This window comes from Mesoplodon mirus (genome assembly GCF_964341445.2).
Source record: "Mesoplodon mirus genome assembly, chromosome: 4".
NCBI classification, from domain to species: Eukaryota; Metazoa; Chordata; class Mammalia; order Artiodactyla; family Ziphiidae; genus Mesoplodon; species Mesoplodon mirus.
In genome coordinates this window covers 81,424,103-81,568,281 of record NC_138979.1, presented here as the reverse complement: position 1 = coordinate 81,568,281, position 144,179 = coordinate 81,424,103, and positions in this window count along the sequence as shown.

Sequence of the window (144,179 nt, the reverse complement as noted above, 5' to 3'; positions counted from 1 at the left end):
TGGGCTCTAGAGCACAGGCTCAGTAGTTGTGGTGCACGGGCTTAGCTGCTCTGCAGCATGTGGGACCTTCCCGGAGAAGGGCTCAAACCCATGTCCCCTGCATTGGCAGGCGGAACAACTGCACCACCAGGGAAGCCCTTTGATTCTATTTTTTAAATAGTTAAAACATTTTCTTAAATTTTCTGGCATTTTTACATTAAAAAATTGTACTACTTTTATAATCAGATAATATAACCACATTATTTTAAAATAATGTTTTACTTTATCACAGGATCTGGGTTTTATATCTGTAAGAGGGCTGTGAAGGGAGATGACACGGTTCATGAATTATTGCTCTGGTTTCTCTGCATCTGGAGGTAGTTTTGAGACCTCAGGAGAAGGAAGAAAACAGGAAGGACGCGCTCACTGCATCCAGGACAACTGCTGGAGACAATCACTCTCCATGAAGATGGAATGGGCAAGGACCCCATTCATCACCTCCAGGATTGCCAACAGGACAGTCACATGCTACTTCAGAAACAGGAGGAGTTTTCTCCAGAAGGGAAAGAACTGCTGTTATTGCAGCAACGGAGGCAGTTTGAAACCAATTAACATGTGGCACATTGTACAGAGGACTGAGGAGGCCCATGATTCGGAGGAGTTATAGGTTATATATGAGAGCTATCACACTTCAGGAGTGCTATCATCAGCAAGTAGAGAGTCTTTTCAAGGACTAGGATGTTCTTTTGCATGAAGAGGGGATGACAGTTTTATTGAATAAAGTTGCACAATAAGCAATAGGGTAAATAACATACAACCTCTGGCTCAAGAATTAATGGCATAGATTTATTAATAATGTAGGGAAGACTATTGCCATCCAATACCTGATCAAGAAAATGGTGGATTTGGGAATACATACCCTCATTGGGAGATATCCCTGAGTTTAAATATAAACTGGAATACCTCACTGAGGCAGTTGCCACTTTGAGATAGTTGCTGTGTTAACATGGTTATATGAGAACTGGGCATCAATGGTGGATACTTAACAATATACCCTTGATACAAAAATATAAGATAATTGAATATAGGCATGTCCTTCCCAAGTAGACAATGTCTTTGCATTTTCTCTTTTCACTGGGGGAAACTGATATTACCCTACTTGCATGAGAAAATAAATGAAAAGGGGTCCCAGAATGTGTCTCAAGTTTCTACCCAGGATGGAAAAATTATGGAAATCAAGAATGGAAAGACAGAGGACCCTGTCCCAGTTACTGTGGCTGTGTTACAAATCACTTCTTTTTTTTTTTAATTTTGTATTATATTTTATTTTTATACACAGCAGATTCTTATTAATTATCCATTTTATAAATATTAGTGTATGTATGTCAATCACAACCTCCCTGTTCATCACACCACCACCCACCCCGCCACTTTCCCCTCTTGGTGTTCATACTTTTATTCTCTACATCTGTGTCTCTCTTTCTGCCCTGCAAACCAGTTCATCTGTACCATTTTTCCAGATTCCTCATATAGGCATTAATATATGGTATTTGTTTTTCTCTTACTGACTTACTTCACTCTGTATGACAATCTCTAGATCCATCCACGTCTCTACAAAAAACACAATTTTGATCCTTTTTATGACTGAGTAATATTCCATTGTATATATGTGCCACATCTTCTTTATCCATTCATCTGTCAATGGACACTTAGGTTGCTTCCATGTCCTGGCTATTGTAAATAGAGGTGCAATGAACATTATGGTACAGGACTCCTTTTTGAATTATGGTTTTCTCGGGGTATATACCCAGTAGTGGGATTGCTGGGTCATATGGTAATTCTATTTTTAGTTTCTTAAGGAACCTCCATACTGTTTTCCATAGTGGCTGTATCAATTAACATTCCCACCAACACTGCAAGAGGGTGACCTTTTCTCCACACCCTCTCCAGCATTTGTTTTTGGTACGTTTTCCAGTGATGCCCATTCTGACTGGTGTGAGGTGATACCTCATTGTAGTTTTGACTTGCATTTCTCTAATAATTAGTGATGTTGAGCAGCTTTTCATGTGCTTCTTGGCCATCTGTATGTCTTCTTTGGAAAAATGTCTATTTAAGTCTTCTGCCCATTTTTGGATTGGGTTGTTTGGCTTTTTTAATATTGAGCTGCATTCTCAGTTTATATACGTTGGAGATTAATCTTTGTCCGTGGATTCATTTGCAAATATTTTATCCCATTCTGAGGGTTGTCTTTTCGTCTTCTTTATGGTTTCCTTTGCTGTGCAAAAGCTTTTAAATTTCATTAGGTTCTGTTAGTTTATTTTTGTGTTTATTTCCATTACTATAGGAGGTGAATCAAAAAAGATCTTGCTGTGATTTATGACAAAGAGTGTTCTTCCTATATTTTCCTCTAAGAGTTTTATACTGTCCAGTCTTACATTTAGGTCTCTAATCCATTTTGAGTTTATTTTTGTGTATGGTGTTAGGGAGTGTTCTAATTTCATTCTTTTACATGTAGCTCTCCAGTTTTCCCAGCACCATGTACTGAAGAGACTGCTTTTTCTCCATTGTATACCCTTGCCTCTTTGTCATAGATTAGTTGACCATATGTGCGTGGGTTTATCTCTGGGCTTTCTATCCTGTTCCATTGATTTATATTTCTGTTTTTGAGCCAGTACAATATTGTCTTGATTACTGTAGCTTTGTAGTATAGTCTGAAGTCAGGGAACCTGATTCCTCCAGCTCTGATTTTTTCCCTCAAGAATGCTTTGGCCATTCGGGATCTTTTGTGTCTCCATACAAATTTAAATTTTTTTTGTTCTAGCTCCGTAAAATATGCCACTGGTAATTTGACAGGGAGTGCACTGAATCTGTAGACTGCTTTGGGTAGTATAGTCATTTTCACAATGTTGATTCTTCCAATCCAAGAACACAGTATATCTCTCCATCAGTTCATATCATCTTTAATTTCTTTCATCAGTGTCTTATAGTTTTCTGAGTACAGGTCTTTTGTCTCCCAAGGTAGGTTTATTCCTAGGTATTTTATTCTTTTTTTTTTTTGAAATGGTAAATGGGAGTGTTTCCTTAATTTCTCTTTCAGATTTTTCATCGTTATTGTATAGGAATGCAAGAGATTTCTGTGCATTAATTTTCTATCCTGCAAGTTTACCAAATTCATTGATTAGTTCTAGTAGTTTTCTGGTAGCATCTTTAGGATTCACTATGTATAGTATCATGTCATCTGCAAACAGTTTGTATTCCTTCTTCTTTTCCAATTTGTATTCCTTTTCTTCTTGGATTACCATGGCTAGGATTTCCAAAACTATGTTGAATAAGAGTAGCGAGAGTGGACATACTTGTCTTGTTCCTGATCTTAGTGGAAATGCTTTCAGTTTTTCACCATTGAGAATGATGTTTGCTCTGGGTTTGTCATATACGGCCTTTATCATGTTGAGGTAGGTTCCCTCTATGCACACTCTCTGGAGAGTTTTGTCATAAATGGGTGTTGAATTTTGTCAAAAGCTTTCTCTGCATCTATTGAGATGATCATATGGTTTTTATTCTTCAATTTGTTAATATGGTGTATCACACTGACTGATTTGCATATATTGAAGAATCCTTGCATCCCTGGGATAAATCCCACTTGATCATGGTGTATGATCCTTTTAATGTGTTGTTAGATTCTGTTTGTTACTATTTTGTTGAGGATTTTTGCATCTATATTCATCAGTTATTTTGTTCTGTAAATTCTTTTTTGGTGGTATCTCTGTCTGGTTTTGGTATCAGGGTGATGGTGGACTCATAGAAAGAGTTTGGGAGTCTTCCTTCCTCTGCAATTTTTTGGAAGAGTTTGAGAAGGATGGGTGTTAGCTCTTCTCTAAGTGTTTGATAGAATTCACCAGTGAAGCCATCTGGTCCTTGACTTTGTTTGTTGGAAGATTTTTAATCACAGGTTCAATTTCATTACTTGTGATTGGTCTGTTCATATTATCTGTTTCTTCCTGGTTCAGTCTTGGAAGGTTATACCTTTCTAAGAATTTGTCCATTTCTTCCAGGTTGTCCATTTTATTGGCAAAGAGTTGCTTGTAGTAGTCTCTTAGGATGCTCTGTATTTCTGCAGTGTCTGTTGTAACTTCTCCTTTTCCATTTCTAATTTTATTGATTTGAGTCCTCTCCGTCTTTTTCTTGATGAGTCTGGCTAAAGGTTTATCAATTTTGTTTATCTTCTCAAATAACCTGCTTTTAGTTTTATTGATCTTTGCTATTTTTCTCTTTGTTTCTATTTCATTTATTTCTGCTCTGATTTTTATGATTTCTTTCCTTCTAATAACTTTGGGTTTTGTTTGTTCTTCTTTCTCTAGTTCCTTTAGGTATAAGTTTCCATTGTTTATTTGAGATTCTCCTTGTTTTGTGAGGTAGGCTTGTATTGCTATAAACTTCCCTCTTAGAACTGCTTTTGCTGCATCCCATAGGTTTTGGATCATCATGTTTTTGTTGCAATTTGTCTATAGGTATTTTTTGATTTCCTCTTTGATTTCTTCAGTAGTCTCTTGGTTATTTAATAACATATTGTTTAGCCTCCATGTTTTTATGTTTTTTTCCCTGTAATTGATTTTTAATCTCATAGCGTTGTGGTCAGAAAAGATGCTTGATATGATTTCAATTTCCTTAAATTTACTGAGGCTTGATTTGTGACACAAGATGTGATCTATCCTGGAGAATATTCCATGTGCACTAGAGAAGAAAGTGTAATCTGCTGTTTTGGAGTATAATGTCCTATAAATATCAATTAAATCTATCTGGTCTATTCTGTTATTTAAAGCTTGTGCTTCCTTATTAATTTTCTGTTTGGATGATCTGTCCATTGATGTAAGTGAGGTATTAAAGTCCCCCACTATTATTGTGTTACTGTCGATTTCCTCTTTTGTAGCTGTTACCACTTGCCTTGTGTATTGAGGTGCTGCTATGTTGCGTGCATATATATTTATAATTGTTATATCTTCTTTTTTTTTTGTTATGCGGGTCTCTCACTGTTGTGGCCCCTCCCCTTGTGGAGCACAGGCTCCAGACGCACAGGCTCAACGGCCATGGCTCACGAGCCCAGCCGCTCCGCGGCATGTGGGATCTTCCCAGACCGGGGCACGAACCCGTGTCCCCTGCATCGGCAGGCGGACTCTCAACCACTGCGCCACCAGGGAAGCCCCATATCTTCTTCTTGAATTGATCTCCTGATCATTATTAGTGTTCTTGTCTCTTGTAACATTCTTTACTTTAAAGTCTATTTTATCTGATATGAGTATTGTTACTCCAGCTTTTTTTTGATTTCCATTTGCATGGAATATCTTTTTCTATCCCCTCACATTCAGTCTGTATGTTTCCCTAGGTCTGAAGTGGTTCTCTTATAGACAGCATATATATGGGTCTTATTTTTGTATCCATTCAGCTAGCCTCTGTCCTTTGGTTCGAGCATTTAATACATTCACTTTTAAGGTAATTATCGATATGTCTGTTCCTATTACCATTTTCTTAATTGTTTTGGTGTTTGTTTTTGTAGGTCCTTTTCTTCTCTTGTGTTTCCCACTTAGAGAAGTTCCTTTAGCATGTCGTAGAGCTGGTTTGGTGGTGCTGAATTCTCTTAGCTATTGCTTGTCTGTAAAGCTTTTGATTTCTCCATCAAATCTGAATGAGATCCTTGTGGGGTAGAGTAATATTGGTTATAGGTTCTTCCTGTTCATCATTTTAAGTATATCATGCCACTCCCTTCTGGCTTGTAGAGTTTCTGCTGAGAAATCAGCTGTTAACCTTATGGGAGTTCCCTTGTATGTTATTTGTCATTTTTCTCTTGTTGCTTTCAGTAATTTTTCTTTGTCTTTAATTTTTGCAAATTTGATTACTATGTGTCTCGGCATTTCTCCTTGGGTTTATCCTGCCTGGGACTCTCTGCACTTCCTGGTCTTGGGTGGCTATTTCCTTTTCCATGTTAGGGAAGTTTTCAACTATAATCTCTTCAAATATTTTCTCGGGTCCTGTCTCTCTCTTTTCTCCTTCTGGGACCCCTATGATGCGAATGTTGTTGTGTTTAATGTTGTCCCAGAGGTCTCTTAGGCTGTGTTCATTTCTTTTCATTCTTTATTCTGTTCTGCGGCAGTGAATTCCACCATTCTGTCTTCCAGGTCACTTATCGGTTCTTCTGTCTCAGGTATTCTGCTATTGATTCCTTCTAGTGTAGTTTTCATTTCAGTTTCTGTTTTGCTCATCTCTGTTTGTTTGTTCTTTAAGTCTTCTAGGTCTTTGTTAAATATTTCTTGCATCATCTCAATCTTTGCCTCCATTCTTTTTGTGAGGTCCTGGATCATCTTCACTATCATTATTCTGAATTCTTTTTCTGTAAGGTTTCCTATCTCCATTTCATTGTGTGTGGGTTTTTTTTTTTTTTTTTTTTTTTTTTTTTTTTTTTTTTGCTGTACGCGGGCCTCTCACTGTTGTGGCCTCTCCCGTTGCGGAGCACAGGCTCCGGACGCACAGGCTCAGCGGCCATGGCTCACGGGCCCAGCCGCTCCGCGGCATATGGGATCCCCCCAGACCGGGGCACGAACCCGTATCCCCTGCATCGGCAGGCGGACTCTCAACCACTGCGCCACCAGGGAGGCCCCGTGGGGGGGTTTTTTTGTGTGTGGTTTTAGCTTGTTCCTTTATCTGGTACATAGCCCTCTGCCTTTTCATCTTGTCTTTCTGTGAATGTTGTTTTTGTTCCACAGGCTGCAGGACTGTAGTTCTTCTTGCTTCTGCTGTCTGCCCTCTTGTTGATGAGGCTATCTAAGAGGCTTGTGCAAGCTTCCTGATGGGAGACACTGGTGGTGGGTAGAGCTGGCTGTTGCTCTGGATGGCAGAGCTGATTAAAACTTTAATCCACTTGTCTGCTGATGGGTAGGGCTGTGTTCCCTCCCTTTTGGTTGTCTGGCTTGAGGTGACCCAACACTGGAGGCTACCTGGCTCTTTGGTGGGGCTAATGGCAGACTCTGGGAGGGCTTACGCCAAGGAGTACTTCCCAGAACTTCTGCTACCAGTGTCCTTGTTCTCTTGGTGAGCCACAGCCATCCCCCACCTCTGTAGGAGACCCTCCAACACTAGCATGTAGGTCTGGTTCAGTCTCCTATGGGGTCACTGCTCCTTCCCCTGGGTCCCAATGTACACACTATTTTGTGTGTGCCATCCAAGAATGGAGTCTCTTTTTCCCCCAGTCCCATCAAAGTCCTGCAATCAAATTCCACTAGTCTTCAAAGTCTGATTCTCTAGGAGTTCCTCCACCCTTTACCAAACCCCCAGGTTGGGTATCCTGACGTTGGGCTCAGAATCTTCACTCCAGTGGGTGGACTTCTGTGGTATAAGTGTTCTCCAGTTTGTGAGTCGCCCACCCAGCATTTATGGGATTTGATTTTATTGTGATTGCACCCCTCCTACCATCTCATTGTGGCTTCTCCTTTGTCTTTGAATGTGGGGTATCTTTTTGGTGAGTTCCAGTGTCTTCCTGTCGATGATTATTCAGCAGTTAGTTGTGATTCTGGTGCTCTTGCAAGAAGGAGTGAGCACCAGTCCTTCTACTCCACCATCTTGAACCAATCTCCTAACAGATCACTCCTAAACTTAGTGTTTAAAGCAATGTCAACCTTTGTTTTTCTCAGAAGTCCACAGTTTGAGCAGGGCTTTGTGGAGATAGTTCAGTCTCTGCTCCACCTCACAACAACTGTGAGAGCTAAGAGCTGGTGGCTGGAATCATCTGGAAGTTCCTCACTCACATGTCTGGAAGGTGCTGCTAGATGTTGACTAGAACAGCTATGGTTATTACCCAGAAAACTACATGTGATTTCTCCATGTGGCCTGGGCTTCCTCACAACATGGTGACTGGGTTTCAAGGACTTCAAGGGCAAAAGTACAGAATGAGAGCCAAATGGGAATTCTATCCCCTTTTCTAATCTAGCTTTGTAAGTCATAATATGCTACGTCCACTGCATTCTATTAATTAGAAGCAAATACCTAAAGCTGATATGCCCAAAATTTGCAGAAATAGATGCCAGATTCTATGGAAGGAGTCAAATTATTTGTGGATATGTTTTAAATCCACTAGCATCTGTCCATTGGCATCAAATCATCTACGTTTCTCCCCTATGCAAAATACACTCAAACCCTCTCAAGATCCCTCACAGATTTCACTTATTACAACAGACCCAGGCTCATCATTCATCTTAATTGTGTTTAAGTCTGGGTGAAAAACTTCAGATGTGGTTCCTTAAGTACAGCTGCTCAAGTACAGCATCCCTTGAGTTGAACGCCTATAAACCAAATAGCCATGTTTTATGCTTCAACTCACCCAACATGATAGTAGGAGAGGCATAGGATGACCACTTTTCCACTCACAGGGGGAAACGGGAGGTGCACAGATGTCTGTGGTCCATAGCAATTCTGAAATCTATGCAAGTACACATTCCCAGCTCCTCCATTGGGTTTCAGTCCTGCTGCCTTACAGTGATTCACCTTGGCTCTTGGCCCTCCTCTATGTGCTCCTGTCATCTTTCCTATTAGTTAACTATTGTTGCATAATAAGTCATCCCCAAACTTAGTGACTTAAAACAATAATTACTATTATCTCTCACTATTTCTAGCAGTCAGGAATACAGGAGCATCTGGATGGTTCTGGCTCAAGGTTTCTTGTAAGACTTCAGTCAAATATTGTCTATGGATGTAGTCATCTGAAGGCTTAACTAATCTGGAGAATCCAATTCTAAGGTAGCTTACTCATCTGGCCAGAAACTTGGGGTTGGATGATGATTACTTGCCTCAGTCCTTTTTTATGTGGTCTTCTTCACAGGAATGCTTGAATGCTCTGGCTTCCCCCAGAGTAAGAAATCTAAGAGGGAGTCAGGTGGAAGCCACAATGACTTTATTACCTAACATTGAAGGCTTATACTATTGCTTCCAGTGAATTTTGTTTTAAAAGAGGCAAAAGATTCAATGTAGGAGGGAACTACACAAAGGAGTAAATATCATGAGGTATTAGGGGTCATCCACAAAGATACATTACTATGACTCATGAATAGAGGGACTGAAAAAAAACCAGAAATTGAACAGGTGCCAAGTTGCAAAACAATGTAAGATATTTAAGCAGACTGGCAGACCTATGAAAGTCAAAGGTATACACAGAGGCAACAGAGAAGAGAGATGAGGGAAGAGATATAGATAGGATTCCTGAATAGTCTTACATTAATTGTCCTAAGCAGCAGGTTACAGTGAAAACTTATTTTGGTGCTGAATTTGTCATTCCCAATCTGATCGAGTTTTAGATAAATTTACAGGCATCCTATTCCCAGAGAATGTTGTGGAAATCAGTCATGGCTGACAGAATCCAGAGGTCCTGTTAGCTCTGCCCTCTTTAGTGCTCTTCCAGTTAGCCATGCTCATCAGTTCAGCTCTCTTCGTCCTATCAGGTGTGCAGTGATGCTCTCATTTTGCCATCTCACTCCCCAGTCATCTTGGAAATGATCCCTAAAGGCCTGGCGGTGATCTTCTCCACCCAAGCACTACAACCAGGTCTAGTCCACCCTATCACCATTCCCTTAAAGCACACAAACCATCTTCTCCCATGGACAACTGTCATTGCCAACTGGATATGGAATGTACCCTGAATCTATAAATGGTACCCTTTGTGTATCCAATATCAGGACTTGTTTTTCTATGTGGACAGCCAGCTTTCTGCTGCCTTCTTTCTAGATATATAACCTCTCTCTGTAGTCTTCATAGTGACTCAGAACACTTTCAGGTACCTCTCATTAAGTTCTGTGGGACTGGTACTAGGGTCTCCTTCATAAAGTCAAGGAAAGAGACTTTGATCAGTTTATGTGAACATTCCAGGCTTAGATTGGCACTTCTAAGGCCCAGATATGATTGGAAACCTACTGGCTACCGTAAATCACATTGCCCAGAGCCAACCAGAATCTCAGTCCTGAACAGAACAGCCTTGACTCCCTTTTCCAGGTCATGTGGATAACCACATAGCCCTGGGAGAAGTATACATGATAGAAAACATCTCTTGGCTTCAACCTCAGGATCAGTGAGTAAAAAGATCCAGGATCTTTCTCAGTCTGCACCTTGGGATTTTCTCTCTTTGGCTTAGCCTGGGCTCCAGGCTGGGTTGGCTCAGAAGAGCTCTTCAGAACCCTGTGATGTGCTTTATAGTATGTTTTGAGACTTCTCTCATCACACAGTGACTCCCCTGACATTGTCAGCAAGCTTTGAAGGCTCCATTTAATGTCTTACTATTTTCCTGATAGTGAAGCATATATTTAATGAATCCCAAAGGTCAGGAGACACTGAGTAAAGACAAACATTTGCTCTCTGATGGCCACAGGGTGCAATGGCCCTTTCCAATGGATAGGGAGTGAGTTGGTTCAGCTGGTCTGAGTCAGCTCATAAAAAGACAGCAAATTTTCTCACTGGTATTCAAAGTCCCTCAATGAACACCTGAGTAATAAGGTTACTTTCTGGGCCAGGAATTCCCTTTGTATCATAGAATACTAGGTATTCCCTACTCCATCTTAATTTAGCCTGTAAATATGTAAAGTGGTGGTAGGGAGACTTTCTTCAATTGGAGTGAACATCCAGCTCTGCTGCCTAAGCACAGCTCTCTAAGGTATAATATTACAACTGAGGGGTTATTGTGTGCTTTATACTTTCCTGCTCTTAAGTTCTTCTCAATAAAACTTGTCATTACATACACCTTGGGTCATTAGTGTGGGGTCACCATGCACCTTGACAATAGTTTGGTTGTCATGTAAACCCTGTTCTGAGCAATTCCCTAGGACCTCATGAGCTCTATGGGCCTTCTGGGTCTCCAGAGGGGTAGGAGACATGTTCCAGGATGATAATTTAGAAATCGAATGGGGCTTGTTAGTACAGCCTAAATATGAACAGAGGGGATAGTATGGCCCTCTTCCATTTGGGAGTCCATTCAGGATACTTTAACTTGCAGATGTTATTAAGTCCTGACAGAATGTGCAAGTCAAAGTAACCCAAATGGGCCCTAACATGAAATAGGTTTATCTAATCATATTGTCATCACTCTTTTGCATCATGCAACATGAACATTTACCTAAGTATTTATATTTGGCTCCAGGCTGGGGGAAAACGTTCCTACTGTGTTCAGTTAGCAATGCTGTTATGCTAAGATGCAATCCAACTCACTTCAGCAGACATGTGGCTTCAACTAGACATTCCCTTATGTTGGATTCCACCAAGGATGCTGCTTAAACTGAATAAACAGGAAAGATATAGAAACTTGATTTTTGAAATTTCAGAAGAAGGATTAAGATTAACTTTACTGGAACCAGAAAAAAAAATATTGCTCCTAGGGTCCTTCCTTAGGGTTGCAGCTACATTCAGTCATTCACCTAACCCTGCTCATAGTCACGTTTCCTAATGTTCCTCTGCTTTCCTGTGCAATCAATCTCCAGCAGGGCCAAGTATGGACATTGAGAGGACTTACTGTTGGCTGCCTTAAAAAAAAAATCTTTTAGATATGATTTAGAGCTGTGAGAGATTTTTTTCCTAAAAAAAATAATTTAAGCTAATGACTGTTCCAGTTCTTGTGCATCAAATGTCATTTACAGGGTCAGTGAGTGGAATAAAAATGAAAATGACAGCCTTTGAGGAGACATATGGCTGGCATTTAACTACCAAAAAGCACAGAAATGGAAGTATTTTTTTAGATGCCCAGAGTACGGACTGGGAGGAAAGAGAACAGAGAGAAAATGTGTCATGATTTAGGAGGAAAGGATGAGGGGGTTGAAAGGAGATGTGGTGGCATGAAAAAGGACAAGAAACACATAGGGATAAAGACAAAGGAAACTTCTTCACTGCTTTGTAAACTTTGGTAGAATTCAGGTTTCAAAATGGAGAGTTGAGCTCATGTAGTTATCTCACCCCCCTCCTAGAAACTCATTAGAATGACTGAGGAAATATAAAAATAAGAAAAAGATTTATAATAGCATTAAAAATAAGGAAGGAAAAACATTAGAAAACAAGAAACCTGGAGGGACTTCTGTATAATATGAGGCATGTGTTAGGGGTCTTCAGAGAAACAGAACAAATTGGAGACAGACAGATAGGTAGATAGGTAAGTAGGTAGACAGACAGTGTGGGGGCACGGAGGGAGAGAAGGAAGGGGAGAGGGAAAGAGGGAGAGAGAGGGTAAAGGAGAGGGGAAGACAGAGAAAAAAAGAGGGAGAGAAAGAGAGATTATGAGGAATTGACTCAATTATGGAGACTGACAAGTTACAAGATCTACAATGTGAGTCAACCTGGGGGCCCAGGAGAGCCAATTGTGTAGTTCCAGCTGGAAGTCTGACAGGCTCAAGACCCAGGAAAAGCCAAAGTTCTAACTCCAGTCCTAAGGCAAGAAAAAGACTATGTTCAAATCTGAAGGCAGTCAAACAGGGGGAATTCTCTCGTATTTGGGAGAGGGTCAGCCTTTTTGTTCTCTCCGGGCCTTCAATGGATTGAATGAGGCCCACCCACATTAGGGAGGGCAATCCCCTTTACTAAGTCTACAAATTTATGTTAATATCATCCAGAAACACCTTCCCAGAAACAGCCAGAATAATATTTGAGCAAACATCTGGACCAGTCAATTTTGGCACATAAAATTGTCACAAAGCAAATGAGACTTTTTAAAAAAGAAATGCTGGTCTATGATTCCCAGAACATGATTCCACAACTAAACTCAGTTGTGGTGCTGGGGGTGGGGGAGTACCATTGGCCGGGCCCAGATAAAGGACTTCATGTGGCTCTGGCCACAACATGTGTCCTTGAGATTTACTTGATGTAGACTAAGTGGACATTCTCTGACCGCATCCTTCATTTTTCTTACTTCCTACTAAAGCTCTGGCCAGACACTGATATGCCTAAATCCTACCAGCAGAGACTGGATGAGAGGGCAACCTGGGATATACTTGGGAGAAATCTGAGAACTTCTTTGGAGCCCTGCACATAAAGCAGCTGCTCGCCTCAGCTCCCACCACTACCTCTGCTTAGGGTTCCAAATAAGGGAGGGCTGAGGATGGCCAGATAAAGATGTGACTCAATACCCAAGCTAACTTAATGGGATAAGATGAGTGTGTTGGTTCCTTTTTCCTTCTTTTTTTCCTCCCTTCTAAGTCTTATTTGCAAAGTCTTTTATCATAATAATGACTCTAAAGATATGCAATGGGTGGACAAGTAATATTAGCAGGAGAAATTCTGTTTGTCTCATTGATTCTCTGTTAACAGTAACTCCTAAAGACCTGAGCCTCTCCTCAGAGAATTTTGAGAGTCTACGTGCCCTTGTAGGAAGGAGCCAAACTAAATATAAATGAGGAGAGAATCATGTCCCCTAGGTTAACAATCATTTCTTCAGGATTCCTTCATAATCCCCTTTGAAAGTACAGCTCTGGACAGATAGAAGCACTTCTATGTTCCCAAGGCAGTGGTCAAAGGAGAGGAAGGGTCAATGATCAGGCAGCAAAAGGAAAAGATCAACCTTGCAAAGAACTGAGTTTTCTAGGGACTAATATCCACCTGGGCTCAAGGAGGTGAGGAGAAAAAAGTGCCCAGCAAAGCTGGAACACATGTAGCAGTTTCATCTCTCCCCTCAAAACCCTGGTGTAGCAAAAACAAAGCAAACAAAAAACGAGAGGAAATGAAAGATTTCCCTGTTTCTCTTTGCCAGAGATTTAAAAATTTAAACAGGAGCCCACACAATCTTAGGGGAAAAGTCATCATAAATTATAACACTGAAAAGAAAAAGACCTACCTCTTAAATAATGAGAAAAGACAAATAACCAGACCCCAATAAACTCAATATTCCAGAAGGGTCTCCTGAGGAATCAGACAAATATCACACTATGAAAAGGCTCCTCTAGGAAATGTGAAAACTTGTACACATCTCTAGATCACTCATCCAAAATAGGTTAAGAGGGCATTACATCTGTGGAAAGAGTAAAATCTGAAATCAAGACATTAGGTTGAACTGCAAGAAACTGCTGATATTTGATCATCTTTGAGCTGGAAAACTGGCAGTTTTACATGGTTCAACAATTAGATTGCTTTCCAATGAAAAACTGAAGAGTCAAAGGGCTTGGGATAGGGACAGAAATAGATGTCATGGATGTAAGAAGAAATAAGAATTAAGTAGATATTACAAAAAAATCAAATGATTTAACAGTTCAGTTTGAGAAGCTATGGCAAGATTTAGAGGCAAAGGATAAAGTGATTGAGATGACTGGTAAAGAAATAAAAGACTTTACAATTCAAAAAGAAAAGAACAGAGCCAATAGAAGAGAAGTTATCATAAAAGACATAATTTTAAAAATTCCCAGGAGTGACATCATCAAGATGGCAACATAGATCAATCCTGATTTCAGTTCCCCTCACAAGAAGACCAACCAGCCACTGTCGATAGACAAGATACCATTGTGAAAATCTTGGAACCTGGAGATGAGGCTGAAGCACCACTCTGGACAGCAGAGACTGAGAAGGACCACAATAGGAGGGTAAAAGGAGCAGTTTAACTTTGACTGCATTGCCCCTCCCCCAAGTAAGCACAGAGCTGCACAGAGAAAGCCACCCTGGGCCTAAAGTTTCTTCAGTGGGAAAAAGATAACCCAAGCGGACATACAGGTTCCCTAGCATTAAGGGACACTTTCTGGGAGCTCTACTCAGGTCTTATATGATGAATATTGCTGGGGGAACCAGCAGAGCTCAACCACTGGCAATCAGTTAGATGCAGAGAAGGGGAGTGGGGCTAACAGCAACCAGGACTCAGATCTTGGTAAACCATGTTCCTGCTTGCAGTGGTAGCTGAGATCCCATCCAGCAGTTCTTCCCAGCTGCAAAGCCAAGCTAGTGGCCACGTTGGGCCAGGTAGCTCAGTTGGAAATTCTGCCTGATTTGGATCCCCAGCCAATGATGTGTACTAGCCATGGAGCCCATTTTATGGCCCCAACTGGGCAGGGGAGCAAATTATTGGTCCTGCCCAGCTACTCTCATCCAGTCCCAACCTTCTGGAAAACATGGCCACAGAGGAACTCATCCTATAGCTGGTCCAGGCAGGGAGCAAAGCCAGTAGCCCTGCCCAAATGCTGAGCATAGCCTCTGGCCCCACAATACCAGGGAGACTGAACAGTGGCCCTGAGCACCCTCAGAGCAAAGCCTATGGCACTGCCTAGACATGGAGCACAGCACATGACCTTGCCCAATTACTGTACATAGCTATGGCTTGGCCCAGTCAGAGATCCCAGCATGTGATCCTGCCCAATTTTGGAATATAGCCTGGGGCCCCACCTAACCAGAAAGCCTAGACAGCAATTTCACATGACCACAGAGCACAATACTCAGTCTCACCAACCTGTGGGGTCAGCTGAAGACCTGGCCAGATGACAGAGCCCAACCAGCAATCTCTTGCAATAGTGGAGCACAGCTAATGGCCTACCTGATTGCAAAGCCCAGCCTGTAGTTCCACCTCAATGTGGAGTGACACGATCCAGTCAGGAAGGATAGCCTGAGGCCCCACTCAAACAGGAGCAATTGTAGAGAATGACCTGTGGGCCTGACAAATTGGGGAATCCAACCCATGGCACTGCCCTGCCAGGGGACACAACCTGAGACCCAACCTAAATAGAGGTGGGGCCCAGCTAGTGGCCTCACCTGACCACAGAACACATCCAGCAGCATTGCCAAACCAGGGAGATCACTCAGTGGCCCCACTTGAATGTAGAGCCCAGCCAGCTACCATCCAACAATGAAGCTCAGCCAGCAGTACACCCTGACCTGACAGCGTGGGCAGTGGCCTCACCCAACAAGACACCACCAATAACAAGCCCCACCTGCCCACAGATGCCACCAGCTGACCCATTTGGTACCCCAACCTGAGGTCTGTGAAGTTATTTTCCTGCTGAAACAAATCTATAAAGTCTGTAAAAGGAGACCACTTACTCAAATGTGCAGGTATCAATGCAAGGCATCAAGGATCACAAAGAATCAGATAAATATGACACCACCAAGGAAACTAATAAAACTCCAATAACTGACTATAAAGAAATGGATATCAATGAACTGTCTGACAAAACATTCAGAATAATTCTCTAAAAGTTTAGTGAACTACAAGAACATGCAAACAACTAAATGAAATTAGAAAAACAATGCATGAACAAAATGAGAAGTTCAACAAATAAACAGTAACCAATTTGAACAGACCAATTACTAGTAAAAAGATTGAATCAGTGTTCAAAAACCTCCCAACACCCACATAAAGACAGCCCTTCAAGATCACAGTAGATAAATATTTCTCCTAAATTCATAGACAGAGAAATCATAGTAAAATGAAAATGGAGAGGAACTACTCCCAATTAAAAGAACAAGAGAAATCCCCTGAAAGAAGAAACAATGAAACAGACCTCTCCAATATACTAAACCCCAAGTTCAAAAAGGAGTAATAAAAATGTCAAAAGAATTAATAAAGATTTTCGATAGAAATGCAGATCACCATAACAAGGAACTAGAAACCATAAAGAGGAATCAATCAAAATTAGACAACTCAATTGCCAAGATAAAAAAACAATCTAAAAGCAATGAATAGCAGGCTAAATGATGCAGAAGAATGAATAAGTGATCTGGAAGATGAAATAATGGAAATCACCCAATCATAACAGCAGACAGAAAGACAAATAAAAAAATGAAAGCAACATGTGAAATCTATGGGATAATATAAAGCATGACAACCTATGCATAATAGGGGTTCCAGAAGGAGAAGAGAGAGAGAAGGGGATCAAAACTGTATTTGAAGAAATCACAGCTGAAAACTTCCTAAGTTGAAAGAAGGAAACAGATATCCAGGTAAAGGAAGCACAGAGGGTACCCAAACAAGATGAAACCAAACAGACTCACACAAAGACATATTATAATTAAAATGGCAAAAGTTAAAGAGAGGATTCTAAAGGCAGCAAGACTGTTATAAGGGAAGACCCATAAGACTATCAGGTGATTTCTCCACAGAAACTGTGCAGGAGAGAAGGGAGTGGCATGACATATTCAAAGTCCTGAGAGGGAAAAGCATGCAACCTAGGACACTCTAGTCAGCAAGATTATCACTTAGAATAGAAAGAAAAAGAATTTATTAGACAAGCAAAAACTAAAAGAATCAGCAATACTAAACCTATCCTAAAAGAAATATTGTAACACCTTCTCTATAGAAAAGAAGCAAAAGTCTGTTAAAAAAAAAAAAAGGAAAATCACAACAGGAAAGTTAAATATATAAAAGGATTGAAGATCACATAAATAAGCCAGTACATAGATTAAAAACAAAAATTTGTTTTTGTTTTTAAAACAAATTAAAAATTAAATTTAAAACAAACAGAAATTAAAAACTAAAAATTTTTGTAAAAAGAATTATAACTACTATGAATAGAATAAAGGATAAACATGAAAATGTAAAATAGGACATCAAAATCACAGAATGTGATGGAGGGGAGTAAAAAAATGTAGATCTTTTAGAATGTGTTTGAACTTATATGACTATCAGTCTAGAACAAGTAGGTATAGTTATGGGTTAACATACTTGAGAACCAGGGAAACCAAACATCAAAAATATACAACAGATTGACAAAAACCAAAAAGAAAGGAACTCAAGCATAATACAAAAGAAAACCATCAAACCACAAAAGGAAAACAAAAAGCAACAGAAAGGAATAAAGAAGAACTACTAAATCAACTGGAAAACAAATATTAAAATGGTGATAAATACATACTTATCAATAATTATTTTAAATGTTAATGGACTAAATGCTCTGATCAAAAGACATAGAGTGGCAGATTGGATTAAAAAAAAGAAAAAAAACCAGGAACCTACTATATGCTGCCTACAAGAGACTCACTTTAGGGTGAAAGACATACATAGATTGAAAGTGAGGGGATGGAAAAAGGTATTTTATGCAAATGGAAACCACAAGAAAGCAGGGGTAGCAATACTTACATTGGACAAAATAGATTTTAAAACAAAGTCCATAAAAAAAGACAAAGAAGGACACTATGGAATGATAAAGGCATCAATATAAGAAGAGACTACTGCACTTGTTAACATATATGCACTCAATATAGGAACACCTAAATATATAAAACAAATACTAACAGACATAAAGGGAGAAATTGACAAGAATACAATTGTAGTAGGAGATTTTAATGCCACTCTGACATCAACAGACAGATCTCCCTGAAAGAAAATCATTAAGGTAACAGAAATCCTAAATGATGCAATAGAACAGTTGGGGACTTCATTGATATCTACATAGCACACTACATCCAAAAAAACAAAACAGACGAACAGAATACACATTCTTTTCTAGTGTGCATGGAACATTCTCTAGAATACACCATGTACTAGGACACAAAACAAGCCTCAGCAAATTCAAGAGAAGATAAATTATTTTAAGCATCTTTCCTGACCACAATGGCATGAAACTAGAATCAACCACAGAAAAATAAAATGGGACAAATGATCATGTGGAGACTAAACAACACGCTACTAAAAACCGACCCCCCCAAAATGGGTCAATGATGAAATCAAAGAGGAAATTAGAAAATACCTCAAGACAAATGACAATGAAAACACAAACTTATAAAATCTATGGGATGCAGCTAAAGAAGTTCTAAGAGGGAAGTTCAGAGCAATAAAAGCCTTCCTCAAGAAACAAGAAAAATCTCAAATAACAACTAAACTGTCACCTAGAAGAATTAGAAAAAGAAGAACAAACAAATCCTAAAATCAGCAGAAGGAAGGAAATAATGAAGATCAGAGAGGAAATAAATAAAATATAAATTTAAAAAAATGATAGAAAAGATCAATAAACCAAAGCTGGTTTTTCAAAATGATAAACAAAATCAACAAACCTCTAGCCAGGCTCACCAGAAAGGAAAGAGAGATGACCCAAATAAACAAAGTAAGAAATGAAAGAGGAGAAATAACCAATACTGCAGAAATACAAAAAAAAAACCATGAGAGAATACTATGAACAATGAAAATTGGACAACCTAGAAGACACAGACATGTTTCTAGAAATATATAACCCACCAAAACTGAATCAAGAAGAAACAGATAGAAGCTGGAGACAAGATGGTGGAGTAGAATTACTTGAGCTCACCTCCTAGCATGAAAACACCAGAATCGCAACTAACTGCTGAGCAACCATCAACAAAAAAGACTCCAACCTACTGAAAAAAGATATTCTACACCCAAAGTCAAAGAAGAAGCCACAATGAGGTGGTAGGAGGGGTGCTGTCAAAATATGAACAAATATCATACCCACCAGGTGGGCGATACACAAACTGGAAAATAATTATGCTGTAGAGGTTCTCCCATAGGATTGAGAGTTCTGAGACCCATGTCAGGCTCCACAGCCTGGGGGTCTGGCATCGGGAGGAGGAGCCCCCAGAGCACTTGGCTTTGAAGTCCAGTGGGGCTTGAGTGCAGAAGCTCCACAGGACTGGGGGAAACAGAGACTCCACTCTTGGAAACTGCAAACAAGTTTTCATGTGTACTGGGACCCAGGGCAAAGCAGTTACTCCATAGGAGTTGGGCACAGACCTACCTGTGGGTCTTGGAAGGTCTCCTGGGAAGGCGAGGGTCACTGTGGGGGCAAGGACAATGGTGGACACCCCAAGGAATACCCATAAGTGTGAGCTCTCCCAGAGGTTGCCATTTTGGCACGGAAACCTGGCCCCACCCAACAGGCTACAGGCTTCCAGTGCTGGGATGCCTCAGGCCAAACAACCAACAGGGTGGGAACACAGCCCCACCCAGCAGCAGACAGGCTACTAAATTCGTCCTCAGCCAACAGCCGCCTATGAAGACATCCTTTGACATGGCCATGCCCATGCCCACCAGAGGGACAAGGCTCATATCCACCCACCAGTGGGCAGGCACCAGTCCCTCCCACCAGGAATCCTGCAGAAGCCACTGGGCCAACCTCAACCACCAGGAGGCAGATAACAGAACCAAGAAGAATTACAATCCTGCAGCCTGAGGAACAGAGACCACAAACATAGAAAGTTAGACAAAATGAGATGGCAGAGGACTATGTTTGAGATGGAGGAACAAGATAAAACCCCACAAGAACAAGTGAAGTGAAGATAGGCAATCTACCTGAAAAAGAATTCAGAGTAATGATAGTAAAGATGATCCAAGTTCTTGGAAAAAAAACCAAAAACACAGACCGAGAAGATACAAGAAATGTTTAACAAAGAGCTAGAATATTTAAAGAACAAACAGAGATGAATAATACAAAAACTGAAATGAAAAATACACTAGAAGCAATCAATGGCAGAAAATGAGGCAGAAGAATGAATAAGTGAGCTAGAAGACAAATTGGTGGAAATCGCTGCCATGAAGCAGAATAAAGAAAAAAATGGAAAGAAATGAGGACAGCCTAAGAGACCTCTGGGACAACATTAAACACAACAATATTTGCATTCTAGGGGTCCCAAAAGAAGAAAAGAGAGAGAAGGGGCCTGAGAAAATATTTGAAGAGATAATAGCTGAAAACTTCCCCAACATGGGAAAGGAAAACAGTCACCTAAGTCCAGGAAGCTCAGATAGCCCCATACAGGATACACCCAAGGGGGAACACACTGAAACACATATAAATCAAATTGAAAAACTTAACAACAAAGAGAAAATATTAAAATCAATAAGAAAAAAGTAACAAATAACATACAAGGAAATCACCATAAGGTTATCAGCTGATTTTTTTCAGCAGAAACTCTGCAGGCCAGAAGAGAGTGGCACAATATATTTAAAGTGATGAAAGGGAAATACCTACAACCAAGAATACTCAACCCAGCAAGGCTCTCATTCAGATTTAGTGGAGAAATCCAAAGCTTTATAGACAAGCAAAAGCTAAAAGAATTCAGCATCAACAGACCAGCTTTGCAACAAATGCTAAAGGAACATCTCATGGCAGAAAAGGCCATGCTAGAAACAAGAAAATTATGAATGGAAAAGCTAACTGGTAAAGGCAAATATACAGTAAAGGTAGGAAATCATCCACAGACATATATATCAAAATCAGCAATTGTGAGGAGAGTACAAATGCAGGATATTGGAAATGCATTTGAAATTAAGTGACCAGCAACTTAAAATAATCTTGTATATATTTAGACTGTCTATCAAAACATGGTAACCGCAAACCAAAAATCTACAAAAGATACACACAAAAAAAGATAAAGCAATCCAAACACAACACAAAGACAGTCATCAAATCACAAGGGAAGAGAACAAAAGAGGAAAAGAAGAAAAAAGGAACACAAAAACAAATCCAAAACAGTGAACAATATGGCAATAAGAACATACACATCAATAATTACCTTAAATGTAAATGGATTAAATGCTCCAACCAAAAGACACATACTAGGTAAATGGATACAAAAACAAGACCTGTATACGTGTTGTCTACAAGAGACCACTTCAGATCTAGGGACACATACAGATTGATAGTGAGGAGATGGAAAAATGTATTCCATGCAAATGGAAATCCAAAAACAAAAGCTAGAGTAGCAATACTCATATTAGACAAAATAAATTTTAAAATAAAGACTGTTACAAGAGACAAAGAAGAACACTACATAATGATCAAAGGATCAGTCCAAGAAGAAGATATATCAATGGTAAATATATATGTACCCAACATAGGGCCACCTCAATATATAAAGAAAATACTAACAGTCAAAAAAGGAGAAATCTATAGTAACGCAATAATAGTGGGGGACTTTAACGTCCCATTTACCTCAATGGACTGATCATCCAGACAGAAAATCAAAAAGGAAACACAGGTATTAAATGACACATTAGATCAGATGGATTTAATTGATATTTATAGAACATTTCATCTGAAAGCAGCAGAATACACATTCTTCTCAAGTGCACATGGAACATCCTCCAGGATAGATCACATGCTGGGCCAAAAAGCAAGCCTCAGTAAATTTAAGAAAATTGAAATAATATCAAGCATCTTATCCAACCACAGCATTATGAGATAAGTCAATCACAACCAAAGAAGACATACAGATGGCAAGAAGCACATTAAAAGATGCTCAACATTGCTAATTATCAGAGAAATGCAAAACCAAAGCTACAATGAAGTATCACCTCACAATGGTCAGAATGACCATCATCAAAAAGTCTACAAACAATAAATGCTGGAGAGGGTGTGGAGAAAAGGGAACCCTCTTGCACTGTTGGAGGGAATGTAAATTGGTAAAACCATTATGGAGAACAGTATGGAGGTTCCTTAAAAAACTAAAAATAGAACTACCATATAATCCAGCAATCCCACTTCTGGGCATATATCCAGAGAAAACCATAATTCAAAAAGATACATGCACCCCCAATGATCACTGCAGCACTATCTACAATAGCCAAGACATGGAATCAACCTAAATGTCCATTGAAAGAGGAATGGATAAGGATTACGAGGTACATATATACAATGGAATATTACTCAGCATAAAAAAAAGGAAATAATGCCATTTGCAGCGACATGGATGGACTTAGAGATTATCTTACTAAGTAAAATTAGACAGAGAAAGACAAATATCATATGATATTGCTTATATGTGGAATCCAAAAATAATGATACAAATGAACTTATTTACAAAACAAAAACAGACTCACAGACTTTGAAAACAAACTTATGGATACCAAAGGGGAAAGATGGGGAGAGGGATAAGTTAGGAGCTTGGGGTTAAGATACACATACTACTATATAAAAGACAGATAACCAACAAGGACCTACTGTATTGCACAGGGAACTCTATTCAACATTCTGTAATAACCTGTATGGGAAAAGAATCTGAAAAAGAATGGATACATGTATAACTGAATCTCTTTGCTGTACACCTGAAACTAACTCAACATTGTAAATCAACTATATACTCTAAGATAAAATAAAAGTTAAATTTAAAAAAAGAAGAAATAAATAGTTTGAACAGACCGATCACTAGAAGTGAAATAGAACCTATAATATAAAAAATCCTTGCAAATAAAAGTCCAGGATCAGTTAGCTTCACCGGGGAGTTCTAACAAACAAACAAAGAAGAACTTATACCAATACTTCTCAAACTCTTCCAAAAGAATGGAGGGGACGGAACACACCCAACATCATTCTATGAAACCACCATCACCCTGATATCAAAACCAGACAAAGATACCACCATAAAAGTAAAGTACAGGCCAGTATCTTTGATGAAAACAGATGCAAAAATCCTCAACAAAATATTAGCCAATCAAATCCAACAGCACATAAAAAGGATCATACACCATAATCACATTGGATTCATTCCAGGGTCACAAGGATGTTTCAACATACATAAATCAATGTGATACACCACATTAACAAAAGAAAAGAAAAAAGTCACATAATCATCTCAATAGATGGAGAAAAAATATTTGACAAAATTCAACATCCACTCTTGATAAAACTCTCACCAAAGTCAGTATAGAGGGAACATATCTCAACACAATAAAAGCCATTTATGACAAACCTATAGCCAACATAATACTCAATGGTGAAAAGCTGAAAGCCTTTCCACTAAAATCTGGAACAAGACAAGGATACCCACTCTCACCATTTCTATTCAACACAGTATTAGAAATCCTAGCCACAGCAATCAGACAAGGAAAATAAATAAAATGTATCCAAATTGGAAGTGAAGAGGTAAAATGATCATTTTATGCAGATGACATGATACTCTATGTAGAAAACCCTAAAGACTCCACACAAAAACTATTAGAATAAAATGAATTCACAAAGATAACAGCATACAAGATTAACATACAGAAACCTATTGATTTCTTTACATTAACAATGAAATATCAGAAAGAGGAAGTAAAAAAAATCCCATTTAAAATTGCCTCAAAAAAAAGAAAAAAAACTAAGAATAAATTTAACCAAGGTGGTGAAAGACCTATACCCTGAAGACTATAAACACTGATAAGAGAAACAGAAGATGATTCAAAGAAATGGAAAGATATTCCATGCTCTTGGATTGGAGGAATTAATATTGTTAAAAAGGTCATACTATCCAAAGCAATCTACAGATTTAATGCAACTCTTATCAAAATATCCATGACATTTTCCCACAGAAATAGAAAAATAATCCTAAAATTTATATGGAACCACAAATGACACAGAATTTCCAAAGCAATCCTGAGGAAAAAGAACAAAGCTGGAGGCATAACCCTTCCAAATTTCAGACAGTACAACATAGCTATAGTAATCAAAACAGTGTGGTATTAGCACAAGAACCCACACATATAGATCAATGGAACAGAATAGAAAGCCCAGAAATAAACTCACACACCTACAGCCAATTAATCTTTGACAAAGAAGCAAGAATATACAATGGAGAAAAGACAGTCTCTTCAACAAATGGTGTTGGGAAAGCTTGACAGTTACATGTAATTCAGTGAAAGTAGAACACTGCCTCATACCATATACAAAAATAAACTCACAATTATTGAAAGACATAAATATAAGACATGACACCATAAAATTCCTAAAGAGAACACAGGCAAAACATTCTCAGATATAAATCATAAAATATTTTCTTAGTATGGAGATTCCTCAAAAACTTAACAGTAGAACTACCATATGACCCAGTTATTCCACTTCTGGATATTTATCCAAAAAACACTAAAATGCTAATTCAAAAAGATATATGAACCCTATGTTCATTGTAGCATTGTTTACAATAACCAAGATATAGAAACAACCTAAGTGTCCAGAGGTGACTGAGTGGTTAAAGGTGTAATAGATATAGATATATATATAAATAAAAACTACTCAGCCATAAAAAAAATAATGAAATTCTGCCATCTGCAACAACATGGATGGACTTTGGAGATATTTTGATAAGTGAAATAAGTCAGATGGAGAAAGACAAATACCACATGATTTCACTCATATGTGAAATCTTGAAAACAAAATAAAACAAAAACAGGGCCTCCCTGGTGGCACAGTGGTTGAGAGTCTGCCTGCCATTGTAGGGGATACGGGTTCGTGCCCCGGTACGGGAGGATCCCATATACCGTGGAGCGGTTGGGCCCGTGAGCCATGGCCACTGAGCCTGCGCGTCCAGAGCCTGTGCTCCACAACGGGAGAGGCCACAGCAGTGAGAGGCCCGCGTACCTCAAATAAATAAATAAATAAATAAATAAATAAAACAAAAACAAACTCATAGATACAAAGATCAGATTAGTAATAGTTACCAAAGTGGCAGGTGGTTGGAGGTAGGCAAAATGGGTGAACAGGATCAACTGTATAGTGATGGATGATAACTAGACTTATGGTGAGGATCATTTTGTAGTGTATACAGATGTTGAATCATAACACTGTACACGTGAAATTTATATAATAAAAATATGCAAAGATATAAAACAAAGAAGTTGTGGTGTATCTATACTGAAATATTACTTAGCCATAAAAAGAAGGAAATCCTGTGCTAGCTTCAGCAGCACATATACTAAAAATTGGAATGATACAGAGAAGATTAGCATGGCCCCTGTGCAAGGATGACACGCAAATTCATGAAGCGTTCCATATTTTTTAAATCTTCCAACAAACAAAAGCCCAGGACCAGATGGCTTCACAGGCGAATTCTATCAAACATTTAGAGAAGAGCTAACACATCCTTCTCAAACTCTTCCAAAATATAGCATGGGGAGAAACACTCCCAACATCATTCTACGAGGCCATCATCACACTGATACCAAAACCAGACAAGGATGTCACAAAGAAAGAAAACTACAGGCCAATATGACTGATGAACATAGATGCAAGAATCCTCAACAAAATACTAGCAAATAGAATCCAACAGCACATTAAAAGGATCATACACCATGATCAAGTGGGGTTTATTCCAGGAATGCAAGGATTCTTCAATATACACAAATCAATCAACGTGATACACCATATTAACAAATTGAAGGAGAAAAAACATATGATCATCTCAATAGATACAGAGAAAACTTTCGGCAAAATTCAACACCCATTTATGATAAAAACCCTGCAGAAAGTAGGCATAGAGGGAATTTTCCTCAACATAATAAAGGACACATATGACAAACCCACAGCCAACATTATCCTCAATGGTGAAAAACTGAAACCATTTCCACTAAGATCAGGAACAAGACAAGGTTGCCCACTCTCACCACTCTTATTCAACATATTTTGGGAAGTTTTAGCCACAGCAATCAGAGAAGAAAAGGAAATAAAAGGAATCCAAATCGGAAAAGAAGTAAAGCTGTCACTGTTTGCAGATGACATGATACTATACATAGAGAATCCTAAAGATGCTACCAGAAAACTACTAGAGCTAATCAATGAATTTGGTAAAGTAGCAGGATACAAAATTAATGCACAGAAATCTCTGGCATTTCTATACACGAATGATGAAGAATCTGAAAGTGAAATCAAGAAAACACTCCCATTTACCATTGCAACAAAAAGAATAAAATATCTAGGAATAAACCTACCTAAGGAGACAAAAGACCTGTATGCAGAAAATTATAAGCCACTGATGAAAGAACTTAAAGATGACACAAATAGATGGAGAGATATACCATGTTCTTGGATTGGAAGAATCAACATTGTGAAAATGACTCTACTACCCAAAGCAATCTACGGATTCAATGCAATCCCTATCAAACTACCACTGGCATTTTTCACAGAACTAGAACAAAAAAATTCACAATTTGTATGGAAACACAAAAGACCACAAATAGCCAAACCAATCTTGTGAACAAAAAAACAGAGCTGGAGGAATCAGGCTCCCTGACTTCAGACTATACTATAAAGCTACAGTAATCAAGACAGTATGGTACTGGCACAAAAACAGAAATACAGATCAATGGAACAGGATACAAAGCCCAGAGATAAACCCACACACATACAGTCACCTTATCTTTGATAAAGGACACAGGAATGTACAGTGGAGAAAGGACAGCCTCTTCAATAAGTGGTGCTGGGAAAACTGGACAGGTACATGTAAAAGTATGAGATTAGATCACTCCCTAACACCATACACAAAAATAATCTCAAAATGGGTTAAAGACCTAAATGTAAGGCCAGAAACTATCAAACTCTTAGAGGAAAACATAGGCAGAACACTCTATGACATAAATCACAGCAAGATCCTTTTGGACCCACCTCCTAGAGAAATGGAAAAAAAAAAAAAGGGACCTAATGAAACTTCAAAGCTTTTGCCCAGCAAAGGAAACCATAAACCAGACCAAAAGACAACCCTCAGAATGGGAGAAAATACTTGCAAATGAAGAAACTGACAAAGGATTAATCTCCAAAATTTATAAGCAGCTCATGCTGCTCAATAACAAAAAAAACCAAACAACCCAATCCAAAAATGGGCAGAAGACGTAAATAGACATTTCTCCAAAGAAGATATAAGGACTACCAACAAATACATGAAAGAATTCTGAACATCATTAATCATTAGAGAAATGCAAATCAAAATTACAATGATATATCATCTCACACCAGTCAGAATGGCCATCATCAAAAAATCTAGAAAAAATAAATGCTGGAGAGGGTGTGGAGAAAAGGGAACACTCTTGCACTGCTGGTGGGAATGTGAATTGGTACAACCACTATGGAGAACAGTATGGAGGTTCCTTAAAAAACTAAAAATAGAACTACCATATGACCCAGCAATCCCATTACTGGGCATATACCCTGAGAGAACCATAATTCAAAAAGAGTCATGTACCAAAATGTTCATAGCAGCCCTATTTACAATAGGAGATGGAAACAACCTAAGTGTCCATCATCGGATGAATGGATAAAGAAGATGTGGCACATATATACAATGGAATATTACTCAGCCATAAAAAGAAACGAAATTGAGCTATTTGTAATGAGGTGGATGGACTAGAGTCTGCCATACAGAGTGAAGTAAGTCAGAAAGAGAAAGACAAATACCGTATGCTAACACATATATATGGAATTTAAGGGAAAAAATGTCATGAAGAACCTAGGGGTAAGACAGGAAGAAAGACACAGACCTACTAGAGAATGGACTTGAGGATACGGGGAGGGGGAAGTGTAAGCTGTGACAAAGCGAGAGAGTGGCATGGACATATATACACTACCAAACATAAAATAGGTAGCTAGTGGGAAGCAGTCACATAGCACAGGGAGATCAGCTCAGTGCTTTGTGACCACCTAGAGGGGTGGGATAGGGAGTGTGGGAGGGAGGGAGATGCAAGAGGGAAGAGATATGGGAACATATGTATATGTATAACTGATTCACTTTGTTATAAAGCAGAAACTAACACACCATTGTAAAGCAATTATACTCCAATAAAGATGTAAAAACAAAAAAAAAAAAGAAGGAAATCCTGACAATATGGATAGACCTCAAGGGTATTATGCTAGGTGAAAGCAGTCAAAGACAAATACCATATGATCTCATTTATATAAGGAATATACAGAAACAAAAGAGCCAAGCTCATAGATTCAGAGAACAGATTGGCGGTTGCCAGGGGTGGCATGTAGGGTGGGTGAAAAATTTAAAGGAGTCAAAAGGTACAAATGTCCAGTTATAAAATAAATAATTCATGGGGATATAAAGCACATAATGGTGACTATAGTGAATAATACCATACTGCATATTTGAAAGTTGCTGAGACTGTAGATCTTAAAAGCCCTCATCACTAGAAAATAATTTGCAACTATGTATGGTGATTGATATTAACTAGACTTACTGTGGTTATAATTTCTCAAGGTATACAAATATTGAATCATTCTGTGTACACCTGAAAAGAATGTAATGCTATACATCGACTACATCTCAATAATACAAAAAAAAAAGAGACAAGGTATGAAATCAGGCATAGTTGGGTCTTGTTAGATGACACAGGACTCCCAAACTTCCTGGGTTAGGGACATTTCATCAGGAGAAAGATTATGTGATTCATTCATTAAAATATCTAATTGGTACTACAAAAACCATTCATTTCTCCAAGTCAATAATTATGTTTTGAACTTTTACTTTTTGCCAGACACAGGGCTCGGCACTGAAACAAGGAATGCCCAGCTCCACTGCCTTTCTGTCATGTTAGTGGGTTTTTAAATCCCATATCATTCTACTTCCACCCTTTCAATGGCTAGAGCCATTTCTTTTCCCTTTATCTTCTTCAGTAGAAATATTTACCTAAAACTCAAATATTAAGTGGCTCTAGGGAAGAAACCCATAATGCTTCCCCTATTAACAATAGGTCCTGCAGGATGTGATGCCTTCACAGTCCACAGCGGGACGCTCCACACTCACTGTTCTCTATCCTTCGTCCTGACACAGGCCCCGATTTCAGAGGGTGGCAGGAACCTACCTTCCACAAACTCCTTAGTCCTGAACAAAGACCGGACTCTATGATAGCATAATTTACCAGAATTAATAGGAAAAATGGTATTGCTTCTATAATATGCTCCATAAGAAATCTCAATTGTTTATTTAACATTATTAGTAAAGTTATCATTTATGTATGACAAGTATGTTCAGGTGAAGAGACCAGCCCACAGGCCTTGTTCAGGTCAAGGACTGCCAGGCAACCCTCACGACTCACCACTAATCTCAAACTCTACTTGGATAATTCATGATATGGATTTATCTTCTGATGGCCATGCAAAAAATGTTTCACATCTTTACTCTGAAGTTTTCCATCAAATTTATATGTAAACTATGGAATATGGAGCTAAAAGTAGTCAACTCTGATGGGTCATTTCACTGTCCCCTTGATTCTTCTTATTCCTCTGCCATAACTCCCCATCAGGTTCCCCACTGTTCTTTTTAAAGGGGGACTGTTTAGAAGGCAAACTATTTTGCCCTTGCCATCCTCCTTCTTGCTGCTACCTGGAATGTGGATGTAATAGCAGTAACAATAATGTCCATCTATCATAACGTAGCCTTGAAGATGGAAGGTGTATGCTGAGAATGGCAAAGCAGAAACAGAGGGAGTCAGTTCTGTTGTTTATGGAGCTGCCATACCAGCCTTAGAAGTTGGCTTAACTGAAGAACTCTTTGTTTGAGAGAAAAATACACCTTTATTTTGTTTAAGTTGCTTTGATTTGTATTTTATATTACAGGCAGCAAAAAATAATCATAACTGGTAAAGAGGGAAAACAAAGCTAGAAGTAAAAAGACACATTGACAGGTTTCTGCATAAACACAGGTGGTAGATTGCCCTCAGTAGTAAAGGGGATGAAGGACAGTGGATGGATTGGGGAAATATTAATGCGGTATGATGAATAAGATTTGTGATTGATTGGAGGCAGGTGAGGAAGGGGAATTTAAGTTCCAATTTTCTGGCTTCAGACAATGGAGATGACAGATCATTATCGGTTACAACAAACTTTCAAAATGTTTGACATTGAAACTTAGACATCCTGAAAAACTCAGAATCTGTCAAATCTTTGCTCAACTTTCAACTATGCCCTCCCCCTACAAAACATATAATAAATTCCATAAGGTTCTAAGCAAACTTTGGAATCAGTCTTATCAAATCCCATCCCTAAAACCTTTGAAGTTTTTTTTTCTTCCAGTTTATTGAGATATAGTTGACATACAGCACTGCATAAGTTTAAGGTGTATAGCATGATGATTTGACTAACATATGTCATAAATGATTGCCACAGTAGGTTTCGTGAACATCCATCATCTCATATAGATACAAAATAAAAGAAATAGAAAAAGAGAGAACTCTAAGGATTTACTCTTAACTTTTATATATAACATACAGCAGTGTTAATTATATTAATCATATTTTATATTACATCCCTAGTGCTTATTTATGTTATAACAGAAAGTTTGTACCTTTTGACCACGTTCATCCAATTTCTCCTCTCCCCACTCCCCACCTCTTGTAACCACAAATCTGATCTTTTTCTATGAATTTGTCTGTTCGTCACTGAAGTATTAATGAAGTATTAATTAACTAACCTACAACACTATTTAGTTCCTGGTGCACAATAATATAGTTATTCGATGTTTCTATACATTTCAAAATGATCATAATAAGTCTAGTTTTCATTTGCCACAAAGATATTACTTAATTATTGAATATTCCCCACTGTACACTTCATAAAAATTACTCATTTATTTTGTAACCAGAGGTCTGTACTTCTTAATCTCCTTCACCTATTTCTCTCATCATCCAACCCACCTCCCCTCTGGCACCCACCTCTTTGTTCTCTGTTTTTGTTTTATTGTGTTTGTTCATTTATTTTTTTGATTCCACAAAAAAGTGAAATCATACAGTTTTTGTCTTTCTCTGTCTGACTTATTTCACTTAGCATTATGTACTCTAGGTCCATCCACGTTGCTGGAAATGGCAAGATTTCATTGGTGTATATACACACACACAAACACACATGCACACACATAACATACACACATATACATATATGTATCACATCTTTTTCCATTCATCCATCTATGGGCACTTAGGTTGCTTCCAAATCTTGGCTTTTGCACATAATACTGCAATGAACAAAGGGGTGCATATATCTTTTAAATTAGTGTTTTCATTTTCTTTGAATAAATACTCAGGGTTGGAATTGCTGGATTGCAGGGTAGTTCTATTTGTAATTTTTGAGGAATCTCCATAACGTTCTCCATAGTGGCTGCACCAATTTACATTCCCATCAACAGTCCCTTTTCTCCACATCTTGCCAACACATTATTTGTTAATAACAAGTTTTTGATAGTAACACTTCTAACAGGTGTCAGGTGATATCTCATTGTGGTTTTGACTTGGATTTCTCTGATGATAAGCAATGTTGAACATCTTTTCATTCCTCTGTGTTATCTAATCTACTGTTGATTCCTTCTAGTTCATTTCTCACTTCAGTTATTATATTCTTCAACTCTGGTTCTTCTTGTATATTCTCACTCTTTGCTAAACTTATCACTGTGTTCATTCATTCTTTTTTTTAATTATTTTTTTATTTAAAAAAATTTTTAACATCTTTATTGGAGTATAATTGCTTTACATTGTTGTGTTAGTTGTTGCTGTATAACAAAGCAAATCAGCTATACATATACATATATCCCCATATCCCCTCCCTCTTTCGTCTCCCTCCCACCTCTCTAGGTGGTCACAAAGCACAGAGCTGATCTCCCTGTGCTATGCAGCTGCTTCCCACTTGCCATCTATTGGACATTTGTTAGGGCACATATATACAATGGAATATTGCTCAGCCATAAAAGAAATGAAATTGAGTTATTTGTAGTGAGGTGGATGGACCTAGAGTCTGTCATACAGAGTGAAGTAAGTCAGAGAGAGAAAAACGAATACTGTATGCTAACACATATATATGGAAACTAAACAAAAAAGGTTCTGAAGAACCTAGGGGGTAGGACAGGAGTAAAGATGTAGATGTAGAGAATGTTCATTCATCCTTACCTCAAGTTCTTTGAGCATTTCTATGATCACTGCTCTAAACTCTTTACTGGGTAGATTGCTTATCTCCGTCTCGCTTAATTGTTTTTCTGGGGTTCCTCTGATGCCTCATTTTGCCGAATTCTCTTTTTTTCCTATGTAGTAGGTAGGTCAGTGACGTTTCCCAATCTTGGAGAAGTGGCCTTGTATATGAGATATCCTATGGGGCCCAACAGTGTGCTCCTCTCTGGTCAACAGAGCTATATGCTTTAGGGGTGCCCTCTATGTGGGCTGCATGGGCCCTTCTGTTGTGGTGGTGCCAAGTATTGTGGGGATGCTGGTAGGCATGGCTGGACCCTCATGCAGTTCACTGCCAGACCCTGACTAGTAAGGAGGCTGCCAGTCACTGGTAGGCAGGGTCAGGTCCCGGGTGGCTGGCTGCACAACTCAGGATGTCCCAGTGCTGGTGCCCACCTGCTGGAAGGAGGGGCCAGGTCACAGGTTAGCTGGTTGTGGGGCTGCAGGATCCTGGTCCTGGTGCCCACCTGCTGGTGAGCAGGTCCATGGGGGTCTGGAATTGGTGTTGCCTGCTGGCGGGCATGGCCTGTGCCTGGGGCTCTACTGATTCACTTGTGGGTAGGGCAGCTGGTGGAGGGACCCAGTTCAATTAATTCTTGGTCCCTTTGAACGTAAAACCTAAATTAACTGAAAAAAAGGAGAGAAGTAGAGACTTTCATAGTTTAATTTTTTATTTTTTATTTATTTTTTTTGCGGTATGCTGGCCTCTCACTGTTGTGGCCTCTCCTGTTGTGGAGCACAGCCTCCGGACATGCAGGCTCAGTGGCCATGGCTCATGGGCCCAGCTGCTCCGCGGCACGTGGGATCTTCCCGGACCAGGGCACAAACCCGTGTCCCCTGCATCGGCAGGCGGACTCTCAACCACTACGCCACCAGGGAAGCCCCATAGTTTAATTTTTCCCACCTTTTTCAAGAGGAAGTTAACTATCCTTCAAATTTAAGACACCTTCATGCCCATAAATGTATAAATTGTTATAGCATTTACAGTCCTCAGGTATACATGTAAATTCAGGGAAATGCAGACAGTTGCTATAGTTTTTTAGATGTTTCCTCTATTCCTGAAACTGTTCCAAATTTGGCATGGATAAATTTTCACATCTTTTGAGGCTCAACTCAAATGTTACTTCTTTCATGAAGCCTGTTTTTATCACTAAAGCTGGAAGCAGTTCTGCCTTCTCTAAACTTACATGCTTTTAAGGATGTACTGGATACCTTTTACTCAATAGTCAAGTTAAATGGGCCAATTAAATGAGTTAGGAATGCTGTGGATAGTATAGTCATAAAACCAATTATCTCACTGTGAAGAATTCACTCTGACCTGGGGTTTTTCTTTTCTTCCATTTTTGCAACACAGAAAATTTGCTTTTGGATGCCAATTCTTCATTTTTTTATTACCTATAGAGGCACTAAATACATTGAAACTTACTTATGACAAACTTTGTTTTCCACATCATGTTGAAGCTATCATTCCTATTCTAGTCATTTTATCTTACAGACTTATAGGAAATTAAAAGGAAACATTAAAGAACAAAGGCATTTAGTTGTTTCATTGCCTGAACTTGAAAAATAGAATGACAGGAGGTATAGACAGGGAGTTTTACTTGAGTAGCTACTTTGAAAATCTGAAAAATGAGAGGAATTACTTACTATTCTTAGCACTGCACAAGGTACTAAAAACTCATTTTGCACTTTAATTTAACAAGTATCTGTTGAGCATCCTCTGTGTTACATGCCATATGCAGATCTGTGGCAGTGGTGTGCTGGAACCAGCTCTGTAAGCTGGCAAGAGCTGATACTTAAAATTTCTGGAAATTTTTGATCCAGTTGTTAGTCCATTGGTCGTTTGAAATTGGCTGTGGTTGGAGTATTTACCCTGCAGAAATTGTCAAACACTACAAATCTGGGCTTTTTACTTTCACGGAGCCAGTTTACCAGCACACCACTGGAAACACAGTCATGAGTGAAATGTATTCTGAGTCCTCAGAAGCTTGCTTCCTTGCTGAAGGATAAGGCAAGTACAACAATGATCAAAACACAAGGCACGGGCTTCCCTGGTGGTGCAGTGGTTGGGAGTCCGCCTGCCGATGAGGGGGACACGGGTTCGTGCCCCAGTCCGGGAAGATCCCACATGCCGCGGAGTGGCTGGGCCCGTGAGCCATGGCCGCTGAGCCTGCGCGTCCGGAGCCTGTGCTCCGCAACGGGAGAGGCCACAACAGTGAGAGGCCCACATACCGCAAAACAAAAAACAAAAAAACAAAAAACAAAAAAACACAAGACACAATTAACTGGGTTAACATCCATATGTTAGATAACAATACATAAGTCTCAGTCCAGAGCAGCACTGCATTAAAAGAAATAGTCACAAAAGAATTCTAATTGTGTACCCTATAAGAACACAACATGAATCCAAGGACACAGTATAACACAACTCTTAGTAGAACACTATTATCTCTGACAATATGATAGACTAGAGATTCTGACATTCTCTGATCACAAGGTAGGTAATAATTTTGCATCACACACACACACACATACACACTTTTAAATGAATGGACAATTAATTTAAAAAGACAGAAATCCCTTGAGGTAATGATTGAAAAGGGAGATATAAAGAAAGCAGAGGCTAAGGAGAAAAGTGAGCATAGTCATTGCCATTGAGGCCTCTGTGGATCCTTACCTTCCCAAGTCTAGGTTCTAGTTACAAAGTAAAAAAAAAAAAAAAAATCTAAATTTAAAAACAGCCTTTCCTGAGCTTCTATAATCATAAACTAGCCCTAGACAGAAGCCACACAACTCATTTGGGGCTCAAAGCCTCGCAAAGAAGTTCTACTTAATGTTGACCTTCATCTGAATGAATCCAGGTCCCTGAGAGAAACAAACAAATCCTCCCAGCAGAAATGCAACCCAAGTTTCAGAGAAATTACAGAAAGTATCCACTCAAAGTATAAGCTCCCAAACAAAAAAATTACCAAACATATGAAAAATTCATCCTGAGTAAGAGAAAGCAGAAAGAAAAAGCTACAATGATAAACCATATCTATAAAAACTTCAGACACCAGAATTGTCAGACATAGGATAAGTATATACTTATCTGAAGTGGTGTAATTAGATATGTTAAATGTACCTGAAGAAGCAAAAGAGAATTAAGAAATGAGTAAAAGAGTATTAAAATTAATAAGCAGATTTGAAAAAAGTAGAATTTCTGGGAATAAAATATATAACAATTTAGTTTTTAAAGCCCTGTAGAAAAGTTAATGAACACACACAGTAAGATGAAGAAATTATTTGTGAACTGACAGGTAGCTCTGTACATTTGGGGGCTGCTTTTTAGACATCAGGCATAATATTTTAGATATTTCTTTAATGAAGAATTATATTCCAAAAACTTTTTTTAAATTTGAAAACATCCTTATTTCATCCTCATTCTTTATATTTCCAACTTTTTATCATGAAAAGATTTTAAATATAGAATGGTTGGGAGAGTAGCACAAAGCTAAAAACTAGTATGTGTATATGCAAGTTTATATACCTACATTTTTGCTGAAACATATTAAGATAAACTGCAAACATCATGACGTTTCCCCCTTAAACGTTTCAGCATGCTTCTATTTAAGGGTGGGAAAATGAGGTTCAAGGTGTGAAAGATTGAGTTAAAAAGCCCAACAAACAACCGACTAGAATTCAGAGGACGCTAAGAGAAAGAATGAAGGAGAGGCAATATTTAAAGGGATAATGGTTTAGATTTCCTAAAATGGAAAAAATATAAAGTGTAAAGCTCAGGAAACCCAATGCAAGATAAATAGAACGTCACATCTAGATACAATATAGTTAAATTGCAGAACACCAAAGAGAAAGAGAAGATCTTAAAGTCAGCTGGAGGTTCTTAAAAGCAGACTCCTTAAAAGGACACACACAAAAAAGACTTACCAGACATCTCCACAGCTACAAAGGGAGCAAGCAAGCATTTAAAAAGTGTTTTCAAAGTGCAGGGGCGGGGCGTGGCTGGATTATACCTTCCTATTGTGTAACTGCAAAAAAAAAAAAAAATCTTTCAAGAATGACGCTGAACCTTAATCATGTGATTATATTTAGCATCTCTAATGCTATGAAAAAAGACACCAGACAAATCCAAAAAGTGAGCCTTTTTATAAGACAACTAGATTTTAAAATGTCAATTCATTTAAAAAAAGGGGGGGGGGATATTTTTACATTAAAAAAGCTAAAGAGATTTAACAACCAAATATAATGTGAACCTGATTATAAGGCAGTAAAGTTAAGGTTAAATATAAGCTATTAATATATTTTGGGAACAACTGAGAAATTTTGAATATGTACCAAATATTAGATATTATGGAATTATTGTTAGTTTTTTTAGTGTACTAATGATTCTGTGGTTATATAGAATAAAGTCTGTCATGATTATGTGTCTTACTTTCAGATGGCTCAGCAAAAAAAATTTTATTAAAAAATGTATATATACTATTTTTTCTTTGTGTTGTACTTTCAACCACTCTGCATTTTAAGTACTTTCATAATACAAAGTTGGAAATGTAAAGAAAATAGTTAACATGTGGATATCTAAACAAACATTGATGGAATTTAAAATGCCAACAAGGTGAAACCAAATATCTGGACAATAATAGCACCCAGGCTAGGAAAAAAAGATTGATATTAAAATATTCTAAATTTCTTATACTGATCAGTAGGAGGATAAATATATTAATTTAGACTTAATTATGGATGTGAGAATTTTAAAAGGATAAAATTGGAAATAGATTTTTCAAACTAGTACAAGGGGAAAAATGGAATGAGCAAAGAATCTAATTAAATAAAATAAGGATATTTTTTCTAAATGGAAAAAAATTGGAAATAGATCTTCCAAACTAATGCAAGGAGAAAAAATGGAATGAGCAAAGAATCTAATTAATTATAACTAAGGCAAAGAAGACATAAAAGGAAACAGGAAAAGCCTGACAAAAAGCACAAAGTAAGCTGACATAAATAAAACCAAGTATTTCATCACAATAAATGAGAATGAAGTGAAATTTCCTGCTCAAACTCATGATTTTCTGACTTGATTTTTTGAAAAATCCAGCTGTATGTAAAAGATTCCTAAGATATATAGAGAAAAGTTGAAAAACTATAGAATATTTATGTATATACTAAAAATGAAAGCTGGTGTAGCTGTATTAATATCAAACAAATGAATTTTATCATTAGTAAAAAACCATTAGTAAAAAATAGAAGTATAAAAGTTTTAATCCACTGGGAAGATGTATTGAATCTAAATTTGTAAGTACCTAATAAAATAGCTTAAACAAAAAACAGAATAAAGATTGATTAAAGATGTCGAAGATCTTTTCATGTACTTATTGCAATCCATCCATAGTCTTTGGTGTAATGTCTATTCAAATCATTTGCCTGTTTGTTTAGTTGTTTGTTTTCTCACTATTGGATTTTGAGAACACTTTACATATTCTAGATACAAGTCCTTTATCAGATATATATGATTTATAAATATTGTCTCCCAGTCTGTGGCTTTTTTTTATTCTCTTAATAGAGTCTTTTGAAGATCAAAAGTTGTAAATTTTAAGTCCCCCCCTTTTTTTTTAAAACAGATTGTGCTTTGGTGGTATATCTAAAAAATGCTGCCCATTCCAAATTCACAGACTTTTATTTTTTCTAGAATTTTTATTGTTTTAGATTCACATTTATGTGTATGATCCGTTTTAAATCCATTTTTGCATATTGTGTGAGGCATGCATGGAAGTGCATTCTTTGCATATATGGTTGCATATAGGCAATTATCACAGCACCATCTTTTGAAAAGACAGTTCTTTGTTCTAATTGTTTTTGTATCCATGTCCAAAATCAATTACCCATGTATGTCATATATATGTCTATTTCATGACTCTATTCTGTTCCATTAAAATATTTCTCTAACTTGATGTCAATACTATATTCTTGATTACTGAAACCTTTTAATAAGTTTTGAAATCAAGTAGTACTAGTCCCCCAATTTTGTTCTTTTTCAAAGTTGTGTGACTATTCTAAGTCCTTTAATTTTCATAGAATAACTTTTGTAAGATTTTCCCTGTGTATTTACAATTTTTATGCTGTTCTAGATACTATTTCTTTTTAATTACAATTTTCAATTGTTCATTGACGTTATATAGAGATACAATGATTTTGTATGTTGATCTTATATCCTGAAAGCTTGATTAGCCTACTTATTAGTTCCAGCAGTTTTGTAGATTCTATCAAATTTTCTACATAAACAATCAAGTTATATAAAGGCAGTTTAACTTAGACTTTCCAGTACAGATGCTTTTTATTTTTTTATTTTTCTTGATTTACTGTAACAGTTAGAATATCCAAAACAATGTTGAATGGGGGTGATAAGAGTACCCAGTGTCTTTGAAAGAGCAAAATGTTTCTATTTTGAGGAATTCATTGTGATTTTTTTTTGTGCCTTATCTTAGAAATCATTGCCTAAGTCAATATCAGCAAGATTTTCTCCTGTGTTATTTTCTAGGTATTTGATAATCTTAGCAGCTACATTTATGTCTATGATCTATTTCAATTAATTTTTATATATGATTAATTTTTTAAATGATCGGTGATTAAAAACTGTCAACAAATTAGGAATAGAAGGTAACCTGAATTTCATCAAATGTTTCTTCTACAGCTATGACATAGGTTTTTTTGTTTGTTTGTTTGTTTTTTAGTCTGTTAATATGAATTTGTTTGATTTTCAAATGTTGAAGCAACCTTGCATTTCTGGGATAAACTTTACATGATTATGATGTTCTATCCTTTTCATGCATTGTTGTATTCAATTTGCTAATGTTTTGGTAAGGATTTTTACGTTTATGTTCATAAGAGATACTGGTCTGCTTTCTTCCAACATCTTTGTCAGAAGTGCTCCTTGACTTTCCATTATCTGTAGAGGTTGGTATTACTATTTTTTAAATGTTTGGTAGATTTTACTAGTAAAGCTATATAAGCCTGATGATTTATTTGTGAGAAAATTTAAAATATGAATTTGATCTCTTTAATAAATTTAAGAGAAATCATGGTACTTGTTTCTTCTTGAGATTTGTTTCTTCTTTCAGGAACTGAGATTTGATCTTTCAGGAATTTGTCAATTCACTTGTCTAATTTATACCCTATGTTTAGAGTTATTCATAATATACTCTTAACTATTCTTTTAATGTTTCTAGTGATGGCTCTTCTCTCATTACTGAGAGTGGTAATTCTTATCTTCTTTCTTTTTATTATTATCTGTTAGCTGTACCAGGTTCTCAATCAGGAGTAATTTTACCCTCTCTGGGGGGCATTTAGCAATGTCTTAAGACATTTTTGGTTGTCATAACTGGGTCAATGTTGCTGGCACCTAATAAGTACAGGCCAGGAATGCTGCTAACTATCCTGCAATGCACAGGACATCCTCAACAACAAAAAATATTCCAGCCCCACATTTCACTAGTGCTGATGTTGAGAAATCCTGGGCACCAGAGTTTAACTGTTTCACTGCTCTTCTCAAAGAACCAAGCTTTGGTTTCCATTATTTTTCTCTATATTTTTTGTTCTCTGTTTCTGTGCTTATCTTTCAATTGTTATTTTTAATTGTGGCAAAATATACATAACTTAAAATTTACCATTATAACCAGAGCTCTTTATCATGCAAAACTGAAACTATACACACTAAACAACAATTCTCCATTCCCTCTTCCCCCAGTCACCATCATTCTACTTTCCATCTCTATGAATCTGACTACCCTAGGTATCTCGTATAAGTAGAATCATACACTGTTTGCTTTTTTTGACTGGCTTGTTTCACTTAGCATGTCTTCAAGTTTCATTCATGTTATAGCCTAGGCCAGAATGTCCTTTCTTTAAAGCTGTATAATATTCCACTGAATGTATATACAGCATTTTGTTTATCCATTCATCTGTCAGTGGACACTTAGGGTTGTTTCCACCTTTTGACTATTGTAAATAATGCTGCTATGGACAAGGGTGTATTCTACTCTCACCTTTAAAATGTCCTTTATTCTGCTTACTTGGGTTTAATTTGTTCTTCTTTTTCTTGTTTCTTCAGGTAGAACTCGGATCACTGATTCAAGACATTTTAGGGGCTTCCCTGATGGTTCAGTGGTAAAGAATTTGCCTTCCAATGCAAAGGATGTGAGTTCCATCCCTGGTTGGGGAACTAAGATCCCACATGTTGCGGGGCAACTAAGCCCGTGCGCCACAACTACTGAGCCTGCATGCCTCAACTAGAGAGCTCGCATGCCATAAACTACAGAGCCCATGCCCTCTGGAGGCTGGATGTCACAACTAGAGAGAGAAAACCCTCATGCCACAACTAGAAAGAAGCCCACATGCCACAACTAGAGAGAAGCCTGTGCTGCCACAACAAAGAGCCCGCTCGCCACAAGGAAAGATCCCACGTGCCATAACTAAGACCCAGTGCAGGTAAAAATAATAAATAATTTTTTTTAGAAAAGGCTTTTTAAAATTATTGTGAACATTTAATGCTATAAATTTGCTTCTATTTTCTGTTTTTCAGTGAACCCCACAAGTTTTAATAATTGTGTTTTCGTTTTCATTCTGTTCAAAATATTTTCTACTTTCCCTAGTGATTTTTCTCTTTGACTCAGTGGTTATTTAGAAGTGTTGTTGAAATTCCTAACATTGGGAGAATTTTAAAATGTTCTTCGGTTCTGAAGAACCTAGGGGCAGGATAGGAATAAAGATGCAGACATAGAGGATGGACTTGAGGACACAGGGAGTGGGAAGGGTAAGCTGGGATGAAGTGAGAGAGTGGCATGGACATATATACACTACCAAATGTAAAATAGATCACTAGTGGGAAGCAGCCACATAGCACAGGGAGATCAGCTCGGTGCTTTGTGACCACCTAGAGGGGTGGGATAGGGAGGGTGAAAGGGAGATGCAAGAGGGAGGAGATATAGGTATATATGTATATGTATAGCTGATTCAGTTTGTTATACAGCAGAAACTAACACACCATTGTAAAGCAATTATACTCCAATAAAGATGTTAAAAAATTAAAAACTAAAAAAATTAAAAAATAAATGTTTTTCTGTTAACTGGATAACTTAAGTACTTTGTGATCAGAAAACATACTGTATATGATTTCAGTACTTTTAAATCTATTGAGACTTGTTTTATGGCACAGAAAATGGTCTACATTGGTAAATATTCTGTATGCACTTGAAAATATTGTATATTATATTGTTGTTGGGTACAGTATTCTATAATTGTCAGGTAATAATATTGTTCAAGTGTGCTGTATCTATACTGATTTCCTGTTAACTAGTTCTATTAATTATTGAAGAAGAACACTTAACTCTCTAACTAAAATTATGCATTTCTATTTCTCCTTTCGGTTCTTCAGTATTTGCTTTATGCAATTTGAATCTCTGTTATTAGATGCACACACATTTAGGAATTTTATGTCATCTTGATGATTTTACTCCCTTATCATTATAAAATGACCCCTGGTAATATTTCTTGCTCTGAAATCTACTTTAATATTGATATTGCCACTTTAGCTTTTCTTTGGATTAGTATTGGCATGGTATTCCCTAGTTCTTTTGTTTTTAACCTATCTTGTTTCTACAATTAAATAGGTGTATTGCAAAGAGCATACGGTTCAGTTGTGCTTTTGACATTCAACTTGACAATCTGCTTTTAATTTGGATGTTTAGAACATTTACATTTAATATAGTTATTAATATTGTTTGGTTTAAATCTATCATCTTTAGAGTTGTTTTCTATTTGCTCCATAGGTTCTTTCTTCCTTTCTCTTTCTCTGACTGCTTTGTATTAAGTGAGCATTTTTATATTTCCTTTTATTTCTATAATAGATTTTTTATTCACTATAATTTTTTTAGTGATTACATAGGGCATTTAATATACATTTTTTTACTTACCAGAGTTTTCTTACAAATAATATGTCACCTCACATATAGTGTGAAACTGGCAAAAATATTCTTCCATTTTCCCTGTTGGCCTTTGTGTTATTGCTGTCATGCATTTTAATTTAACAAATGTTATAGATTATACAAATATATATATATATTTATGTTTATTTATAGAATTATATTCATTTGTATGACTTTGATTCTTGCTTTAGAGAGTGAATAATTTTTAAAAATTTTAAGATTAGGAAAAAAGTATTTTATATTTTTCTATATATGTACCACTTCTAATCCTCTTCATCTACTTGTATAGAGCCAAATATCCATCTGATATCATTTTCTGTCTGCCCAAAGAAATTCATTTAACATTTTTCTAGTGCTAGTCTTCTGGCAATGAATTCTTTTAGTTTTTTATGTCTGAAAGGGATTTATATTTCTTTTTGAAATATTGATTTCAGACTATAAAATACTTCAAGGAATTTTTTTCTTTCAGCATTATAAAATGTCACTACACTTTATTATGGCTTTCACTGTTTCTGATGGTATCTGCCATTATTCATATTTGTGTTCATTTGTAACATCTATTTTCCATGGCTACTTTTTTTTTAACAACTTTATTGCAGTATAATTGCTTTACAGTGTTGTGTAAGTTTCTGCTGTATAACAAAATGAATCAGCTATACGTATACATATATCACCATATCCCCTCCCTTGTGCGTCTCCCTCCCACCCTCTCTATCCCACCCCTCTAGATGGTCAAAAAGCACCAAACTGATCACCATGTGCTATGCGGCTGCTTCCCACTAGCTATCTATTTTACATTTGGTAGTGTATATATGTCCATGCCACTCTCTCACCTCATCCCAGTTTACCCTTCCCCCTCCCCATGTCCTCAAGTCCATTCTCTATGTCTGCATCCTTATTCCTGTCCTGACCATAGGTTCTTCAGAACCATTTTTTCTTTTTTCTTTTTAGACTCCATATATATGTATTAGCATACAGTATTTGTATTTCTCTTTCTGACTTACTTCACTCTGTATGACAGATGCGAGGTCCATCTACCTCAATACAAATAACTCAATTTCATTTCTTTTTATGGCTAAGTAATATTCCATTGTATATATATGCTACCTCTTCTTTACCCATTCATCCGATGATGGACACTTAGGTTGCTTCCATCTCCTGGCTATTGTAAATAGAGCTGCAATGAACATTGTGGTACATGACTCTTTTTGAATTATGGAATTCAATTATGGAATTATGAATTATTTCTCAGGGTATATTCCCAGTAGTGGGATTTCTAGGTCATATGGTAGTTCTATTTTTAGTTTTTTAAGGAACCTCTCTATATTCTCCATAGTGGCTGTATCAATTTAATTCCCACCAATAGTGCAAGAGGGCTCCCTTTTCTCCACACCCTCTCCAGCATTTATTGTATGTAGATTTTTTGATGATAGCCATTCTCACTGGTATGAGCTGATACCTCATTGAAGTGTTGATTTGCATTTCTCTAGTGATTAGTGATATTGAGCTTCCTTTCATGAGTTTGTTGGCAATCTGTATATCTTCTTTGGAGAAATGTCTATTTAGGTCTTATGTCCATTTTTGGATTGGGTTGTTTGTTTTTCTGATATTGAGCTGCATGAGCTGCCTGTAAATTTTGGAGATAAGTCCTTTGTCAGTTGATTCATTTGCAAACATTTTCTCCCATTCTGAGGGCTGTCTCTTCATCTTATTTATGGTCTTCTCTGCTGTGCAAAAGCTTTTAAGTTTCATTAGGTCCAATTTGTTTGTTTTTGTTTTTATTTCCATTTCTCTGGGAGGTGGGTCTAAAAGGATCTTGCTGTGATTTATGTCATAGAGTGTTCTGCCTATGTTTTCCTCTAAGAGTTTTACAGTGCCTGGGCTTACATTTAGGTCTTTAAGCCATTTTGAGTTATTTTTGTGTATAGTGTTAGGGAGTGTTCAAGTTTCATTCTTTTATATGTTGCTGTCCAGTTTTCCCAGCACCACTTATTGAAGAGGCTGTCTTTTCTCCATTGTATATTCTTGCCTCCTTTATCAAAGATAAGGTGACCATATGTGCATGAGTGTATCTCTGGGCTTTCTAACCTGTTCCATTGACCTATATTTCTGGTTTTGTGCAAGTACCATACTGTCTGGATTACTGTAGCTTTGTAATATAGTCTGAATTCTGGGAGCCTAATTCCTCCAGCTCCGTTTTCCTTCCTCAAGGTTGCTTTGGCTATTCAGGATCTTTTTTGTCTCCGTAAAATTGTGAAATTTTTTGTTCTAGTTCTTTGTAAAATGCCATTGATAGTTTGATAGGGATTGCATTGACTCTGTAGGTTGCTTTGGGTAGTAGAGTCATTTTCACAATGTTGATTCTTCCAATCCAAGAACATGGTGTATCTCTCCAACTGTTTGTATCACCTTTAATTTCTTTCATCATTGTCTTATAGTTTTCTGCATACAGGTCTTTTTTCTCCTTAGGTAGGTTTATTCCTAGGTATTTTATTCTTTTTGTTGCAATGGTAAATGGTTGTGTTTCCTTAATTTCTCTTTCAGATATTTCATCATTAGTGTATAGGAATGCAAGAGATTTCTGTGTATTAATTTTGTACCCTGCTACTTTACCAAATTCATTGATTGGCTCTACTAGTTTCCTGGTAGCATCTTTAGGATTCTCTATGTGTAGTATCATGTCATCTGCAAACAGTGACAGTTTTACTTCTTCTATTCTGATTTGGATTCCTCTTATTTCTTTTTCTTTTCTGATTGCTGTGGCTAAAACTTTGAAAACTATGTTGAATAGCAGTCATGAGAGTGGACAACCTTGTCTTGTTCCCGATCTTAGAAGAAATGGTTTCAGTTTTTCACCATTGAGAACGATGTTTGCTATAGGTTTGTCATATATGTCCTTCATTATGTTGAGGTAAGTGCCCTCTATGCCTACTTTCTGGAGGATTTTTATCATAAATTGGTATTGAATTTGTTGAAAGCTTTTTTATTGAGGTTATCATGGGTTTTCTCCTTCAGTTTGTTAATATGGTTTATCACATAAATTGATTTTCATATACTGAAGAATCCTTGCATTCCTGTGATAAACCCTACTTGATTATGGTGTATGATCCTTTTAATGTGCTGTTGGATTTTGTTTGCTAGTATTTTGTTGAGGATTTTTCCATCTATATTTATCAGTGATTTTGACCTGTAGTTTTCTTTCTTTGTGATGTCTTTGTCTGGTTTTTGGTATCAGGGTGATAGTGGCCTCGTAGAATGAGTTTGGGAGTGTTTCTCCCTCTGCTATATTTTGGAAGAGTTTGAGAAGGATGTGTTAGCTCTTCTCTAAATGTTTGGTAGAATTCGCCTGTGGAGCCATCTGGTCCTGAGCTTTTGTTTGTTGAAGATTTTTAATCACAGCCTCAATTTCAGTGCTTGTGCTTAGTCTATTTTCTATTTCTTCCCGGGAGGTTGTGCTTTTCTAAGAATTTTTCCACTTCTTCCAGGTTGTCCATTTCATTGGCATATAGTTGCTTGTAGTAATCTCTCATGATCCATTGTATTTCTGCAGTGTCACTTGTTACTTCTCCTTTTATATTTCTAATTCTATTGATTCGAGTCCTCTCACTTTTTTTCTTGATGAGTCTAGCTAATGGTTTATCAATTTTGTTTATCTTCTCAAAGAACCAGCTTTTGGTTTTATTGATCTTTGCTATTGTTTCCTTCATTTATTTTCCATTTATTTCTGCTCTGATTTTTATGATTTCTTTCCTTCTGTTAACTTTGGGCTTTTTTCCTCTACTTTCTCTAATTGCTTTAGGTAAGGTTAAGTTGTTTATTTGAGATGTTTCTTATTTTTTGAGGTAGGATTGTATTGCTATAAATTTCCCTCTTAGAACTGCTTTTGCTGCATCACATTGGTTTTGGGTTGTTGTGTTTCCATTGTCATTTCTTTCTAAGTATTTTTTGATTTCCTCTTTGATTTCTTCAGTGATTTCTTGGTTATTAAGTGGTGTGTGCTTTAGCCTCCATGTGTTTGCATTTTTTTCAGATTTTTTCCTGTAATTGACATCCAGTATTATAGCATTGTGGTCGCAAAAGAGACTTGATATGATTTCATTTTTCTTCCATTTACCAAGGCTTGATTTGCTACCCAAGATATGATCTATCCTGGAGAATGTTCCATGAGCTCTTGAGAAGAATGTTTATTCTGTTGTTTTGGAACAGAATGTCCTATAAATATCAATCAAGTCCATCTTGTTTAATGTATTATTTAAAACTTGTGTTTCTTTCTTTATTTTCATTTTGGATTATCTGTCCATTGGTGAAAGTGGGGTGTTATAAAGTCCCTACTATGATTGTGTTACTGTTGATTTCCCTTTTATGGCTGTTAGCAATTGCTTTATGTATTGAGATGCTCCTTTGTTGGGTGCATAAACATTTACAATTTTTATATCTTCTTCTTGGATTCATCCCTCGATCATTATGTACTGTCCTTCTTTGTCTCTTGTAATTGTCTTTATTTTAAAATCTTTTTTACCTGATATGAGAATTGCTATTCCAGCTTTTTTTTATTTCCATTTGCATGGAATATCTTTTTCCATCCCCTCACTTTCAGTCTGTATGTGTCCCTAGGTCTGAAGTGGGTCTCTTGTAGACAGCATATATATGGGTCATGTTTTTGTATCCATTCAGCCAGTCTATGTCTTTTGGTGGAAGCATTTAATCCATTTACATTTAAGGTAATTATCAATATGTATGTTCCTATTCCCATTTTCTTAATTGTTTTGAGTTTGTTATTGTAGGTCTTTTCCTTCTCTTGTGTTTCCTGCCTAGAGAAGTTTCTTTAGCATTTGTTGTAAAGCTGATTTGGTGGTGCTGAATTTTCTTAGCTTTTGCTTGTCTGTAAAGGTTTTAATTTCTCCATCGAATCTGAATGAGATCCTTGCTGGGTAGAGTAATATTGGTTGTAGATTTTTCCTTTCATCACTTTAAATATGTCCTACCACTCCCTTCTGGCTTGCAGAGTTTCTGCTGAAAGATCAGCCATTAAACTTATGGGGATTTCCTTGTATGTTAGTTGCTTTTCCCTTGCTGCTTTTAATATTTTTTGTATTTAATTTTTGATAGTTTGATTAATATGTGTCTTGGCATGTTTCTCCTTGGATTTATCCTGTATGGGATCTCTGCACTTCCTGGACTTGATTGACTATTTCCTTTCCCATATTAGGGAAATTTTCAACTCTAATCTCTTCAGGTATTTTCTCAGTCCCTTTCTTTTTCCCTTCTTCTTTAGGGACCTCTATAATTTGAACATTGATGTGTTTAATGTTGTCCCAGAGGTCTCTGAGACTGTCCTCAATTCTTTTCACTCTTTTTTCTTTATTCTTCTCTGTGGTAGTTATTTTCACTATTTTATCTTCCAGGTCACTTATCCATTCTTATGCCTCAGTTATTCTGCTATTGATTCCTTCTAGAGAATTTTTAATTTCATTTACTGTGTTGTTCATCATTGTTTGCTTGCTCTTTAGTTCTTCTAGGTCCTTGTTAAGCATTTCTTATATTTCCTCCATTCTATTTTGAAGATTTTGAATCATCTTTGCAATCATTACTCTGATATCTTCTTCAGGTAAACTGTGTATTTCTTCTTCATTCGTTTGGTCTGGTGGGTTTTTACCATGCTCCTTTATCTGTTGTGTGTTTCTCTGTCTTCTCATTTTGCTTAATTTACTATGTTTGGGGTCTCCTTTTTGCAGGCTGCAGGTTTGTAGTCCTCATTGTTTTTGGTGTCTGACCCCAGTGGGTAAAGTTGGTTCATTGGGTTGTGTAGGCTTCCTCATCAAGGGGAACACTGGTGCCTGTGTTCTGGTGGATGAGGCTATATCTTTTCTTTCTGGTGGGCAGGACCGTGTCTGGTGGTGTGTTTTGGAGTTTCTGTGACGTTATTATGATTTTAGGCAGGTTCTCTCCTAATTGGTGGTGTTGTGTTCCTGTCTTGCTAATTGTGTGGCATAGGGTGTCCAGCACTGTAGATTGCTGGTCGTTGACTGGAGCTGGATTTTCACGTTGAGACAGAGATCTCTGGGACAGCTTTCATTGTTTGATATTACATGGAGCCAGGAGGTCTCTAGTGGACCAATGTCCTGAACTTGGCTCTCCCACCTCAGAGGCACAGGTCTGACACCCGACCGGAGCACCAAGACCCTGTCAGCCACACGGCTTTCTCTTGTGTGTCATAGTCCAGAGGAAGATGGTGTGACTGTAGATGTCATTATGGTGTTCCAGTTCCCCTCTGCTGAGTCAAGGGCAGTGAGAAAGAGGATAATCTGTAGCATTCATGGTGTCACCAGCAAAACCCACTGGGTTCCCCGGGAAAAATATGATGAAATCTAGGTGATAAGGTCTATATTCTTTTGTGCTTAGTCTAGTTTCTCTTGTCTATAGCAGCTGCGTGCTCTAGTCTTGCACCTAATGCATCGATTAACATTTCCAGAATAGAAACACTTTTCTGTTTAGGTTACTGCACAGTTTTTGATTGAGGTTTTTTACATTGAGTTCTATATTTTTTTTTAACGTTTTCATTGCTTTACAATGGTATGTTAGTTTCTGCATTATAATGAAATGAATCAGTTGTACATATACATATACCCCTATATCTCTTCCCTCTTGCATCTCCCTCCCTCTCCCACCCTTCTAGCTGGTCACAAAGCACTGAGCTGATCTCTGTGTGCTATGAGACTGCCTCCCACTAGCTATCTATTTCACATTTGGTAGTGTATATGTGTCCGTATATACACTACCACTCTCTAATTTTGTTCCAGCTTACACTTCCCCCTCCCCATGACCTTAAGTCCATTTTCTAGTAGGTCTGTGTCTTTATTCCTGTCTTGCTCCTAGGTTCTTCATGACCATTTTGGTTTTTTTTTTTTTTTTTAGATTCCATATATATGTGTTAGCATATGGTATTTGTTTTTCTCGTTCTGTCTTACTTCACTCTCTATGACAGAATCTAGGTCCATCCATCTCACTACAAATAACTCAATTTCATTCCTTTTTGTGGCTGAGTAATATTCCATTGTATATATGTGCTACATCTATTTTATCCATTCATCTGTCAATGGACACTTAGGTTGCTTCCATATTAATTGTAATGTGGAATTGTAATTTTGATTTACATTTCTGTAATAATTAGTGATGTTGAGCACCTTTTCATATGTTTGTTGGCCATCTGTATGTCTTCTTTGGAGAAATATCTATTTAGGCCTTCTACCCATTTTTTGATTGGGTTGTTTGATATCTTATATTGAGCTGTATGAGCTGCTTGTATATTTTAGTCTTTTGTCAGTTGCTTCATTTACAAATATTTTCTCCCATTCTGAAGGTTTTCTTTTTGACTTGTTTATGGTTTCCTTTGGTGTGCAAAAGCTTTTAAGTTTAATTAGGTCTAATTTGATTATTTTGTTTTAATTTTCATTACTCTAGGAGGTGGGTCAAAAAAGATATTAGTAATAGCTGGTAATTTTTTATTGGATGCTAGGCATTATCACTTTTTTTTTACTCTTGGAGACAGATTCTGAGGCATTCAGTTAAATATGGTTGGGCTTTTTTGGGGAAAAGTAACATTATTTGTAATCATTTTTATCCATTTAAGTTTTGTTTTAAAGTTATTTTACGGCAGATTAAAAACAATCTATAGGTTTGGGCTACTTTGACTCCACTACTGCAGCACTATCCTTTTTATGATGCTACCATATACCATGTCTATTAGGAAGTCCTTCCATTCTAGCTGATGGGGATGGAAACTATTTGGGGCCCTGTGTGAGGTTAGAAAATTTTTTTCTTACTCTTTTATGGGAGTCCTTCCTCCAGCCTCAGTACTTTCCTTATATGTATCTGCAGATCAGGAATCAGCCAAAGACTCAAGAGGATCTATCAGAAGATCTTTGGACCTCTGCCTCTTCAATTGCCTCCTCTCCAGGATTTTGCTCCAAAATTCTAGCTTCCTTGGTTTTTCTGAACTAAGAACAAACTGCTAGATTCTGTTTGAGTTTCCCCTCCTTGTGCTGTAGCCTGAAAACTTTCCTTAAGCAATGAACTATGGCACTTAAAGAGCTCACCTTGCTTTCTCAGGAATCACTGTGCCATGTTCCCTGTTGTCCAATGTATGAAAACCATCATTAAGTTTTTAGTATGACTCATTTTCTGGTATTAATGTAGGAGAGTAAATCTAGTCCGTTATCTTCTATCATTCCTCTGACATACCAAATTTTAAGTGAATATGGAAAAGAAAAAGACCAGGAGTAACCAAGATACACTTGAAAAGAACCACCAAGTTGGTAGATTTTCTTTTTAGATATCAAGACTTTTTATAAATACATAGTTTTTATGACAGTCTGGTTGTGGTAAATGGATGAAAATAATTTAAAAAAACAATAAACAGATCCACATGTATATACAAGTTTAATGTAGCTCTGGGGGAAGAATGAATTATTTAATAAATAGTAGTAGGATTTATTACCAATCTTGGAAAAAGTCAATTCATTCCTACCTCACACAACGTACAAAAATTAAAACCAGGTATGGTAATGAATCTTGCACTTAGGCTCAGGTAGATATGTCCAAGAATAATAGTAGCAGCATTGTTCATAATAAGATAGAAATAATCCAATTATCCATCAGTAAGAAAATGGATAGATAAGTGTAGTATAGTCACAAGGGGAATACTATGCAGAGATACAAGTAAATGAATGAAAACTACAGTCAGAAAAAAGCCAGCACTGATTCCCAGACAAGATGGCAGAGTAGAAGGACCTAGCTCATGTCCTCTCATGAAAACACCAAAATCACAACTAACTGCTGAATAGCCATTGACAAAAAAGGAATGGAACATACCAAAAAAGATATTCTCCTTCCAAAGATAAAAAGAAGCCACAACAAGACGGGGGCAGACGCTAGAAGTAAGAGGAACTATAATCCTGCAGCCTGTGGGACCACAAACATAAAAAGTTAGACAAAATGAGATGGCAAAGGACTATGTTCCAGAATAAGGAACAAGATAAACCCCCAGAAGAACAACTAAGTAGAGATAGGCAATCTGCCTGAAAAAGAATTCAGAATAATGATAGTAAAGATGATCCCCATCGACAGATGAATGGATAAAGAAGATGTGGTACATATATAAAATGGAATATTACTCAGCCATAAAAAGAAATGAAACTGAGTTATTTGTAGTGAGGTGGATGGACCTAGAGTCTGTCATACAGAGTGAAGTAAGTCAGAAAGAGAAAAAAATACCGTATGCTAACACATATATATGGAATCTAAGGGGGGCAGAAATGGTCATGAAGAACCTAGGGGCAGGATGGGAATAAAGACACAGACTTACTAGAGGATGGACTTGAGGACATGGGGAGGGGGAAGGGTAAGCTGGGACAAACTGACAGAGTGGCATGGACGTATATACAATACCAAATGTAAAACCGATAGCTAGTGGGAAGAAGCCGCATAGCATATGGAGATCAGCTCGGTGCTTTGTGACCACCTAGGGGTGGGATAGGGAGGGTGGGAGGGAAGGAGATGCAAGAAGGAAGAGATATGAGGATATATGTATATGTATAGCTGATTCACTTTGTTATAAAGCACAAACTAATACACAATTTTAAAGCAAGTATACTCCAAAAAAGATGTTAAAAAAAAAAAGATGATCCAAGATCTCAGAAAAACAATGGAGGCAAAGAATGAGAAGATACAAGAAATGTTTAACAAAGAGCTAGAAAATTTAAAGAACAAACAGATGAATAACACAATAACTGAAATGAAAAATACACTGGAAGGAATCAATAGCAGAATAAATGAGGCAGAGGAATGTATAAGTGAGCTAGAAGCCAGAATGATAGAAATCACTGCCACAAAACAGAATTAAAAAAATAAATAAAAAGAAATGAGCTAAAGTTAGGAGAAGGAAAGATTCTTAAAGATCAGAGCAGAAATGAATGAAATAGAAACAAAGAAAACAATAGCAAGATCAATGGAACTAAAAGTTGGTTCCTTAGAAGTTAAACAAAATTGATTAAAAAAAATTGATCCACCCTTAGCCAAAATCAAGAAAAAAAGGGAGAAGACTCAAATCAATAAAGTTAGAAATGAAAAAGAAGTTCCAATGAACACCACAGAAATACAAAGGATCATAGGAAACTACAAGCAACATATGCCAATAAAATGGACAGCCTAGAAGAAATGGACACACTCTTAGAAAGATACAACCTTCCAAGATTGAACCAGGAAGAGACAGAAAATATGAACAGACTAATCACAAGTAATGAAATTGAAACTGTGATTAAAAATCTTCCAACAAACAAAAGTCCAGGACCAGATGGCTTCACAGGTGAATTCTCTCAAACATTTAGAGAAGAATTAATACCTAACCTTCTGAAACTTTTCCAAAAAGTTGCAGAGGAAAGAATAGTCCCAAACACATTCTATGGGACCACGATCACCCTGATACCAAAACCAGAGGAAGATATAACCAAAAAAGAAAATTACAGGCCAATGACACTGATGAACATAGACACAAATATCCTCAACAAAATACTAGCAAGCAAAATCCAATAACACATTAAAAGGATCACACTCTGTGATCAAGTGGGATTTATCCCAGGGATGGAAAGATTTTTCAATATCTGCAAATAAATCACTGTGATACACCACATCACAAACGGAAGAATAAAGCCATATGATCATCTCAATAAATGCAGAAAAAGCTTTTGACAAAATTCCACACCCATTTATGATAGAAACTCTCCAGAAAGTGGGCATAGAGGGAACTTACTACAACATAATAAAGGCCATATACAACAAACCTACAGCTACCATCATTCTCAACGGTGAAAAACTGAAAGCATTTCCTCTAAGAGCAGGAACAAGACAAGGATGTCCACTCTCACCAATATTATTCAACATAGTTTTGGAAGTCCTAGCCATGGCAATCAGAGAAGAAAAAGAAATAAAAGGAATACAAATTGGAAAAGAAGAAGTAAAACTATCACTGTTTGCAGATGGCATGATACTATACATAGAGAATCCTAAAGATGATACCAGAAGACTACTAGAGCTAATCAATGAATTTGGTGAAGTGGCGGGATACAAAATTAATACACAGAAATCTCTTGCATTGCTATACACTAACAATGAAAGATCAGAAAGAGAAATTAAGGAAACAATCCCATTTAACATTGCATCAAAAAAAATAAAATACCTAGGAATAACCCTACCTAAGGAGACAAAAACCTGTACTCAGAAAACTATAAGACACTGGTAAAGAAAACAAAGATGACTCAAAGAGTTGGAGAGATATGCCATGTTCTTGGATTGGAAGAATAAATATTGTCAAAATGACTATACTACCCAAGGTAATCTACAGATTAAATGCAATCCCTACCAAATTACCAATGACATTTATTGCCGATTTGGAATAAAAAATTTTAAATTTTTTATGGAGACACAAAAGACCTCGAATAACCAAAGCAATCTTGGGAAGGAGAAAAAGAGCTGGAAAGTCAGGCTCCCTGACTTCAGACTATGCTATAAAACTACAGTAATCAAAACAGTATGGTACTGGCACAAAAACAGAAATATAGATCAATGGAACAGGATAGAAAGCCCAGAGATAAACCCATGCACCTATGATCACCTAATCTATGACAAAGGAGGCAAGAATATACAATGGAGAAAAGACAGTCTCTTCCATAAGTGGTGCTGGGAAAACTGGACAGCTACATGTAAAAGAATGAAATTAGAACATTCTTTAACACCATACACAAAAGTGAACTCAAAATGGACTAAAGACCTAAATGTAAGACCAGATACTATAAAACTCTTAGGGGAAAACATAGGCAGAACACTCTTTGACATAAATCGCAGCAAGACCTTTTTCAATCCACCTCCTAAGTAATGAAAATAAAAACAAAAATAAGGAAATGGAACCTAATTAAACTTAAAAGCTTTTGCACAGCAAAGGAAACCATAAACAAAAAGACATCCCTCAGAATGGGAGAAAATATTTACAAATGATGCAACTGACAAGGGATTAATCTCCAATATATACAAACAGCTCATGCAGCTCAATATCAAAAAACAAGCAACCCAATCCTAAAATGGTCAGAAGATCTAAATAGACATTTCTCTAAAGAAGACATATGGATGGCCTACAGGCACATGAAAAGATGCTCAACATTACTAATTATTTGAGAAATGCATATCAAAACTAAATATAATATGATGTATCACTTCATGCTGGTCAGAATGACCATCATCAAAAGTCTACAAACAATAAAAACTGGAGAGGGTGTGGAGAAAATGGAACCCTCCTACGCTGTTGGTGGGAATGTAAATTGGTACAACCATTATGGAGAACAGTATGGAGGTTCCTTCAAAAACTAAAAAATAGAGCTACTATATGATCCAGCAATCCCACTCCTAGGCATATATCTGGAAATAACCATAATTCGAAAAAATATATGCACCCCAATGTTCATTGCAGCACTATTTACGATGGCCAAGACATGGTAGCAACCTAGGTGTCCAACAACAGATGAACTGATAAAGAAATGTGGTATATATATACAATGGAATATTTATCAGCCATAAAAATGAATGAAATATGGGACTTCCCTGATGGTCCAGTGGTTAAGACTCCACACTTCCACTGAAGGGGGTACAGGTTCAATCCCTGGTTGGGGAACTAAGATCCTGCATGCTGCATGCAGGCAAAAAAAAAGAAGTAATACCATTTGTAGAAATATGGTTGGATATAGAGATTATCATAGTAACTGAAGTAAGCCAGAAAGAGAAAGACAACTATCATATGATATCACTTATATGTGGAATCTTAAAAAATATGATACAAATGAATTTATTCACAAAACAGAAACAGACTCACAGACTTCAAAAACAAACTTATGATTACCAAAGGGGAAAGGTGGGGGGCGGGGGAAGGATAAGTTAGGAGGTTGGGATTAACATATACACACTACTATATATATAAAATTGATAATAAACGAGGACCTACTGAATAGCACAGGGAACTCTACTCAATACTCTAATGACCGATATGGGAAAATAATCTGAAAAAGAATATATATGTATATGTATAACTAAATCACTTTGCTGTATACCTGAAACGGATGCAACATTGTAAATCAAATATATTCCAATATAAAATTTTTTAAAAAAAGAAATCTTTGGGGAAAAAACTACAGTCATGAACATGGATGAACCTTTGAAATATAATTTGTGTGAAAAGAAGTCACAGAAGAATACAAATAGTATGATACCATTTTATGCAAAGTATAAAACAAGAAAAATGAAATAATGATTCTATTTAAACACACAACCATATGTGACAAAGCCATAATTAAAGCAATGGAAGGATAAAATTTTCAGAATAGTAGTGGTTACTCTAGTTGGTGGGACCGGGTGGGTGATGAGGTTGTGGGAGCAGATGGGGACATTGGATTGGAGGACAGCATTGGAAAGTTTCAACGTAGTCTGCAATGCTCTCTGTCTTAAGTTGGGAAGTGGACTTACGAGTGTCTACTTTATGATTGTTTCATAATTTATAATATATTACATGTATTACCTTTGCTATATTACATATAATAAACTTCATAAAACTTGAGAGACAAACAAAAGCACACTCTATTGTTATATTCTTGAGTACCCTGCAACTTCCTGGAGCCTTTTGCACAGATGGTCCCAAAGAAATCCTCTCAGCTTCACATGGACCCATTTTTCCATCCTGCCCGAGATTACTTCTCTCTACTACCTCCCCTATTTTGCATAATGGGCTGGGAACTCATCAAGTCCTCCCACCCTACCACTGCCACGGCAGAAAGTAGTCCCTCCTCAGTTTGCCTGCTTTCCTTTCACAAATTTGCCCTTGATATCTTCAGAGCAGGTAGAGTGGTTCTCTAACACCTTTAGCACAGCTAAAACAGAACAGTCTGAACGCTGTGTTTGGGCAGAGGAAACACGTATAGGCTGTAAGTATATATGTTGACAATTGTGGAACGGAGTCCTCCAGAGGAAACAAGTAAGGGGGATGGGAACTCTGGCTGGGGGTTATGGAAAGGCTTCAGACAGAAGGCAGCATCAGAATGGGGCTTTGAAAAGTGCATAGGATTTTGATAGATGGGAGAATGAACATTCTCTTTAGAGGGAAATGTCATCATGAGAGAACATTGTAGGGCTTTTGGACTTTGGTTTGACTCATTCACAGGGGAAAAGAGTAGGTGACAAACTTGGATTGAGGTAGCCCCATAGAGTTAGGATGGTATGTTAAGGAGTTAGGTCTTTATTCTTTAGAGCATGAGAATCCACTGAAAATTGTTGAATGAATGTTTACATGACCAGACCTCTCTATGAAGATTTAAATAATTAATCTTGAGAACTCTTGGGGACAAAGCACTTCGTGTGTGTGTGTGTGTGTGTGTGCGCGCACGGGGTGTGGGGAAGCCTACAAAGAAACAAAGAGACTTAAGATAAGATCACGGCCCTCATGACTCATAACCCAGTTGAAGTTAAAGAATATAATCAAGGGAGCAGGGTAAAGAAACAGGACAGTTTTCCAGCTTCCCTGAAACAGGTCTTTAGTGTGTGGTTTCCCTATTTGGTTGGACTCAGTGTGACTAACCAAAAGTGTCCAGATTAAAGTACAAAGGCAAATAATAAATTTCTGCCTTGCTCAGCCCATTATAAATTGAATTGAGTGGTAATTAGGTGGTATAATGCTAGCAGAGAGGTCATTACCAATTCTTAGGAAATGCACATTCCCTTTTATAGGAATAACCACAGGATCCATGTCCACAAATCCCGTGGACCCTATTTTTAAAGTACAGACAGCAGGAATCTGCACGGCCACACGGTGTGTGAATCAGTGTGATGCCCATTAGAGGATGGATTTGCGTCCCCTGGGCAGTAAGCTCCAAGGAAGGAGCCCCTCTCCCAAACAAGCAGCAGGTTTTTGATGCTGTGTCAGACAGAATCCTCTTATGCATCCCCTCAGTCTGCTTTTCAAATTGCTTGTATCGTGAATCCCCTCATCTATCAGTCTAGATAAATGCAACAACCTGCCTCAGAGGTTGGTGAGGTGATCTATTTCTGTTTATCACTGTATATTGACAGATCTTTATGACATGGAGCAAGCCGGGTCTCTTCTCCTCTCCACTTATCCATCATCCCCTAAGCACCAACACACCCTATTGAAAAGGAAGAGGCAGCCAAGACATTTGCTAAAATTATATTGTATTTCACCTTACTTTGGAAGTAATGAGATCGTTTAACATGAAATGTAATTTAAAAGTGCAATGGGGCTTTTTTTCTTTTCCCTCCCCTTGGTAATAGCTTCAGGCTCTGTGTGCAGCTGACACATCAGTACAGGTGTGGAATGAAACTCAGAAAATGAGTGTCTGCTGAGAGAGCTGGACAGAAAGCAACAATGTAGCAGGTCTTTGAAGACTTTGCCTGTGCCTCAAGCTCATCTCCCTACTGGTTCATGATACTTTACTCTGGGCTCCACACAAAGCCTGGTTCACAGTGAAGAGAAGCCTTCCAACACATGTAACTCCAAAATGAGACACCAAGAAGCAGCTCAAACAATATTCTTTTCCCTTTTCCTCCCCTCACCTGCTTTAGAAAATGATATGCTTTCCTTCCAGGACACAAAAAGATGCCAGATAGATTAGCAGTGTCAGGTGCATTTGTTATCCCTCAAGGGGTGTAACAGGAGGAATTGGCAGCACTGGGTGGGGCTAGAAATGTAGTCTTCTGGAAAAATTTCACATTCAAAGCGAAGTCACATCTCATAAGGCAGCTAATAGTTTTAGATTCACATATGTAAGAAGAAAGTAGTAATTGTATGGTAAAATATTAGCAAAGCTCAAAAAACTAGAGCTAAAACATAGTCTCTGGGAGGAATGCTATATGAGATGTGAGACTTGTTACCAATGTTACCTGTAGGCATCAATAATAACATCCTCTATTGCTATAATGTAAACATATGATCAATATAAAAATTAGGACAGTCAAACAATAGAGATAGAGATAGAGATGCTAGGTATGTTAAGGGAATAGAAGGTGATGGCTCCAGGAGATTGGATTTGGGCTTGCTTCATTATTATTACTACTTTTGAGTGTGTTTTAGAGTTATTCAACAGTCAAAACCATAAAGTAGAAGGCAGGTAAAGAGTCACATACCTTTTACTTGGCTTCTGCAGGAACTAGCTGGGCAACCTTGAGCAAGTCACTTCGCCTCTTTTGGCCTCATTTTTTCTCACCTATAAAAGGGAGTTATTATTAGTGCCATGGTTAGCGCATAACTTATGCTTATATAAAGCACCTGGTATATGTATTTTTAAAGCTCATTAGGTGTTTTTAAAAGGTATTAAAAGTGCCCAATAAAGCGTTTTCATTGTGGTCCACAAACCAACATCGCCCACATCACCTTAAGCTCACTAGCAATGCAGACTCTGGCTAGTCACTCCAAACCTACCTCATCAGAATCCGACTTTTAACAAGCGTCAGGTGATGCTGATTAGCTCTTAAAATGCTGATTTGCATGCAGTATAGCTGGGGTAGAGCCTCAGGTTCTGCCTTCCTAACAAGCTCCCAGGTGATGCCAATGCTGCTGGTCCAAGGGCCACAATTTGGGTAGCAAGGGTTTAAAGACCGTCTGCCACATTGGAGGTGCTTAATACAACCGCCTAAAGCACTGGTTCTCGAACTGGGTGCATCAGGATCACCTGGAAGGCTTGTTAAACCACAAATGAATAGGCCTCACCCCCAGAGCTTTGAGTTAGTGGATCTGGGTGGGATCCAAAATTTGCATTTCTAACAAGTTCCCAGGTGATACTGATGCTGCTGGTCCAGGGATCACATTTTGAGAATTATTGGTCTACAGAATTAAGTTAAAAATAAAAGATTAACTGTTACAACAACAGGAAAAGCAGGATAATAAGCTAGTACAGCATGATTTTTAGTTATAAATAATGTACATGTTAAAATTTAGAAGGAAATGTACAATAGAGATTGCTTGAAGGAATTGGTACTAAAGAGAAATTTGGGGATTTCTCTATTTGCCAAATTTAATCGACAGTAAAAGATTATCCCCCTTCAAATCACCCCTTTCTTCCTAGGCTGCAGTTCCAGAAGCAGCAGCCCTCCTAATCCCCTGACCTTTTCCAGTTATACAAGGAGGCTCTTGGCTTTTAGAGATAAACACGTTGATTTAAATTGAAAAAAGGAATGAGATTAAGAAGGACAGGGGATGCGATGATCTAAAATGTAGGCATAAATGAACAAATGGGTGAGTATGTTGAAGGTTAGACATCCTCACAGATTCAGCAAGGTGGATATGTCCATATATTCACCATTTGATTTGTTTTTTATTTATGTCCCACTGTGCTCCTAAAAGTTTTTAAAATATTTTGAAAATGGATCCTGACTTTATCAACCTCAAGGTGTTGAGCCAGGGAATATTGTCTCCATAGTGCAGGAAGTGCAGTACCAAGTCACCATCATCGCCCTTTGTCACCAGTGGAGCTGTAAGCTAGTCTCTGTCCTTTGCAGAGAGGCATCTCCACTGGGCACGTACAAGCATACAAAGCCTGGCAGGTCCAATTCCACAGGGTCTAGCCCTTCAATGTAAATGCCCTCAGATTTAAGAAGGTCTAACATCCCCCGACTCCAAACCAGTGGAGGTCCTATAAAGGTTTGTTGTATTTCAAAGGACAGATACCCCATCTCCTGAGAAAGAGCTGATGCTTCAGAATTGGAGGAACAAAGGTAAATTATAATAATCATCATAATTTTAAAATCTTATATGGTATAATGGAATAACCCTAAGAAAATAAGAGATAGTCATTGTAATCATTTAGAAAGTGACAGATTGTCAACAACTTATTGCCCAGCATTTGGTCAACAAAACATCATATAGCCATTAAAAATTGTCTGTGAATACCAAAGGATAATTATTGTATTTTGGCAATAAACATTTTCTAGTTTAGGTTAAAAGAGAAAAAGGGGATACAACATTGCATCTACAGCTTAATTACTGCTGTATTTTTGAAATTCCATGCCTAAGAAGCACCTGAAAGAAAAACATCTCAAAATGTAAGTATTTTGTGTTTGCTGTATTCTTTCAAATTTTCCCTTTTCCTCCTAATTATTATTTAATAAGTATGCACCAAACTTATCATGAAAAATGAACCATTTTGTAAATTATGACTTTTAAAATTATTTTATTTTAATGTTGATAACATTAAGAGTAAAAAGAAATTATTACTCTCTAATTACAGTTATGCTAAAATATCTACCTGTTAAAAAATAGAAGTCAGTGCATTAACAGTGATAGTTTTTATTGGGATTTAGAACAATGGAGGAGGGGTATTCTCTAATTGCCAAATGTATTGTGTGGTTTTAGAATGAAACAAATGCAAAATATAATGAGAAAATGAATGTTTGTGTCAGTAACATTGCCCTTCATATATGCACAGGAGATTTCTCAAAGAAGCACCTGAAATTTGGGGGACTCATCTTTACTTAAAATGAAATTGAACAACAGCTTGCTCTTTGGCTTATTTCTCTCGTTGAGGAGCTCTGGGGACATATCCTGGCCTCTCTCAGCCACCCCATGCCTAAGCCTGGACTCCCACATGAGGGCAGTGTGACAGGGGGCTCACTGCTCTCTTCACTTGGATGAGAGCCCAGCTGAGGAGCACGATCCACTTCTCAGGGCCTCAGGAGAGGTCACAACGCTGTGAACAAGCATCCTGTCCCGGCAGCCTCACTCCCATAGGCATTGGCTAACATGGCTCTGTGCCCATCAACTATGTAACATAGTAACTTCATATGACTACAGATTTGGGGCTCAGGATGCACTCACTTGTAGAGAGCAGTAATCCTGTTTTTAACCAACTATTCCCAAGGAGGGCCACGTGTCTATCAGTCAAGGTACCATTTGGTGACTCTTTTCAGGGTCTCATTGGAAAACAAAAGGTCCTTTCACATTAAGTCCTAGGAATTTTGCCAGTAATCTTGGTGAAACTGGACTCTTTTTCGCACTGTGAACCCCATTGAGATGTTAAAATGTGTTCATGCCAGTCTCCAAATAATTTTCTCTAATGGTTCAGACTGTCACATGGCAAACCATTCCCCTAAAGTATGCAAAAGGACCCAGGAATTCATTCATTTATTCACTCATTCATTCAACAACTACTCCTTGAGTGCCTTCTGTGTGCAAATAGCATGCCAGGTGCTAGAGGTAAGTGGTGCATGAGACACAGCAGCCACCCTCAAGGAGCTCGAGGTCCAGATTCAGAGACAGAAGTAAAGAGGCAGGTTCAGTGGAATGTGAGAAGGCCCTCCATGAGGTCAATGTGAGGAGTTAAAGAAGGACAGAGGACTTTCTGGGAGAAACAATGTCTAAGCTGAGAAAGGAAGCACAGGTAGAAGTTAACCTGGCAAAGGTGAAGGTGAGTGGGGGAGTGGAAGGGGAAGAACTTTCTAGAAAGAACAGCCAGGACAAGAGTAAAGGGATAAGAGAGAACTCTGGGGGAATAAACAGAATGGGAGGCAGGTGTGCAGCAGGGATTATAAAGGGCTTTATAAGCCATGTTGTCTTGATAGTGCACTTCAAAGCTGCCTGACTCCCCCACCTGTTAATCTTGGGGAGGAAGAAGGGAGCTGATGTCAGTCAGAGCCCAGGTCATGATTGGGTCAGTGTCATTGGTTATGGAGCTTTCCCTGTAAATGCAGTGAGCTTGACAAAGTCCACCTTGCAGTCACATTCTCTTGGGTTTGACTGTTTGCATTCCTTTCATTGGCCTCTTCTTCGGAATCTGCTATTTTCTCTTGGATTCCTTTCCTCTCAGAGCATCTAGTACCTACGGGATGCCTGGAGCTGTCTCTTATTCTGGAAGCATCCTGTCCTGTGGAGGCCATGTGGGAACTGGGGTGGAACCCAAGGGAGGGGACGCAACCTCCATACTCTTAAACCTACCTGCTCTCTGCTCAAAGACATTTGGCTGGTGGCTGTGACCTCAGCATGATAGATACAAATGTTTGTTCATCAGATAATGTATATAACTGGATGCATAAAAGGCTGCTAAGGTTGTCAATGTACAAAACAATAGGTTCTATGGAATTAATATACAAAAGTGGAAGGATTGCTTAGACCTTTCTTGCAAAGTGATTGAGACAATGAGATCATATTGGGATCTAGCTCAAAGCAGATTTTTAGTACAAACCTTCTTCCTCTCATCTCCTTTATTGCTCTCTGAGCCCTAGGGTTCACAAAAACCTGGCCAATTAAAATCAGCTGTGGAAATCCACAAAAGGGGCCTTAAAGAGAATAACAAGCATGAACTGTTTTAGGGGGAAAACAAGTCATTGTACCCTGAACACACAGTCAGGGCTGATTTTCTGGTAGTCATTGTGCAAGGGCTGGTAGCAAGCCACTTTGCTCTTGGGAACCTGTCAGTCCACTGGTGAGAGAAGTCCACCCAAATGACAAAATTTGTGCCTCAAAATACGTGCATATAAAGAGCCAAGAGATGTAGCCACTGGAAGAGGTGCCCTCCCTCCCAGCTGGGAAGGCTATAGATGGATTTGTGGAGGAGGGGGCATTTGAAGGAGAGGTAAGATTTGGATTCCAGGGTAAAGGGAACAGAAAGACCCAAGGTAGGGAGGAAGGAAACATGGGAAAGAGAAAGAAGTTCAGTTGGGTTGTGCCTGAAATGAATCAGATGTCGGAACAAAAGGAAGGCAGATTGGAAAGTCCTATTGGGATCAGGTGATGGCAGGTCTAGAGGGCCAGCTTTCTGCCAACTCCAGGAATTCCATCCTGCCTGGCTGAGGCAGGATGGGCGTGGTGAGTGAGCATGGCTGACAAATACTTGTGACCACTGACAGCACATATTCACACTTTTAGTGCCCATGATGCTGGAGTGCCTGGCCAAGCCTCTCACTGACTGCACAAAAGGAGCAACTGCCCTAGTTCCACCCCTGGTAGCTTTATACCTGGCCCCCCTCCCCTCATCATATTTCAGAAAACCACCACCACCCTCCCAAGGCTGACTCATCCTAGGCAGCACGGTCAAAAGTCACAATTAAGATCCAGGATACAGACCTGCAGCAGAGCAGTCTGGGATGACTAACTACAAAAGGTGGTCATGGTCCTGGCCTCTGCTTGGCAGATTCAGGGCAACAGCTGTGGAAAAGCAGCACCTACTTCATTTCTGCATTTTCTACGTGGCCCCCAAGCCCTCGGCTGCTGAGAAGAGCACAAAGTAGACCATGTGTGCCTCCCGAGAAATGCCAGGCTCCAAATGCTGTTTTTCCCGAAAGCCCTTTCATTCCAGTATGTTTCCATGTCTCAGTGTTTACTGCCCTTATATCCTAACTTGCCTGTAGCTAACAGCTGTCATATTCAAACATTTAGACAAACTCAGTACCCCCCTCCTCCATCAGCCCCAAACAGTCCTGTCAATCCTCTTCACGTCTGCATTCCATACGGTAAAAGGGACACCCTCCGCCAGGAGTGATCAACAATTAAAATTATGAGGTATATTTCCAACTGAATGCCTTGTTAAACACATATAATCAACCCCAAATAAAATGACATGTTGCTGATAAGGAACCACTGGCCCCATGGGGATGATCCCAGGGAGAAACATAAATTCCGTGACCAAATCTCTGACATAATCAGTAAGGAGGCACCCACCTTTAGAAATGAGCCAATAAAAATCTAACAGCAAGCCAGATATTGAGGAAAATCAGCATTATTATTATTGGCAGATTTAAACTGTGTTCACAAAAGACTCAGATTTTTTAAGCCCTAATTTCTGAAGAGATTTTCACTTGAAAGGGCATTGTCTAAAAAAATATATATAACCTTTCCTTTTGATAGAAAAGATGATGGCTAAGGTCACAGACTAGTCAATAAAATCCTATTAACCCATAATTAAACTGAAGAGCAATACTGCTAAACCATTCTTGAATACAGTCTGCATCCCCATCTCTGTCTCCTCTGATGTCCTTTGCTTATGCCCACCTGTCAAATCCTCCTTGTTATCGAGATGCAGAGCAGGAAACTCTTCCTCCATGAAGACTTTCTTACAACTTTAGACAAAAGAAAACTGTCCCTTTATGCTCCTAGAATACTCTTACTCCCTATGGCAAATTACCACATTGTGGGCTATAATACATGTGTCTTCTTTGCCCTGTTCACTTGGGAGTCCCTTGTTGGGAGAGAGTATATCTTAATCATTTTGTACATCCTACAGTAGCTATCTTGATGTTTTTCAAAGACTAGTCCTTTCATAAAAGTGCTGTAACTGAAAAACACATGCCTGATGTTAAACCAAGCAGAATAATGAAGAATAAATGGAACTTTGAGAAAATGACAAATAGTGCCTTATCTACAGTTGGATGCACAGGAAAAGCTAATCAAATTTAAACCTGAAAAACAATAGAAAGAAGAAATGTTTTTCTTTGGACAACATTCCATTGTATGGCTAGACCATACTTTATTTAATCAACATCTAATTATTGAACACATGATGTGTTTTTTTCATTAATAAAGAATCCTACAATGAGCAAAAATGAACTATCAATTTTGTGGGTGTAATTATTACTTTAGAATAAACTACTGGAAGACAGTTTGACCCATAAATATGCATATGCATTTTTAAGAGTTTATACAAATTGATACTTCTAAGGGGCAATTCTAATGTTTCGCAAATAGGTGTAACTTTGCTTTTGTTTTCTGCTAGACATACTCAAGTTAAGGAATTTCCCTTTCTTCATAGTTATAGTTTGGCTCTTGAATGTGTGCTGGATTGTATCCAGTGTTTGTTCTCTGCTCCTTGCTGGGTCTCTCCCTGTGGGGCACTCTGATCCACCTTTTCCAGCCTGCTCTGTGTGGGGAGGGGGACTTGCTTGCCCTCTGGCAATTGGCTGGGTTTAGCCAGTGGGAGGGACCATTAAGAAATCTAAAGATGCCAACAAACACATGAAAAGATGCTCAACATCACTAATCATTAGAGAAATGCAAAACAAAACCACAATGAGGTATCACCTCACACCAGTCAGAATGGTCATCATCAAAAAATCTAGAAACAATAAGTGCTGGAGAGGGTGTGGAGAAAAGGGAACCCTCTTGCACTCTTGGTGGGAAAGTATATTGATATAGCCACTGCAGAACCCTGTATGGAGGTTCCTTAAAAAACTAAAAATAGAACTACCATATGACCCAGCAATCCCACTACTGGGCATATACCCAGATAAAACCATAATTCAAAAAGAGACATGTACCACAATGTTCATTGCAGCACTATTTACAATAGCTAGGACATGGAAGCAACCTAAGTGTCCATCGACAGAGGAATGGATAAAGAAGATGTGGCACATATATACAATGGAATATTACTCAGCCATAAAAAGAAACAAAATTGAGTTATTTGTAGTGAGGTGGTTGGACCTAGAGTCTGTCATACAGAGTGAAGTAAGTGAGAAAGAGAAAAACAAATACTGTATGCTAACGCATATTATGGAATCTAAAAAAAAAAAGGCTTTGATGAACCTAGTGGTGGGATGGGAATAAAGACAGATGTAGAGAATGGACTATGAGGACACTGGTGGTGGGGGAAGGGGAAGCTGGGACAAAGTGAGAGAGTAGCATCGACATATATACACTACCAAATGTAAAACAGATAGCTAGTGGGAAGCAGCTGCATAGCACAGGGAGATCAGCTTGGTGCTTTGTGATAACCTAGAGGGATAGGATAGGGAGGGTGGGAGGGAAGCTCAAGAAGGAGGGGATATGGAGATATATGTATACATATAGCTGATTCACTTTGTTTTACAGCAGAAACTAATACAACATTGTAAAGCAATTATACTCCAATAAAGATGTAAAAAAATAAAAAAGAAGAAAGAAAGAAATCTAAACAGGTGTTGGTGGGTGAAGAGGGAGAAGCTCAGCACATCCACTCTTGGCATCCTCCCTATTGCCTTGTCAGTAGACGCACTTCTCTGCCAAAGAACACAGCTTCTGTTAGATGCCCCCACCCCACAGTTTCTGGAAATTATTCCCTCCTATTGCCCTTCAGGCCTTGGGTTGCAGGGAATATGCAGGCAGCAGCTCTCCACTCTTACTAGTCCTGTGATTTTTCACCATGTCTTGTGGACTCCTGCAACCCAACCCACATCTCTGCAGAGGCCATTCCTTAAACTCTCCCATTCACCCTCTGAATGTTCTGTTTCTTGACAGGCTTGGACTGACATAGTAATTGGTACCAGGAGTAGTCCAGGGGCTGTGTGGCAGCACTCAACCATTAGAGACAACACAATTTCTAAAATTAGCAATGCTGTCTTTTGTGAAAATGGAAGTATTTTGACCCACAGAACCTGTGACAATGGTTAATTTAATGATGGAATTCCTAGAAATGAAATAAATGGACAGCTTATCAGATGTACTTAACATTCTAGTTCTGGTGGACAGAATCTTAATATAAGTCACTGTCATGGGTTTTCATGGCCTCATATCCATTTTCCAGACATAAACTTGTTCACAGACCCAGAGTAGGTTGTATCCTTTGAGAAAGGGCCCTACAATGCAGCCCCGGGTATATACTATGAGTTTTCCTCCAGGCCTTCCACAGAGGAAAGGAAATACCCAGGAAAAAGAATACCTAGATCTTCCAAAGTTTATAAGATTCTGTCTCTGAACTGATGTCAAGCCCTGGAGATTGACTAGTGGACCATCTGGCAATTCAGAGTGGTGACTTATGGAAATTAGATGACGCATGGAGTTTTGGACTGAATCCATCTTTCCATCAGTCTAGTAGGACTCATCATGGTTTTTTTGTCCAGTTGCAACATGTAGAGGTCCACCATCAAAGACTTTAGAGATACAGGAGTGGTAGCTCTTAACACAGTCTCATTTAAAAGGCTTATTTGACTCATATAAAACCTAGATAGTCTTTCAAGACTACAGTAGAAAATTGTTTCTCCTAAACTTACAGAGTAGGAGAAATGTAGGTAAAATGAAGAAGGAGAGTAAACACTCCCACTTAAAAGACCAAGAGAATTCCCCTGAAGGAACAAACAATGAAACAGACCTATTCAGTCGAACAGACACTGGGTTCAAAAAGGAAGTAATGAGAGCTTCCCTGGTGGTGCAGTGGTTGAGAGTCTGCCTGCCGATGTAGGGGACATGAGCTCATGCCCCGGTCCGAGAAGATCCCACATGCCGCGGAGCAGCTGGGCCCATGAGCCATGGCCTCTGAGCCTGTGCGTCCGGAGCTTGTGCTCCACAACGGGAGAGGCCACAACAGTGAGAGGCCTGCGTACCACAAAAAAAAAAAAAAAAAAAAAGGTAGTAATGAAAATAATGAAGGAATTAAGAAAGGCTGTTGATAGAAATGCAGGTTACTGTAAAAAAAAATAAAAGAACTAGAAACTATGAGGAGACAAGAAAAATTAGAAAATTCATTTGCTGAGATGAAAGTTGAGCTAAAGGCAATGAATAGCAGAATGAATAATGAAGAATGAATAAGTGATCTGGAAGATAGAATAATGGAAATCACCCAATCAGAACAGCAGACAGAAAGTCAGATTTTAAAAAAAGAAGCAATATAAGAGACTTATAGGATAATATAAAGCATGCCAATCTATGCATAACAGGGATTCCAGAAGGAGAAGAAAGAGAAAGGGAGATTGAAAGTGTATTTGAAGAAATTATGGCTGAAAAGTTCCCAAACCTAGAGAACGAAAGAGATGTCCAGATACAGGAAGCACAGAGGGTCCCAAACAAGATGAACCTAAACAGATCTACACCAAGACATATAATAAAAATGGCAAAAGTTAAAGATAAAGAGAGGATTCTAAAGGCAGCAAGAGAAAAACAAAGAGTTAATTACAAGGGAACCCCCATAAGGCCATCACCTGATTTCTCTACAGAAACAGTACTGGTCAGAAGGGAGTGGCAAAATATATTCAAATCTTGAAAGGAAAAATCTGTAACCTAGAATACTCTACCCAGAAAGATTATCATTTAGAATAGAAGGAGAAAGAATTTCTCAGACAAGCAAAAACTAAAAGAATACAGCAATACTAAACCTATCCTAAAATAAATATTGAAAGTTCTTCTCTAAATAGAAAAGAAGCAAGAAGATACAGGAAAGAGGATATCACAATTGGAAAGTAAATCACTTAAGTGGGTATACAGATCAAAAAGAAACAAATCTATTTGTGAAAGCGATAACCAACACAAGGAACAGCAAAAGGATAAACATGAAGATGTAAAACAGGACATCAAAATCATAAAATGTTGGGGAGGAGAGTAAGAAAATGTAGATTCTTTTTTTTTAAGAAAGTGTCTGAGCCTATATGACTATCTGTCTAAAGCAAGCAGATATAGAAAGGGGTTAACATACTTGAAAAACAGGATAACCACACATCAAAAACATACAATAGATTCACAAAAACCAAAAAGAAGAGGACACAAGCATAAAATAAATGGAAATCATCAAACCACAAAAAGGCAAACAAAATGAAAAGGAACAAAAAAGAAACATACAATCAACTGGAAAACAAGGTTTAAAATGGCAATAAATACATATGTCAATAATTACCTTAAATGTCAATGGACTAAATGCTCCAATCAAAAGACAGAGTAGCAGATTGGATAAAAAACAAGAACCTACAATATGCTGCCTAAAAGAGACACACTTTAGTGCAAAGGACACACATAGATTGAAAGTGAGGGGGTAGAAGAAGATATTTTATGCAAAAGGAAATGACAAGAAAGTGGGGGATCTCAATACTCATATCAGACAAAATAGACTTTAAAACAAAGGCCATGAAGAAAGATAAAGGACACTTTATAATGATAAAAGGATCAATACAAGAAGAGGATTGTACACTTGTCAACATATATGTACCTAATATAGGAGTACACAAATAAATAAAACAAATACTAACGGACATAAAGTGTGAAATTGATGGGAATACAATAATAGTAGGAGACTTTAATGCCTCATTCACATTAATGGACAGGTCTTCTAGACAGAAAAATCAATAAGGCAACAGATATCCTAAATGATACAATAGAACAGTTAGACATAATTGATATTTTGGGGACATTACATCAAAAAAAACCCCAGAATATACATTCTTTTCAAATGCACATGGAACATTCTCTAGTACTGACCATATATTAGGGCACAAAACAAACCTCAACAAACTTAAGAGTACAGAAATTATTTCAAGTATCTTCTCTGACCACAACACCATGAGACTAGATATCAACCACAGGAAAAGAAATGAGAAAAAAACAGATTACATGGAGACTAAACAATATGTTACTAAAAACACCAATGGGTCAATAAAAAATCAAAAAGGAAATTAAAAAATACCTTGAGGCAAATGACAATGAAAACACAACTAGACAAATATCTATGGGATGAAGAAAAAGCAGTTCTTAAGGGACGTTCACAGTGATACAGACAGGCCTTCCTCAAAAAAACAAGAAAAATTCCAAACCACATAAAAGAATAGAGAAAGAGGAACAAGCAAAACTAAAGTCAGCAGAAGGAAGGAAATAATAGAGAGCAGAGAGGAAATAGAGATTTAAAAAATATATTAAAAAATCAATAAAACCAAGAACTTGTTCCTTGAAAGGGTAAACAAAATTGACAAACCTCTGGCCACACTCACCAAGAAGAAAAAGGACCCAAATAAACAAAAATAAGAAATGAAAATGGAGAAATATTAACCAATACTTCAGAAATACAAAAAAAAACATAAAAGAACACTATGAAGAATTATATGCCAACAATTTTGACAATCTAGAAGAAAAGGACAACTTTCTAGAAACATGCAGCCCACAAAACTGAATCAAGAAAAAATAGATAATTTGAACAGACCGATTACTAGAACTGAAATAGAAACTGTAATGGAAAAACTCCCTACAAACAAAAGTCCAGGACCACATGGCTCCGCAGGAGAATTCTACCAAACATACAAAGAACACTTACCAATCCTTCTCAAACTATTCCAAAAGACTGAAGAGGAAGGAACACTCCCAAAGACATTCTATGAAGCCAACATCACCCTGATACCAAAACCAGACAAAGATACTACCAAGAAAAGAAAATTACAGGCCAGTATCTTTGATGAATATAGATGCAAAAATTCTCAACAAAATGCTAACAAACCAAATCCAATAACACATAAAAAAGATTGTTCACCACAACCAAGTTAGATTCATCCCAAGTTTACAAGGATGGCTCAACATATGCAAAATCAAAGTGATACACCACATCAACAAAAGAAAAGACAAAAAACACTTGATCATCTCAATAGATGAAGAAAAAGCATTTGACAAAATTCAACATCTATTCATGATAAAAACTCTTACCAAAGTGGATATACAGGGAACATTATCTCAACATATTAAAAGCTATTTATGACAAACCCATTGCCAATATAATACTCAATGGTGAAAAGCTGAAAGCCTTCCTACCATAATCTGGAACAAGACAGGATATCCACTCTCGCCAACTCTATTCAACATAGTATTGAAAATCCTAACCACAGCAGTCGGACAAAAAAAAAAGAAATAAAATGTATCCAAATTGGAAGAGAATAGATAAAATTGTCACTATATGCAGATGACATGATGCTATATGTAGAACCCTAAAGACTACACATAAAAAATACTAGAACTGACAAATGAATTCAGCAATGTAGCAGGATACAAGATTAATGTAGAGAAATCAGTTGCATTTCTTTACAATAACACTGAAATATCAGAAAGAGAATACAAAAAAACAATACCTTTTAAAGTCACACCAAAAAATAAAATACTTAAAAATAAACATGTGGAGGAGGTGAAAGACTTAACATGCTGAGAACTATAAAACATTAATAAAGGAAATTAAAAATAATTCAAAGAAATAGAATAATATCCCATGCTCTTGGATTGGAAGAATTAATATTGTTAAAATGACCATACTACCTAAAGCAATCTACAGATTTAATGCAATCTCTAACAAATTACCCATGACATTTTACACAGAACTAGAAAAAATAATCCTAAAATTTCTATGGAAACATAAAAGACACAGGATTGCTGAAGCAATCCTGAGGAAAAAGAACAAAGAGAACAAAGCAGAAGGCATAACCCTCCCAGACTTCAGACAATACTACAAAGCTACAGTAAACAAAATAGTGTGGTATTGGCACAAAACCAGACATCCGGATCAATGGAACAGAATAGAGATCCCAGAGATAAACCCACACACCTACGGTCAATTAATCAATGAAAGAGGCAAGAGTATAAAATGTGAAAAAGACAGTCTCTTAAGAAAGTGGTGCTGGGAAAGTTGGACAGATGCATTAAATCAATGAAGTTAGAACACATCCTCACACCGTGCATGAAAATAAACTCAAAATAGCTTAAAGACTTAAACATAAGACATGATACCATAAAACTTCTAGAAGAGATCATAGGCAAAACATTCTCTGACATAAATTGTACCAATGTTTTCTTAGGTCAGTCTCCCAAGACAGTAGAAATAAAAACAAAAATAAACAAATGGGACCTAATCAAACTTACAAGCTTTTGAACAGCAAAGAAAACCATAAACAAAATGAAAAGACAACCTATGGAACAGGAGGAAATATTTGCAAATGATGGGTCTGACAAGGGCTTAATTACCAAAATATACAAACAGCTCACACAACTCAACAACAACAACAAAAACAAATGACCCAATCAAAAAATGGGCGGAAGAGAAAAATAAATATCGTATATTAACACATGTATGTGGAATCTAGAAAAATGGTACAGATGAACCAGTTTGCAAGGCAGAAATAGAGACACAGATGTAGAGAAAAAATGTATGGACACCAAGGGGGTAAAGAGGGGTGGGGTGGGATGAATTGGTAGATTGGGATTGACAATATATACACTAATATGTATAAAATTGATAACTAATGAGAAACTGCTGTATAACACAGGGAACTCCACTTCACTGTACAGTAGAAACTAACACAACATTGTAAAACAACTATACCCCAATAAAAGAAAAATAAAGTCTACAAATAACAAATGCTGGAGAGGGTGTAGAGAAAAGGAAACCCTCCTATACCATTGGTGGTGCAGCCACTATGGAAAACAGTATGGAGATTCCTCAGAAAACTAAAAATGGAATTACCATATGATCCAGCAATCCCACTCCTGGGAATATATCCAGACAAAACTATAATTGAAAAGATACACGAACCCCTATGTTCATAGCAGCACTATTCACAGTGGCCAAGACATAGAAACAACCTAAATGTCCATTGACAGATGAATGGGTAAAGATAAATGGGTACATATATACAATGGAACATTACTCAGCCATAAAAAATACTGAAATAATGTCATTGATAGCAACATGGATGGACCTGGAGATGATCATACTAAGTGAAGTAAGTCAGAAAGAGCAAGACACATATCATATGATATCACTTATATGTGGAACCTAAAACACGCCACAAATGAATTTATCTATGAAACAGAAACAGACTCACAGACATAGAGAACAGACTTGTCTGTTTAAAAAAAAACGCCTGACCTAGAATTTTAATCTTGAACACTGATTTGGTGTAAATTTCTACATCTAAGTCAGGGATTGGAGGCTTGTAGTAAAAGACTGTAGTGCAAATGTGGTCACAGATATATTTTCTGTCCAGCATAATATTATTAATTTTATAATACATTTGGATGAAAGACTGGAATCATACTGCAGAGGACATGACTGATGTTCACCAGTACTGGGGTCTTTTCCTCTTCTGGTGATAAAGTAACCATCTTAGCCCCTTGCAGTTGGAAAGGGCCATAGGACTTGTTTGCATCAATGAAATGTGAGAAGTTAACTATATCACTTTCTGGCTATTCTCGTCTCTGTTCCTCTATGGCAGCAAATACAGGAACCACCTATCTCAAATGCTGGAGTCACAAAATGGTAGGACACAATCAGACTGAATTCCAGACTGACTGTAGACCCACATGAGTCTACCTTTGATGTATAAAGGCAAAGATTTTGAAATTGTTTTTGAATACAACATAATGGTTCATTCTGATTATTTTGTATTGGGGTTTTCTTTTTTCCCTACATAATACATCAGCATTTTTCCATGCCCTTAAAGATCATCTAAGAACAAGATTTTTAATGGCTGCATAATATTTTATCATAAGTTTATGTACGATAAATTTATTGAACTAATCCCCTATTGTTGAATACCTCATCAGAAGCATTTTTAGAAACTAATACTGCAATGAGTTTCATTGTGTTTGGCACTGGTTCTTTATCAAATCAAACTAGTGCTACTCCTATAATTAGATAGGGTTAATTACTCTTGCAAGTAACATAAAGCCTCATTGTAACAAGTTTAAAAAATATATAGTCTTTGTTAGAAGATGACATGATTGTTTATATAGAAAATCCTAAGGAATCTAACAGCTAGAATAAGTGAATTTAGCAAGATCAAACCATATAAGTATGCATAAATCAGTTGTATTATATATGCTAGTGTGCAAACAATTGAAAAATGGAAAGAATTTATAATAGCATCAAAAAACCAAAATGCTTAGGATTTAGTTTATAAATAAAAGACACATGATAGAGGGACGAGAGACAAGATGGAGGAGTAGAGGACTTGAGCTCACTTCCTGTCATGAAAACACCAAAATCACAACTAATTGCTGAACAACAATCGACAAAAAAGACTCAAACCTACCAAAAAAAGATATTCTACACTCAAAGACAAAGAAGAAACCACAATGAGACAAGAGAAGGGACACTTTCATGATATAATAAAGTCCCATGCCCACTAGGTGGGTGACCCACAAACTGGATCATAATTATATTGCAGAGTTACTCCCACAGGAGTGAGAGTTCTGAGCCCCACATCAGGCTCCCCAGCCTGGGGGTCTGGCATTGGGAGGAGGAGCCCCTAGAGCATTTGGTTTTGCAGGTCAGTAGGGCTTGAGTCTAGGAGCTCCACAGGACTGGGGGAAACAGAGACTCCACTCTTGGAGGGTGCACACAAGATTTCACGTGCACTGGGACCCAGGGCAAAGCAGTGACACCATAAGAGCCTGGGCCAGACCTACCTGCAGATCTTGGAGGGTCTCTGGGGTTGGCAGGGGTGGGCTGTGGCTCACCGAGGGGTCAAGGACACTGGTGGCAGATGCCCCAGGGAATACTCACCAGCGTGAGCTCTCCTGGAGGTTGCCACTTGGGCACCGAGACATGGACCAACCCAACAGTTTGCAGGCACCATTGCTGGGATGCCCCAGGCCAAACAACCAACAGGGTGGGAACACATCCTCACCCATCAGTGGACAGGCTTCTTAAATTCATCCTGAGCCAACAGCCACCTATAAATACACCCACTGACATGGCCCTGCTCAGCAGAGAGACAAGACCTACTTCCACTCACAAACCCCTGGACCAAACTCACCTCCACTCACAAGCCCCTGGACCAAACTCACCCACCAGGGGGCAGACACTAGGACAAACAATTACAATTCTGCAGCCTGAGGAATGGAGACCACAAAACACAGAAAGTTAGAAGAATGAGATGGCAGGGAAATATGTTCCAGATGAAGAAACAAGATAAAACAAAAAAAGAACAACTAAGTGAAGTGGAGATAAGCAATCTACCTGAAAAAAAATTCAGAATAATGATAGTAAAGATGATCCAAGTTCTTGGAAAAGAATGGAGGCACAGACTGAGAGGATACAAGAAATGTTTAATAAAGAGCTAGAAGCTTTCAAGAATAAACAAACAGATGAACAATAACTAAAATTAAAAATTCACTAGAAGGAATCAATAGCCGAATAAATGAGGCAGAAGAGCAAATAAGTGAGCGGCAAGACAGATTGGTGGAAGTCACTGCCGCAGAACAAAATAAAGAAAAAAGAATGAAAAGAACTGAGGACAGTCCGGAGACCCCTGGGACAGCATTAAATAAACCACCATTCTCAATATAGGGGACCCAGAAGGTCATCAGAGAAAGGGTCTGAGAAAATATTTGAAGAGATAATAGCCAAAAACTTCCTTAACATGGAAAAGGAAACACTGACTCAATTTCAGGAATCACAGAGAGTCCCATACAGGATAAACCCAAGGAGGAACATGCCAAGACTCATATCAAATTGACAAAAATTAAAAACAAAGAGAAAATATTAAAAGCAACAAGGGGAAAGCAACAAATAACATACAAGGTAAACCCCATAACATTATCAGCTGATTTTTCAGCAGAAACTCTGCAGGCCAGAAGGGAGTGGCATGATATACTTAAAGTGATGAAAGGGAAAAACTATAACCAAGAATACTCTACCCAGCAAGGCTCTCATTCAGATTCAGAGAAATCAAAAACTTTACAGACAAACAAAAGCTAAGAGAATTCAGCACCACAAAGCCAGCTTTACACCAAATGCTAAAAGAACTTCTCTAGATGGAAAAGAAAAGGCCACAACTAGAAATAAGAAAATTACAAATGGTAAAGCTCACTAGTAAAGGCAAACATACAGTAAAGGTAGGAAATCATCCTCACACAAATATGATATCAAAACCAGCAATCAAGAGAAGAGGAGAGTACAAATGCAGGATAATGAAATGCATTTGAAGTTAAGAGACCAGCAACTTAAAACAATTCTGTGTGTATACAGACTCTTATATCAAAACCTCATGGTAACTGCAAAACAAAAATCTACAATACACACACAAAAAAGAAAAAGCAATCAAAATACAAAACTAAAGATAGTCATCAAATCACCAGAGAACACAAGAGGAAGGGAAGAAAAAAGACCTACAAAAACAAATCCAAAACAATTAAAAAGATGGCAATAAGAAGATACATATCAATAATTACCTTAAATGTAAATGGATTAAATGCTCCAACCAAAAGACATAGACTAGCTGAATGGATACAAAAATAAGACCTGTATATATGCTGTCTTCAAGAGACCACTTCAGACCTAGGGACACATACATGCTAAAAGTGAGGGGATGGAAAAAGATATTCCATGCAAATGGAAATCAAAAGAAAGCTGGAGTAGCAATCCTTATATCAGACAAAATAGACTTTAAAATAAAGACTGTTACAAGGCACAAAGAAGGACATGACAAAATGATCAAGGGAACAATCCAAGAAGAAGATATACTAATGGTAAATATATTTGCACCCAACATAGGAGCATCTCAATATATAAGACATTGCTAACAGACATAAAAGAGGAAATCGACAGTAACACAATAATAGTGGGGGTCTTTAACACCCCACTTTCATCAATGGACAGATCATCCCGGCAGAAAATCAATAAGGAAACACAGGCCTTAAATGACATATTAGATCAGGTGGACTTAATTGTATTTATATAACATTCCATCCAAAAGCAGCAGAATACACATTCTTCTCAAGTGCACAGGAAACATTCTCCAGGACAGATCACATGCTGGGCCACAAATCAAGCCTCAGTAAATTTAAGAAAATTAAAATCATATCAAGCATCTTTTCTGACTAGAGCACTATGAGATTAGAAGTCAATTACAATTTTAAAAACTGTAAAAAAAAAACATGGCAGCTAAACAATATGTCACTACACAACCAATGAATCACTGAAGAAATCAAACAGGAAATTTAAAAAAATATATCTAGAGACAAATGAAAATGAAAACATGATGATCCAAAACCTATGGGATGCAGCAAAGGCAATTTTAAGAGGGAAGTTTATAGCAATGCAACCTTACCTCAGGAAATAAAAAAAATCTCAAACAACCTAAACTTACACTAAAGCAACTAGAGAAAGAAGAACAAACAAAATACAAACTTAGTAGATAGAAAGAAAGCATGAAATAAGAGCAGAAATAAATGAAATAGAGACAAAGAGAGCAATAGGAAAAACTAATGAAACTAAAATCTGGTTCTTTGAGAAGATAAATGAAATTGCTGAACCTTTAGCTGGACTCATCAAGAAAAAAGGGAAGAGGGCTCAAAGCAATAAAATTAGAATTAGAAGTTACAACTGACACCAGAGAAATACAAAGGATCATAAGTCACTACTACAAGCAACTATATGCCAACAAAATGGACAACCTAGAAGAAATGGACAAATTCTTAGAAAGGTACAATCTTACAAGACTGAACCAGGATGAAATAGAAAGTATGAACAGACCATTTACAGTCACTGAAATTGAAACTGTGATTTAAAAACTTCCACACAAAAGTCCAGGACCAGATGGCTTCACAGATGAATTCTATCAAACATTTAGAAAAGAGTTAACACCTATCCTTCTGAAACTATTCCAAAAAATTGCCGAAGAGGGAAACACTGCCAAACTCATTCTATGAGGTCACCATCACCCTGATACAAAAACCAAAGATACCACAAAAAAGAAAATTACAATCCAATATGTCTGATGAACATAGATGAAAAAATCCTCAACAAAATACTAGCAATGTGAATCCAACAATACATTAAAAGGATCAAACACCATGATCAATTGAGATTTAATCCCAGGGATGTAAGGATTTTTCAATATCCACAAATCAATCAGTGTTAAACACCACATTAACAAATTGAATTAAAACTATGTGATCATCAATAGATGCAGAAAATGCTTTTGACAAAATTCAACACCCATTTATGATAAAAACTCTCCAGAAAGTGAGCATAGAGGGAATCTACCTCAACATAATAAAGGCCATGTATGACAAACCTACAGCTAGCATCATACTCAACAGTGAAAAGCTGAAATCATTTCCTCTAAGATCAGGAATAGGACAAGGATGTCCAATCTCATCACTTTCATTCAACATAGTTTAGAAAGTCCTAGCCATAGTAATCAGAAGAAAAAGAAATAAAAGGAATCCAAATTTAGAAAAGAAGTAAAAATGTCACTGTTTGCAGAAGACATGATACTAACTATACATAGAAAATCCTAAAGATGATACCAGAAAACTATTAGAGCTCATCCATGAATTTGGTAAATTTGCAAGATACAAAATTAATACACAGAAATCTCTTGCATTTCTATACACTAACAATGAAAGATCAGAAAGAGAAATTAAGGAAACAATCCCATTTACCATCACATCAAAAAGAAATAAATACTGGGCTTCCCTGGTGGCGCAGTGGTTGGGAGTCCGCCTGCCGATGCAGGGGACATGGTTTTGTGCCCCAGTCCGGGAAGATCCCACATGCCACGGAGCAGCTGGGCCCGTGAGCCATGGCCACTGAGCCTGCACGTCCGGAGCCTGTGCTCCACAATGGGAGAGGCCACAACAGAGAGAGGCCCGCGTACTGCAAAAAAAAAAAAAAAAAAAAAAAGAAAGAAAGAAAGAAATACCTAGGAATAAACCTACCTAAGGAGGCAAAAGACCTGTACTCTGAAAACTATAAGATACTGGTAAAGAAATCAAAGATGACTCAAACAGATGGAGAAATATACCATGTTCTTGGATTGGAAGAATTAATATTATCAAAATGACTATACTACTCAAAGCAATCTACAGATTCAATGCAATCCCTATCAAATTACCAATGGCAATTTTTACAGAACTAGAACAAAAAATTTTACAATTTGTATAGAAACACTAAAGACCTCAAATTGCCAAAGCAATCTTAAGAAAAATGGAGCTGGAGGAATCAGAGTCCCAGACTTTAAAAAATACTGCAAAGTTACAGTAATGAAAACAGTACGGGACTGGCACAAACACAGACTTATAGATCAATGGAAAAAGACAGAAAGCCCAGAAATAAGCACATGCACCTATGGTCAATTAATCTACAACAAAGAAGGCAAGAATATACAATGGAGAAAAGACAGTCTCTTCAATAAGTGGTACTGGGAAAACTGGACAGCTACATGTAAAAGAATGAAATTAGAACATTCTTTAACACCATACACAAAAAATAAACTCAAAATGGATTAAAGACCTGAATGTAAGACCAAATCCTATAAAACTCTTTGAGGAAAAAATAGGCAGAACACACTTTGACATAAATTGCAACAATATCCTTTTGGATCCACCTCCTAGAGTAATGGAAATAAAAACAAAGATAAACAAATGGGACCTAATTAAACTTAAAAGCTTTTGCACAGCAAAGGAAACCATAAACAAAATGAAAAGACAACCCACAGAATGGGAGAAAGTATTTGCAAACAAAGCTACCAACTAGGAATTAACCTCCAAAATTTACAAAGAGCTCATGTAGCTCAGACAACCCAATCAAAAAACATATGAAGACCTAAGTAGACATTTATCCAAGGAAGACATACAGATGGCCAAAAAGCACATGAAAAGCTGCTCAACGTCACTAATTATTAGAGAAATGCAAATCAAAACTCCAGCGAGGTATCACCTCACACCAGTCAGAATGGCCATCATGAAATATCTACAAACAACAAATGCTGGAGAGGGTGTGGAGAAAAGGGAACCCTCCTACACTATAAATTGGTACAACCATTATGGAGAACAGTATGAAGTTTCATTAAAAAACTAAAAATAGAACTACCATATGATCCAGAAATCCCACTCCTGTGCAGAGAAAACCATAATTTGAAAAGATACATGCCCAATGTTCATTGCAGCACTAAGTAAAATAGCCAAGACATGGAAACAACCTAAATGTCCATCAACAGAAAAATGGATAAAGAAAATGTGGTGCATATATACAATGGACTATTACTCAGCCATTAAAATGAATGAAATAACGCCATTTGAAGCAACATGGATGGACCTAGAGATTATCATACTAAGTGAGGTAAGCCGGACAGAGAAAGACAAATATCATTTGATATCACTTATATGTAGAGTCTTTAAAAATGACACAAATGAACTTATTTACAAAACAGAAAGGGACTCACAGAGTTTGAAAACAAAGCTATGGTTACCAAAGAGGAAAGGTGGGGAGAGGGATAAATTAGCAATTTGGGGTTAACATATACAAACTACTCTATATAAAATAGATAATCAACAAGGACCTACTGTATAACACAGGGAACTCTATTCAGTAATCTGTAACAAGCTATATGGGAAAAGAATCTGAAAAAGAATAGATATATTTATATGGATAACTAAATCAATTTGCCATACACCTGAAACTAATACAACATTGTAAATGAACTATAAAATAAAATAAAAAGACACAGAAGACCTCTATATTGAAAATTATAAAATATTGCTGAGAGAAATTGAAAAGTAAATATGTGAAGTAATACATCATTTTCAACTAATGGGGGTAAAACAACTAAATATTCATATGAAAAACCATGAACCTTGACCCCCTACCTCATATCATACCCAAACAGTAATTCAAGATGCATCATGAACCTAACTGTAAAAACTAAAATTATAAAGCCTCTTGAAAAACTTAGAATATCTTGGCAACCTGTGGGTAGACAAAAGTTTTTTAGATGAGACACAGTGAGCAGTAAACATAAATGAGAAAATTTTGATAAATTAGACTTTATCAATGACTTTTAATATCAAAAGACATAAGAAAATTTATGGACAATCCATAGATAGAGAAATATTTACAAAACAAATATCTGACAAATGCAACAACTCAATACAAACTCAGTAAGTCAAGCCACCAAATAAATGGGAAAAATATGTGAACAACTACTTCACAAAGGAAGATACATGTATGGCTGATAAGCACATAAAAAGATGCTTGACATCATTAGCTATCAGGGAAGTGCAAATTAAACCACAGTGAGATACCGCTATACACTCACTAGAGTAGCTAAAATTTTAAAAGACTGATAAAACCAAATGTTGGTAAAGATGTGGAGGGAAAAATTAAATTAAATTAGAAATTAAAATTTTTTAAAAGTTGTGGAACAATTGGAACCTGCATACATTGTTGGTAGGAATGTAAAGTAGTGCAATACTCTGAAAAAAGGTCTGATAATTTCTTATAAAACTAAGCTTATACCTATTCTGTGATCCCAAAATTCCATGCAAGAAAATGAAAACACATGTCCATAAATTGTAAAGAATGTTCATAACAGCTTTGTTCATAGTTGGCAAAAACTGCAATTTGACCAGGTGTCCATCCAGAGAATGGATAAACAAACTTTAATATATTCATCCAATAGAATATTGTTCACCAACAGAAAGGAGTGAACTACTGGTAAATGCAACAACATGGCTTACTTTGAAAACATTTTTTCACATGAAAAACAGTCCTACACAAGAGAGTTCATACAACATGATTCCATTTATCTGATGTTTTAAAACAGGGAAAATTAATATATGATTAAAAAACAATAGCTGCCTCTGAGGAGGGAGGCGGAGGCAAGGATTTATTGTGTAAGGGCATGAGGAAACTTTCTGGGGTAATGATATTTTTCTATATGTTGATGAGGATTTGTTTCATACAGGTGTATACATCTGTCAAAATCAAATATTACAGTGAAATCTGCATATATCATTTTATGTAAATTTTATCTCAAAAGAAAAATAAGAACTGTAAACAGATATTAAACTCTGGGTAGTGGTACACAATGTTTAGGGGTATATAGGGGTGGAATGTATTGATGTCTGATAGTTACTTTGGAAGGTGCCAAAAATAAGATGGATCAGTGGATAGATAGAGGGATGGAGAGATAGATAAGTGGTAGAACAAGTATAGAAAAATGTTAATTATAGAAAGTAGGTGCTAGATATTTACTATACAATTCTTTCAAGTGTTCTATATATTTGAAAATTTTCTTAAGGACATGTTGGAAGAAAAGAGGTTTATTTCTCATAAATGTAAAATGTTGGTCCAGAAATCGGCAGCCCAGAGCTTATGTGGAAGATCTATGATGATTAGGAATCCAGGCTCCTTCTGACACCCATGGCCCAAGATGGCTGCTAGATCTCTCAGTATCTAATCCACATTCCAGCCAGCAGGACACTCAAAGCATTGCAGCGATTCTTTCCTGTCTCTCCTCTGCATCAACAGTTTCTCTTTATTGGATCATTGTCACTGACATGCAAACTTGTGGTTCTTTCTCTCTTCTTTAAAAAATGTTTTCTTGACCAACTTCCTCTTCTACTGACTGTCAACCTGTTTCTTTGCTCTCCTTTACACAAAATGGAACAAATCGATGCCTATGTCTGCTGTCTACCCTCAGTCCTCCTCTTGTATCTGCAGTAATCTCTCCTTCATATAGCTTCTGGGACACCACGCTTAGTTTTCCTCCTACTTCCCTATCTCCCTAGCAGTACTGTCTCATTCTCCTTCACAACTTCTTCCTCTTCCCCCTCTTCCAACATTCAATGTTGGAGTGACCCATGGCTCAGTCCTTGGCCCCTGTGTCTTCTCCACCCAAGCTGATTCCAAGGATTTAATACCATTCATTTGCTTATGACTCTCACACTTATATCTCTAGCCCAGCCTCTCACCCAAGCTCCAGAGTCATACCTAACTCCTACAAATCAGGCATTCATCTTCATGTCTAATAGATACCTCATACACAACATGTCCAAAACCAAATTCCTGATCCTTTTCCCCCAAAGCCTAATTTCATCTCAGTTTCCCCTCTCTTAATGATGCCAGCTCCATACTCCAGGTGGTGAGGCCAAAAAACATAGTCGTTCTCTTCTCTCTTTTTCCCATACCCAATCCATCAGGAAACCAAGCTAGTTCTACCATCAGGCTATGCCGAGAATCTGCCACTTCCCATTGCCTCCCTGCTGCCACCCTGGCTCAGGTTACCGCTATAGCTTTCTAACTGGTTCTCCTGCTTCTTTTGCCTCATAACAGGCTTTTTGTAACAGAGCAGCCGAACTAATCCCTTTAAAATGTAAGTCAGATGTTATCACTTCTCTGCTCAGAACACTGCATGGCTCCCTACTTCCCCCAGAGTAAACTGAAGACATTCAGTGGCCTACAAGACGGTGTGATTTGGTGCCCCTCACTACCTCTGGACTTCACATGCCCCTTGTGTACCAATTCCAGCCACGCCAGCCTCTTGGTGATCCCTGGAACGTGTTAGGCATTCTCTAGTCTTGAGGTTTCTCACTAGCTGTTTCTTCTGCCCAAAACATTTTGTCCAGATTTTTCACTGGATAACACCCTCTCCTCCTTCAAGTCTTTGCTCAGATGGATCCCAAGCACCTGCAGCAGTGTTAGTACTTAGACCAACGCATGCTCAGTAAGTAAAGAAGTGAAGCATAGAGAACTGTGTGATCAAACCTCCACAAGCCCTTTAACCAGCTACAGTTGATACTTTTGGTATATTTCCTTCCTCCAACAAAAACAGATTTGTCTTCTGATCAACACAGTATTATCCAAAGTTTTTAAATTCATTCCCCCTAACCAGTCTTAAGTGTAATCAGGACCCAGGAGATGAGGAGAGGTGGACTTGGTTGAAAAAGAAATACCATTTAAGTCTATTCCCAAATCAAAGGACTGCAGTCTGGTAGGTTCTGTACTCAGGAATACAGAACCAGAAAACAGTGTCACTCAAATACATGGTAATGATCCCTAGAGTCATCTTTATTTAGAATGAAAACAAAACTGAAACAAAACAAACACCAAGAGCAATTAAAAAAAAAGAAAAGAAAAAGGTCATCTCTCCTTAATTCCTGCTCAGTTTCTAAGGAACTATGTTCAAATCTTAATATTCAACTTTCTCCCTTCCAGGCCTTGTGGGCTTATTTTTCTTCTTAAGGATTTGCCTAAAGCAAAAGTAACCATCACAACCATCTGTTGCACAAAAAGGACTAACTTTACTTCCAATCAAAAGGCAAACTGCTGCCCCTGAGATTTGCTGCTTGTCACAAGTAGCTAAGATTCAAGGTACAACAGTACAGGTAACATCTCTGGGTCTCCTAAGCACCCCCATTTTTATGCTTCCACTGCACTGTCATCAATGGTCAGGGATCTAGTCCCAGAGCACATCCATAACTGGAAACTCAGAGGTGGTACTCCAGTGGTGAGCTTCCTGTAGTCCTGGAAGTTTCATTGCCTGTAGCCAACTCACAACTCCTGCATAATTTCGAGGAGGGGTGTTGCTCTCAAATATGGCCCCTGGCACCTAGTCATTGGTCAGCTTTTACATGGACACAATTGTTTTTCCACTCGCAATCACCTGCAGTAAAGTAAGGAGTAATGAAATCACCCAGGGTCTAGATTTAGATCACAGCATGAGTCTGATGTTAGCTACTGACTACACCATTTATGTTATCAGAGTGGGCAGAGAAAAATAAAGGAGTTCTGATGGCATATATAATACAAAGTTCAGGAAGTCTGGAGAAGCCACAAGTCCCTTATTATTATTGCTGAAGCTGTTGTTAATTAATTGAATGATTTATGTTGAGTCATCTTTCCAGTATCTCTTGAAGCTGAGTATCACTCTGTTTTCCTGGTTACCAAGGCATGGTCAGGGTAAGTGTGTGGGTATGAATAACCTGTATCACACCATGTAGACTACTCAAGTTAAACAGAGGGTAGCCCCTTTTCTAAGGCCTCCAGCTCAAACAAGAGTAACTTCATCCCAGCACACTACTCCCTGCTGTCAATGTCAGTTCTCTTAAAACATTATAATGACAGAAAACCAAAGGACTTTATGAAAAGCTCTTTGAGCACCTTCATATCCCATTGAGTCTTGGTCTGGGTGAAGCATTGCTTCCTCCTGCAGATAATAGAGCAGTTTAGTAAAACCCAGCAAGTCAAACTCATTCCAAAAGTAAAATATTCCTGATTTATCTTAGCCTGTTCTTACCTAAACTGACACATTTGCTCATGAAAATCACTTGAGATATCTCTATATTGAGAGGTAGGAACTATTCTTTATGCTTTAGCAGTTCTTAAAAGCAAGTAATACTTGAATTTGTCCCTCCTAAGAATGAAGGGGAGGAATGATCAAGGAAGTGATAACAGTAAGAGCAAGAAAGTATCTAAGGAACTGATAACTATATTTCTTATAATCAGCTGTTACTGAAAAGGAGCACCTTTTTCTTCACTGCTCTACTCTTAACCAATGGCTGGCTGGCACTTGGTCACTCCTAGGACTCAAGTAGCTCATGTGACCATGGACAGCAAACCCTTGAGCTGCCAGGGCATGTCAGAGCTTGGTTCATGGGGGATGCCATGGAGCACACAGTTTCTGTACCATGTCAGAAGTTTTTCTCTAGTCCAAATGACAAGAGTCTCAAATTGCTCCCACCATCATAATTGGTTCCAGAGACACAGAATCTAGCATAGGGCTATGAGGCCCCCTCAGGACAGTTGTCATTGCTGTGTAATCAGCAGGTGTAGCCAGAACAAGCTAAAGGAGAGGGTATAAACCCTTCCAGAAACTCCATTATTAAAAGCATCTAATTAATGTGTGGATACTGAGCAGTTTGGGATGGAGAGGAAGAATTATCTCCAATTGACACTGGCCAGTCCAAAGCAACCAGTGTGGGCATGAAGTTTATGTGGGTTGGGGATGACTTAGAAAACTAAAAGTGATCCAAACTGGCACATAGGTATTTCTTCTGCAATGTTTCTTTACATGATTTCTTCTGGGAAGAGTGCCTCTCATCTTATAAAAGGCCTTCTATAATCCACCCACCATAACAACCCTCTGTAATAGCAAGTGTCCTCTCTATGCCACAGGGACACCATGCTTGAGGCTACCTGTGCCTCACATCTGTAACTTCCTCCTGCCTGTTCAAATCTTCCCTCTCCTTCAAGGCCCAGTTGAAGAACTTCTATATGAAGAAGTTCATGAAACTCTAGATGACTCCAGCCCCAAAGATCTCTCTTATCTCTGAATTCATGTGCCACTAATATCCCACTTTATTATACATCATTTGATACTGCCCTATAATGCCACCCATGGTGTGTTCCCCAATAAAACCATACTCTTCTCAAAGTCAGAAAATGAAACTTTTACTTTGTTGTTTGCCCCCACTGTACCTGGCACAGGCATGGACATACGGTGGACAGTGAAAGAGCAGTTGGGTTGTTCAAAAGTTGAAAACCAGCACATAGATTAAAAAGAAAAAAAGCCTAGGGCTTCCCTGGTGGCGCAGAGGTTGAGAGTTCGCCTGCCAATGCAGGGGACACAGGTTTGTGCCCCTGTCCGGGAAGATCCCACATGCCGCGGAGCGGCTAGGCCCGTGAGCCATGGCCGCTGAGCCTGTGCGTCCGGAGCCTGTGCTCCGCAACGGGAGAGGCCACAACAGTGAGAGGCTCGCTTACCGCAAAAAAAAAAAAAAAAAAAAAAAAAAGCCTAGACCAGATAAATCCCCCTCATCAAAGATGTCCAAATTACATGTAGATCCAAAATTATGTTCTTTTAAAAAAAAGAAGGCAAATAACAGAGTTTGAGCCATTTGGAAGCCAGTGAAGGATAAAAAATATTTCAGCAATGACCTCAAATTGCAGAGACAATATAGTTATAGGAAAAAGGGAGGGAGTGAAGGAGGGAGGGTAAGATTTTATTCCAAATTGACCTTTATACAGCATTCAGAGGATGCTGAAGGAAAGCTAAAGATGACAGACAGCAAGCTAGGTGCTGCCTTACAGAGTGAAAGAATGACAAGAAAAACAAGCACTATTTGTGAGGGAAGGAGTACGTGAAAGGGCATTACATGACGGACACGGAGATAAGAGCCCTGTGTACCAGGCCATGAGAACTACATTCCATTTTGACAGCCTTCTTAGCCAAAAGATGTAGATAAATTAGAAGCTATGCAGAGTGAACAAAACTATCTGAATGACTGGGAAATTCACAAAGCATATTCTATAACACGAAAAAGTCTAGTTATAAAATCTCTCATAATTTGTATGGATCACTCTGAATCAAACCATAGTCCTCCCTTTTCTAGAACCACATATAGTGTTTTTAGTATATATGATGTGCCTGGCACTTTACACACACCAACTCTAAACTGCACACCAACATAATGTTAGCAGTGTTACTCTTATTTTACAGATGAGGATACCAAGGCTCAGAGAATTAAAGTTATTTACCTATTCACCCATTCAACAGGGATTTATTGTTGCCTTACTTTGTGCTAGGAACAGAGTATTAAGTTGGGATCAGGACAGCAACGTCTGCCCTTACAGGAGCTTACATCCCAAAGCTCATTGTCACAGAGATGGAGAGTCTGGATAAGATTTGGACTCTGATTCTAAATCCTAGTTGTCTCTTTTTCTCTTCTACTGTAACAAAGAAAGCCTACAAATTTTATTTTTAGACCTGTCAAAACAACCTAATAACATGGTTATAAAAACTTTTTGTCTCAACAACGCTTATTGAAAAGACTGTTTAAACTACCAGAGGGAATATGAAGTGTGTGGAAAACTTGGAAGAAAGACTTTTCTTACCTTTTATTTAGATTACAAAAGAGATACTCGGAAGCCTTCTATGGTAGACTGAGAAAATCTAGGGGGCTCCCCTTTCCGTGACAAACAGAAATTGTGGGAAAGGATTATCAAAAAATTATAAAACTCAGCTTGAAAATAAAACAAGAAAAGGAAAACCTGAGATTCCAGAGATAAAGAACCTCAAAGCTAAGTGACTACAGTAAGAGGAGTTCAGGGACTATGGCTCCCATGGGTACTGAACTCAGACAAATTCTAGGTGTTAGGGTTTTGAAACCCATGAGAGGTGTCAAACCTAGGAGTTGGGGAGCTAGGTATAAGCCCCTGCACCTAGAGCCATAAGAGCTACTTCATCTTCTAAAAGAAGACAACAAAATTTCACCCATAATCTTGAGAAAGGGGCAAGGAAACTTGTCCTCCTGGGTCCAGGGATAAATAAAAATGAGTCAACTGTAAGAAATGGATGGATGCATAGTCCAAAATTAAGCCACATAATGAAGAAACCCCAAGCTGAGAAAGGAATACAAATCTAGTCCTGAACCAGTGAAACTCCTAGAACACTTGCTAAAGCAAACCCAAAATCCCACTACACGGACACTTCCACAACCCATTATAGAGGCGAAAAACCCTACTAGAGATAAATTCACAATAAAAATAAGTCCAATGAGAAAATGAAATACAGTGAGGGTGGGTTTGCAAACACATCAACTGGAGCATCGGAGCTAGAAGGACAGTTTGAAAAAGGCTATAAAATAAGCAAAAGAATTAAGGAGATGGAAGAAGCAATAGAACGATAATGAAAGTAGAGTTCAGAATTTTTGGAAAGACATATTTTAAAGAGAATTAATGGGGCTTTAGAAATTAAAAACTTAGTCACTGAAATTGAAAATCCCAGTGCACATTCGGTAAGCAGATTAGACAGATGTAGCTGATGAGAAAAGTAAGTCAACCAGAAGAAAGAACTAAAGAAATACTCCTAATACCATAGAGAAAAAAAGAGATGGACATTATTAAAGAGCTATCAGAACACATGAAGAATAGAATAAGATTAAACATCTATGTGATGCCAGTTCTAGAAGTAGACACTGAATAAAGGGAGAGAAGTTTTATTCAACAAAAATGGTTGAAAACTGTCCCCAAGTTTAATACGACATGGGTTCTTACTTTGAACAGCACAGAGATTCATCAGAAGAATATAGAAATATTAATTCCAGCAATATTATAGTGAAAGTATAAAATACTGAAGGAAAAAAATATTAAAAACTAAAAAAGAAAAAAAAGTCACAAATCACCTACAAAGCAATGGCAATCAGACTAACACCATATTTTATATTAGCATCAATATATGCCAGCATTTTATCCCCACATTGCTGGGGGAATCTATCAATATAAAATTTTATACCTAGATAATCTGTCATTATGTTGTTCAATATGGAATATGGTAGCCACTAGTCAAACGTGGTTCCTCGGCACTTGCAATGTAGTTAGCCCAAACTGACGTGTGCAGTAAGTGTAAAATAAACTCGGGGGGGAGGGGGACCTTCAAGATACCAGAGAAGTAAGACATGGAGATCACCTTCTTCCCCATAAATTCATCAAAAATACATCTACATGTGGAACAACTCCTACAGAACACCTACTGAACGCTGGCAGAAGACCTCAGACTTCCCAAAAGGCAAGAAACTCCCCACCTACCTGAATAGAGCAAAAGAAAAAACAGAGACAAATGAATAGGGATGGGACCTGCACCTCTGGGAGGGAGCTGTGAAGGAGGAAACGTTTCCACACACTAGGAAAACCCTTTCACTGGTGTAGATGGGGGATGGGGGGAAGCTTTGAGCCATGGAAGAAAGCTCAGCAACAGGGCTGCAGAGGACAAAGAAGAGAGATTCCCACACAGAGGATTGGTGCCAACCAGCACTCACCAGCCTAAGAGGCTTGTCTGCTCACCTTCCAGGGCAGGTGGGGCTGGGATCTGAGGCTCGGGCTTTGGAGGTCAGATCCCAGGGAGAGGACTGGGGTTGACTGAGTGAACACAGCCTGAAGGGGCCTAGTGCACCACAGATAGCTGAGAGGGAGTCCAGGAAAAATTCTGGAGCTGCCTAAGAGTCAAGAGACCAATCTTTCAGGGTGCACGAGGAGAGGGAATTCAGAGCACTGACTAAAAGAGCTCCAGAGATAGGCGTGAGCCACAGCTATCAGCGTGGATCCCAGAGATGGTCATGAAATGCTAAGGCTGCTGCTGCAGCCACCAAGAAACCTGTGTGCAAGTTCAAGTCACTATCCACACCTCCACTCCTGGGAGCCTGTGCAGCCCGTCACTGCCAGGATCCCGTGATCCAGGGACAACTTCCCTGAGAGAACACATGGTGTGCCTCAGGCTGGTGCAACATCACCCTGGCCTCTGCTGCTGCAGGCTCGCCTGCATTCCATACCCCTCCCTACCCCAGCCTGAGTGAGCCAGAGCCCCCTAATCAGCCTCTCCCCTTTAACCCCCTCCTTTCTGAGAGAAGAACAGATGCCAGAGGGCAACCTACATGCAGAGGTGGGGACAAATCCAAAGCTGAACCCCAGGAGATGTGCAAACAAAGAGGAAAAAGGGAAAGTTCTCTGTGCAGCCTCTGGAGCAATGGATTAACCTCCACAATCAACATGATGTACCCTGCATCTCTGGAATACTTGAAAAGACAACGAATCATCACAAAATTGAGGTGGTGGACTTTGGGAGCAACTGTAGACTTCGGGTTTGCTTTCTGCATCTAATTTGTTCCTGGTTTTATGTTTATCATAGTATAGTATTTACAGCTTATTATCATTGGTAGATTTATTTATTGATTTGGTTGCTGCTCTCTTCCTTTTATATATATATATTTTTTTCCTTTTTCTCTTTTTGTGAGTGTGTATGTGGATGATTCTTTGTGTGATTTTGTCTGTATAGCTTTGCTTTTACCATTTTTTCTAGGGTTCTGTCTGTCTGGGCTTTTTTTTTTAATATAGTTTTTAGTGCGCATTATCATTGGTGGATGTGTTTATTGGTTTGGTTGCTCTCTTCTTTCCTTTTTAATTACTTTTTTATTTTAATATTTATTTCTTAATTTTTATATTAATAACATTATTTATTTTATTTTCTCTTTCTTTCTTTTTTTTTCCTCCCTTTTCTACTGAGCCATGTAGCTAACAGGGTCTTGGTGCTAAAGCTGGGTGTCAGGCCTGAGCCTCTGAGGTGGGAGAGATGAAGTTAGGACATTGGTCCACCAGACACCTACAGGACATATGTAATATCAATTGGCAAGAGCTCTCCCAGAGATCTCCATCTCATTGATAAGACCCAGCTACACTCAATGACCAGTAAGCTCCAGTGCTGGACACCGCATGCCAAACAACTAACAAGACAGGAACACAACCCCACCCATTAGCAGAGAAGCTGCTTAAAATCATAATAAGTTCACAGACACCACAAAACACAGCACTGGAAGGGGTCTTGCCCACCAGAAAGACAAGATCTAGCCTCATCCACCAGAACACAGGCACCAGTCCCTTCCACCAGGAAGCCTAAACAACCCACTGAACCAAACATACCCACTGGGGGCAGACACCAAAAACAACAGGAACTACGAACCTGCAGCCTGCAAAAAGGAGACCCCTAACACAGGAAGTTAAACAAAATGAAAAGACAGAGAAATACACAGTAGAAGAAGGAGCAAGGTAAAAACCCACCAGACCAAACAAATGAGGAAACAGGCAGTCTACCTGAAAACGAATTCAGAATAATGATAGTAAACATGATCCAAAATCTTGGAAATAGAATGGAGAAAATACAAGAAAGGTTTAACAAGGATCTAGAAGAGCTAAAGAGCAAACAAACAGTGATGAACCACACAATAAATGAAACTAAAATTTTTCCACAAGGAATCAATAGCAGAATAACTGAGGTAGAAGAATGGATAAGTGACCTGGAGGATAAAATAGTGGAAGTAACTACTACAGAACAGAATAAAGAAAAACGAATGAAAAGAATTGAGGGCAGTCTCAGAGAGATCTGGAACAAAATTAAATGAACCAACATTCGAATTATAGGGGTTCCAGAAGAAGAAGAGGAAAAGAAAGGATTGAGAAAATATTTGAAGAGATTATAGTTGAAAACTTCTCTACTATGGGAAAGGAAATAGTTAATCAAGTCAAGGAAGCACAGAGAGTCTCATACAGGATAAATACAAAGAGAAACACATCAAGACATATTAATCAAACTATCAAAAATTAAATATGAAGAAAAATATTAAAAGCAACAAGGGAAAAACAACAAATAACATTCAAGGGAATCCCCATAAGTTTAACAGTTGATCTTTCAGCAGAAACTCTGCAAGCCAGAAGGGACTGGCAGGACATACTTAAAGTGATGAAAGGAAAAAACCTACAACCAAGATTACTCTACCCAGCAAGGATCTCACTCAGATTTGATGGAGAAATTAAAACCTTTACAAACAAGCAAAAGCTAAGAGAATTCAGCACCACCAAACCAGCTTTACATCAAATGCTAAAGGAACTTCTCTAGGCAGGAAACAGAAGAGAAGGAAAAGACCTACAATAACAAACCCCAAACCATTAAGAAAATGGTAATAAGAACAGACATATTGGTAACTACCTTAAACGTACATGGATTAAATGCTCCAAACAAAAAACATAGACTGGCTGAATGGATACAAAAATAAGACCCGTATATATGATGTCTACAAGAGACCCACTTCAGACCTAGAGACACATACACACTGAAAGTTAGGGGATGGAAAAAGATATTCCATGCAAATGGAAACCAAAAGAAAGCTGAAGTAGCCATTCTCATATCAGACAAAATAGACTTCAAAATAGAGACTATTACAAGAGACAGAGAAAGACACTACATAATGATCAAGGGATCAATCAAAGAAGAAGATATAACAATTGTAAACATTTAACCAACCAACAAAGGAGCACCTCAATACATAAGGCAATTGCTAACAGCCATAAAAGGGGAAACTGACAGAAACACAATCATAGTAGCAGAATTTAACACCCTACTTTCACCAATGGACAGATCATCCAAAATGAAAATAAATAAGGAAACACAAGCTTTAAATGATACATTAAACAAGATGGACTTAATTGATATTTGTAGGACATTTCACCCAAAAACAATAGAATACACTTTCTTCTCAAGTGCTCATGGAACATTCTCCAGGATAGATCATATCTTGGGTCAAAAATCAAGTCTTGGTAAATTTAAGAAAACTGAATTTGTATCAAGCATCTTTTCTGACCACAATGCTATGAGACTAGATATCAATTATAGGAAAAAATCTATAAAAAATACAAAAACATGGAGGCTAAACAATACACTATTTAATAATCAAGAGATGACTGAAAAAGTCAAAGAGGAAATCAAAAAAATACCTAGAAAAAAATGACAATGAAAGCACAATGACCCAAAATCTGTGGGCTGCATCAAAAACAGTTCTAAGAGGGAAGATTATAGCAATACAATCCTATTTCAAAGAGCAAGAAACATGTCAAATAAACAACCTAACCTTACACCTAAAGCAATTAGAGAAAGAAGAACAAAAAAAAAACCCCAAAGTTAGCAGAAGGAAAGAAATCATAAAGATCAGATCAGAAATAAATGAAAAAGAAATGAAGGAAACGATAACAAAAATCAATAAAAATAAAAGCTGGTTCTTTGAGCAGATAAACAAATTGATAAAACATTAGACTCATCAAGAAAAAGAGGGAGAACACTCAAATCAATATTATTAGAAATGAAAAAGGAGAAGTAACAACTGACACTGCAGAAATACAAAGAATCATGAGAGATTACTACAAACAATTACTATAAACATTATATTACTATATGCCAATAAAATGGACAACCTGGAAGAAATGGACCAATTCTTAGAAAGCACAACCTTCTGAGACTGGTCCAAGAAGAAATAGAAAATATAAACAGACCAATCACAAGCACTGAAATTGAGACTGTGATTAGAAATCTTCCAACAAACAAAAGCCCAGGGACAGATGGCTTCATAGGCGAATTCTAACAATCATTTAGAGAAGAGCTAACACCTAACCTTCTGAAACTCTTCCAAAATAGAGCAGAGGGAGGAACACTCCCAAACTCATTCTATGAGGCCACCATCACCCTGATACCAAAACCAGTCAATGATGTCACAAAGAAAGAAAACAAGTCAATATCACTGATGAACATAGATGCAAAAATCCAGAACAAAATACTAACAAATATAATCCAACAGTACATTAAAAAGATCATACACCATGATCAAGCGAGGTTTATCCCAGGAATGCAAGGATTCTTCAAAATACACAAATAAATGTGATAAACAATATTAACAAACTGAAGGATAAAAACCATATGATCACCTCAATAGATGCAGGGAAAGCTTCTGACAAAATTCAACACCCATTTATGATTTTAAAAAATCCCTCCAGAAAGCAGGTATAGAAGGAACATACGTCAACGTAATAAACACCATATGTAACAAACTCACAGCCAACATCATCTTCAATGGTGAAAAACTGAAACCATTTCTACTAAGGTTAGGAAAAAGACAAGGTTGCCCACTCTCACCACTATTATTCAACATAGTTTTGGAAGCTTTAGCCACAGTAATCAGAGAAGAAAAAGAAATAAAAGTCATCCAAATCAGAAAAGAAGAATTAAAGCTGTCACTGTTTGCAGATGACATGATACTATAGACAGACAATCCTAAAGATGCTGCCAGAAAACTACTAGAGCTAATCAATAAATTTGGTAAAGTAGCAGGGTACAAAATTAATGCACAGAAATCTCTTGCATTCCTATACACTAATGATGAAAAATCTGAAACAGAAATTAAGGAAACACTCCCATTTACCATTCCAACAAAAAAATAAGATACCTAGGAATAAACTTACCTAAGGAGACAAAGACCTGTATGCAGAAAGCTATAAGACACTGATTAAAGAAATTAAAGATGATACAAACAGTTGGAGAGATATACCATGTTCCTGGATTGAAAGAATCAACATTGTGAAAATGACTATTCTACCCACAGCAATCTACAAATTCAATGCAATCCCTATCAAACTATCAATGGCATTTTTCACAGAAGTAGAACAAAATATTCCACAATTTGTATGGAAACACAAAAGACCCCGAATAGCCAAAGCAGTCTTGAGAACAAAAAATGGAGCTGGAGGAATCAGGCTCCCTGACTTCACACAATACTCCAAAGTTACAGTAATCAGGAGAGTATGGTACTGGCACAAAAGCAGAAATAGAGATCAATGGAACAAGACAGAAAGCCAAGAGGTAAATCCACGCACATATGGTCACCTTATCTTTGATAAAGGGGGCAAGAACATACAATGGAGAAAACACAGTCTCTTCAGTAAGTGGTGCTGGGAAAACTGGACAGCTACATGTAAAAGAATGAAATTAGAACACTCCTTAACATTATACACACACAAAAAAACTCAAAGTGGATTAAAGACCTAAATGTAAGGCCAGACACTCTACAACTCTTAGAGGAAAACATAGGCAGAACACTCTATGACATAAAGCACAGCAAGATCCTTTTTGACCCACCTCCTAGAGAAATGGAAATAAAGACAAAAATAAACACATGGGACCTAATGAAACTTAAAAGCTTTTGCACAGCAAAGGAAACCATAAACAAGACCAAAAGACAACCCTCAGAATGGGAGAAAATATTTGCAAATGAAGCAACTGACAAAGGATTAATCTCCAAAATTTATAAGCAGCTCATGCAGCTCAATAACAAAAAAACAAACAACCCAATCCAGAAATGGGCAGAAGACCTAAATAGACATTTCTCCACAGAAGATATACAGACTGCCAACAAACACATGAAAGGATGCTCAACATCTTTACTCATTAGAGAAATGCAAATCAAAACTACAATGAGATATCATCTCACACCAGTCAGAATGGCCATCATCAAAAAATCTAGAAACAATAAATGCTGGAGAGGGTGTGGAAAAAAGGGAACACTCTTGCACTGCTGGTGGGAATGTGAATTGGTACAGCCACTATGGAGAACTGTATGGAGGTTCCATAAAAAACTACAAATAGAACTACCATATGACCCAGCAATCCCACTACTGGGCATATACCCTGAGAAAACCATAATTCAAAAAGAGACATGTACCAAAATGTTCATAGCAGCCCTATTTACAATAGCCCGGAGATGGAAACAACCTAAGTGTCCATCATCGGATGAATGGATAAAGAAGATGTGGCACATATATACAATGGAATATTACTCAGCCATAAAAAGAAATGAAATTGAGCTATTTGTAATGAGGTGGATGGACCTAGAGTCTGTCATACAGAGTGAAGTAAGTCAGAAAGAGAAAGACAAATACTGTATGCTAACACATATATATGGAATTTAAGAAAAAAAAAATGTCATGAAGAACATAGGGGTAAGACAGGAATAAAGACACAGACCTACTAGAGAATGGACTTGAGGATATGGGGAGGGGGAAGGGTAAGCTGTGACAAAGTGAAAGAGCGGCATGGACATATATACACTACCAAACGTAAGGTAGATAGCTAGTGGAAAGCAGCCGCATAGCACAGGGAGATCAGCTCGGTGCTTTGTGACCGCCTGGAGGGGTGGGATAGGGAGGGTGGGAGGGAGACGCAAAAGGGAGGGGATATGGAAACATATGTATATGTATAACTGATTAAATTTGTTATAAAGCAAAAAAAAAAAAAAAAGAAAGAAAAAGGTTCTAAGAAACTAGTGGCAGGCCAGGAATAAAGATGCAGAGGTAAAGAATGGGCTATGAGGACACTGGTGGGGGGGAAGGGTAAGCTGGCACAAAGTGAGAGTGGCATTGACATATATACACTACCAAACGTAAAACAGATAGCTAGTGGGAAGCAGCTGCCTAGCACAGGGAGATCAGCTCTGTGCTTTCTTTCTGCGTAGAGTGGTGGGATAAGGAGGGTGGGAGGGAGAGACAAGAGGGAGGGAATATGGGGATATATGTGTACGTATAGCTTATTCACTTTGTTATACAGCAGAAAGTGACACCATTGTAAAACAATTATATTCCAATAAAGTTGTTAAAAAATTCACTCTGATTTTCAAAGACTTATGAAAACAAGAATGAGAAATCTCTTAATATTTTATATTGATTGCATATTGAATTGATGGCACTTTGGATATACTGAGTTAAATAAAATGTATTAACATTAAATACATCTTTTTTATATTTTTATTTTGTTTTTTTATACAGCAGGTTCTTATTAGTTATCTATTTTATACATATTAGTGTATACTTGTCAATTCCATTTTCCCAGTTCATCCCATCACCACCCCTCTCTCCTTTCCCCCCTTGGTGTCCATATGTTTGTTCTCTACATCTGTGTCTCTATTTCTGCCTTGCAAACCGGTTCATCTGCACGATTTTTCTATATTCCACATATATGCGTTAATATACAATATTTCTTTTTCTCTTTCTGATCTACTTCACTCTGTATGACAGTCTCTATGTCCACCCACATCTCTACAAATGACCCAATTTCGTTCCTTTTTATGGCTGAGTAATATTCCATTTTATATATTTGCCACATCTTTTTTATCCATTCGTCTGTTGATGGACATTTAGGTTGCTTACATATCCTGGTTACTGTAAATAGAGCTGCAATGAACACTGTGGTACATGACTGTTTTTGAATTATGGTTTTCTCAGGGTATATGCCCAGTAGTGGGATTGCTGGGTCATATGATAGTTCTATTTTTAGTTTTTTAAGGAATCTCCATACTGTTTTCCATACTGGCTGTATCAATTTACATTCCCAACAACAGTGCAAGAGGCTTCCCTTTTCTCCACACATTCTCCAACATTTATTGTTTGTACACTTTTTAATCATGGCCATTCTGACCAGTGTGAGGTGATACCTTGTAGTTTTGATTTGCATTTCTCTAATAATTAGTGATGTTGAGTAGCTTTTCACATGCCTCTTGGCCATCTGTACGTCTTCTTTGGAGAAATGTCTATTTAGGTCTTCTGCCCATTTTTTGATTAGGTTTTTTACTTTTTTTTAATTGATCTGTATGAGCTGTTTGTATATTTTGGAGATTAATCCTTTGTCCGTTGATTCATTTGCAAATATTTTCTCTCATTCTGAGTGTTATCTTTTCATCTTCTTTATAGTTTCCTTTTGCTGTGCAAAAGGTTTTAAGTTTCATTAGGTACAATTTGTTCATTTTTGTTTTTATTTCCATTACTCTAGGAGTTGGGTCAAAATAGATATTCCTTTGATTTATGTCAAAGAGTGTTCTTCCCTTGTTTTCCTCTGAGAGTTTTAGGGTGTCTGGTCTTACATTTAGGTCTTTAACCCATTTTGAATTTATTTTTTATGTATGGTGTTACGGAGTGTTCTAATTTCATTCTTTTACAAGCAGCTGTCCAGTTTTCCCAGCACCACTTATTGAAGAGATTGTCTCTTCTCCACTGTATATCCTTGCTTCTTTTGTCATAGATTAGTTGACCACGTGTGTGGGTTTATCTCGGCTTCCTATCCTTTTCCATTGATCTGTATTTCTGTTTTTGTGCCAGTACCATATTGTCTTGATTACTGTAGCTTTGTAGTATAGTCTGAAGTTAGGGAGTCTGATTCCTCCAGCTCCGTTTTTTTCCCTCAAGTTTGCTTGGGCTATTTGGGGTCTTTTGTGTCTGCATACAAATTTTAAGATTTTTTGTTCTAGTTCTGTAAAAATGCCATTGGTGATTTGATAGGGATTGCACTGAATCTGTAGATTGCTTTGGGTTGTATAATCATTTTCACAATATTGATTCTTCCAATCCAAGAGCATGGTATATCACTACAGCTGTTTGTGTCATCTTTGATTTCCTTCATCAGTGTCTTATATTTTTCTGAGTACAGTTTTTTTCCTCCTTAGGTAGGATTATTCTTAAGCATTTTATTCTTTTTGTTGCAATGTTGAATGGGATTGTTTCCCTAATTTCTCTTTCTGAGCTTTCATTGTTAGTGTATAGGAATGCAAGACATTTCTGTGTGTTAATTTTGTATCTTGCAACTTTACTAAATTCATTAATTAGCTCTTGTAGATTTATTGTGCCATCTTTAGGATTTTCTATGTATAGTTTCATGTCATCAGCAGTGACATTTTTACTTCTTTTCCTGTTTGGATTCCTTTTAGTTCTTTTTTTTTCTCTGATTGCTGTAGCTAGGACTTCCAAAACTACGTTGAATAATAGTGATGAGAGTGGACATCCATGTCTTGTTCCTGATCTTCAAGGAAATGCTTTCAGTTTTTCACCACTGAGAATGTTTGCTGTGGGTTTGTCATATATGGCCTTTATTACGTTGACTTAAGTTCCCTCTATGCCCATTTTCTGGAGTTATTTTCATAAATGGGTGCTGAATTTTGTTAAAAGCTTTTTCTGCATCTACTGAGGTGATCATACAGTATTTACTCTTCAACTTGTTAATATGGTGTATCACATTGATTGATTTGCATATATTGAAGAATCCTCGCATCCCTGGGATAAATCCCACTTGATCATGGTGTATGATCCTTTTAATGTGCTCTTGGATTCTGTTTGCTAGTATTTTGTTGAGGACTTGTGCATCTACATTCATCAGTTATATTGGTCTGTAATTTTCTTATTTTGTAGTATCTTTGTCTGGTTTTTGGTATCAGGATGATTTTGGCCTCATAGAATGAGTTTGGGATTGTTCCTTCCTCTGCAATTTTTTGGAGGAATTTGAAAAGGATGGGTGTTAGCTCTTCTCTAAATGTTTGATAGAATTCACCTGTGACCCATCTGATCCTGGCCATTTGTTTGTTGGAAGATTTTTAATCAGTCTCAATTTTATTACTTGTGATTCGTATGTTCACATTTTCTATCTCTTCCTGATACGGTCTTGGAATGTTATTCCTTTCTAAGAATTTGTCCATTTCTTCCAGGTTGTCCATTTTATTGGCATAGAATTGCTTGTAGTAGTCTCTTATGATGCTTTGTATTTCCTCACTAAAATGAATGTAAACTCCATAAGTATAGAGACCATATCTGTCATGTTTACCCCATGTGCACAGTGTGGATCAGGGACCCTCTGTGTTTGTTGTGATTAAGAATGCTTACTTCAGCAAAGGGAGGCATGTTTTGAATATGCCCACATTGGTAATGCCTATCTGACCTGGGGGCAAATCACTTAACTTTTCTGAGCTTTTATTTCTTTGATGTTAAAGAACATAATTCTCTGTTCCTCAAGATTTTTATGGAAAACTGAATAAAATAGCTCATAGCTTAGCTCCTTCCCTCTAATGCTTTTAAATTTGTGCTTGGGTCTTAGTTTATGAAGGTAACAACATGAAGATGTCAATGCCATTGAAAGAAATGGTTGTTACTCTCAGTTCTCTTAGAAATGAGTGGCATGGCATTCAGGGCCACATGGGGAAGTACAAGTGTCCATCAGGAGGAAAAAGCAGCAGTGAGGGGAAAAGTATAGACCACAACTGTTATTGAGACCACAACTGTTATAGGAAAAGCAAAACAGGGCAGAGTAACCATTTTAAGATTGGTTAGCTTGAATAATTCCAGTGAGCTCTGGGGCATAAGGGATGCTGCTTCTTTTATGGTACCTGGCTCTGAGTAATTTAGGGCAGGGGAATATTGACTTATTTTGTGAGAGTTAGATAAAGGAGGTATTTGGGGATATGGACTCAATATTGGTTGCTTCGCATACAAAAGGTGTGTTCAAGGGCAAGTTAGGTACTATCTCTAGATTAGCTAGCCCTAGGAAGGGGCAGCTTCTTCCCAGCCAGAAAGCCCCCACTCTGCCAAGATGTCAAATCATAAAAGACGTGGTTAATGCACTTTCAAGCCCATTGTCCTTCAGAAGAGTAACATCTTGCATGTCACAGTGATCACTCCCTTGTGTCTGACACAATTCTGCTTACTTAGGCTTCTTTTGTACCACTTTCCCTGAGAGATGACTTATACCAAAACCCTCCTACCCACTTTCCAACATTCCCACCAGCTAAATGCTGAAATTCTGCCATAATGCCAGTCTCACTCCTGGAGCACTCCCTGGCTAAGCCTATCATAGAAACCACTCACAGTGGCTTGAGCAGAAAAAAAAAAAAAACCTATTTTAAGGATACAGATGAATCCCAGGAACCCTCAGTCAGCTGGGCCTAAGGAATGAACTGGATCAAGGATGCCATGCAGATACTCTCACCTCTGTTCCTCTTTGATTATCTGCTTTGTTTCTCTGGCTTCCTCTACAGACTGATGTTCTTTGCTGCTTCAGGGCACACTGCAGGTTGAAGGTGGACCACTGTAGCCAATTGGCCTAGTTTCAGTGAGGTATCCATCTCCAGTCTAATCAAGTGTTGCTAGGCAATGAGTCACATTATCCAAAATGTGCCAATTGCCCTCTGTTCTGGGAGAGGGAGAGAGTTTAGGGGGACAAGGTGAGCCAAGCAGATAAATATGATCACCATGGTTGAATATTTTTAAAGATGCTGGTTAAAATTCTGGGTAAATGAAGTTAAACAGGACAACTCAGGCCACAAAGCTAGTGTACTTTGTATATTTTTAAGAGGGTGATATATTATGCAGTGTTAACCAACCGTATTCAACTACAAAAACATTTTCTTCCCAAATAAGGAACTAGCATCCTGTAGAATACAATTGCCAAAGGGAAGAGGTTATGGCATATATTTCCAAAGTGCTTTGCCTATTTGGCAGAGGTACAAAAAGTTCGCTCCTCTGATTTTATTTGTATATCTTCTATAGTAGTTGGATAGATGAGGGCATTGAAGGTTGAGATTTTTTCGTGAGAACAGACAAGAAGAAAGTGGAAACTCTGAAGTCCCTGCTTAATATAGAATCAAAGTTGGACCTAGACCATTCCTCTGATCCAACTCTCTCATGTTAGAAGGCCCAGGAATGCTGAATGACTGGCCCAACATCACACAGCAAGGTAGGAGCAAAGATGAAACAAAAACCAAAGCATGGCAAGTAGAGTAATTAACAGTAGACCAACCTTGGATGTGTTCAAGGTAGAGACTTGATTTTTCAAATAGTTGCCAAGCCTGCTTTGAGCTGATTGGCACAGAGGTACTGTAGAAGCACCTGGATTTTATGAAAAGAGGAGCAAGGATTTTACATTGCAAGTTCAAGGGCAAATATCCACATTTGCCAGCCCATGCTGAGCCTCAAGAGACTCCAAGATCGCACTTCACTTCCATGTTGACAGCTACAGAGACTGCCTGTACTCAGAGTGCAGTCACACTGCAAGCCTCTCAGAGTATTTAATCCTTAATTTAAATCCTAATGAGTATTCAGCATGTTCAAGAGTTTAACTCAGTCATCAAAGGTTAAACCTCCTCTGGGTTCTGCATACAACAAGGCAGGAAATTATCTCCTCAGCCCTGAATCCAAGTGGAAATAAAGATGGACTGGTGAGAAACTGACCCTACCTTTGTGCATATGACTCCACCTAAAGCTTTGCTGAGAGGAAGGCAGAGGGCACACAACTCCAATAGCCCCAAAGCAAACACTCATCCCTCGATGCCCAGATAGAGCAAGTTCTTCCGGGGGGCACATGTGTTGCTGGATGGATGGAAGAAACCTCCTGCCACCTGTTCTTCCCACACTGCAGTACTTATATTTAATATCCCATGCAGAAAAGAGTGCAGCAAGGAGACCCCCAATTTTTGAGCCACCGTGTAGCAAGCACCTTAGAGCATGAAGATTTTCCTGGCCCAAAGCCTGTGACAGGAACTGTTTTAAAGTAGACTCACTCTTGAAGCCTTCTACCACCGAGTGAGAGAAGATCATTTAATGGATCATGCCCTTCACAATGACGAAACAGAGAATTCTTTTTACCAAGCATCAGCCTCCCAGACAGTTAAGTAGTTTATATATACACACACATTCGAGTATGGAAACACTGCAGGAAATGGAAAGGGCTGGGAGGATAAAAGCCACATCAGCGAGGCCCTCACAGAATACAAAGTTTGTGTCTTCTCAAAAATCTGTCTTCCTGAATAAGTCTCTTCCTAAATCAGGATTAGGCCCCCACCCACCATGACCACCTCTTTTCCCCACTCAGCCCTGCACTGTGCCCAGCAGAGCCATCAGAGGCTGTTTTGCTAGGTGTTGGATTAGGACAAATGGTACAAGACACAGAGTCAACACTCAATGGCTTTTTGCCAATTGACTGAGATAAAATTATATCAGGCACCCCTGGAATTGATGGAGAAGTTTACAATTATCTGTCTAAGCAGATTCCCACTCTGCTCCAGCCACTTCTCCTGAGGGAGAGGCAACCCCATGGAGGTCTCCTCCTTCAATCCATTCATAAGATGTGTTTCAGATTATTCCTTCCCTGAGAATTTTGTCTGTTCACATGTGTTTCATCTTTACTTGATTTTCTAAGCATTGGCTGTGGCATCTCAACCTAATAGCTGGATCAGCTGAGTGTGTAAAAGCATCACAAGATTCTCCATCCCCTCTGTCACCGTGTTGAAAATAGGGAATCTAAACATAGAATGACCTTTACTTTTGTGTATATAATTTTATTTCCCCCTATTTAAAGGAATAGTGGCTCATTATGAAGTACTTAGAAAATATAGAAAAGTAGAAAGAAAATTCTGAAAATCCATCATAACTTTACCAAAATAAAATTATTGACTAACCCCTCCTTTAGTCTTTATTATACACATTTACATGTATATAGAAAACTAAGAGTTACATTTATTGAGTACTTTGGTAAGGGTTCAGATGCGTTATTTCATTGAATTCTCACTGTAATTCTAGGTAGTAAGTACAACTTATCACCATATGTGATTATACTGTATATGAAATGTTGGAATTTTCTTTTTGCTTTTAACATTAAAAATAAGCATTTTCCACTTTACTAAAATTTTTATGGCTATCTTTTTTTTTGACTTTTTGTGGTATTATATTTAATCATCTTGGCTGGTTTAATCACGTTGTTGTTGCTTATTTTTTGGCCGTGCCACGCATGTGGGATCTTAGTTCCCCAACCAGGAATTGAACCCACACCCCCTGCAATGGAAGTGTGGAGTCTTAACCACTGGACTGCCAGGGAAGCCCCCTGTGGCTATCATTTTTAATGATTTCATATTTTTACTTTAGACGTACTTTAAGATGTTTTTATTAAAGATTTAAGTTGTTTTCAATTTGTTGTTTTATAAATAACACTATGATGAACATCTTCATGCCTATTTTCTGTATTTAACATTATTTCTTTAAGACAGTTTCTCAGAAATGGAACAACTAAGTCAAATGGGTATAAATATTTTTAAAAGGTTTATTCAGTTATTTGCAGAACATATCCCTGTGATTTAGAGCAATTTTATGTAATTTAAAGAATGTGATATATGTCATTATCATAAGTTACTAACTACATTATCCTGCTAAGAGTGAAACAGCACTTGAAGCAATTTTAAAACTGTAACATTTCACCTCAAACTTTCATGCAAAACTAAAAATGTTACTCAATATAAACGAGTAAAAGCTTTTTAAAAGTGTGCTAATGTAATACAAGCTGTTTGTGGGTAGTTTGGTAAATAAAAGCATAAAGCATCTAAAATTTAGTCATAGTCACAGTAACACCCAGAGATTGTCAAACTTAAGATTTCAGTGGGCTTCTTTCCATTCCTTAGTAGGGAGGTTAGATAAATAGATAATAGTGTGTAATCCATTTTTTATACTTTTATTTTTTTATGGATATTGTACAATATAAACCTCCTAAAGGATCTTGATGCTTCTACTCATGTGATTCCCAGGCGTGTTATACAAATGAACACACTCCACAGCTTTTGGGGAGTGCAACTGCAGGCTGCCCAGCAGCTAGAGAACAGACTGTTCTCCACGGTCTGATTAGGGGATGACATAGAGTCAATCCCTTGCTACTAAAGCCCAGATCCCAACGAGAAGAAGGTTCTCTGGCCGCTATCACTGTTGTGTCAGACCGGATGGCTGAGCACTCACTCTTGTATTAAACAAAATGCCCATCAGCTCTCTGCTGACCTGGGGAAGGCGACAGATTTCAAGAAAATGAAACTTTGACCAGGGACGGACTCCTCTTGCCTGAGCAGCAGGAACTTTGATGACTAATTTGTCAAGCCCATCAAGATAGAGTATGTGCTGCTAAAGGTATTTTTAGAAGTCTAATCTAGCTGGGGGAGGGTGGTGTGGAATCTAGTTTTGTACTTAGATTCAGCGACAAACAGTTTAACCTATCGAAAGCACCTCCTGACCTCAGCTCTGGGGAGAGGACGCCACATTGATTGCCGGGCACTCCTTCACCCCCAGGACTGTTGGTCACGGCTTGCAGAAGGCATGTTGCTCCTGCTTCTCCAGAGCCTCTGCTCACAGTTCTCAGCTGTCATCTCCATTTCAGAATGAGGAGATGCTGAGACTCAGAGGAGATTCATCTGTGCCTGGTCTCTGCAGTTCATGGTACTTAGGAGCAAGCAGGCTGCAGTAGCGGGGGCTGACAAGGACCAAGACAAAAACAAGCCTTTCAACTGTAAAAGAACAGTGACTACCCAACTGGGCTCTCTAGAGTTTGTCATCGTTTGTGCAGCTCTCGTACAGACCCACCCCAGTTAAGAATTCTTGAAATTAGAGCAGGAAGAGACCTTGGAAATAATGTGGGTGAGAAATTACAAGCTGCTGCCCTTCACAGCTGGAGTGCCAGCAACTAATATCATCCCCAGAAGTGTATTTAAAACATTTAAATGTGGGGGCTTCCCTGGTGGCGCAGTGGTTGAGAGTCCGCCTGCCGATGCAGGGGACACGGGTTCGTGCCCCGGTCCGGGAAGATCCCACAAGCGGCGGAGCGGCTGGGCCCGTGAGCCATGGCCGCTGAGCCTGCACGTCCAGAGCCTGTGCTCCGCAACGGGAGAGGCCGCGGCAATGAGAGGCCCGCGTACCGCAAACAAACAAACAAACAAACACACAAAAACATTTAAATGTGTTGCCAAAATGTAAAGTTCAGGCGGTTTCACATCAAAGTCTGTGTTTCTGGCTTACCTTGAACAATTGAGACATCTTCTAGCAGCGAGTTTCTTTCTTGCTTCACAGCATGAGCTGCATCCCTTAGGAGGTGTGTAGTCTCCAGTTTGCCACATCACCCCCTTTCCCTACTACATCACATGCTTCTTACCTAGCAAGACCCAGATTTCCTAAGACCTCTTTTGCTGATGAGCACATTGACCTCTGGAGACTTTTATGACCTGCCCAACGTCAGACAACTTATTTCCTTGCTCTTGGCCACAGGCATGCATCAGCCACAACTACATACTGCTTATGAGGTCTCTGCAAAATGTCTTCTGGGTCTTTTATAAACTGCTAGGACCTCCTCCCTTCCTTTTAAAGCCCAGCTGAACTCTTTCTTCATTTCTGAATTAAAGTCCTTCTTTTATCAGTAAAGTGAGTAGGGTGGGGATGGGGAAGATAGAGCTCTTCAATAGAAAACCCCTGTTCAGTGACTCTCAATGCTGGGAAGCATTTGTGGTCTCTCTAACCTCAGCTGCACATTATAATCAGATGCCCTGGCCTCACCCCAGACCGACTAAGTCAGACGCTCTGGATCCAGGTGTCGGTAATTTTTAAGCTCCTCAGATGATTCCAATGTGTCATCATGATCTCTGCTCACTACCTGAGGTCGTGGACCCAGCTTCCCTGCTGAGTGCTCATGAGCCCTCCTGGGTAATTTACATGTTTGAAGTGTTCTGGAAAATGAGGAGGATAGATTAGGTTTATGATTTCCAACTTGGGATGCTTTGCCCCTTGGCATCCACCAGGGAAATTATGAGGTCATCGAGCTACTTTCTGATAGAGATTGCACACTTACCCATGTTAAGGCATATTTACACATGTTAATAAAGATGTTAAGTTTCTTTGCTTCTGCTTGGAATTACATTTACTTGGTGTGGTGATTCTACTTGCAAAATATGGGGTTTCTGGGGTGGGAGGGGGAAATGTTGGTGATTAAAAACTAAGAGAAGGAGGAAGGGAAGAAGGAAGGAAGGAAGGAAGAGGGGGAGGGAGGGAGGAAGATATTTAGAGAAAGAGAGAAAGGGAGAGAGAGAACAGTCTGGCACTCTGTGGTTTGACGATTACACCTGGAAAGAGAAAATGACTTCTGAGGGAGTGCATAGTCTTTGAACATCCCCCTACCTTAAAAGAATTATATTCTAACACAATTCTTTTTAAAGAGAATTTCCTTCCTAGCCCCCTTCTTTGTGGAATGTTCTAATACCTGGATGCCAACACCCCTGAAAAAGATTGATCCTTAGTTCAGGGACCCCAACCCAGGAGGCCTGTTTTACCTTAATGAGCCCAGCAGTTTGACAGCCAGAACCAGGCAAGGCAACAGGTACAAAGACAATGTTGTTGGGATACATGTCAGTGGGCAGTGACAAAAAATAAAACATTTTGCTACATGACAGATAAGTGCTCCTTGATGATCTGTCTGCTTTTATTTTTTCAAAGTCTTCCTTCTGCTTTATTCTCACTCAGCCATTAAGTTATTCTAGCCAACATGACCATTTCCTCAATAAATATTTTCTTTGCCTAAAACTAGGAGGAATTTCATCAAGGAAGCAGAGGCTGTGTTCATTAGGCTGGTTTTTCTCTTTGCTGCATCTCCTGGGGAAGTGCCCCCTTGAGTTTCAGTCTTGTGAATGAAAGCAGATCTGGTGACAATTGCTAGGCAACATGTCATCATAAATATTTCATCAGTGAAAGAGTCTGTCTCAGAGAAGCCATCCTTCATCTGTTCTGATACTTCATCTCTCATTTATAAAAAGAACAGAAAAAAATAATAGAAATCCATGACCCCTACATTCCCTGATATCCATGATGAGAAACTGATGACAAAGGAATCAAGTAGAAAATTCTTAAAATCCAGGCAATGACAATCATTAAAAAATATAATTGAAAAAAAAATCCCATTCACAATATTGTCTTAGTCAGCTTGGGCTGCTATTAGAAAAATACCATAGACTGGGTGGCCTAAACAACAGACATTTATTTCTCACAGTTCTAGAAGCTAGAAGTCCAAGATCAAGGTTCTGGCAGATTCTGCTCTTGGTGGGGGCCCTCTTCCTGGCCTTAAGTTGATTGCCTTCAATGAGATATCACCTCACACCAGTCAGAATGGCCATCATCAAAAAATCTACAGACAGTAAATGCTGGAGATGATGTGGAGAAAAGGGAACCCTCCTATACTGTTGATGGGAATATAAATTGGTACAGCCTCTATGGAGGACAGTATGGAGGTTCCTTTAAAAATTAAAAATAGAGCTATCATGTGATCCAGCAATCCAACTCTTGGGCACATACCCAGAGAAAAGCATGGTTCGAAAGGATACATGCATCCCAATGTTCATTACAGCACTGTTTACAATAGTCAGGACATGGAAGCAAGCTAGATGTCCATCAACAGATGAATGGATAAAGAAACTGTGGTACATGTGTACAATGGAATATTACTCAGCAATTAAAAAGAATGAAATAATACCATTTGCAGAGACATGGATGGATCTAGAGATTGTCATACTAAGTGAAGTAGGTCAGACAGAGAAAGACAAATATCATATGAGATCGTTTATATGCAGAATCTAAAAAAATGATACAAATGAACTTATTTACAAAACAGAAACAGACTCACAGACTTAGAGAATGAATTTATGGTTACCAGGGGAAGGGTAGGGGGGAGGGATAGACTGGGACTTTGGGATTGACATGTATACACTGCTATATTTAAAATAGATAACTAACAAGGACCTATTGAAAATAAATAAATAAAAAGATGATTGCCTCCCTGCTGCATCCTCACATGGTGAGAAAGGAAGCACCTATGTTTCTCCTTATAAGGACACTAATCCCATCATGGGGGCTCCACCCTCATGACCTCATCTAAACCTAATCACCCCAAAGGCCTCACTTCTTAATACTATCACAATGAGGGTTAGGGTTTCAACATATGAATTGGGGCGGGACACAAACATTCAGTCTATAACAAGTATCAACTAAAAAATTTTAAATTATGCTCATCAAACATTTGCAGTGATACATTGGCACATTATTACAAAGAAAATAAAGGATTCAATGGTGATTGAACACTATAATTACAACTATTTCTTTTCAAAAAAATACCAAAACATAATGGTGACAAAAATCTAGAACATAACCAAAATATCAAGAGCAGTTTTCTTAGGGGATTTGAACTATGGGTGTAGTAGACAGAATTCTAAGGTGGCCTTCCCAAGATTCCCACCTTCTTGTGTGTATGTTGTATAATCCTTCACTTGAGTGTGGGCAGGACCTAAAAATATAACGGAATATCACTCGTATAGTTATGTTATGTTATATGGCAAAAAAGGGATTTTTCAGATATAAATAAGATTTCTAGTCAATTGAATCAAAAGGAAGATTATTCTGGGTGGACCTGACCTAATCAGGTGAAAGAAAGTCTATGAACTGCCTATGGGGACCATGTGGCAAGGAACTGTGAGTGACCTCCAGGAGCTGAGAGTAATCCCCAGGTGACTCTTAACAAGAAAATAAGGACTTCAATTCCACAAGGAACTGAATTCAGCAACAACCTTGAATGAGCTTGGAAGATGACCCCAAACTCCAAACAAGAACCAGAGCATAGCCAACACCTTGATAGTGCCGCCTGAAACCTTGAGCCAAGACCCAGGTAAGCTATGCCCAGACTCAACCCACAGAAACGTGAGATAATAACTTTTTGTTGTTTTAAGATGCTTATGGTATTTTATTATGCAGCAATAGAAAACTAATATGGGGGTGATTGTCCTTTTCTGTATTTCTTGTATAACAAACTGAGTACAAAGTTGAAGACTCCATTTGGAACACAGAATTTTTAAAGACTAACTACATCATCATTGGCATCCTGAGCAGATAAAGTTTCCCCCTAATTTCCTGGCCCTTAGGCCACTTTCACAAACTTCCTTTCTGACCTTCACTAAGTGAAAGAGTTTCATCATGGCACTAACTCAGAATCTATTTTTTTAGAAGTATGCCTTGTAAATGGACCTTACTCTGGGATAAACTTCCTAAGGAAATAATTAGAAAAGATCATAAGAATGGATATAAATAGATGTCCATCACTATCTTGCTTATAAAGATAAAATTCAAAACATACAAAGGGTCTAGTAATCGGAGATTGATTAACCAAAGTATGTTTCATTCATTCAACGGAATATTATGCACCCATTTTAAAGATTATATACTCAGTGTTATTAATATAATGTTTCTGATATAGGGTCATGTGTAAAAAAAATGGGTTACAGAACCTTATGTTTAACAGAATCTCAATTGTTAAAAAAAAAAAGGTAGATACGTATATTGATACACATATAGATCTAGAGATAGAGATAGATTAAAAGGTACCTGAAAGGAGGTACATCAAGGTGAAAAGAGTAGTTATCTCTAGAGGTTGTTATATGGTATTTTTCTTTTCATTCATTTGGACGTTCTAATTTTTCTTCAATGTAAATAGATTTATTGTTCAATTTTTCAAATGCAAAGAAAAAATTAACTGTTCAATAGATTAAAGACATAGAAGATACATGAGGCAGCTCATTATAAGAAAGATTTCCATTTATATTTAATCGTCAATACCTTTGACTTTCCTTAAGTTTTGTTAGTATTCCTGTTTGTCCTCATGTTTACAGTAATGGTTATGTCTATTGATGGATTCTAAGAAAGATTTGGTCTCCATAATACTCAAATAAGTCTGTTTTTTTAGCATTAATGGTGTATTTTCCAGATGCAAATCTTGGAAGTCAGTACTCAGTTATGCTTGTTGTTGTGGTTTCAAAACATACAAAAAGCACTGGGAATGCCACATCCATGATACTTATCGATGCCTCCATTATGAAACTCCCAGTAGAAGACAGTCTTATTGAGAAAATAAACCCTTTCAATCATCTTCCATTCACCTTAAACTGAAATGCAGGTAATAATCTCACTTTTTCAGGTTCAGAGTTCTCATGTTCTCTGCCAAAGCCAGCAGAACAAAAGCCATTTAAAGTCATGGGATTGCACTTCGAGATGGCAGAGGAGTAAGACATGGCGATCACCTTCCTCCCCACAAATACATCAAAAATACATCTACATATGGAACAACCCCTACAGAACACCTACTGAACGCTAGCAGAAGAACTCAGACTTCCCAAAAGACAAAAAACACCCCACCTACATGAATAGAGCAAAAGAAAAAAGAAAAAACAGAGACAGAAGAATAGGGACGGGACCTGCACCTCTGGGAGGGAGCTGTGAAGGAGGAAAAGTTTCCACACACTAAGAAGCCCCTTCATTCGTGGAAACAGGGGGTGGGCTGGGGAGAAGCTTTAGAGCCATGTAGGAAAGCACAGCAACAGGGGTGCAGAGGGCAAAGAAGAGAAATTCCTGCACAGAGGATCAGTGCCAACCAGCACTCACCAGCCTGAGAGGCTTGTCTGCTCACTCGCCAGGGCAGGTGGGGCTGAGAGATGAGGCTCGGGCTTCGGAGGTCAGATCCCAGGGAGAGGACTGGGGTTGGCTGCATGAAGACAGCCTGAAAGGGGTTAGTGCACCACAGCTAGCTGGGAGGGAGTCTGGGAAAAGTCTGGACCTGTGTAAGAGGGAAGAGAACATTGTTTCTGGGTGCGCAAGGAGAGGGGATTCAGAGCACCACCTAAACGAGCTCCAGAGATGGGCATGAGCCACGTCTATCAGAGCAGACACGAGAGATGTGCTTCAAGTGTTAAGGCTGCTGCTGAAGCCACCAAGAAGCCTGTGTGCAAGCACAGGTCATTATCTACACCTCCCCTACCAGGAGACTGTGCAGCCTGCCACTGCCAGGATCCCGTGATCCAGGGACAACTTCAAGAGAACACACGGTGTGCCTCAGGCTAGTGCAAAATCACACCAGCCTCTGCCGCTGCAGGCTCGGCCCACATTCTGTACCCCTCCTTCCCCCAGGCCTGAGTGAGCCAGAGCCCCCTAATCAGCTGCTCCTTTAACCCCCTCCTGTCTGGGCAAAGAAAAGGTGCCAGAGGGCAACCTACATGCAGAGGTGGGGTCAAATCCAAAGCTGAATCCAGGGAGCTGTGGGAACAAAGAAGAGGAAGGAAAATTTCTCCATGCAGCCTCAGGAACAGTGGATTAAATCTCCACAATCAACTTGATGTACCCTGCATCTGTGGACTATCTGAATAGACAATGAATCATTCCAAAATACAGGCAGTAGACTCTGGGAGCAACTGTAGACTTGGGGTTTACTGTATGTGACTGACTAGTTTCCTATTTTTATGTTTATCTTAGTATAGTTTTTAGCACTTGTTATCATTGGTAGATTTGTTTATTGGTTTGCTTGCTGTCTTTTTTTAATTACTTTTTAATTTTTTATTTTAATAATATTTTTTTATTATTTATTTTATTTTAATTAATGTCTTTTTTTTTCTACCTTTTCTTCTGAGCTGTGTGGCTGACAGGGTCTTGGTGCTCTGGTGGGGTGTCAGGCCTGTGTCTCTGAAGTGGGAGAGCTGAATTCAGGACATTGGATCACCAGAGACCTCCTGGCCCCACATAATATTAATTGGTGAGAGCTCTCCGAAACATCTCCACCTAAATGCTAAAACCCAGCTCCACACAACAACCAGAAAGCTCCAGTGCTGGACACCTCATGCCAAACAACTAGCAAGACAGAAACACAGTGCCACCCATTAGCAGAGAGGCTGCCTAAAATCATAATAAGTTAACAGATACCACAAAACACACCACCAGATGTGGTCCTGCCCACTAGAGAGACAAGATCCAGTGTCATCCACCAGAACACAGGCACCAGTCCTCTCCACCAGGAAGCCTCCACAGCCCATTGAAACAACCTTACCCTCTGGGGACAAACACCAAAAAACAAGGGAAACTACAAATATGCAGCCTGCTAAAAGGAGACCACAAACACAGTAAGTTAAGCAAAATGAGAAGACAGAGAAATACACAGCAGACGAAGGAGCAAAGTAAAAACCCACAAGACCAAAAAATGAAGAGGAAATAGGCAGTCTACCTGATAAACAATTCAGGGTAATGATAGTAAAGATGATCCAAAATCTTGGAAATAGAATGGAGAAAATACAAGAAAGGTTTAAAAAGGAGCTAGAAAAACTAAAGAGCAAACAAACAATGATGAACAACATGAAAAATGAAATTAAAAATTCTCTAGGAGGAATCAATAGCAGATAACTGAGGCAGAAGAATGGATAAGTGACATGGAAGATAAAATAGTGGAAATAACTACCAGAGAACAGAATAAAGAAAAAATAATGAAAAGAATTAAGGACAGTCAGAGACTTCTGGGACAACATTAAATGAACCAACATTCAAATTGTAGGAGTAACAGAAGAAGAAGATTAAAAAAAGGGTCTGAGAAAATATTTGAAGAGATTATACTTGAAAACTCCCTTAATATGGGAAAGCAAGTAGTCAATCAAGTCCAGGAAGCACAGAGAGTCCCATACAGGATAAATATAAGGAAAAACACACCAAGACACATATTAATCAAACTATCAAAAATTAAATACATACAAAAAATATTAAAAGCCACAAGGGGAAAACAACAAATAACATACAAGGGAATCCCCATAAGTTTAACAGCTGATCTTTCAGCAGAAACTCTGCAAGCCAGAAGGGAGTAGCAGGACATATTTAAAGTGATGAAAGGGAAAAAAGTACAACCAAGATTACTCTACGCAGCAAGGATCTCATTGAGATTTGACAGAGAAATTAAAACCTCTGCAGGCAAGCAAAACTAAGAAAATTCAGCACCACCAAACCAGCTTTACAACAAATGTAAAAAGAACTTCTCTAGGCAGGAAACACAAGAGAAGGAAAGATCTACAAAAACAAACCCAAAACAATTAAGAAAATGGAAATAGGAACATACATATCAATAATTACCTTAAATGGAAAAGGAATAAATGCTCCAAGCAAAAGACATAGACGGCTGAATGGATACAAAACCAAGACCCATATATATACTCTCTACAAGAAACCCACTTCAGACCTAGGAACACATACAGACTGAAAGTGAGGGGATGGAAAAAGATATTCCTTGCAAATGGAAATCAAAAGAAAGCTGGAGTAGCAATTCTCATATCAGACAAAATAGACTTTAAAATAAGATTTTTACAAGAGACAAAGAAGGGCACTAAATAATGATCAAGGGATCAATCCAAGAAGAAGATATAACAATTATAAATATTTATGCACCCAAAATAGGAGCACCTCAAAACATAAGGCAAATGCTAACAGCCATAAAAGGGGAAATCAACAGTAACACAATCATAGTGGGGGACTATAACACCCCACTTTCACCAATGGACAGATCATCTAAAATGAAAATAAATAAGGAGACTAAAGCTTTAAATGACACATTAAGATGGACTTGATTGATAATTATAGGACAGTCCATCCAAAAACAATAGAATACATTTTCTTCTCAAGTGTTCATGGAACATTATCCAGGATAGAACATATCTTGGGTCACAAATCAAGCCTTGGTAAATTTAAGAAAATTGAAGTCATGTCAAGTATCTTTTCCAACCACAGCACTATGAAATGACATATCAATTACGGGAAAAAAATTGTAAAAATTACAAACAAATGGAGGCTAAACAATACACTACTAAATAACCAAGAGATCACTAAAGAAATCAAAGAGGAAATAAAAAAATACCTAGAAACAAATGACAATGAAAACACGATGACCCAAAACCTATGTGATGCATCAAACTCAGTTCTAAGAGGGAAGTTTATAGCAGTTCAATCCTACCTCAAGAAACAAGAAACATCTCAAATAAAAAACTGAACCTTACACTTAAAGCAATAAGAGAAAGAAGAAGAACAACAACAACAAAAACACAAAACATTGCAGAAGGAAAGAAATCGTAAAGATCAGATCAGAAATACATGAAAAGTAAAGGAAGGAAATGATACCAGAGATCAATAAAACTAACAGCTGGTTCTTTGAGAGGATAAACAAAATTGATAAACCATTAGCCAGACTCATCAAGAAGAAAAGGGAGAAGACTCAAATCAACAGAATTAGAAATGAAAAAGTAGAAGTAACAACTGATACTGCAGAAATACAAAGGATCATTAGAGATTACTATAAGTAACTATATGACAATAAAATGGACAACCTGGAAGAAATGGACAAATTCTTAGAATGCACAACCTTCCAAGACTGAACCAGGAAGAAATAGAAAATATGAACAGACCAATCACAAGCACTGAAATTGAGACTATGATTAAAAATCTTCCAACAAACAAAAGCCCAGGACCAAATGGCTTCACAGGTGAATTCTATCAAACATTTAGAGAAGAGCTAACACCTATCCTTCTCAAACTCTTCCAAAATATAGCAGAGGGAGGAACACTCCCAAACTCATTCTACGAGGCCACCATCACCCTGATACCAAAGCCAAAGATGTCACAAAAAAAGAAAACTACAGGCCAAAATCAGTGATGAACATAGATGCAAAACTCCTCAACAAAATACTAGCACACAGAATCCAACAGCACATTAAAAGGATCATACACCATGATCAAGTGGGGTTTATCCCAGGAATTCAAGGATTCTTCAATATACACAAATCAATCAATGAGATACACCATATTTACAAATTGAAGGATAAAAACCATACGATCATCTCAATAGATGCAGAAAATGCTTTTGACAAAATTCAACACCCATTTATGATAAAAACCCTCCAGAAGGTAGGCATAGAGGGAACTTACGTCAACATAATAAAGGCCATATATGACAAATCCACAGCCAACATCGTCCTCAATGGTGAAAAACTGAAACTATTTCCACTAAGATCAGGAACAAGATGAAGCTGCCCACTTTCACTATATTATTCAACATAGTTTTGGAAGTTTTACCCACAGCAATCATAGATGAAAAAGAAATAAAACGAATCCACATTGGAAAAGAAGGAGTAAAAGTGTCACTGTTTACAGTTAACATGATACTATACATAGAGAATCCTAAAGATACTACCAGAAAACTACTAGAGCTAATCAATGAATTTGGTAAAGTAGCAGGATACAAAATTAATGCACAGAAATCTCTGGCATTCCTATACACTAATGATGAAAAATCTGAAAGAGAAATTAAGGAAACACTCCCATTTACCATTGCAACAAAAAGAATAAAATATCTAGGAGTAAACCCACCTAAGGAGACAAAAAACCTGTATGCAGAAAACTATGAGACACTGGTGAAAGAAATTAAAGATGATAAAACAGATGGAGAGATATACCATATCCTTGGATTGGAAGAATCAACATTGTGAAAATGACTATACTATCCAAAACAATCTACAGATTCAATGCAATCCCTATCAAACGACTAATGGCATTTTTTACAGAACTAGAACAAGAAATTTCACAATTTGTATGGAGACACAAAAGACTCCGAATAGCCAAAGCAATCTTGAGAAAGATAAAGGAGCTGGAGGAATCAGGCTCCCTGACTTCAGACTATACTACAAAGCTACAGTAATCAAGACAGTATGGTACTGGCACAAAAACAGAAATATAGATCAATGGAACAGGATAGAAAGCCAAGAGGTTAACCCATGCACATATGGTCACCTTATCTTTGATAAAGGGGGCAAGAATATACAATGAAGAAAACACAGTCTCTTCAGTAAGTGGTGTTGGGAAAACTGGACAACTACATGTAAAAGAATGAAATTAGAACACTCTCTAACACTATACACAAAAATAAACTCTAAATGGATTAAAGACCTAAATGTAAGGCCAGACCCTCTAAAACTCTTAGAGGAAAACATAGGCAGAACACTCTATGACATAAATCACAGCAAGATCCTTTTTGACCCACCTCCTAGAGAAATGGAAATAAAAACAAAAATAAACAAATGGGACCTAATGAAACTTAAAATCTTTTGCATAGCAAAGGAAACCATAAACTAGATGGAAAGACAGCCCTCAAAATGGGAGAAAATATTTGCAAACAAAGCAACTGACAAAAGATTAATCTCCAAAATATACAAGCAGCTCATGCAGCTCTATTTCAATAAAACAAACAACCCAATCCAAAAATGGGCAGAAGAACTAAATAGACATTTCTCCAAAGAAGATGTACAGATTGCCAACAAACACATGAAAGGATTCTCAACATTGCTAATCATTAGAGAAGTGCAAATCAAAACTACAGTGAGGTATCACCTCACACGGGTCAGAATGGTCATCATCAAAAAATCTGCAAACAATAAATGCTGGAGAGGGTGTGGAGAAAAGAGACTCTCTTGCACTGTTGGTGGGAATGTAAATTGATACAGCCACTATGGAGAACAGTATGGAGGTTCCTTAAAAAACTAAAAATAGAACTACCATATGACCCAGCAATACCACTACTGGGCATACACCCTTAGAAAACCAAAATTCAAAAAGAGTCATGTACTACAATGTTCATTGCAGCTCTATTTACAATAGCTGGGACATGGAAGCAACCTAAGTGTCCACTGATAGATGAATGGATACAGAAGATGTGGCACATATATAGAATGGAATATTACTCAGCCATAAAAAGAAATGAAATTGAGTTATTTGTAGTGAGTGAATGGACCTAGAGTCCATCATACAGAGTGAAGTAAGTCAGAAAGAGAAAAACAAATACCATATGTTAATACATACATATGGAATCTGAAAAAATAAAAGTGGTTCTGAAGAAACTAGGGCAGGACAGGAATAAAGATACAGAAGTAGAGAATAGATTTGCGGAAATGGCTAGGTGGAATTGTAAGCTGGGATGAAGTGAGAGAGTGGCATGGACATATATACACTACCAAATGTAAAATAGATAGCTAGTGGGAAGAAGCCTTATAGCACAGGGAGATCAGCTCAGTGCTTTGTGACCACCTAGAGAGGTGGGATAGGGAGGGTAAGAGGGAGATGCAAGAGGGAGGGGATATGGAAATATATGTATACATATAGCTGATTCACTTTTTTATACAGCAGAAACAAACACAATATTGTAAAGCAATTATACTCCAATAAAGATGATAAAGAAAAGAAAGCTAAAAAGAAAATAAAAATAAAGTCATGGGACAATCACTCAAAATGTGGCCAAGAAAATATCTTCCCAGTGAGGTTAAACCCTTGGTTGGAAGAGCACATCTCTGTACATGATCCAGGGAATAGAAAATCCTCTACTACTTGGAGACACCCATACACAGAGCAACAGCAAAAGTTACACCCAGTACCAGACAATATGGGATAATCAGGAGCAGATTTACCCTCCTGCCCTACATGACTAAGAAGCCAGAGAAATATATCAAAAACAACATTTATCAGATAGTAGACAATTTGTGGGGAGGCAGGATGAAGCTGTGCAAAAGGGATCTTGAGTCTTCAGCTGGGTATTGATCTACTGCTTGAGGCGAAATGTTTGAGACATGTTTGAGTCTACCAAAGACTGGGGAAAGAGCTACCAGAAAAGAGTGAATAGAACAATTTCCAGGGCTCACACAGGGCTGGGTATAGTTTATCTTCCCAAAAGCTGGAGTGGAATAACCTCTTAATATGTGTATGATGGGTAAACTCCTCAGAAACATATTGACTTAGCTGTGGGGCCAAATTAGCCCTAGACTAAAAGCCTCTGTGACCAGCCCTAAGAAAACTTAAAAGTAAAGAAGATGTGGCACATATACACAATGGAATATTACTTGGTCATGAAGAGGAATGACATTGAATAGTTTGTAGTGAGATGGATGGACCTAGAGTCTGTCATACAGAGTGAAATAAGTCAGAAAGAGAAAAACAAATACTGTATGCTAACACATATATATGGATTCTAGAAAAATGGTACTGATGAACCTAGTGGCAGGGCAGAAATAAAGATGCAGACATTGAGAATGGACTTGAGGACACAGTGGGGTAAGGGGAGGCTGGGACACAGTGAGAGAGTAGCATCGACATATATACACTACCGAATGTAAAATAGATAGCTAGTGGGAAGCAGCCACATAGCACAGGGAGATCAGCTTGGTGCTTAGTGACCACTTAGAGGGGTGTGATAGGGAGGGTGGGAGGGAGACCCAAGAGGGAGGGAATATGGGGATATATGTGTATGTATATCTTATTCACTTTGTTATACAGCAGAAACTAACACACGATTGTGAAGCAATTATGCTCCAATAAAGATGTATTTTAAAAAAGGATCAATCTGATTCCAAGTAATTGAACTGCGTACCAAAAAAAATTCAATAATCTATAAAGGAATACAGCAAAATCCAGCAACCAACAACATAAAAATATACAGTATCTGGAATCTAATTAAAAATTACCAGACAACCAAAGAAGCAGGAAAATAAGATCTGTAACCACTAGAAAAAACAATTACCAGAAACAGACCCAGAAATCACAAAGATGATAGTAATAGGAGACAAGGACATTTAAAAAGATTTTATAATTATGTTCTATATGCTCAAGAAGGTGGAGGAAAACATGACCAAGATGAGGTAAGAAAAGAAAACATAAAATACTGAGAGGGATGATATATTTCTTCACTCTGGCACTTATGAACACGTGCTGTGCTAGGCATTGGGACAAGAGAGATGATTAAGTCACAGCCTCCGTTCTCCTGAAGTTCATCCTTTAGTAGAAAAGGTAGATGCAGAAATGATTAAATATGATAGACTGAAGTATGCCAGTGTTAGAGGAACACAGAAAGGTTGTGGGCAGCAACTACCTAGGGCCTAGGGTAGGGTTAGGGCTCTTTATCATAGGGACAAATAATAATAATAGCCAACTTCATGCAACAATAAAAATTATTGTGTAACTATATGCAAGACATATTAGAAGCTTAGGAACAAAATGGAGACATAAAAACAGAAATGAACCCTTCCTCTCTCAAAGGTAGCATTAACTGAACCCTTACAACTCTGTGTCATTTTGTCCTTGTAACAATGCAAGATAGGTACTATTATCGCCCACTTTGATAGATCCCATTAATGTCCCTTAATCCTCTAGTCCTCTCTGTATGCATTCCCTTTGACTTGTGACTTTGAAGTTCTTCCCCTAAAGTGGCAGAGTACATTTCCCTGCCCCTTCACTTCGGTGACATGACTTGTTTTGACCAATGAAATATTAGTAGATGTGATGGGACTAAAAACTTGGAAAATGCCAGTGCACTTGGGTTTATTATCTTGAATATGTGCCATTACATGAGAAGAATATGCATGAAGCCAGGAAGAGGATAAGAGACAAGTGGAACAGAGTCAACCCAGCTAACCCACTGACCTGCGGTGAGAAGCAGGGTCTCTGGTGTAGATCAGCTGAACACTAGCCCAACCCACTGATGTGTAACCTGGGACACAACCTTACTGTTGTGTCCCACTGATATTTTGGACTTGTTTGTTAGGCATCAATACCTAACTGTTATGCACTGTCTAATGAAGGGAGGGAGGTTAGAGTGACATACAGCTACCTAGTAAACAGTAGAACCAGGATTTGAATTTACATCTGCCTGACTCCAGAGCAAGTGTTTTTACACATTTACTGCTTCCCTAGAACCTCACTCCTGGGGATTTGCTCTAAGGCAACAGTTCCATGCACATATATATACACCAACATTTTTCTTAGGACCTCCCAAAATTGAAAATGACCTAAAGTCTCCAAAATGAGAAAAGAGCTTAAGTAAACTATGATATACCATCTCAAAGTAATAGCTCATGCTTACAAAATGGCAATTAAGAAGAATTTGCTACGTAGAGGGAGGTCTATATTCTAATGATAATCTTCAAAACTAAAATATATTTTGTAGGTCAACTAAAAGTAAAAATGTATGTGTGTAGATATGCATATATACATGTTTTTATAACTATATGCAAATAGAAAAGGACAGAAAAGCAGCTTATTAAATGAAATCAATTTCATAGAGTTGTGGGATTAGAAGTGATGTATTTTAGTCTTCTAATTTTCCATTAGAGTCGCTATAATAAAGACAGTGATTAAACTGACACACACACAGCTCTGGTGTCACACCTAATCCACTCAAAGGGCTTACACAGCCACCCACTATCTTATCCACTCCAAACCTTTGGAGCCTTCAGGATTCCTGGGCATCACAGATAACTTTCTCTCCAGTGCTGTGAGCAATGTGCTTCTGAGAGCATCTTCCCATGACAAGACCCACCAGGGGTACCATGGCTTATACTCGGCCTTAGCAAAAGAAGGGGGAAAGCCCTTAGTCCCCAAAGGCTTTGCATTTGTCAGTCAGGATAGATTTCTCCATCAATAAATTCTTTCATGTCAAAGTTGGAGCCAATTTTTATCCTGGTTGTCAACCTGGTTAGAGAATGAGGAGAGGGTCTGGATGTGATACGGAGGCATTTGCCTCCTTCCTTCAACCTTTTCAGTAATCATAACTCACCGTATGGAACACTTACTGGTGCCACAGCTCTCTGCTGGGCATGATGTATATGTCATCCCACTCAATCTCCCAGTAATGGTATCACCTCATTTTCTAGGTGGCCTTAGAGAAGTTGAGTAATTGGCACCAAGTGGCCTTGGGCGATAGTATTGGATTAATCAGTAAACAAGATGGTACCAATTTTATCTTCCCCCAGGCAATTAAAACCCAGTCCCCCAGTGACTCCAACTGGAAGGTCTTCACATACCTTGAAGGGAGATTGGAGAAAATACTGTTTTGGGGACATATGAGAGGGACCTTCTACTTTGATCCAGACCATTAGCTGGCTACTAGCTCTTCCTTGAGCCATGGCCACAGAGGAGTCACTGTCTCCCTTTTTCCACCCTCATTCCCTCTAATCCATCCTCCTCTCAGTAGCTAAAGTGGTTCCTTAAAAGCATATCCATCACAGCATTCTTCTTTACAAGTCCTCACTGCCCCCCAACCAGCACATTTCAGTGGAATTTCAGAACACCTCAACATGATGTACTGGGACTTTGTATTTTGGCTCTGCTATCTCTTAACATCATCTTCCCTGCTCTGCAACTGAAAGTTTACCCTTCATTCACCCAGGGCTACTTACAGACCCCCCAATACACCAATGCAGGATTTCAGTCCTTTCCCCAAGTGTCCCCTCCCCTTGGTCCATCTGTGTTATGGACTGATTGTTTTTGTCTCCCCAAAACTCATATGTTGAAGCCCTACCTCCCAATTTGATGGTATTTGGAGGTGGGTCCTATGGGAGGTAACTAGGGTTAGATGAGATCATGAGAGTGGGGCCTCCATGATGGGATTAGTGCCCTTAAAAGAAGACAAAGAGAGACCAGAGCGTTCTCTCTCTCTCACCCATGTGAGGACACAGTTAGAAGGCAGCCAGCCATCTACAAACTAGGAAGGAGGCCCTCACCAGGAACCAAATCTGCCAGCACCTTTATCTTGGACTTCCCAGCCTCCAGAACTGTGAGAAATAAATGTTCTCTTTGTTTAACTCACACAGTCTATGGTATTTGGTTATAGCAGCCTGAGCAGACTAAGTCTGCTTAAATAGACTAAAGGGAAGCTCCTTTTCTCTCTCAAATGGCACCTTTTGATTATTTACCCCTAGAGAAGGGGAGAAAATTATCCCTGTAATTATCCTATAATACTGTGTTCTGTAAACTTTGTCCAGTGAAACAACTAATGTGGCCTTTCTCTGGTACCACAATTATGTTTACATGTCTATTTCTCCTCCTACATTGTGACCTTCTTGAGGACAAGGACTTTTTCATTGGATTAATCTGTGTGTTCCCTGCAATAGCACATGCACAGCACAGAGTAGAAACTCAATTAATACTTGTCAACTGGTACCCCACTTAAAATAGCCCCAACTCAAAGAGGCTTTATCGTTAAAATAAACTAAAAATATGACAGTGGTTTCAATGTTGTTCAAAATTTCCATATATTTACTTCTACCTATTTACTGATTTTCTATTTTATAAATTATTAAAGAGGGATATTGAAATCACTAAATCTTTGCAATTCTGTTAGATTTTCTTCATGTATTTTGAAGTTCTCTTATAAGATACATAAATATTTAGGAATCTTATGTTCTCTCGATGAATTGAGCCCTTTATTATTATAAAATGACCTTCTTTATCCAGGACAATAACCTTTGTTCTAAAGCCTATTGTATCTCATATTAATATAGATATGTTAGCACAATTTTGATTAATGTTAGCTTGTTATATATTCTTTCATCACTTTACTCTTAACCTTTGTGTGTATATATTTAATGTGCTTGTTGTATACAGAGTAAAGTTAGGTCTTTTTTTATATATGTCTTTTAGTGGGAGTATTTAGATCATTTACATCTAATATGATTATTATACGGTCAGAAATAAATGTATGATTGCTAAAAAATATATAAAGAGAAAAAATTTTTTAAATAAAATAGCCCCACTCAAAGAAGAGAAGGGGGACTAACCATTCATTTAGTGCCCACTGAATGCCAGGCTCTGGATTAGGCTCCTTACCATGTTGTAACCTCTGGTGTCTCATATAACCCTCACAATGACCATGTAAGGTGGCTGTGATAATCCCCACTTGCAGATGGCGACAAGGACATTCAGGGAGGCTCCATGACTTGCCCACAGTCATGGAGTCACTAAGCAGTGGAACCACGGTTTACTCCCATCTCTGTTTGGCTCCAAAGCCTGCACTTAGGATCTCTCCCTGAACCCAGTGACTTGTGCTCAGAAGAGGTGCACACTCCTGCACCCACTGGGTGAGCTGAGTCTTTCCAGACATTCTTCACCCGAGGAGCAGGGTCTCCACCACAGTCATCATGAGTTCCACTCTGCCTCTGGCCTGGAGGAGTCAACTTCTTTAGGTGCCACCAGGAGAGGACACCTCTGCACTCGGTTTCCTGGCTGGCAAGGGGCAGAGGCTCCTGCTGAGCAGGCACCTTGCAAGGTTCTCATGATCAGGAGGGTGCTGAACACAAGGCACAGGGCCACAGGCTGGCCTTCCAGGGGCAGAGTGATTCGCCAGCTTGGGAAGCATCCTTATCCACCGAGGGCACTGGTGGGGACCCCTTGAGGTTTTCAGTAGCTCCCAAATGCAAACCCAGTGCAACAGGTATTCAAGCCATCTAGGGCTTTCTACCATGCTTCCCTCAATTCTTCCAGCCTCTGCTCATTACCCATCGCCAAAGCCACTTCCACATCTGTAGGTGTTTGTTACAGCAACACCCCATTTCCTGGGAGCAGAACCTGTGTTAGTTTCCTAGGGCTTCCGTAGTGAATTGCCACAAACTTGGGGGCTCCAAACAGCAGGAATGCATTCTCTCACAGTTTTAGAAAACAAAAGTCTAAAATCAAGGTGTTGGCAGGGCCATGTTCTCTCTGATGCTCTAGGGGAGGATTATATCTTGCTTCTTCCAGCTTCTGGTAGAGCCAGATGTTGCTTGGCTTGTGGCACCATAATTCCAATCTCTGCCTCTGAATTCACATGGTCTTCTCCCCACCCCCTCCACCCCCACCACCTCCCCACCGTGTGTCGCTCTGTGTCTCAAATTCCCCTCTCCTTTCTTTTATAATGACACCAGTCATTGGATTTAGGGCACACCCTAAATCCAGGATAATCTCATCCCAAGATCCTTAATTTAACAATCTATGCCAAGACCATATTTCCAAATAAGGCCACATTCATAGGGACTGGGAGTGAGGACCTGAACGTATCTTTTTAAGGGATACTACTAATCTACTACAATGCCCTTTAAAAAAAAAATAGAGAATTCATTTAATTCTTTTTTTCAGGAACCAAAAGATAGAAAATTCATAAGGAAATGACTTTCTTCCTGCATCTTAAAATAATTTTGAGTCTTGTTAATGGCTTTCATTGCCCTGGTGGAATCCGTGCAGCTGACTGTTGATGTATGAAATGAAAATTCCTTGCCTGCTATGAGAGGGAGAAATAGTACTGAAGTTGACTCAGATGTGGTTACAAATATCTGTTGGTCAAAGAATTGAGTACATTTTAAAATGGATATGAATATACGGATGGAGATTCTTATTTTTCTTGGCTATCTCTTAATCACTGTTAGATAGCAGATAGGTCTGGAGTCAGAGAGACTCAAGTTCAGACCTTGATTTTACCCCTCTTAGCTGTATGTCTTTCAGCAAGTTGCTTGACTTTGCCAAGTACGTTTTCTCATTCATAAAATGGACATGAAAATAATAACAAAACATGCACTTCCAACCTCCCAGAGTTTTTCTGAACATCAAATTGTGTGTGTGTCAGCAGTATGCAAATATCTGTGGCTATTTTGAGAGAGACTTGCAGAGCCTTGGTTGCCAAAGTGAGTCTCTCATGGTATGATGACCATGCATATAGAAGGTCAGACACTGGAAGAGCTTAAATCCCAGTGGTGGCCTTTCCCTAGAGCCTAGTTAAATAAACTGTCGTGTTAGGCATTGATGATGAGAAAGAATTTGAAAGAATCAGCTAGCTGCCTGCTATGTTGTCTTTCCTAATCCCATTTCAAGGCTCTGTAAGTATCAGGGCAAACATTGTCTCCTCCCTTTAGAATTCTAGCAGTACACGCAAAAATGTACTCAAAAATGCTTGATAACTCACAGCAAACTTATATGTACCTCCTACAAGATTATTCCCGATTTCACTGTATAAATTATGTGTTTATTTTCTACAGAGCCTTCCTCCTTCCTTTTCATTATTACAGTTTTAGTATTCACTCAACAAACATTTGCTGATCACCCATACTGAGCCAAGCCTTGGGCTACCACTAAAGCTATAGATCATGGAAGGCAGGGCCTCTACCTCCATGAATATCATGATCTAGTAAAGAAAAAAGACCTAAATAACCAAGTATACCATGAGATGTGCCTTTGCAAGAGGAAGTAAAGCTTCCATGGGTTGGGGGAGAATAACCCAGGCAGAGGGGTTAGCAGGAGCACAGAAGCAAAGGGGTGAGAAAGTGAAAGCTTGATGAGAGGGTGGTCCACGTGCTGGAGCTGCTGGGTGTAGAACAGAAGGGGAGAGGAAACATGAGGCAGGGCTTAGAAGACTAGCTGGGCTCCAACCTGGAGAGCTTTCTATGTCAAATGGGAGGGTTTCGATTTTATCCCTTAGCCAAAGGGAGCCCAGAGGATTGTAAGCAGGACAATGACCATATCAGACATGTCCTACCCCTATGAGGCGCAACTTTGGGGAACACTTCCCACAGGAAATACAACACAGCAACTATCCTGGTTGGGGAGGTCTGTTTTCCCTCGTGGGTCAAGAGAATGTTATGTCAGCAAATGGCTTGGCACTCCTATAATCCCTGCAGCAATGTCCTAACACAGTTCAGAATAAAAACATCCACCTGGCTTGGTGTCCCTTGGAGAAATAGCACCTTGGGGAGTAAATGTATAAAGGGAGTTATGAAGGGCATCCAGGAAAGGCAACTGGAAAGTGCCACGAGACGTAGGGAGGGAGATAGGAAAGAGTGATGAGAAAACAAGCAGAGAGATGGTCCCAAAATGGTTGGACACTCCCTCTGTGCCCCAGGAACAAGGACGTTGAGCGAAAACTCAATAACTCATTTCCTGATCAGGGCATAACTCACAAAATTATCAGAAAGTCAAGATAAGAGACAAGCATATTCCAGAACCATACAGGAACTTCTGCCAGCAAACATCCTTACAGATGGCTTTAGCAACCAACGACCAGGTAAATTAAAATGAGGTGGCTTATATTCTCCATTTGTCTCTGTGCCTCAGGTGGCTTTAGGACCCTCAGAGTAGTGCTGATGGGCTCCGAGAGCAGAAATGATAAAAGAATAGATTGGTAGATTTGGCAATCTAAAAGACAATACTCCTACATATTGAAAATCTACAGGTGCAAAATGAAAAGGCAGATCCAGAGAAGAATAACTTTTATGCACAAAGCCGTCTTTCATAATTTCATTTATTCTCATCAAAAATTGGAGACAACCTAATAATCCAACAATCAACTTTTAAAAGGAAGTTATGAGGACCAGTAAATGTGGAAAGCACTTACAAATGCATCTAGCTAAGTAATAAAAAGAGACCATGACATTTTGAACATATATTGTGATTTTAACTATGTACTAATAAAAATGCTATGCATTAAAAAATCTAGAAAAAATTCTTTAAATGTTCATTATTTCTTATTCCCTTGGGTAAATGAAATAAACCAGAAGTAATGAAGGTTCAGTGTTAACTGTCAAATCCTTCTATTGGGGCTTCATCTTGCTTTCGGAGTCTGATGCCTCAGCTCGGTTTGGGAAAAGCTGTCTAAGGAAATACGTGTGTCCTTAGACAGAATGACACGAATCTTTTTTTTGCCATCTGGGGGACATTAGTAGATGTAGTTACTTGTGCTCCAGACTGGGAATCCCCCAATGATACAGACTCTGGTGGTGCTGTTTCTCTCTCCTTTCTAGTACCTGCCATGGCCCTCATATTCTGTTCTGTGAAGGAAGGGGTGAGAAATCATGTGTGTAGAGAAGGAACATTGCATGCATTCAAGCAAAGGGTCCCCTTGAGTATCTATGGTTAAATGCTAGTTAAAATGTATCAGAAGCATAAACAAATTAATACGTTTAACCAGGCTTCTGGTATGAGACAAATAAATGTCATATGAAAGTCAGAGTTTACTTCAAAAATAAACGAAAGATAAAAGATTCTGTTGGGCTCTTTTGTGGCTTTCTGGGAGGAAAAAGTTGTCACTTTTGCAAATGATGTGAACTCTTGCCTAACTCCTGCACATCGGCTCCGACTGGCTTGTGGAATCTAAAAAGAGCATTTCCCTTTCTGGGTCAGCAGCAGCATCACATGCAGAGGCGGGCGGTGGGTGTAGATGAATGTGCAGAATGGCACCAGCCCCTGGGGACTCCTAACACGTGTGACACACATCCTAACAGTCATGTGCTCATGTGGAGCAGGGACAAACTGGTTAGGACCAAAGGGAAAGACTACAGAATGGAAGAATCAAAATTCCCCATGGAGGCAGGGAGAAATACGAATGGACACAAACTTCTGTGATTTCCTGCCAAGGCTCTACTGCAAGAGCCTGCTTGTCACCTGCTTCTGGAAAAGATCTCTCTGGATGCATCAGTGCCATTTACAAGTAGGTTGCTTCTCCCTATTCTGGCATTGATGTGGGCAGGGAGTGTGGGGGGAGTTATAAAAGGAGAACTAGAGAACAGCCTTGCTCTATAAAGGCAGCTTGGTTCTCTTGAGTACGCAAAGACCAGAATTCAAGTCCCAGGCTGGCCCCTGGCCAACTGTATGGCCTTGGGTAAGTCCCAACTCCTACACTGACATTTTGGCATTAGGTAGAAAGTGGAGGTGATGCATTTGGGGCTTCCTACTCCTCTGGGCTGCTACTGGCATCAATTAGCAGAGTGTTTTGACAACCTGAAAACTTCCTCGGGACCACTAAGAACCAGGGGGACAAGCACATGCAGGGTCTCCACTGTAGCACTCAGGGAAAGGAAAGCCCTGGGCTCCAAGTGTTCTGGGACCACAGAATGACTGCAGCCCCATGTGGACCATACCCAGATGGTCACTGTTCATGATTTATGTATCCTCCGAGTATCCCCAGTGTAGTTCTCCATTTGCTTATGCAGTGGATATGTATCTAGTTCACAGAAATGAGGTCTGCAAGAAATGTGACTTTATTTTGCTACAACTCAACTTAAATTCTAGAAGCTCCATTCTGTTTGAAGGCAGAAAAGGAAATCTTAGTCAATTCTATATAAACTTAGCCTTTCAGGTTTAAACTCAAACAGTTCTGGATATCCCCATCCACTTTCTTTTCCCAGGAGTAACATCACAGTTCAGGGAGCCTCACGAAGGAAAGAGTTCATATTCCCCAGTCCTTGTATTTAGGTGGGGAGATGTTTGTAGACCCCAATATCCTTCCCTCAGTCCTCTGTGAGGTATCTAAGAGAAGGAGCTAAGCCTTTCCCTCCCAGTGCTTCCCTTTTTGGGGATCTGTCTGCAGAAAGAACCATTTCACTCTGCCCCTCCCAAAGAAGGACAGCAGTGGCCTATTACTTCTGTGAAGGAATTAGTCCATGGAACACTAGCGTGCAGTACTAGTAGGCCCATAATTTCCACTCAAATCAGCAACATCTTCCTGTCTCACTTATAAAGATGATATTTGGATTTAGAACTGCCTGACTTCTGTGTCAATCTGTCGATTATTTCTGAACTTAGGTGAAGAACAGTGATGTCATTTAAGTCCTTATGGGTGGTTCACCCATGTAGGAATCTGCTGATGTATCTGTATTCCTCTCTGGTCCCCAGCACAGGGTCCCATCCAACATCAGCTGATGCAAACCCCATCATGACCAGTGCTTTTGGCTAACTCCCTTCTCAAGGACTCAGGAAATTCATATTCCTTCCCACGCTCCACTGAAAACTCTTGGGGTCTCTCTGACCTTGACAGCCTCCTCCCATGCCACAGTGGTGCAAGGATGCTGCTTCCTGGGTATCTCTCTACTCTCAGATCCCTAAATTCCTCTGGGAATTGTGCTGTTTCAGAGTACAACATGTAACAGTTTCTGAGGACTGCTGTAACAAATTAACACAAACTGGCTGGCTTATGACAACAGAAACAGTTTTGGAGGCTAGAAGTCTGAAATCAAGGCATCAGGAGGGCCATGCTCTCTCTGAAGGTGCTAGAGGAGGATCTTCCTTGCTCTTCTAGTTTCTGGTATTTGCTGGCAATCACTGGTGTTCTTTGGCTTATAGATGCATCACCTAAATCTCTGCCTTTGCCTTCACATGGCCTTCTCCCCTCTGTCTGTCCATGTCTCTATGCCCAGATCTCCTCCTTTTATAGGGACACCAGTCACTGGATCTAGTATGACCTCATCTTAACTTGATTTCATCTATAAAGACCTTATTCACAGGTTCTGAGGGGTTAGGACTTCATGTCGTTTGGGGAGAAAAATTCAACTCATAACACTTCCTTGAAGTAAATCTCAGAATGGCAGTACCTGTCCCTCTCGCTTCATTTCCAACTCTTCCTTCTCTTGCAACTCAAAGATATTTTAAACTCTTTTCCGGAAAACACTACCCTTGGTAGTGATTCTACTAAATCTTCTTCCCTTAGGAGCAGACAATAGTTTTTCTTTTGTTTATTTCACTTAAAAGCCAGAAATTTGATGCCCTTTGTTTTCTATCTTCTGGGATGCCCCTTCCTTGAGGCAACAGAGGTCTCCTGTCCAGAGGCAGGAGAGGGTCCTCAGGAAAGGGTGTGGATGGAAACACATATTTCTCACTATTATCCTGACACGCATATGTTTCTTTCAGAATATTTTCTGAGTCTTCTTGATTTTTACCATTTTTTCAGCTTCCTGCAACCACTGGGATCTTGTGGCTCTGAAAATTCCTGTTAAGAAAGAAGATAAAAGACAAATGGCATGCTACATTTGCAGAACTGGTCCTCCTTATAAAGGCTTTGCAGGCTGTTGATGAGAAAGCTGGAGTTAGAACACCTCTATCCAAAGACCTGGGTCTGACAAAGGATGTCCCAGATGGAGCCCAATGTCCCATTTTAGAGGTTTATTTTAAGGAGTTTGGCCCATGTTTCTGAGAGTCCTTCTTTAAAATATAGACATCAATGAGAGTCATGCAAACCTTAATGATAGTTATATCCACATTTTTCAGTATTTCCAAAGGCAATCCCTCTTTTGACAAACGTAAAAATCTCATGGCCTTCTTTACAGTTATTTGGGATTTCAAAGTGAGTAGAACATCATGACGAAAAGCAAGACAAAGCAATAACTGTTCTGATTACATTTCTTCAATCTGCATGTCTCTCCCTGAAGAGTCCTATCCCCCCACTAGAGGGCGTCGTGCCCATCTCCCTGCTCAGCGATAATTGTTACCTTAGGGGCTTTAAAGTCCCGATGGTCCATTTAAATTTAGAGAACAAGGTCTTGGGAGAATGCATCCTGGACTGATAAGTTTGGGGGATAGGTGTTGGGGGTTGGTGGAAGGAACGGTAGGAGTTCTTACAAGCAAGAGCAGACCTTGCAATGAGTCCCAGCAGAGAGATGGGGCATAAAATCACACATCTGGAGGAGGCCTTGGGGAAGTTGGGTCTGCATCCATACGGGAGAGTAGAGAAAACGTTGCACAAGGAGTCAGAAGACCCTGGTTTGGGCCCCAGGTCTGCTCCTTACAAGTCACATGAGTGTGGTTGACTTCCCCAAGAAAACTGACAATCTCAGCGTTGGCCTATGTAGTACCAGGCTGACCATTCAGAATTAACCTGGGGATCAGGGGAGGTAATTCTTTATTAAGTTGTTAATCTCCTGATTCAGACGAGCCTTTCAATAACAATCCCTTCACCGGTGGGAGGTGGAAGCCTGAATCCAGTGTAGCAATAGTCTGGTTCTTAGGTCATTTTATCCCTGACCTCTTCTCTAGGCATGACCCACCAATGATTTGTCCCAAAGCCATTCCTGCCATCAAACACTGGTGGCTTAGGGACAAATATGATATCACCATATGATATCACTTATATGTGAAATCTAAAATATGGCACAAATGAAACCGACACACAGACATAGAGAACAGATTTGTGGTTGCCCAGGGGGAGGGGAGAGGCAGGGGGATGGACTGGGAGTCTGGGGTTGGTAGAACTATATCCTATATCCTGTGATAAACCATAATGGAAAAGAATATTTAAGAATGTCTATGTGGGTATAACTGAGTCACTTTGCTGTATAGCAGAGATTGCCACAACACTGTAAATCAACCCTACTTCAATATAAATAAATAAATAAATAAATAACACAATTTAATTTGTAGGGTTTTTGAAGTGTGTTGTGAGTTTTCCATCAATATGTTATTCTGTATCACCAAATACCTTTTAGAAAATAATCTAAACCCAAGGGGGGGGTGGTTAGGGAGGGGAAGTAGGGGAGAGATGGATTGAGAATTTGGGATTAGTAGATGCAAACTATTATGTATAAGATGGATAAACAACAAAGTCCTACTGTATAGCACAGAGAACTGTATTCAATATCCTGTGATAAACCATAATGGAAAAGAATATAAAAAGAATGCATTTATATATATATATATGTGTGTGTGTGTGTGTGTATAACTGAATCATTTGCTGTACAGTAGAAATTAACACAACATTGTAAATCAACTATACTTCAATAAAATAAATATTTAAAAAACAAACAAAAAACACTGGTGGCTTAGGAGTCTCTGTTCAAGAGCTTTTATGTAACCCCCTGAGTTAGTTGTATTCTGACGACAAGGGCCATCCTGAGCTGAAGTGGCAGTGTCTTTGCCATTGGATGCCTAAATACATTTTAGCTCCAGAGGTTCTGTGGATGCTGGGAGGTGGTTTAAGCTCTACCAGGCAATGACAGGTTGCTGCCTGCAGGTAATCCCCTCATCAGCAAAGTAGATGAAGTAGATTCATTCAAAGGGAGAGAAAAGAATGTTCTCTTGGGATGTTCATTACAAATACAGTTCTGGAGCCAAGCAAGGAGTTAAGCTTGCTGTTAACCTTTAGAAGCAGGAAAAAAAATAGATGGGATATAAGATTGAGATCTCCAGTTAGTCGTTTTTAAAAAACCTGTCAGATTAAATTAAATCATCACAAGTGCCTTTTAAAGGGCTCTGTGTGGTTGTCCTGCACAGTTGGAGGAACCTGATCCAAAAGGCAGCGGGGTTTGGTGGCTCGCCAACTTCTGTCCTTTCCCAGGCAAAAAACACAAGTCAGCCCAGTAGTGTTCGTCATCATGTGGACCAAGAAGGCCATCAGATGCAGAGCTGGCATCGGGTCCTGAGGCTCAGCACTGTGCGGGAAATTTGCCAGAAACTCTGATGCCCACATCTTTTGTCCCTCAACTGGCTAGACTTTCTCTGCAGTGCTTTGTATCTACTGAGTTCCTAAGTTACAGCCTCCCCTCCTCTTCACTCCCTGTAGCACCAGAGACACAGTATGCAGGACTTAACTTCCATTCTCTCATCCAAGAGACAGCTACTGTATTAAATGAGAAGCCTCTATTGGTAAAAATATTATAATACATATTATTACATGTGAATGATATAGGTAAAAATGACAGTAGGAAACACTTCTTCAGGAAATCGACACTGTTCTCAATACTTTACACATTTCCAAACTCCAAGACAAATCAAAAACTAAGTGCGAAACTGTGCGTGGTAATCAATCATGTTGTTCACCAGAGAATCCAGGTTCTCTATTAGTTTGCAACCTCAGGAGCTGCCCAGGTATAATCTGAAACCAGCCCCATCCACAGAGGGCAGAGAGAGACCAAAGAAAGATGCAGGTTACTCCAGGTTGGTAGGTGGCAGGTTTAATAAACAAGAGGACTTCCATATGACGGTTGTCTTGGGCACCACAAAACGAGTAGATCTTAGCACCCACCTGCCAGAATCTCAAAGTGTTTATAGAGAAGTTAACAGGGTTCAGTCACATATTCCATCTAGATGGTCTCAGCAACACCCTTCTGTTTCAAGGTTGTGTCCTTGGGCAGCTTCTGGGGTGGGGAAGGCAAGCAGAATATACATTCCAAGGACAGGAGAGGGAGTGAGGCACCTCCGACTGCCTGGGTACAGCTCACATCCTTTCATTGACCTCTTCCAACACTCCACACCTCATGACACCTCTTACCATTTCATAAGGCCCCCTCTTCTGCAATGTGTCCTGAGCAGTCAGCAAGGGGTTTTACTATCATGGAGGTGGCTTTTTTGGTGGCTATCTGGCTGCATTGGAGGCAGATGTCACAGCAATAGTATAGGCACATGTAAAAGAAAACACAGATGAAAATAATGCTTCTCAAAATAAGTAATTTTTTTTTTTTTACCAAGAGCCCCATGATATGAACCACTAACTTAGTAAGTCTCCTAAGCTGGGGGGGAGGGGTCTGATCACTTAGGGTATTCATGTGTGTTTTTATGTGATTTAATAAAGATGAACATTAGCAGACTCCTCAGGTCTGAGCACACAACATTTTAATTGGATAACGGCACAAGGGCCTCCTTGCGAGGCAATAATGATGTCTAAGGCCATTCTATTTTGGAGGACAGCTTTTCTCATTAGAGACATTTCAGTGTTGAGGACAGGCTTTGCGAGCTATCATTTAAGCCCTGCTGGGTGAATTTATATTTACATAAAGTAACCTAAAGAAAGTTTAGTATCACTTATTTGACAATGCTTCCCATGTAATTTAATGTATCAAATAAGCCTAATTAATTTAATATCTCTCTTTTATGAAAAGAGAGAACACGTCTTTTGAGATGTTTCAGGGACCCTCTGGAAAAATCCCAAAGTTAGTTAAAGGTCAACAAGACTTCATTTAGAATTTGATTTTGTGGAAGTTTGTCAAAAATATCAAAAGGTTTAAACCAGTTGATTACATAGGTCACTGTGAAAGAATACTTTGTCATCCCTTTAACCAAAATAATAAAGACTTCAAAGACAAATATAGAAAGTTACATAGTTATAAAAAATCTTTGTTGGGGCTTCCCTGGTGGCGCAGTGGTTGAGAGTCCGCCTGCCGATGCAGGGGACACGGGTTCGTGCCCCGATCCCGGAGGATCCCACATGCCGCGGAGCGGCTGGGCCCGCGAGCCATGGCCACGGAGCCTGTGTGTCCGGAGCCTGTGCTCCGCAACGGGAGAGGCCACAGCAGTGAGAGGCCCGCGTACAGCAAAAAAAAAAAAAAAAAAAAAAAAAAATCTTTGTTCTTTTAATAAAGAAGATGCAGTTTTCTTAAGTAATCAAAAACCTGATATAGTCAACAAGAAACACAAGAAATTATTTTGATAAAACATAGAATCTTTGTTTTCTAGGCAGATTACTTAAAAGGTAAAGAAAAACCTTTCACAATCCCATCAAGAACAGACAAATAGTCCAAAAAAACCTCTGTCCTTTTAGCAGATGAAAGAAAATTGTTTTATTTTTACATAAGTACACTATTGATATTAAAGCTTATTTTTCTTTAAGCCAGTAAAATAGAGCTCTTTTACTAATTAATTTTCGTAGTACCACTGAAGGTAGAAAAATATCACATGTATGTAACATATACCCATAGACATACATAAGCATACAAACACAACATTTGCCACAGCTACTGAGCCTGCGTGCCACAACTACTGAAAGCCGATTGCCTAGAGCCCATGCTCTGCAACAAAGAGAAGCCACGGCAATGAGAATCCCGTGCACTGCAACAAAGAGTAGCCCCCGCTCGCTACAACTAGAGAAAGCCCACGTGAAGCAATGAAGACCCAACGCAGCCAAAAATAAATAAATAAAATAAATAAACTATTAAAAATTAAAAAAAAAAGACTTGCATTTGTTCTTTACCAGTACTCTTATGGAGGCTGTGGACTGATTTCAGGCAAGGGAACTTCTATAGCAATATGTATTTTAAATAACCTCTTTTTTTCCTTCCATCTCAGGCGATTGTGGGTAGTGTTTTCATTATCTCCTGGGCTGTGTATGTTTCAGACTTGATAAGATTTACAACTTCAAGTGTCAGAGGAAGAAGGCAAGTTTTCTTCTAGGATATTGGGAGTCTATTTCTCTATTATCAGAAATCTAGGGTAATTGCCATCTAACATGGTCCTTTGTATTAGGGACTGGACAGAATGGGGAACTCTGTCCATTTCACTGACAATCACCACAACATCATCCCCTTAATTCTCCTCACTTTCCCAGAGCTTCTACTTCTTAACATCTTTTTTTTTTTTTTTTTTTTTTTTTTTTTTTTTTTTTTTTTTTGCAGTAGGCGGGCCTCTCACTGCTGTGGCTTCTCCCGTTGCGGAGCACAGGCTCCGGACGCGCAGGCTCAGCGGCCATGGCTCACGGGCCCAGCCGCTCCGCGGCATGTGGGATTTTCCCAGACCGGGACACGAACCCGTATCCCCTGCATCGGCAGGCGGACTCTCAACCACTGCGCCACCAGGGAAGCCCCCCTTCTTAACATCTTAATCACACTTTGTCACAATACTTGGACCTTAATCCATGACAGCTTGTGCCCTCGAAGCTTTGCAAAATGGCAAGCTAAGGTCTCCAACTTGTTATTTCGCTCTCCCACCTCGTCTGTTAGTCCTGAAGCTAGCAGAGTAGTGGACAACTGTACATCCTTCTCTAACTTCAGCTGTTCTCCCAACTTCCTGGATGGCCAGCTGAACTGCCCACAGTAGAGGTCAACCCACTGCAGTAGCCATTTGTTTCCCTTATTTGTCACAGTGCACTATGCACAGTTTCTCAAAAAAACACATTAAAGTAGCTCATGTTTTCAGGGCATCCTGTACTCATGCAGCGGTCTACAAGCATCTAACTCAGGATTTCACCCACAGATACCTCTTCCCCCAGGCCCATTTTTTTGGTTTCCTGGCTGGCTCACCAATTGTTAGTTCACATCCTTTAGAGCATCCTGGGAATAATCTTAAACTGGCTTCTATACACGGAGGGCAAGCAGAGATTGAAGAATGAGGTAGACACTACAGATTGGTAAGTGGCAGGTTTAATAATCCAGGGAACATACATACAAGGCATGCCTTGGGCATCACAAGATAAGTAAATTTCAGCACCTGCCCACCAGAATCTTAAAGTTTATATAGAGGTCTTAAGTGGGTTCAGTCACATGTACCATCCAGATGGTCTCAACAACAACTTACTGTCTCAAGGCTGTGTCCTTGGGTAGCTTCTTGTACAGGGAAGGCAAGTGGAATGCACATTCCAAAAACAGGGGAGGGGGTGAGAAGCCTCCAACTGCCCAGATCCAGCTTTCATGTCAACATCCTCTTGATGACCTCCTCCAACATTCTCCCCTTCTGAACACATGGTTGGTTGGACATCCTGGCTCCATTGTAGTTGGAAGGGGTTGTGTGACTCATTCTGGCCAATGAATTTTGAGTGAAAGTGATACATGTCATTTACAGACTAGAGCATTTAATTGCCAATGCAAGACCCTCCATTTATCTCTTTCTCACTGGGATAGTGACTGACATCTTTTGGGATCCGAGCCCCCTACCAACCCAACAGGGATATGTGGCATTGTTGGTTTTTAATTTCTGAGCCACTATTATTTGGGTTGTTGGCTAGCAAGTCTATCTGATTAAACATATATTCATAGGTTATTTCTGAAAAGATGAAAATTTTGACAACAGTAAGAGAAGTAGAATCAGAAGTGGAAGGGATTTTATACTTTCATTTTTTGTGCTCTTTGTTTTGTTTAGCATGCCCATGTATGAATGCCTTTCCCCCTCCTCCACCATGAAATTTTTTTAAATGAATGAATAAAATATACTGAGCAGCACTATATGCTAAGCATCACACTAGGCAACTGGGAGACACAGTTTGAAGCTATTCTATTTTCCTAGCCAAGGTCTGTAGGGCCAATGTTCCCGAGTCTTCTCTGGTCATCTACATCTTGCTCAAATGGGCCCGCGGCATACCATACAGTTCTCCTCATCCATTCACAGCCAGGGAGGCAGACAGAATGGAGCTGGAATCTTTCTGGCCATGTCAGAGAGGTCTAAGTGAGCCTCTCCATCACCATCACTGACATCTAGGGTGGAGCTTGGGAAAGGCTGTGATGATGCCTGAAGCCTCTCAGCTCACTGTGTGAACAAGCAGTACTGCAGCTGGGTCACTTAAGGGGCCACTTCCCAGCCATATGGACATGAGCCTGAAGCAGGCTGTGTCCTGAAAAAGCTTCTGTTACAAGTGAGCCCATAAACAGCCCTCCTTGCCAGAGGCTGGGGCTAGTATACCAGTTAGGATTCTTCATTCAGCTACAGAAACCCAACCACAATGGCTTAACCAAATAGAGTTATTTTCCCCCATAAAATAGAGCCCAGGGGAGGCTGTGTGAAGTGGTACAGCAGCCCATGGTGTTATCACTGTCCCAGGCTTCATCATCCATATTGTGTGGCTTTCACTCCTTGCATTTGTCATCTCAAGGCCATAAGATGATGGCTGTACCTCACACCTCCCATCAGCATTACTGGCCAGAAGAAGAAAAGAAGCCATCTCAGGAAAGCACAAACTTCCTCAGAAATCCAATTTATATTGGCTGCAACCAGCCAATCATAGTAGTTAAGAGCATTGACTCTAAAAATTAACTGGGTTCAAATTCTGGCTCCACCATTTAATAGTTTGTTCTTGGGCTATTTACTTAACCCTGCTGTGTCTCAGTTTTCTCATGAGTAAAATAGGAACAGTAGTACCTACATCATAGAAATGTTAGGAGGACTAAATTACAAAGTGCTTACAATCATGCCTGGACCATAGTAAAGACAACATAAGCCACCCAAGGCCTTGGCTCTAACCTTAGCCTCTCCCATTTTCACCAACCACCTCGAGTGAAGGGCCAATCCTCAACACAAAGGGAGGATCTGCAGAGATCTGAGACCGTCCTGTAGGACACTGCATTTGTCCTCACTCAGAGGCACTTGACTGCTGGGGCATGCAGCAATTTTAGGCAGGCCCTGGATGTGGAGTCAACCAGGAGACCTGGGGAAGGAAGGAGCTCTGAGGCAGTGCTAATGAGGCCCCTGCCACACTTTAGATCTGTGACAACACAGAATTGGTCTATATACATAGTAGGTGTAGCTGGCAGTGATGCTGGAGAAGGGTGGTCCCCTAAACTCAAAGCAAGATCCTAGTCAGCAGTCAGGGATGCAGGATGGGATGTGGGGACTGGGGCAGAGCACAGGTTCCCAGGGCAAGGCTGGGCATGGGTCAGAACATGGCTTCAAAGATGGCTCCCATCCAGCTAGGAACTAGAGAGCAAAACCGAAGATATCAGGAGAGACACCTGGACTCACACACATAGGGTGATACTCAAAATAGTGCACAACCAGTAAGGTGAGGCACCTGAACTAGTAACATTCTAGACTAGGAGCATGGAGCCCCTGCTGTGACAGGACCACTGATCATTTAGTTCCTGGACCACGGAGAGCTCTGGGTGTCCAAAGGGAGCCCAGGGAAGGGGGTGAGGCAACCAAGCAATTCAAGGGCGTTTAGGCAACAGACACAGTTTTCCAAATGCTAAGAAAGCATTTCAGGATTTTAACAGCTAGTTTATCTGTAAAGGTGCTTTCTAGAAAATGTCAGCCCTGCTCTCACCAGCTAAATTCCAGACACTGTCCCCACCACTTGGGTGTACATTCTTGAAGGGCCCCTTTCCTGCTCAGAATGGCTCAGGAGGAAGCAAGACTTAATCTGCAGGTACGGGGTCTCAGTGCCCGCAGACCGAGGGGTAGGACTGACCCATTTCCCCTTTGTTTTTCCTCTAAATTTTCCCAAATGTAAAGGTTCTTGTTTTCCATTTGGAGGTATTTGTGGGGGATCAGGTAGCTGTTTGGGGGTTTCTGCTCAATGCCCAGCCCCAAAAGGGACTGAGAGGTGGGGGCACAGGAGGGTTCTGGAGGCCCCGCCTTCCTGGAACAGGTAACACAGAAATGATAGGGCTCATCCTCTGTTAATTGCTCCATTTCTTCAGGCAACAGGATTTTTCATAAAAACCCAATCCTGTTTCTACTCTATCGCCCTCATCTCCACCCCAAAAGCTGCTTTCTACCAACAACAATTTCAAAACTGATCTTTGAAATGACTCCTCACTTAAATCAGCTTCTGAGTTTTAAAGGGTAAGAAAATGTCTCTCGCTCATTTAGACTAAAATAATGTGTCCATTAACCACGTTGGAGACACGCAAAGTCTACTGCCTAGAAATTATCCATTAGCCTCATTTCAGGCTCTCCCACCTGCAAGCCTTCCTCCTGCGCTGCCTCAGAATTCTAAACTTCAAACTTCATCTTGGCGTTCCCCTCCTCCAAAGACTAACGTTCCATGGCTGTCCATTGTATTCTTTTTTTAATTTTAATTTATTTATTTTTTAACATCTTTATTGGAGTATAATTGCTTTACAATGTTGTGTTAGTTTCTGTTATATAACAAAGTGAATCAGCTATACATATACATATATCCCCATATCCCCTCCCTCTTGCGTCTCCCTGTCTCCCACCCTATCCCACCTCTCTAGGGGGACACAAAGCACGGAGCTGATCTCCCTGTGCTATGGGGCTGCTTCTCACTAGCTATTCTGTCCATTGTCTTAAGGGTAAAATCCAAAATCCTCAGCCTGTGACCTAACTTTAAACTTCTTTCACCATGTCACTCCCTCTCTCTGGCCTGCGAACTCCAGGCTCCACCTCCACTAGATATATCACAAATTTATCCCAATTGTTCTGCCTTTTCCACCTGAAGAGACTTCATCCCATCTCCACCTGTCAAGTCCTAGCTTCAAGGACCTTCAAGGGAGGGAGTTAACTCCAGCCTTCTCTAAGCAGTCTTCCCAAATCCTCACGTCTTAGAAGATTAACCACCCCAAGCTCTCTCCCACCGCACCTTGTTCTCACCTATTACAGAAGCCCAGTCCCTCTCACCTGTGCCCCAGCTCATCCTTTCTTCTCCATCTATGTCTACCCTTTGTTATCCCTTGAAGGCAACTTGCTCTAGGGTGTTTCTTATGCCTCTGTATATGTTTATCCCTGGATGATCTTCTCTCCCCTTATCTGTCCAGCAAACTCAAACTCGTCCTACTGAAGCAGTGGGTCTCAACCTTGGCTGCACGTTAGAATCAAATGGAGAGCATTCAAATGGGAGGTGATACCCAGGCTTTACCCCCTCCCCGCAGCAACTAAATCAGAACCTCTAGGGGTGGAATCCAGACATCAGCACTTTTAAAGCTCCCCAAGTGGTTCCAACGTGCTGCCAAGATTGAGCACACTTGTTCTGGAATCGCCTCAAGTTTTCACCTACTTTGTTCAGGTTAATTATTATTTGTATCCCAGAGCTTAGCATTATGCTTGTAACTAAATAAGTTGCTATTGAATGACTAAATAAATGAATGACTGGACGGTTGGATAGAAGGAAGGAAGGAAGGGAGGGAGGGAGGAAAGGAGGGAAGAAGGGGGGAGGAAGGAGGGAAGGAAAAATGGAAAAACTGATGGATGTTACGTAACTCCAGAATAATCATATGCTGCCTTCCACTTCTAGACTTATTCTTGGAAGGAAAGTATTAATCCCATACCTCTAGCAAGGCAACTCCTGTTGATTTATTCGGTCTCTCCTTGCCCATACACAGAGGGCAAGGAGAGACCGAAAAAAGAGGCAGACCACTCCAAATTGGTAGGTGGCAGATTTAGGCTATTCAAAATGGCTGTTTTTTTTGCTCTCTGTGCATCCCCTGCTCGACCAGCCCCTGCTTCACCCACATGACTATCCAATCCTCTTAATTATAGGGCTTAAGTAGTCCCTGGTAAATGATGAGCCCACCTGATGTCAATCTCCCCTATAAATGGTAGCCTCCTTATCCCCCAAGCAGTAAAGACTGCTGCCATGTCCTGTCTGCCGCACATGGTGGGGTGTCACCCCAGGACCTTTTGTATAAGATCTCCCTGTCCAATAAACCGTTGATGTCTCCATTGCTGACTCCCAGCCCTTTCTTTGGTCTTGAGACTGCAGGCTTGTAGGCCTGTGGGGTGCAGCCCAACACAAGGGAACTTACTTATGGGGCTTGTCTTGGTTTCCACAAAATGAGCAGATCTCCACATTCACCCCACAGAATCTTAAAGTGTATATAGAGTCCTTAATGGGAATCAGTCACTTATACCTTCTAAATTGTCTCAACACCACCCTACTCTCTCTAGGCTGTGTCCTTGAAACAGCTCCCACTCTAGGAACGGTGGTCAGAGCATACATTCCAAGGACAGGGGAGGGGGCGAGGAGCCTCCCATTGCCCTGGTGCAGCTGGCAGGTCAATGGATGGTCACATCCTCTCACTGACCTCCTCCAACCACTCCCTTACACAGCACGGGTTCTGAGTAAATATCTGTGGATTTAAACTGAGCCATGGCATCACGCAATTGTCAAGTTATCCACTAGAGCAGCAGTTCTCCAACTTTGCCCACAAAACACTCAGTTTTGACTTATATCAAAAGGGACCACTACTAAAAATGAAGTGATAAAAGTCTATCTTCTCCTAATTTGCAGAGGAACTTGGAATTTACTCCATTTTATATTTGTCCTTCCAAAATTTTTCTTAAAATTTTGCCTCCCTGCTGCCAACTTTTTTGCTAGCAAGTATTGATAAATTAATATGATTAAACATAAGAGTGAATAAAGGAAAATCTCTAAAATATGATTAGAAAATAACATCTGGAGAATGTTTCCTCTGGCTAAATTGACTACTTGTCCTCTCCTTCCTCCCACTCTCTCTCCCTCCATCCCTTCCTTCTTTCTTTTCCTCCTTCTTTTCACAAACATTTATTTATCATGTACTAGGTGCCAGGCACTGTGCTAGGTTTAATGGCACAATACAGACATGAGCTTTTCCCACAAGAAATTTACTGCAAATATTTGAATATTCCATGATTCTCACAAGGTATGCTATGACTTCCAGAAACTCCACCTCTTTGACAACGTTAAGACCCACTAATATTTCACAGCCAGGGTTCCACTGAATACAACACATGCACTTAACTGTCAGATTAAGTTGCTCTTGGTGAGTGAGCAGAACCAGAGAAGCCAGGACCAGTAGGGGGGGCTTGGGCATTCCTTCTAAGGACCCTACTTTCCCTTTGGGAATGAGCTGTGGTACCCTCTCAGGATCCTGACTGCCTCCACAGTCAGGCTCAACCTTGCCCTTTTGTTCTCAGGGCCCCAGACTCCAAGATCTTCCTGGGTTCCTTGCCGTTGTACCTTCCATAACCATACCAGCAGGATCCCTGGGATTTTCCACCTCCCTGCCCATACCCATCTTATGGTAAAAAGACACACAAACTTTAAGAGTTACAAAGATGAGGGGGGAAAAAGAATGTAGAAAACAAAATCACAGAAACCACGAATCAATCAAGTGAGCTGGACAGATTTGTGAGCAAGGAAAATCTTTCCTCAGCCCAGATTTCTCAACTCTCCCAATATCCAGCAGTGGTGCTCATTCAAATCTAGTGTGAAGCAGGTTTCTCCAAAACCTGCTTTCCATCTTTATTTGGGCCCCAGGCTTGCACTTGTAGCCTCAGAAGTCCTAGAACTTCTTACACATAATCTGTCCAGAGTAGCTCTGTCCCTAAAGCCTACTCTGTTTGCTTCCAAAAATGCCCAGCTCTGGACTACTGGTCTACTTTTCATCCCTTTGCAAAGCCATCACTCCTCCTGAGATCTGTGTGGTATGGTTTCCAGGCCTCAAGACCATCTTTTCCTCTTCATGGAATATTCAGTCAGTGTACTTGGTTTGTCTGAACCATTTACTGGTCTGCTGCCGAACTCTAGCCGTGAACAAAGCCAGACTCTAGACTTTTCAATCTATTGATTTTACTGAGCACTGTGCCCACCCTCCAGCGTCTGAGGGAATATCGTGGTGGAAGCCTTCTTACCTTGGGGCTCCTCACCATTGTTTCAGACCCCAGGGAGAGTCACTCCTGATCGCAAAGCCTAGATTTCACTGTGGTTCACTTAGCAAATTTCTGTGTTGCATACAAGAGACATTTCTAACTTCCAACTGTGGTGCAAAGTAGGAAAAAAAGCCTCTCCTCTGCTCACACTATGGTCAAGTCATTCTCTGAAGCTTCATCATTCAAGTGGAGGAAGGAATGGAATTTTCCAGAGGCCACTTAATTGCACTCTTATAGACTATGGTATTTTAAACATTAATACTCTGTAATAAAAGAAACTAGAAGAAATTTGGATTAATCAAAGGCAGAAGCTGGAAGAGAGAACACATTATGGAGATTGATGACATGGGTTAGATAATCACAGAGAGCCATGCATTCATTCAAGAAAGTAATTTTTAAGCTCGGGCCTTAAAGCACTAGGGTCCTATGGCGATGCTTCAGGTCTGCAAGGATTCCATAAAAGTTTGATTCAGAAATTCTATATACTTAACTGTTTCTCAGTCTAACAAAAACTTGCATATTCAAAGGTTATGTTTCCAAATTTTACTTTTATTGGAGACCATTGGTACTTTAATTTGTGTGCTAACTCACCAACTTTATAATAAGTATCACAAATGTGAACAGACAAAACAAATT